A 117635-nucleotide genomic window follows, 5' to 3' on the forward strand; every position below is an offset into this window, starting at 1 on the left:
AGGACTTGCGTCCGCGACTTGTTGCACGCTTGTCCTAATTATTTGTAAAACTTGTTATCATTATAAATAAAATTTCAACTTAAAAACAACAACAAAACCAACATTTTTCTTTTATTTTCGAGAATATACTAAAAAAAAAATTTTTCTTTTATTTGAAGAGTATATACTATAAATAAAAAAAAAAAAAAAACAACAACAACAACAACAACAACAACATTTTTTTTATTGAAGAGTATATACTAAAAAAAAAAAAAAAAAAAAAAAACAACATCATTTTTTTTTTTTTTAGTAGATTATCCACTACAAAAAAAAAAAAAAAAAAAAAAAAAAACCCCTATAAAAATAAGACAAATAAAAACTCACAAAAAAGCAAAGCTAAAGCTGAACTTATTACTCTCAAATACGATCGGCGTGCACTACTCTACTAAAAAGCTCAAAACAACTTCCACTTTGAAGTTTTTAGCCATCAATTCAAAATATACATGTTGGTCTAACTACCTTGTGAAACATTCATCCATATGTTCTACCTCATTACAAAGTCACGATCTTCATCAAGGAAATCTGAAGTTAAAAATCCCATCTTGAAAAAATTAAGTTTTCACGCACATACCACGTAAGAGTGTTCAGACAAAAGCACATGTCTTATTTTATGTGCTTTCTCTTTCCTATTGTGTGATAACACGAGGAGGCTTGTAGAGTTAACCAGCATTGTTTCATTCCGTTCAGTTTCGACACTGTTGGTTTCTTGGAACAACAATCTGTTAAGCTCCTTAAGTGATTGCGATAGTTATCGACTACAACCTAATGGCGGTTGGTTCTAACGAGTTTGTATTGAGGAGGATAGGATTTGCGTTCATTCGAAGGACTTGCGTCCGACTTGTTGCACGCTTGTCCTAATTATTTGTAAAATTTGTAATCATTATAAATAAAATTTCCACTAAAAAACAACAACAAAACCAACATTTTGTTTTTTTATTCGAAGAGAATATACAACAAAAAAAAACATTTTCTTTTATTCGAAGAGTATGTACTATAAATAAAAAAAAAAAAAAAAAAACAACAACAACAACAACAACAATTTTTCTTTTATTCAAGAAGATATACTAAAAATACTAAAAAAAAAAAAAAAAAAAAAAAAAAAAAAAAAAAAAAACATCATCATTTTATTTTTTTATTAGATTATCCACTAAAAAAAAAAAAAAAAAAAAAAAAAAACCATATAAAAATAAAACAAATCAAAAACTCACAAAAAAAAGCTAAGCTGAACTTATTACGCTCAAATCTGATCGCGTGCACTACTCAAAAAGCTCCAAACAACTTCCACTATTGAAGTTTGCGCCATCAATTCAAAATATACATGTTGGTCTAACTACCTTGTGAAACATTCTTCCATATGTTCTACCTCATTACAAAGTCCACGATCTTCATCTAGGAAATCTGAAGTTAAAAAAACCCATCTTGAAAAAATTAAGTTTTCCGCGGACATACCCACGTAAAGAGTGTTGGACAAAAGCACATGTCTCAATTTATGTGCTTTCTCTTTCTATTGTTGTGATGATAACACGAGGAGGCTTTAGAGTTAACCAACATTGTTTCATTCCGTTCGGTTTAACCTTTGTTGGTTTCTTGGAACAACAATCTGTTAAGCTCCTTAAGTGATTGCAGATAGTTATGGACTACAACCTAATGGCGGTTGGTTCTAACGAGTTTGTATTAAGGAGGATAGGATTTGCGATTCGAAAAGGACTTGCGTCCGCGACTTGTTGCAGCTTGTCCTAATTATTTGTAAAATTTGTAATCATTATAAATAAAATTTCAACTAAAAAACAACAACAAAACCAACATTTTCTTTTTTTTATTGAAGAGAATATACAACAAAAAAAAAATTTTTCTTTTATTTGAAGAGTATATACTATAAATAAAAAAAAAAAAAAAAAAAACAACAACAACAACAACAACATTTTCTTTTATTCGAAGAGTATATACTACAAAAAAAAAAAAAAAAAAAAAAAAAAAATTTTTTTTTTTTTTTTTTAGATTATCCACTACAAAAAAAAAAAAAAAAAAAAAAAAAAAACCCTATAAAAATAAGACAAATAAAAAACTCACAAAAGCAAAGCTAACTGAACTTATTCTGCTCAAATACAGTCGCGTGCACTACTCTAAAAGCTCCAAACAACTTCCACTATTGAAGTTTGCGCCATCAATTCAAAATATACGTGTTGGTCTAACTACCTTGTGAAACATTCTTCCATATGTTCTACCTCATTTACAAAGTCCACGATCTTCATCTAAGGAAATCTGAAGTTAAAAATCCATCTTGAAAAAATAAGTTTTCCATGCGGACATACCACGTAAAGAGTGTTGAGACAAAAGCACATGTCTTATTTTATGTGCTTTCTCTTTCCTATTATTGTGATAACACGAGGAGGCTTTTAGAGTTAACCAGGCATTGTTTCATTCCGTTCGGTTTTAACCTTTGTGGGTTTCTTGGAACAACAATCTGTTAAGCTCCTTAAGTGATTCTGCAGATAGTTATGGACTACAACCTAATGGCCGTTGGTTCTAACGAGTTTGTATTAAGGAGGATAGGATTTGCGGTTCGAGAAAGGACTTGCGTCCGCGGCTTGTTGCACGCTTGTCCTAATTATTTGTAAAATTTGTTATCATTATAAATAAAATTTCCACTAAAAAACAACAACAAAACCAACATTTTCTTTTTATTTTAAGAGAATATACAACAAAAAAAAAAATTTTCTTTTTATTTGAAGAGTATATACTATAAATAAAAAAAAAAAAAAAAAAACAACAACAACAACAACATTTTTTTTTTTTTTGAAGAGTATATACTAAAAAAAAAAAAAAAAAAAAAAAAAAAAAAAAAATCATTTTTTTTTTTTTAGTAGATTATCCACTACAAAAACAAAAAAAAAAAAAAAAAAAAAAAAAAACCATAAAAAAATAGACAAATAAAAAACTCACAAAAAAAAGCTAAGCGAACTTATTACGCTCAAAAATACGATCGGCGTGCACTACTCTAAAAGCTCAAACAACTTCCACTTTTGAAGTTTTAGCCATCAATTCAAAATATACATGTTGGTCTAACTACCTTGTGAAACATTCTTCCATATGTTCTACCTCATTACAAAGTCCGCGATCTTCATCTAGGAAATCTGAAGTTAAAAAACCCATCTTGAAAAAATTAAGTTTTCACGGACATACCCGCGTAAGAGTGTTGGACAAAAAACATGTCTTATTTTATGTGCTTTCTCTTTCTCTATTGTTGTGATAACACGAGGAGGCTTTAGAGTTAACCGGCATTGTTTCATTCCGTTCGGTTTAAACCTTTGTTGGTTTCTTGGCACAACAATCTGTTAAGCTCCTTAAGTGATTGCAGATAGTTATGGACTACAACCTAATGATGGTTGGTTCTAACGAGTTTGTATTAGGAGGATAGGATTTGCGGTTCGAAAAGGACTTGCGTCCGCGGCTTGTTGCCGCTTGTGTCCTAATTATTTGTAAAACTTGTTATCATTATAAAAAAAATTTCAACTAAAAAACAACAACAAAACCAACATTTTTTTTTTTTATTGAAGAGAATATACAACAAAAAAAACATTTTCTTTTATTTGAAGAGTATATACTATAAATAAAAAAAAAAAAAAAACAACAACACAACAACAATTTTTTCTTTTATTTAAAAAAAAAATATACTAAAAAAAAAAAAAAAAAAAAAATCATTTTTTTTTTTTTTAGATTATCCACTACAAAAACAAAAAAAAAAAAAAAAAAAAAAACCATAAAAAAAAAACAAAATAAAAACTCACAAAAAAAGAAGCTAAAGCCCGAACTTATTACTTGCTCAAATCTGATCAGCGCGTGCACTACTCTAAAAGCTCAAAACAACTTCCACTTTGAAGTTTTTGCCATCAATTCAAAATATACATGTTGGTCTAACTACCTTGTGAAACATTCTTCCATATGTTCTACCTCATTACAAAGTCACGATCTTCATCTAGGAAATCTGAAGTTAAAAAACCCATCTTGAAAAAAAATTAGTTTTCCGCGGACATACCGCGTAAGAGTGTTGGACAAAAGCACATGTCTTATTTTTATGTGCTTTCTCTTTCCTATTGTGTGATAACCACGAGGAGGCTTTTAGAGTTAACCAACGCATTGTTTCATTCCGTTTCGGGTTGACAACTTTTGTTGGTTTCTTGGAACAACAATCTGTTAAAAAGCCTTAAGTGATTGCGGATAGTTATGGACTACAACCTAATGGCGGTTGTTTGGTTCTAACGAGTTTGTATTAAGGAGGATAGGATTTGCGTTCGAGAAAGGACTTGCGTCCGCGACTTGTTTACCGCAGCTTGTCCTAATTATTTGTAAAATTTGTTATCATTATAAATAAAATTTCCACTAAAAAACACAACAAAACCAACATTTTTTTTTTTTATTGAAGAGAATATACAACAAAAAAAAATTTTTTTCTTTTATTTGAAGAGTATATACTATAAAAAAAAAAAAAAAAAAAAAAACAACAACAACAACAACATTTTCTTTTTTTATTTGAAGGTATATACTAAAAAAAAAAAAAAAAAAAAAAAAAATCATTTTTTTTTTTTTTATCCATTTTTTTTTTTTTTTTAAAAAAAAAAAAAAAAAAAAAAAAAAAAAATAAAACCCTAAAAAATAAGACAAATCAAAAAACTCACAAAAAAGCAAAGCTAAGCTGAACTTATTACGCTCCAAATCTGGGTCGGCGTGCACTACTCTAAAAAGCTCAAACAACTTCCACTTTTTGAAGTTTGCATCCATCAATTCAAAATATACATGTTGGTCTAACTACCTTGTGAAACATTCTTCCATATGTTCTACCTCATTACAAAGTCCACGATCTTCATCTAGGAAATCTGAAGTTAAAAAAAAACCATCTTGAAAAAATTAAGTTTTCACGCGCACATACCGCGTAAGAGTGTTGGACAAAAGCACATGTCTTATTTTATGTGCTTTCTCTTTCTATTGTGTGATAACCACGAGGGAGCTTTAGAGTTAACCCGGCATTGTTTCATTTCCGTTCGGTTTAAACCTTTGTTGGTTTCTTGGCACAACAATCATTAAGCTCCTTAAGTGATTGCGAGATAGTTATGGACTACAACCTAATGGCGGTTGGTTCTAACGAGTTTGTATTATTAGGAGGATAGGATTTGCGGTTTCGAAAAGGACTTGCGTCCGCGACTTGTTGCAGCTTGTCCTAATTATTTGTAAAATTTGTTATCATTATAAATAAAATTTCCAACTAAAAAAACAACAAAACCAACATTTTCTTTTATTGAAGAGAATATACAAAAAAAAAAAATTTTCTTTTATTTGAAGAAGTATATACTATAAATAAAAAAAAAAAAAAAAAAAACAACAACAACAACAACAACAACAATTTTTTTTATTATTAGAGTATATATACTAAAAAAAAAAAAAAAAAAAAAAAAATCATTTTCTTTTTTTTTTTTTTTATCCACTTATCCAAAAAAAAAAAAAAAAAAAAAAAAAAATAAAACCAAAAAATAAGACAAATCAAAAACTCACAAAAAAAGCTAAGCTAAGCGAACTTATTACGCTCAAATCTGATCGTGCACTACTCTAAAAAAATCCAAACAACTTCCACTTTTTGAAGTTTGCCATCAATTCAAAATATACATGTTGTTGGTCTAACTACCTTGTGAAACATTCTTCCATATGTTCTACCTCATTACAAAGTCCGCGATCTTCATCTAGGAAATCTGAAGTTAAAAACCCATCTTGAAAAATTAAGTTTTCCGCGGACATACCACGTAAGAGTGTTGGACAAAAAGCACATGTCTTATTTTATGTGCTTTCTCTTTCCTATTATTATGATAACCGAGGAGGCTTTAGAGTTAACCAGCATTGTTTCATTCCGTTCGGTTTTTCCGACCTTTGTTGGTTTCTTGGAACAACAATCTGTTAAGCTCCTTAAGTGATTGCGATAGTTATGGACTACAACCTAATGGCGGTTGGTTCTAACGAGTTTGTATTCGGAGGATATAGGATTTGCGGTTCGAAAAGACTTGCGTCCGCGACTTGTTGCAGCTTGTCCTAATTATTTGTAAAATTTGTTATCATTATAAATAAAATTTCCACTAAAAAAACAACAACAAAACCAACATTTTTCTTTTATTGAAGAGAATATACAACAAAAAAAAAATTTTTCTTTTATTTGAAGAGTATATACTATAAATAAAAAAAAAAAAAAAAACAACAACAACAACAACATTTTCTTTTTATTGAAGAGTATATACTAAAAAAAAAAAAAAAAAAAAAAAAAAAAAAAAAACATCATTTTTTTTTTTTTTTTAGAGATTATCCACAAAAAAAAAAAAAAAAAAAAAAAAAAAAAACCTATAAAAATAAGACAAATAAAAACTCACAAAAAAGCAAAGCTAACTTAACTTATTGCTCAAAATCTGATCGTGTGCACTACTCTAAAAAGCTCAAACAACTTCCACTTTTGAAGTTTGCGCCATCAATTCAAAATATACATGTTGGTCTAACTACCTTGTGAAACATTCTTCATTCATATGTTCTACCTCATTACAAAGTCCGCGATCTTCATCTAGGAAATCTGAAGTTAAAAAACCCATCTTGAAAAAATTAAGTTTTCCGCACATACCACGTAAAGAGTGTTGGACAAAAAACATGTCTTTATTTTATGTGCTTTCTCTTTCCTATTATGTGATAACCACGAGGAGGCTTTAGAGTTAACCGGCATTGTTTCATTCCGTTCGGTTTTAACCTTGTTGGTTTCTTGGCACAACAATCTGTTAAGCTCCTTAAGTGATTGCGGAGATAGTTATGGACTACAACCTAATGGCGGTTGGTTCTTCCTAAGAGTTTGTATTATTGGAGGATAGGATTTGCGGTTCGAGAAAGGACTTGCGTCCGCGACTTGTTGCGCTTTGTCCTAATTATTTGTAAAAAAAACTTATCATTATAAATAAAATTTCAACTTAAAAACAACAACAAAACCAACATTTTTTTTTTTATTGAAGAGAATATACAACAAAAAAAAAAATTTTCTTTTATTTGAAGAGTATATACTATAAATAAAAAAAAAAAAAAAAAACAACAACAACAACAACATTTTCTTTTTTTTTTTGAGTATATACTAAAAAAAAAAAAAAAAAAAAAATCAAAAAAAAAAACATTTTTTTTTTTTTTTAGATTATCCACTACAAAAAAAAAAAAAAAAAAAAAAAAAAATATAAAAATAAAAACAAAAAAAAAAAAACTCACAAAAAGCAAAAGCTAAGCTGAACTTATTACGCTCAAATCTGATCGGCGTGCACTACTCTAAAAGCTCCAAACAACTTCCACTTTTGAAGTTTGCCATCAATTCAAAATATACATGTTGGTCTAACTACCTTGTGAAACATTCATCCATATGTTCTACCTCATTACAAAGTCCGCGATCTTCATCTAGGAATCTGAAGTTAAAAAAAAATCCATCTTGAAAAAATTAAGTTTTCCGCGGACATACCACGTAAAGAGTGTTGGACAAAAGCACATGTCTTATTTTATGTGCTTTCTCTTTCCTATTGTGTGATAACCACGAGGAGGCTTTAGAGTTAACCAACATTGTTTCATTCCGTTCGGTTTAACACTTGTTGGTTTCTTGGAACAACAATCATTTAAAGCTCCTTAAGTGATTGCGGATAGTTATGGACTACAACCTAATGGCGGTTGGTTCTAACGAGTTTGTATTAAGGAGGATAGGATTTGCGGTTCGAAAAGGACTTTTGTCACAGACTTGTTGCGCTTTGTCCTAATTATTTGTAAAATTTGTTATCATTATAAATAAAATTTCCAACTAAAAAACAACAACAAAACCAACATTTTTTTTTTTTTATTGAAGAGAATATACAAAAAAAAAAATTTTTTCTTTTATTTGAAGAGTATATACTATAAAAAAAAAAAAAAAAAAAAAAAAAACAACAACAACAACAACATTTTCTTTTATTTATTTTTATATACTAAAAAAAAAAAAAAAAAAAAAAAAAAATCAACATCATTTTTTTTTTTTTTTTTTTAGATTATCCACTACAAAAAACAAAAAAAAAAAAAAAAATAAAACCCTATAAAAATAAGACAAATAAAAAACTCACAAAAAGCAAAAAGCTAAGCTGAACTTATTATTACTCTCAAATCTGATCGGCGTGCACTACTCTAAAGCTCCAAACAACTTCCACTTTTGAAGTTTAGCCATCAATTCAAAATATACATGTTGGTCTAACTACCTTGTGAAACATTCTTCCATATGTTCTACCTCATTACAAAGTCCGCGATCTTCATCTAGGAAATCTGAAGTTAAAAACCCATCTTGAAAAAATTAAGTTTTTTCACGCACATACCCGCGTAAAGAGTGTTGGACAAAAAAGCACATGTCTTATTTTTATGTGCTTTCTCTTTTTCCTATTGTGTGATAACCACGAGGAGGCTTTAGAGTTAACCGGCATTGTTTCATTCCGTTCGGTTTGACCTTTGTTGGTTTCTTGGAACAACAATCAATTAAAGCTCCTTAAGTGATTGCGGATAGTTATGGACTACAACCTAATGGCGGTTGGTTCCTACGAGTTTGTATTATTAAGGGAGGATAGGATTTGCGGTTTCGAAAAGGACTTGCGTCGTCGACTTGTTGTTGCAGCTTGTCCTAATTATTTGTAAAATTTGTTATCATTATAAATAAAATTTCCAACTAAAAAAACAACAACAAAACCAACATTTTTTTTTTATTGAAGAGAATATACAACAAAAAAAAAATTTTCTTTTATTTGAAGAGTATATACTATAAATAAAAAAAAAAAAAAAAAAAAAAAAAAAACAACAACAACAACAACAACAATTTTTAAGGTTATACTAAAAAAAAAAAAAAAAAAAAAAAAAAATCATTTTTTTTTTTTTTAGTAGATTATCCACTACAAAAAAAAAAAAAAAAATAAAAATAAAACCATATAAAAATAAGACAAATCAAAAACTCACAAAAAAAGCTAAGCTAAGCGAACTTATTACGCTCAAATCTGATCGGCGTGCACTACTCTAAAAATCTCCAAACAACTTCCACTTTTGAAGTTTTGCCATCAATTCAAAATATACATGTTGGTCTAACTACCTTGTGAAACATTCTTCCATATGTTCTACCTCATTACAAAGTCCGCGATCTTCATCAAGGAAATCTGAAGTTAAAAACCCATCTTGAAAAATTAAGTTTTCACGGACATACCCGTAAGAGTGTTGGACAAAAAAGCACATGTCTTATTTTATGTGCTTTCTCTTTCCTATTATTGTGATAACCGAGGAGGCTTTAGAGTTAACCAACATTGTTTCATTCCGTTCGGTTTTGACCTTTTGTTGGTTTCTTGGAACAACAATCTGTTAAGCTCCTTAAGTGATTGCGAGATAGTTATGGACTACAACCTAATGGCCAGTTGGTTCTAACGAGTTTGTGTATTAAGGATAGGATTTGCGATTCGAGAAAGGACTTGCGTCCGCGGCTTGTTGCCGCTTGTCCTAATTATTTGTAAAATTTGTTATCATTATAAATAAAATTTCAACTAAAAAACAACAACAAAACCAACATTTTCTTTTTTTTGAAGAGAATATACAACAAAAAAAAAAACATTTTCTTTTATTTTGAAGAGTATATACTATAAATAAAAAAAAAAAAAAAAAAAACAACAACAACAACAACATTTTTCTTTTTTTTGAAGAGTATATACTAAAAAAAAAAAAAAAAAAAAAAACAAAAAAAAAATTCATTTTTTTTTTTTTTTAGATTATCCACTAAAAAAAAAAAAAAAAAAAAAAAAAAAAACCAAAAAAAAATAAGACAAATCAAAACTCACAAAAGCAAAGCTAAAGCTGAACTTATTACGCTCAAAAATCTGATCGGCGTGCACTACTCTAAAAGCTCCAAACAACTTCCACTTTTGAAGTTTTAGCCATCAATTCAAAATATACATGTTGGTCTAACTACCTTGTGAAACATTCTTCCATATGTTCTACCTCATTACAAAGTCCGCGATCTTCATCTAGGAAATCTGAAGTTAAAAAAACCCATCTTGAAAAAATTAAGTTTTCCGCGGACATACCCGTAAAAGAGTGTTGGACAAAAGCACATGTCTTATTTTGTGTGCTTTCTCTTTCCTATTGTTGTGATGATAACGAGGGAGGCTTTAGAGTTAACCAACATTGTTTCATTCCGTTCGGTTTTTAAACCTTTGTTGGTTTCTTGGAACAACAATCTGTTAAAAAGCTCCTTAAGTGATTCTTGAGATAGTTATGGACTACAACCCTAATGGCCGGTTGGTTCTAACGAGTTTGTATTAGGGAGGATAGGATTTGCGGTTCGAGAAAGGACTTGCGTCCGCGACTTGTTGCCGCGCTTGTCCTAATTATTTGTAAAATTTGTAATCATTATAAATAAAATTTCCACTAAAAAACAACAACAAAACCAACATTTTCTTTTATTCGAAGAGAATATACAACAAAAAAAACATTTTCTTTTATTTGAAGAGTATATACTATAAATAAAAAAAATAAAAAAATAACAACAACAACAACATTTTCTTTTATTTGAAGAGTATATACTACAAAAAAAAAAAAAAAAAAAAAAAAATCATAATTTTCTTTTTTTTTGTAGATTATCTACTACAAAAACAAAAAAAAAAAAAAAAAATAAAACCTATAAAAATAAGACAAATAAAAAAAAACAAAAGCAAAAGCTAAGCTGAACTTATTACTGCTCAAAATCTGATCGCGTGCACTACTCTAAAAAGCTCAAACAACTTCCACTTTTGAAGTTTAGCCCATCAATTCAAAATATACATGTTGGTCTAACTACCTTGTGAAACATTCTTCCATATGTTCTACCTCATTACAAAGTCCGCGATCTTCATCTAGGAAATCTGAAGTTAAAAACCCATCTTGAAAAAATTAAGTTTTCCGCGGACATACCACCGTAAGAGTGTTGGACAAAAAAGCACATGTCTTATTTTATGTGCTTTCTCTTTCCTATTATGTGATAACCGAGGAGGCTTTAGAGTTAACCAACACATTGTTTCATTCCGTTCGGTTTACGACCTTTGTTGGTTTCTTGGAACAACAATCTGTTAAGCTCCTTAAGTGATTGCGGATAGTTATGGACTACAACCTAATGGCGGTTGGTTCTAACGAGTTTGTATTAAGGAGGATAGGATTTGCGATTTCGAGAAAAGGACTTGCGTCACGACTTGTTGCCGCGCTTGTCCTAATTATTTGTAAAATTTGTTAATCATTATAAATAAAATTTCCACTAAAAACAACAACAAAAAAAACAACATTTTCTTTTTTTATTGAAGAGAATATACAACAAAAAAAAACATTTTCTTTTATTTGAAGAGTATATACTATAAATAAAAAAAAAAAAAAAACAACAACAACAACAACAACAACAACATTTTTTTTTATTTGAAGAGTATATACTAAAAAAAAAAAAAAAAAAAAAAAAAAAAAAAAATCATCATTTTTTTTTTTTTTTAGATTATCCACTACAAAAAAAAAAAAAAAAATAAAAAAAAAAAAACCTAAAAAAAAAGACAAATAAAAAACTCACAAAAAAGCAAAGCTAAGAACTTATTACTTTCCAAATACGATCGGCGTGCACTACTCTAAAAAGCTCAAACAACTTCCACTTTTGAAGTTTAGCCATCAATTCAAAATATACATGTTGGTCTAACTACCTTGTGAAACATTCTTCCATATGTTCTACCTCATTACAAAGTCCGATCTTCATCTAGGAAATCTGAAGTTTAAAAACCCATCTTGAAAAAAATTAAGTTTTCACGCACATACCACGTAAGAGTGTTGGGACAAAAGCACATGTCTTATTTTATGTGCTTTCTCTTTCCTATTATTGTGATAACCACGAGGAGGCTTTAGAGTTAACCCGGCATTGTTTCATTCCGTTCGGTTTTGACAACTTTGTTGGTTTCTTGGAACAACAATCTGTTAAGCTCCTTAAGTGATTGCGGATAGTTATGGACTACAACCCTAATGGCGGTTGGTTCTAACGAGTTTGTATTATTAGAGGATAGGATTTGCGATTCGAGAAAGGACTTGCGTCCGACTTGTTGCAGCTTGTCCTAATTATTTGTAAAATTTGTTATCATTATAAATAAAATTTCCACTAAAAACAACAACAAAACCAACATTTTTTTTTTTTATTGAAGAGAATATACAAAAAAAAAAAAACATTTTCTTTTTTTTTTGAAGAGTATATACTATAAAAAAAAAAAAAAAAAAAAAACAACAACAACAACAACAACAACATTTTTTTTTATTGAAGAGTATATATATACAAAAAAAAAAAAAAAAAAAAAAAACAACATCATTTTTTTTTTTTTTAGATTATCCACTACAAAAAAAAAAAAAAAATAAAAAAAAAAAACCCTATAAAAAAATAAGACAAATAAAAAACTCACAAAAGCAAAGCTAAGCGAACTTATTACTACGCTCAAATCTGATCGCGTGCACTACTCTAAAAGCTCCAAACAACTTCCACTTTTTGAAGTTTGCCATCAATTCAAAATATACATGTTGGTCTAACTACCTTGTGAAACATTCTTCCATATGTTCTACCTCATTACAAAGTCCGCGATCTTCATCTAGGAAATCTGAAGTTAAAAAACCCATCTTGAAAAAATTAAGTTTTCCGCGGACATACCGCGTAAGAGTGTTGTTGGACAAAAGCACATGTCTTATTTTTATGTGCTTTCTCTTTTCCTATTGTGTGATAACCACGAGGAGGCTTTAGAGTTAACCACATTTGTTTCATTCCGTTCGGTTTTACGACCTTTGTTGGTTTCTTTCTTGGCAACAATCTGTTAAAGCTCCTTAAGTGATTGCGGATAGTTATGGACTACAACCTAATGGCGGTTGGTTCTAACGAGTTTGTATTTAGGGAGGATAGGATTTGCAGTTCGAGAAAGGACTTGCGTCCGCGACTTGTTTGCAGCTTGTCCTAATTATTTGTAAAATTTGTTATCATTATAAATAAAATTTCCACTAAAAAAACAACAAAAACCAACATTTTCTTTTATTTATTGAAGAGAATATACAACAAAAAAAAAATTTTCTTTTATTTGAAGAGTATATACTATAAATAAAAAAAAAAAAAAACAACAACAACAACAACAACATTTTCTTTTATTCGAAGAGTATATACTACAAAAAAAAAAAAAAAAAAAAAAAAAAAAAAAAAAAAAAAAAAACATCATAATTTTCTTTTTTTCGTAGATTATCCACTACAAAAAAAAAAAAAAATAAAAAAAAAAACCCTAAAAAAAAAAGACAAATCAAAAACTCACAAAAAGCAAAGCTAAGCTGAACTTATTACGCTCAAATCTGATCGCGTGCACTACTCTAAAAAGCTCAAAACAACTTCCACTTTTGAAGTTTGCCCATCAATTCAAAATATACATGTTGGTCTAACTACCTTGTGAAACATTCTTCCATATGTTCTACCTCATTACAAAGTCACGATCTTCATCTAGGAAATCTGAAGTTAAAAAACCCATCTTGAAAAAAATTAAGTTTTCCGCGGACATACCACGTAAGAGTGTTGGACAAAAACATGTCTTTATTTTATGTTATGTTTTTCTTTCCTTCTATTGTTGTGATAACCACGAGGAGGCTTTAGAGTTAACCCGGCATTGTTTCATTCCGTTCGGTTTAACCTTTGTTGGTTTCTTGGCACAACAATCTGTTAAACTCCTTAAGTGATTGCGGATAGTTATGGACTACAACCTAATGATGGGTTGGTTCTAACGAGTTTGTATTATTAGGAGGATAGGATTTGCGGTTCGAAAAAAGGACTTGCGTCCGCGACTTGTTGCAGCTTGTCCTAATTATTTGTAAAAATTGTTAATCATTATAAATAAAATTTCCACTAAAAAAACAACAACAAAACCAACATTTTTTTTTTATTTGAAGAGAATATACTACAAAAAAAAAATTTTCTTTTTATTTGAAGAGTATATACTATAAATAAAAAAAAAAAAAAAAAAAAAACAACAACAACAACAACAATTTTCTTTTTTTATTTTAAGAGTATATACTAAAAAAAAAAAAAAAAAAAAAAAAAAAAAAAAAAAAAAAATCATTTTTTTTTTTTTTTTTAGATTATCCACTACAAAAAAAAAAAAAAAAAAAAAAATAAAACCCTAAAAATAAGACAAATCAAAAAAACTCACAAAAAGCAAAGCTAAGCTGAACTTATTACGCTCAAATACTGATCGCGTGCACTACTCTCTAAAACTCCAAACAACTTCCACTTTTGAAGTTTTGCCCATCAATTCAAAATATACATGTTGGTCTAACTACCTTGTGAAACATTCATCCATATGTTCTACCTCATTACAAAGTCCGCGATCTTCATCTAGGAAATCTGAAGTTAAAAAACCCATCTTGAAAAAATTAAGTTTTCCGCGCACATACCCCGCGTAAAGAGTGTTGGGACAAAAAAAACATGTCTTATTTTATGTGCTTTCTCTTTCCTATTATGTGATAACGAGGGAGGCTTTAGAGTTAACCAACATTGTTTCATTCCGTTCGGTTTTTACACTTTGTTGGTTTCTTGGAACAACAATCTGTTAAAGCTCCTTAAGTGATTGCGGATAGTTATGGACTACAACCTAATGGCGGTTGGTTCTAACGAGTTTGTATTAGGGAGGATAGGATTTGCGGTTCGAGAAAGGACTTGCGTCCGGCTTGTTGTTGCGCTTGTCCCTAATTATTTTTGTAAAATTTGTAATCATTATAAATAAAATTTCCACTAAAAAACAACAACAAAACCAACATTTTTTTTTTTATTTGAAGAATATATACAACAAAAAAACATTTTCTTTTTATTTGAAGAGTATATAAAAAAAAAAAAAAAAAAAAAAAAAACAACAACAACAACAACATTTTTTTTTTTATTGAAGAGTATATATAAAAAAAAAAAAAAAAAAAAAAAAAAAAACATCATTTTTTTTTTTTTTTTAGTAGATTATCCACTACAAAAAAAAAAAAAAAAAAAATAAAAAAAATAAAAAAAATAAAAACAAAATAAAAACTCACAAAAGCAAAGCTAAGCTTAACTTATTACTGCTCAAATCTGATCGTCGTGCACTACTCTCTAAAAGCTCCAAACAACTTCCACTTTGAAGTTTAGCCATCAATTCAAAATATATACATGTTGGTCTAACTACCTTGTGAAACATTCTTCCATATGTTCTACCTCATTACAAAGTCCGCGATCTTCATCTAGGAAATCTGAAGTTAAAAACCCATCTTGAAAAAATAAGTTTTCACGGACATACCACGTAAGAGTGTTGGACAAAAGCACATGTCTTATTTTATGTGCTTTCTCTTTCTATTATGTGATAACCACGAGGGAGGCTTTAGAGTTAACCCGGCATTGTTTCATTCCGTTCGGTTTTACGACCTTTGTTGGTTTCTTGGCACAACAATCTGTTAAGCTCCTTAAGTGATTGCGATAGTTATGGACTACAACCTAATGGCGGTTGGTTCTAACGAGTTTGTATTATTCGGGAGGATAGGATTTGCGGTTCAGAAAAGGACTTGCGTCCGCGACTTTGCCGCGCTTGTCCTAATTATTTGTAAAATTTGTAATCATTATAAATAAAATTTCCACTAAAAAAACAACAACAAAACCAACATTTTCTTTTTTATTGAAGAGAATATACAACAAAAAAAAAATTTTCTTTTTTATTTGAAGAGTATATACTATAAATAAAAAAAAAAAAAACAACAACAACAACAACAACAACATTTTCTTTTATTTTTAGATATATATACTAAAAAAAAAAAAAAAAAAAAAAAAAAAAACAACATCATCATTTTTTTTTTTTTTTTAGATTATCCACTAAAAAAAAAAAAAAAAAAAAAAAATAAAACCCTAAAAATAAAACAAATCAAAAAAACTCACAAAAAAGCAAAGCTAAGCTGAACTTATTACGCTCCAAATCTGATCGGCGTGCACTACTCTAAAAGCTCAAACAACTTCCACTTTTGAAGTTTAGCCATCAATTCAAAATATACATGTTGGTCTAACTACCTTGTGAAACATTCTTCCATATGTTCTACCTCATTACAAAGTCCGCGATCTTCATCTAGGAAATCTGAAGTTAAAAACCCATCTTGAAAAAAATAAGTTTTCACGCATACCCGTAAGAGTGTTGGACAAAAAACATGTGTCTTATTTTATGTGCTTTCTCTTTCTATTGTGTGATAACGAGGGAGGCTTGTAGAGTTAACCGGCATTGTTTCATTCCGTTCGGTTTAACCTTTGTTGGTTTCTTGGCACAACAATCTGTAAAGCTCCTTAAGTTATTGCGGATAGTTATGGACTACAACCTAATGGCGGTTGGTTCTAACGAGTTTGTATTAAGGGGAGATAGGATTTGCGGTTCGAAAAGGACTTGCGTCCGCGACTTGTTGCCGCTTGTCCTAATTATTTGTAAAATTTGTTATCATTATAAATAAAATTTCCAACTAAAAACAACAACAAAACCAACATTTTTTTTTTTATTGAAGAGAATATACAACAAAAAAAATTTTTCTTTTTTATTTGAAGAGTATATACTATAAATAAAAAAAAAAAAAAAAACAACAACAACAACAACAACAACAACATTTTTTTTTTTTTACAAAAAATATACTAAAAAAAAAAAAAAAAAAAAAAACATCATCATTTTTTTTTTTAGTTAGATTATCCACTACAAAAAAAAAAAAAAAAAAAAAAAAAAAAAACCTATAAAAATAAGACAAATCAAAACTCACAAAAGCAAAGCTAAGCTGAACTTATTACGCTCAAAAAATCTGATCGGCGTGCACTACTCTAAAAAGCTCAAACAACTTCCACTTTTGAAGTTTGCCATCAATTCAAAATATACATGTTGGTCTAACTACCTTGTGAAACATTCTTCCATATGTTCTACCTCATTACAAAGTCACGATCTTCATCATCTAGAAATCTGAAGTTAAAAACCCATCTTGAAAAAATAAGTTTTTCACGCGCACATACCCGCGTAAGAGTGTTGGACAAAAGCACATGTCTTATTTTATGTGCTTTCTCTTTCTATTGTGTGATAACCACGAGGAGGCTTGTAGAGTTAACCGGCATTGTTTCATTCCGTTCGGTTTAAACCTTTGTTGGTTTCTTGGCACAACAATCTGTTAAGCTCCTTAAGTGATTGCGGATAGTTATGGACTACAACCTAATGGCGGTTGGTTCTAACGAGTTTGTATTAAGGAGGATAGGATTTGCAGTTCAGAAAGGACTTGCGTCCCCGGCTTGTTGCACGCTTGTCCTAATTATTTGTAAAATTTGTAATCATTATAAATAAAATTTCCACTAAAAAACAACAACAAAACCAACATTTTTTTTTTTTTATTGAAGAGAATATACAACAAAAAAACAAAAAACATTTTCTTTTATTTGAAGAGTATATACTATAAATAAAAAAAAAAAAAAAAATAACAACAACAACAACAACATTTTCTTTTATTGGAAGAGTATATACTACAAAAAAAAAAAAAAAAAAAAAAAAAAAAAATCATTTTTTTTTTTTTTAGTAGATTATCCACTAAAAAAAAAAAAAAAAAAAAAAAAATAAAACCCCTAAAAATAAGACAAATCAAAAAAACACAAAAGCAAAGCTAAGCTGAACTTATTACTGCTCAAATCGGTCGGCGTGCACTACTCTAAAAGCTCCAAACAACTTCCACTTTTGAAGTTTTAGCCATCAATTCAAAATATACATGTTGGTCTAACTACCTTGTGAAACATTCTTCCATATGTTCTACCTCATTTACAAAGTCCGCGATCTTCATCTAGGAAATCTGAAGTTAAAAATCCCATCTTGAAAAAAATAAGTTTTCCGCGCACATACCGCGTAAGAGTGTTGGACAAAAAGCACATGTCTTATTTTATGTGCTTTCTCTTTCCTATTGTGTGATAAACGAGGGAGGCTTTAGAGTTAACCAGCATTGTTTCATTCCGTTCGGTTTTGACCTTTTTTGGTTTCTTGGAACAACAATCTGTTAAAGCTCCTTAAGTGATTGCGGATAGTTATGGACTACAACCTAATGGCGGTTGGTTCTAACGAGTTTGTATTCGGGAGGATAGGATTTGCGGTTCGAGAAAGGACTTGCGTCCGCGGCTTGTTGCACGCTTGTCCTAATTATTTGTAAAATTTGTTATCATTATAAATAAAATTTCCACTAAAAAAACAACAACAAAACCAACATTTTCTTTTATTGAAGAGAATATACAACAAAAAAAAACATTTCTTTTTTTTTGAAGAGTATATACTATAAATAAAAAAAAAAAAACAACAACAACAACAACAACAACAATTCTTTTTTTTTTATTATATACTAAAAAAAAAAAAAAAAAAAAAAAAAAAACATCATCATTTTTTTTTTTTTTTTTAGATTATCCACTACAAAAAAAAAAAAAAAAAAAAAAAAAACCCTATAAAAAAAAGACAAATCAAAACTCACAAAAGCAAAGCTAAGCTGAAACTTATTACGCTCAAATCTGATCGGCGTGCACTACTCTAAAAAGCTCCAAACAACTTCCACTATTGAAGTTTTAGCCCATCAATTCAAAATATACATGTTGGTCTAACTACCTTGTGAAACATTCTTCCATATGTTCTACCTCATTACAAAGTCCGCGATCTTCATCTAGGAAATCTGAAGTTAAAAAACCCATCTTGAAAAATTAAGTTTTCACACATACCACCATAAAGAGTGTTGGACAAAAGCACATGTCTTATTTTATGTGCTTTCTCTTTCCTATTGTTGTGATAACCGCGAGGGAGGCTTGTAGAGTTAACCAGCATTGTTTCATTCCGTTCGGTTTTTGACCTTTTGGGTTTCTTGGAACAACAATCTGTTAAGCTCCTTAAGTGATTGCGATAGTTATGGACTACAACCTAATGGCGGTTGGTTCTAACGAGTTTGTATTCAGGAGGATAGGATTTGCAGTTCAGAAAGGACTTGCGTCACAGCTTGTTGCACGCTTGTCCTAATTATTTGTAAAATTTGTAATCATTATAAATAAAATTTCCACTAAAAAACAACAACAAAACCAACATTTTGTTTTATTTGAAGAGAATATACAACAAAAAAAAACATTTTCTTTTATTAGAAGAGTATGTACTATAAATAAAAAAAAAAAAAATAACAACAACAACAACAACATTTTCTTTTATTTTATATATATACTACAAAAAAAAAAAAAAAAAAAAAAAAAAAAAAAAAACATCATCATTTTTTTTTTTTTTTAGATTATCCACTACAAAACAAAAAAAAAAAAAAAATAAAAAAAAAACCCTAAAAATAAAACAAATCAAAAAACTCACAAAAGCAAAGCTAAGCTGAACTTATTACGCTCCAAATCTGATCAGCGTGCACTACTCTAAAAGCTCAAACAACTTCCACTTTTTGAAGTTTAGCCATCAATTCAAAATATACATGTTGGTCTAACTACCTTGTGAAACATTCTTCCATATGTTCTACCTCATTACAAAGTCCGCGATCTTCATCTAGGAAATCTGAAGTTAAAAAACCCATCTTGAAAAAAATTAAGTTTTCACGCGCATACCACGTAAAGTAGTGTGTTGGACAAAAACATGTCTTATTTTTGTGCTTTCTCTTTCCTATTGTTGTGATAACCACGAGGAGGCTTTAGAGTTAACCAGCATTGTTTCATTCCGTTCGGTTTGACCTTTTTGGTTTCTTGGAACAACAATCTGTTAAGCTCCTTAAGTGATTGCGGATAGTTATGGACTACAACCTAATGGCGGTTGGTTCTAACGAGTTTGTATTGAGGAGGATAGGATTTGCGATTCGAAAAAGGACTTGCGTCCGCACTTGTTTGCAGCTTGTCCTAATTATTTGTAAAATTTGTAATCATTATAAATAAAATTTCCACTAAAAAACAACAACAAAACCAACATTTTTTTTTTTTATTGAAGAAATATACAAAAAAAAAACATTTTCTTTTATTTGAAGAGTATATACTATAAATAAAAAAAAAAAAAAAAAAACAACAACAAACAACAACATTTTTTTTTTTATTGAAGATATATACTAAAAAAAAAAAAAAAAAAAAAAAAAAACAACATCATTTTTCTTTTTTTTTTAGTAGATTATCCACTACAAAAACAAAAAAAAAAAAAAAAATAAAACCTATAAAAAAATAGACAAATCAAAACTCACAAAAAAGCAAAGCTAAGCTGAACTTATTACGCTCAAATCTGATCGGCGTGCACTACTCTAAAAGCTCCAAACAACTTCCACTTTTGAAGTTTGTGCCATCAATTCAAAATGTACATGTTGGTCTAACTACCTTGTGAAACATTCTTCCATATGTTCTACCTCATTACAAAGTCCGCGATCTTCATCTAGGAAATCTGAAGTTAAAAACCCATCTTGAAAAATTAAGTTTTCACGCACATACCACGTAAGAGTGTTGGACAAAAGCACATGTCTTATTTTATGTGCTTTCTCTTTCCTATTGTGTGATAACCGCGAGGGAGGCTTGTAGAGTTAACCACATTGTTTCATTCCGTTCGGTTTTAACACCTTTGTTGGTTTCTTGGCACAACAATCTTTAAAAGCTCCTTAAGTGATTGCGGATAGTTATGGACTACAACCTAATGGCGGTTTGGTTCTAACGAGTTTGTATTAAGGGAGGATAGGATTTGCGGTTCGAAAGGACTTGCGTCCCGCGGCTTGTTGTTGCACGCTTGTCCTAATTATTTGTAAAATTTGTAATCATTATAAATAAAATTTCCACTAAAAAACAACAACAAAACCAACATTTTCTTTTATTCGAAGAGAATATACAACAAAAAAAACATTTTCTTTTATTTGAAGAGTATATACTATAAATAAAAAAAAAAAAAAAAAAAACAACAACAACAACAACAACAACAACATTTTCTTTTATTCGAAGAGTATATACTACAAAAAAAAAAAAAAAAAAAAAAAAAAAAAAAAAAAAAAAAATCATCATCATTTTTTTTTTTTCGTAGATTATCCACTACAAAAACAAAAAAAAAAATAAAAAATAAAACCCTATAAAAATAAGACAAATAAAAACTCACAAAAGCAAAGCTAAGCTGAACTTATTACTCTCAAATACTGTCGGCGTGCACTACTCTAAAAAGCTCCAAACAACTTCCACTTTTGAAGTTTAGCCATCAATTCAAAATATACATGTTGGTCTAACTACCTTGTGAAACATTCTTCCATATGTTCTACCTCATTACAAAGTCCGCGATCTTCATCTAGGAAATCTGAAGTTAAAAACCCATCTTGAAAAATTAAGTTTTCACGCACATACCAAGTAAAGAGTGTTGAGGACAAAAAGCACATGTCTTATTTTATGTGCTTTCTCTTTCCTATTATTGTGTGATAACCACGGGAGGCTTTAGAGTTAACCGGCATTGTTTCATTCCGTTCGGTTTTGACACTTTGTTGGTTTCTTGGCACAACAATGTTAAGCTCCTTAAGTGATTGCGAGATAGTTATGGACTACAACCTAATGACAGTTGGTTCTAACGAGTTTGTATTATTGGAGGATAGGATTTGCGGTTCATAAAGGACTTGCGTCCGACTTGTTGCACGCTTGTCCTAATTATTTGTAAAATTTGTAATCATTATAAATAAAATTTCCACTAAAAAAACAACAACAAAACCAACATTTTCTTTTTTATTGAAGAGAATATATAAACAAAAAAAAAAATTTTCTTTTTTATTTGAAGAGTATATACTATAAATAAAAAAAAAAAAAAAAAACAACAACAACAACAACAATATTTTCTTTTATTCGAAGAGTATATATACAAAAAAAAAAAAAAAAAAAAAAAAAAACAACAACATCATCATTTTCTTTTTTTTGTAGATTATCCACTACAAAAACAAAAAAATAAAAAAAAATAAAACCTATATAAAAATAAGACAAATCAAAAACTCACAAAAGCAAAGCTAACTGAACTTATTCTGCTCAAATACAGTCGCGTGCACTACTCTAAAAGCTCCAAACAACTTCCACTATTGAAGTTTGCGCCATCAATTCAAAATATACATGTTGGTCTAACTACCTTGTGAAACATTCTTCATATGTTCTACCTCATTACAAAGTCACGATCTTCATCTAGGAAATCTGAAGTTAAAAACCCATCTTGAAAAAATTAAGTTTTCACGCACATACCACGTAAGAGTGTTGAGACAAAAGCACATGTCTTATTTTATGTGCTTTCTCTTTCCTATTGTGTGATAACACGAGGAGGCTTTTAGAGTTAACCAGCATTGTTTCATTCCGTTCAGTTTCGACACTGTTGGTTTCTTGGCACAACAATCTGTTAAGCTCCTTAAGTGATCCAAAACATATAAAAAGAAATGTGATTTCAATATTTAAATTTTATGTGAACAACTTAGCCAAATAAAGAAGACAAAGTACTTAAATAAAACTTATTGTAAAACTTGTTTCCAAACTTCTAATTCAATAGGAATCAAGGAAAGTCAAGGAAAGAGGTTAGGCAAGAAATAAGGTGAATTGAGAGAGGTTAGGCAATGATTAATTTATAATGTTGTTGTATGTGTGGCCTATGTTCCGAAACTTGCATGTTCAATATTTATACTACACGCGCTTTTTAAACACACAATAAGTTACCAACTATATCCAAAATTAAGCTAAACAACTGCCAAACATTAACATGTTTCTTCTTGATGTCGTGAGAATCATGTATTTTGGTCAACCAAAAAATAATCAAATATGTGAATTAGAAGGAGGCCTTCCAAGAGTGGGTGAGATTTCACCAGCAATGCGATGTTATATGGCATTGATCAAATTCAATATATACAATCCTTAATTATGCTCTCACTTATAATACTACTTCCTCAAGTTCATAGATTGCCTCAATTACAATGCACGTTAGGCCATCAAAAGTGAATTAAGCCAAAAAGCTTTAAGGTTGCTCCGTATGGTATTCTTTAAAAGCTGAGGGAGTTCGTGGAACTTCTTGTTTGTGTGTGTGTGTGTGTGTGTGTGTGTGTGTGTGTGTGTGTGTGTGTGTGTGTGTGTGTGTGTGTTTTTTTTTTTTTTTTTTTGTAGTATATAATCTACGAATAAAAGTTTTTTTTTTTTTCTGTAGTATACTCTTCGAATAAAAGAAAATGTTTTTTTCCCCAAAATATATAAAAGAAATATGATTTCTATATTGAAATTTTATGTGAACAACTAAGCCAAATAAAGAAGACAAAGTACTTAAGTAAAACTTTCAGTAAAAGTTGTTTCCAAACATCTAATTCAACGGGAATCGAAGGAAAGTCGAAGGAAAGAGGTTAGGCAAGAAATAGGTGATCTGAGAGAGGTTAGACAATGATTAATTTATACGTTGTTGTATGTGTGGCCTATGTTCAGAACTTGCATGTTCAATATTTACATTACACATATTTGTCAACACACAATAATTTACCAATTATATCCATAATTAAACTAAACAACTGCCAAACATTTACATGTTTCTTCTTGTTATCATGAGAATCAAGTATTTTGGTCAATCAAAAAATAATCAAATATGTGAATTAGAAGGAGGATTTCCAAGAGTGGATGAGATTTCACCAGCAATGCGATGTTATATGGCTTTGATAAAATTAAATATATACAATCCTTTATATGCTCTCACTAATGATACTTCTTGGTCAAGTTCATAGATTGCCACAATTAAAATGCACGTTGGGCCATCAAAAGTGAAGCTTCGCTGGAACAATGTTGTACCGAGCTCTCCATGTCAATCAGCAGATAGTATAAGGTAATATCTTGTAACTAATCCATAACGTTGACCATTCATATATCAATGCCTGAAGTTTAAGAAAACCACTTATAATGAGAATGCTTCAATGTATACTCAAGATAGACTTATTGTTAAATAATATAATACCTTAGCAAAAGTAATTGCATTTTCTTGGGAATTTGGTGAAAATTTTGAATATAGATATTATAGACATGACAGCAAAACCGACATATAAAATCCTAAAAGAAAAAACCTACGCAACTAAGCCAGGGTTTTGGATTAAGCCAAATAGCTTGAAAGTTGCTCCGAATGGTATGCTTTGAAAAATGAGCGATTTTGTGGAATTTCTTGTGTGTGCGTGTGTGTGTGTGTCTGTTTTTCAAATTTTTTTTGTAGTATATAATCTACGAATAAAAGATTATTTTATTTTTATAGTATATACTCTTCGAATAAAAGAAAATGTTTTTTTTCCCAAAACATATAAAAGAAATGTGATTTCAATATTTAAATTTTATGTGAACAACTTAGCCAAATAAAGAAGACAAAGTACTTAAATAAAACTTATTGTAAAACTTGTTTCCAAACTTCTAATTCAATAGGAATCGAAGGAAAGTCGAAGGAAAGAGGTTAGGCAAGAAATAAGGTGAATTGAGAGAGGTTAGGCAATGATTAATTTATACGTTGTTGTATGTGTGGCCTATGTTCAGAACTTGCATGTTCAATATTTATACTACACATTTTTGTCAACACACAATAAGTTACCAACTATATCCAAAATTAAGTTAAACAACTGCCAAACATTAACATGTTTCTTCTTGATGTCGTGAGAATCATGTATTTTGGTCAACCAAAAAATAATCAAATATGTGAATTAGAAGGAGGCCTTCCAAGAGTGGGTGAGATTTCACCAGCAATGCGATGTTATATGGCATTGATTAAATTCAATATATACAATCCTTAATTTTGCTCTCACTTATAATACTACTTCCTCAAGTTCATAGATTGCCTCAATTACAATGCACGTTAGGCCATCAAAAGTGAAGCTTCGCTGGAACAATAATGTTGTGCCGAGAACTCCATGTCAATCGGCAGATAGTATATAGTAATATCTTGAAACTAATCCATAGCGTTGACCATTCATATAGCAATGCCTGAAGGTTAAGAAAACCATTTATAATGAGAATGCTTAAATGTAAGCTCAAGATAGACTTATTGTTAAATAATATAATACTTTAACGAAAGTAATTGCATTTTCTTGGGAATAGGGTAAAAATTTGATTCTAGATATTATAGACATGACTACAAAATAGACATATAAAAACCTAAAAGAAAAAACCTACACAACTAAGCCAGGGTTTTGAATTAAGCCAAAAAGCTTTAAGGTTGTCTCCAGTGGGTATTCTTTAAAAGTCGAGCGAAGTTCGTGGAACTTTGTTTGTTGTGTGTGTGTGTGTGTGTGTGTGTTTTTTTTTTTTTTTTTTTTTTTTTTGATTTTTTTGTAGTATATAATCTACAAATAAAAGATTTTTTTTTTTCCTGTAGTATACTCTTCGAATAAAAGAAAATGTTTTTTTTCCCCAAAATATATAAAAGAAATATGATTTCTATATTGAAATTTTATGTGAACAACTTAGCCAAATAAAGAAGACAAAGTACTTAAATAAAACTTTCAGTAAAACTTGTTTCCAAACTTCTAATTCAACGGAAATCAAAGGAAAGTCGAAGGAAAGTGGTTAGGCAAGAAATAACGTGATCTGAGAGAGGTTAGACAATGATTAATTTATACGTTGTTGTATGTGTGGCCTATGTTCAGAACTTGCATGTTCAATATTTACACTACATGTTTTTGTCAACACACAAAAAGTTACCTACTATATCCAAAATTAAACTAAACAGCTGCCAAACATTAATATGTTTCTTCTAGATGTCGTGAGAATCAAGTATTTTTGTCAACCAAAAAATAATCAAATATGTGAATTAGAAGGAGGCTTTCCAAGAGTGGGTGAGATTTCACCAGCAATGGGATGTTACATGGCTTTCATAAAATTCAATATATACAATCCTTAATATGCTCTCACTTATAATACTTCTTGGTCAAGTTCATAGATTGCCACAATTAAAATGCACGTTGGGCCATCAAAAGTGAAGCTTTGCTGGAACAATGTTGTACCGAGCTCTCCATGTCAATCAGCAGATAGTATATGGTAATATCTTGTAACTAATCCATTGCGTTGACCATTCATATAGCAATGCCTGAAGGTTAAGAAAACCATTTATAATGAGAATGCTTAAATGTATACTAAAGATAGACTTATTGTTAAATAATATAATACGTTAGCGAAAGTAATTGCATTTTCTTGGGAATTGGGTAAAATTATGAATCTAGATATTATAGACATGACTGCAAAACGGACATTTAAAACATAAAAGAAAAAACCTACACAACTAAGCCAGGGTTTTGAATTAATTCAAATAGCTTTAAGGTTGCTCCGAATGGTATTCTTTGTATGCTGAGCGAGTTCGTGGAACTTCTTGTGTGTGTGTGTGTGTGTGTGTGTGTGTGTGTTTTTATTTTATTTTTTGACTCTTTTTAATTTTTTTGTAGTATATAATCTAAGAATAAAAGATTTTTTTTTTTTTTTTTTTTTTTGCTTATAGTATGCTCTTCGAATAAAAGAAAATGTTTTTTTTCCCCACAATATATAAATGAAATGTGATTTCTATATTGAAATTTTATGTTAACAACTTATCCAAATAAAGAAGACAAAGTACTTAAATAAAACTTACTGTAAAACTTGTTTCCAAACTTCTAATTCAACGGGGATCGAAGGAAAGTAGAAGGAAAGGGGATAGGCAAAAAATAAGGTTATCTGAGATAAGTTAGGCAATGATTAATTCAGAACATTTGTGTTAAATATTTACACTACACGTTTTTGTCAATACATAATAAGTTACCAACTATATCCATAATTAAACTAAACAAGTACCAAACATTAACATGTTTCTTCTTGATTTCGTGAGAATAAAGAATTTTGGTCTGCCAAAAAATAATCAAATTTGTGTATTAGAAGGAGGCCTTCCAAGAGTGAGTGAGTTCACCAGCAATGCGATGTTACATGGCTTTGATAAAATTCAATATATGCAATCCTTAATTATTCTCTAACTTATAATACTACTTGCTCAAGTTCATAGATGGCCTCAATTACAAGGCACGTTGGGCCATCAAAAGTGAAGCTTCGCTGGAACAATGTTGTACCGAGCTCTCCATGTCAATCAGCAGATAGTATAAGGTAATATCTTGTAACTAATCCATAGCGTTGACCATTCATATATCAATGCCTGAAGTTTAAGAAAACCATTTATAATGAGAATGCTTCAATGTATAGTCAAGATAGACTTATTGTTAAATAATATAATACCTTAGCGAAAGTAATTGCATTTTCTTGGGAATTTGGTAAAATTTTGAATCTAGATATTATAGACATGACTGCAAAACAGACATATAAAATCCTAAAAGAAAAAGCTTACGCAACTAAGCCAGGGTTTTGGATTAAGCCAAATAGCTTGAAGGTTGCTCCGAATGGTATGCTTTGAAAAATGAGCTATTTTGTGGAATTTCTTGTGTGTGCATGTGTGTGTGTGTGTGTGTTTTTTTTTTTCAAATTTTTCTTGTAGTATATAATCTACGAATAAAAGATTATTTTTTTTTAATTTTTTTTTGTAGTATATACTCTTCGAATAAAAGAAAATGTTTTTTTTCCCCACAATATATAAAAGAAATGTGATTTCTATATTGAAATTTTATGTTAACAACTTAGCCAAATAAAGAAGACAGAATACTTAAATTAACTTACAGTAAAACTTGTTTCCAAACTTCTAATTCAACGGGGAACGAAGGAAAGTAGAAGGAAAGGGGAATAGGCAAAAAATAAGGTGATCTGAGATAGGTTAGGTAATTATTAATTCAGAACTTTCGTGTTCAATATTTACACTACACGTTTTTGTAAACACACAATAAATTACCAACTATATCCATAATTAAACTAAACAACTGTCAAACATTAACATGTTTATTCTTGATTTCGTGAGAATAAAGAATTACGGTCTGCCAAAAAATAATCAAATTTGTGTATTAGAAGGAGGCCTTCCAAGAGTGGGTGAGTTCACCAGCAATGCGATGTTACATGGCTTTAATAAAATTCAATATATGCAATCCTTAATTATGCTCTCACTTATAATACTACTTGCTCAAGTTCATAGATTGCCTCAATTACAATGCATGTTGGGCCATCAAAAGTGAAGCTTCGCTGGAACAATGTTGTACCGAGCTCTCCATGTCAATCAGCAAATAGTATAAGGTAATATCTTGTAACTAATCCATAGCGTTCACCATTCATATATCAATGCCTGAAGTTTAAGAAAACCATTTATAATGAGAATGCTTCAATGCATAGTCAAGATAGACTTATTGTTAAATAATATAATACCTTAGCGAAAGTAATTACATTTTCTTGGGAATTTGTTAAAATTTTAAATCTAGATATTATAGACATGACTGCAAAAACGACATATAAAATCCTAAAAGAAAAAACCTACAGAAGTAAGTCAGGGTTTTGGATTAAGCCAAATAGCTTGAAGGTTGCTCCGAATGGTATGCTTTGAAAAATGAGCGATTTTTTGGAATTTCTTGTGTGTGTGCGTGTGTGCGTGTGTGTGTGTGTGTGTGTGTGTGTTTTTGTAGTATATAATCTACGAATAAAAGATTATTTTTTTTTTGTAGTATATACTCTTCGAATAAAAGAAAATATTTTTTTTCCCAGAACATATAAAAGAAATGTGATTTCAATATTTAAATTTTATGTGAACAACTTTGCCAAATAAAGAAGACAAAGTACTTAAATAAAACTTATTGTAAAACTTGTTTCCAAACTTCTAATTCAACTGGAATCGAAGGAAAGTCGAAGGAAAGTGGTTAGGCAAGAAATAAGGTGATCTGAGAGAGGTTTGGCAATTATTAATTTATACCTTGTTGTATGTGTGGCCTATGTTTAGAACATTTATGTTCAATATTTATACTACACGTTTTTGTCAACGCACAATAATTTACCAACTATATCCATAATTAAACTAAACAACTGCCAAACATTAACATGTTTCTTCTTGATGTCGTGAGAATCAAGTATTATCGTCTACGAAAAAATAATCAAATATGAGAATTAGAAGGAGGCCTTCCAAAATTGGGTGAGTTCACCAGCAAAGCGATGTTCCATGGCTTCGATAAAATTCAATATATACAATCCTTAATTATACTCTCACTTATAATACTACTTGCTCAAGTACATAAATTGCCTCAATTACAATGCACGTTGGACCATCAAAAGTGAGGCTTCGATGGAACAATGTTGTACCGAGCTCTCCATGCCAATCAGCAGATAGTATATGGTAATATCTTATAACTAATCCATAGCGTTGACCATTCATATAGCAATGCCTGAAGGTTAAGAAAACCATTTATAATGAGAATGCTTAAATGTATACTCAAGATAGACTTATTGTTAAATAATATAATACCTTAGCGAAAGTAATTGCATTTTCTTGGGAATTGGGTAAAATTTTGAATCTATATATTATAGACATAACTGCAAAACAGACATATAAAAACCTAAAAGAAAAAACCTACACAACTAAGCCAGGGTTTTGAATTAAGCCAAATAGCTTTAAGGTTGCTCCGAATGGTATTCTTTGAAAGTTGAGCGAGTTCGTGGAACTTCTTGTGTGTGTGTGTTTGTGTGTGTGTGTGTGAGTGTTTTTTTTTTTTTTTTTTTTTTTTTTTTTTAGTATATAATCAACGAATAAAAGATTTTTTTTTTTTTTTTTTTTTTTTTTTTTTGTAGTATACTCTTCGAATAAAAGAAAATATTTTTTTTCCCTAAAATATATAAAAGAAATATGATTTCTTTATTGAAATTTTATGTGAACAACTAAGCCAAATAAAGAAGACAAAGTACTTAAATAAAACTTTCAATAAAAATTGTTTCCAAACTTCTAATTCAACGGGAATCGAAGCAAAGTCGAAGGAAAGAGGTTAGGCAAGAAATAAGGTGATCTGAGAGAGGTTAGACAATGATTAATTTATACGTTGTTGTATGTGTGGCCTATGTTCAGAACTTGCAAGTTCAATATTTACACTACACATTTTTGTCAACACACAATAATTTACCAACTATATCTATAATTAAACTAAACAACTGCCAAACATTTACATGTTTCTTCTTGTTGTCATGAGAATCAAGTATTTTGGTCAACCAAAAAATAATCAAATATGTGAATTAGAAGGAGGCTTTCCAAGAGTGGGTGAGATTTCACCAGCAATGCGATGTTACATGGCTTTGATAAAATTCAATATATACAATCCTTAATATGCTCTCACTTATAATACTTCTTGGTCAAGTTCATAGATTGCCACAATTAAAATGCACGTTGGGCCATCAAAAGTGAAGCTTTTCTTTAACAATGTTGTACCGAGCTCTGCATGTCAATCAGCAGATAGTATATGGTAATATCTTGTAACTAATCCATAGCGTTGACCATTCATATAGCAATGCCTGAAGGTTAAGAAAACCATTTATAATGAGAATGCTTGAGTGAATACTCAAAATAGACTAATTGTTAAATAATATAATACCTTAGCGAAAGTAATTGCATTTTCTTGGGAATTGGGTAAAATTTTGAATCTAGATATTATAGACATGACTGCAAAACCGACATATAAAAACCTAAAAGAAAAAACCTACACAACTAAGTCAGGGTTTTAAATTAAGATAAATAGGTTTAAGGTTGCTCCGATTGGTATTCTTTGAAAGTTGAGCGAGTTCGTGGAACTTCTTGTGTGTGTGCGTGTGTGTGTGTGTGTGTGTGTGTGTGTGTTTTCCTTTTTGAGTTTTTTTAAATTTTTTTTTGTAGTATATTATATACGAAATAAGGGTTTTTTTTTTTTTTTTGCTTGTATTATACTCTTCGAATAAAAGAAAAGGTTTTTTTTTCCCAGAACATATAAAAGAAATGTGATTTCTTTACTGAAATTTTATGTGAGTAACTTAGCCAAATAAAGAAGAAAAAGTACTTAAAAAAAACTTAAAGTAAAACTTGTTTCCATACTTCTAATTCAACGGGAATCGAAGGAAAGTCAAAGGAAAGAGGTTAGGCAAGAAGGCAAGAAATAAGGTTATCTGAGAGAGGTTAGGCAATGCTTAATTTATACGTTGTTGTATGTGTGGCTTATGTTCAGAACTTGCATGTTCAATATTTACACTACAAGTTTTTGTCAACACACAATAAATTACCAACTGTATACATAATTAAACTAAACAACTGCGAAACATAAACATGTTTCCTCTTGATGTCGTGAGAATCAAGCATTTTGGTCTACCAAAAAATAATCAAATATGTTAATTAGAAGGAGGCCTTCGAAGAGTGGGTGAGATTTCACAAGTAATGCGTTGTTACATGGCTTTGATAAAATTCAATATATACAATCCTTAATTATGCTCTCACTTATAATACTACTTGCTCAAGTTCATAGATTGCCTCAATTACAATGCACGTTGGGCAATCGAAAGAGAATCTTCGCTAGAACAATGTTGTACCGAGCTCTCCATGTCAATCAGCAGATAGTATATGGTAATATCTTGTAACTAATCCATAACGTTGACCATTCATGTGGCAATGCCTGAAGGTTAAGAAAACAATTTATAATGAAAAATTTTAAATGTATACTCAAGATAGACTTATTGTTAAATAATATAATACCTTAGCGAAAGTAATTGCATTTTCTTGGGAATTGGGTAAAATTTTGAATCTAGATATTATAGACATGACTGCAAAACTGACATATAAAAACATAAAATAAAAAACCTACACAACAAAGCCAGGGTTTTGAATTAAGCCAAATAGCTTTAAGGTTGCTCCGAATGGTACTGTTTGAATGCTGAGTGAGTTCGTGGAACTTCTTATGTGTGTGTATGTGTGTGTGTGTGTGTGTGTGTGTGTGTGTGTGTGTGTGTGTGTGTGTGTGTGTGTGTGTGTGTTTTTATTTTATTTTATTTTCTGAATTTTTTTGTAGTATATAATCTACAAATGAAAGATTTTTTTTTTTTTTGTTTGTAGTATACTCTTCGAATAAAAGAAAATGTTGTTTTTTCCCAGAACATATAAAAGAAATGTGATTTCTATATTGAAATTTTATGTGAACAACTTAGCCAAATAAAGAAGACAAAGTACTTAAATAAAACTTACAGTAAAACTTGTTTCCAAACTTCTAATTCAATAGGAATCGAAGGAAAGTCAAAGGAAAGAGGTTAGGCAAGAAATAAGGTGAACTGAAAGAGGTTAGGGAATGATTAATTTATACGTTGTTGTATGTGTGGCCTTTGTTCAGAACTTGCATCTTCAATATTTATACTACACGTTTTTGTCAACACAAAATAAGTTACCGACTATATCCAAAATTAAACTAAACAACTGCCAAACATTAACATGTTTCTTTTTGATGTCGTGAGAATCATTAATTTTGTTAGACCAAAAAATTATCAAATATGTGAATTAGAAGGAGGCCTTCCAAGAGTGGGTGAGATTTCACCAGCAATGCGATGTTATATGGCATTGATCAAATTCAGTATATACAATCCTTAATTATGCTCTCAATTATAATACTACTTCCTCAAGTTCATAGATTGCCTCAATTACAATGCACGTTAGGTCATAAAAAGTGAAGCTTCGCTGGAACAATGTTGTGCCGAGCACTCCATGTTAATCAACAGATAGTATATAGTAATATCTTGTAACTAATCCATACTGTTGACCAATCATATAGCAATGCCTGAAGGTTAAGAAAACCATTTATAATGAGAATGCTTAAATGTATACTCAAGATAGACTTATTGTTAAATAATATAATACCTTAACGAAAGTAATTGCATTTTCTTGGGAATAGGGTAAAATTTTAATTATACATATTATAGACATGACTGCAAAACAGACATATAAAAACCTAAAAGAAAAAACCTACACAACTAAGCCAGGGTTTTGAATTAAGCCAAATACCTTTAAGGATGCTCCGAATGGCATTCTTTGAAAGCTGAGCGAGTTCGAGGAACTTCTTGTGTGTGTGTGTGTTTGTTTTTTTTTTTTTTTTTTTTTTTTTGAATTTTTGAATCTTTTTGTAGTATATAATCTACGAATAAAAGTTTTTTTTTTTTTTTTTTGTAGTATACTCTTCAAATAAAAAAAAATGTTTTTTCCCCAAAATATATAAAAGAAATATGATTTCTATATTGAAATTTATGTGAACAACTTCGCCAAATAAAGAAGACAAAGTACTTAAATAAAACTTTCAATAAAACTTGTTTCCAAACTTCTAATTCAACGGGAATCAAAGGAAAGTCGGAGGAAAGAGGTTACGCAAGAAATAAGGTGATATGAGAGAAGTTAGACAATGATTAATTTATACGTTGTTGTATGTGTGGCCAATGTTAAGAACTTGCATGTTCAATATTTACACTACACATTTTTGTCAACACACAATAATTTACCAACTATAACCATAATTAAACTAAACAACTTCCAAACATTGACATGTTTCTTCTTGTTGTCATGAGAATCAAGTATTTTGGTCTACCAAAAATAATCAAATATGTGAATTAGAAAGAGGCCTTCCAAGAGTGGGTGAGATTTCACCAGCAATGCGATGTTACATGGCTTTGATAAAATTCAAAATATACAATCCTTAATTATGCTCTCACTTATAATACTACTTGCTCAAGTTCAAAGATTGCCTCAATTACAATGCACGTTGGGCCATCAAAAGTGAAGCTTCGCTGGAATAATGTTGTACCGAGCTCTCCATGTCAATCAGCAGATAGTATATGGTAATATCTTGCAACTAATCCATAGCGTTGACCATTCATATAGCAATGCCTAAAGGTTAAAAAACCATTCATAATGAGAATGCTTAAATGTATACTCAAGATAGACTTATTGTTAAATAATATAATACCTTAACGAAAGTAATTGCATTTTCTAGGGAATAGGGTAAAATTTTGATTCTAGATATTATAGACATGACTGCAAAACAGACATATAAAAACCAAAAAGAAAATACCTACACAACTAAGCTAGGGTTTTGAATTAAGCCAAATAGCTTTAAGGTTGCTCCAAATGGTATTCTTTGAAAGTCGAGCGAGTTCGTGGAACTTCTTCTATGTGTGTGTGTGTGTGTGTGTTTTGAATTTTTTAATTTTTTTTGTATTATATAATCTACGAATAAAAGATTTTTTTTTTCTTTTTGTAGTATACTCTTCGAATAAAAGAAAATGGTTTTTTTCCCCCCAATATATAAAAGAAATATGATTTCTATATTGAAATTTTATGTGAACAACTTACCCAAATAAAAAAGACAAAGTACTTAAATAAAACTTTCAGTAAAACTTGTTTCCAAACTTCTAATTCAACTGGAATTAAAGGAAAGAGGGTAGACAAGAAATAAGGTGATCTGAGAGAGGTTAGACAATGATTAATTTATACGTTGTTGTATGTGTGGCCTATGTTTAGAACTTGCATGTTCAATATTTACACTGCACGTTTTTGTCAACACACAAAAATTTACCAACTATATCCTTAATTAAACTAAACAACTGCCAAACATTTACATGTTTCTTCTTGTTGTCATGAGAATCAAGTATTTTGGTTTACCAAAAATAATCAAATATGTGAATTAGAAGGAGGCCTTCCAAGAGTGGGTGAGTTCACCAGCAATGCAATGTTACATGGCTTTGATAAAATTCAATATATGCAATCCTCAATTATGCTCTCACTTATAATACTACTTGCTCAAGTTCATAGATTGCCCCAATTACAATGCACGTTGGGCCATCAAAATTGAAGCTTCACTGGAACAATGTTGTACCGAGCTCTCCATGTCAATCAGCAGATAGTATATGGTAATATCTTGTAACTAATCCATAGCGTTGACCATTCATATAGCAATGCCTGAAGGTTAAGAAAACCATTTATAATGAGAATGCTTAAGTGCATACTCAAAATAGACTAATTGTTAAATAATATAATACCTTAGCGAAAGTAATTCCATTTTCTTGGGAATTTGGTAAAATTTTGAATCTAGATATTATAGACATGACTGCAAAACCGACATATAAAAACCTAAAAGAAAAAACCTACACAACTAAGTCAGGGTTTTGAATTAAGATAAATAGGTTTAAGGTTGCTCCGATTGGTATTCTTTGAAACATGAGCGAGTTCGTGGAACTTCTTGTGTGTGTGTGTGTGTGTGTGTGTTTTTTTTTTTTCTTTTTTTAGTTTTTTGAATTTTTTTGTAGTATTAAATCTACGAAATAAGGATTTTTTTTTTTTTTTTTTTTGCTTGTATTATACTCTTCGAATAAAAGAAAAGATTTTTTTTTCCAAGAACATATAAAAGAAATGTGATTTCTGTATTGAAATTTTATGTGAGTAACTTAGCCAAATAAAGAAGACAAAGTACTTAAAAAAAACTTACAATAAAACTTGTTTCCAAACTTCTAATTTAACGGGAATCGAAGGAAAGTCGAAGGAAAGAGGTTAGGCATGAAATAAGGGGATCTGAGAGAGGTTAGGCAATGATTAATTTATACGTTGTTGTATGTGTTGCATATGTTCAGAACTTGCATGTTCAATATTTACACTACACGTTTTCGTCAACACACAATAAGTTACCAACTATAACAAAAATTAAACAAAACAACAGCCAAACATTAATATGTTTCTTTTTGATGTCGTGAGAATCAAGTATTTTGGTCAACCAAAAAATAATCAAATATATGAATTAGGAGGCCTTCCAAGAGTGGGTGAGATTTCACCATCAACGCAATGTGACATGGCTTTGATAAAATTCAATATATACAATCCTTAATTATGCTCTCACTTATAATACTACTTCCTCAAGTTCATAGATTGCCTCAATTACAATGCATGTTGGGCCATCAAAAGTGAAGCTTCGCTGGAAAAATGTTGTACCGAGCTCTCCATGTTAATCAGTAGATAGTATATGGTAATATCTTGTAACAAATCCATAGCGTTGACCATTCATATAGCAATGCCTGAAGGTTAAGAAAACCATTTATAATGAGAATGCTTAAATGTATACTCAAGATAGACTTATTGTTAAATAATATAATACATTAGCGAAATTAATTGCATTTTCTTGGGAATTGGGTACAATTTTGAATCTAGATATTATAGACATGACTGCGAAACTGACATATAAAAAACTAAAAGAAAAAACCTACACAACTAAGCCAGGGTTTTGAATTAAGCCAAATAGTTTTAAGGTTGCTCCAAATTGTATTCTTTGGAAGCAGAGCGAGTTCGTGGAACTTCTTGTGTGTCTGTGAGTGTGTTTTTTTTTTTTTTTTAATTTTAATTTTTTGAATTTTTTTTGTAGTATAATCTACGAATAAAAAAAAAAAAAATCTTGTACTATACTCTTCGAATAAAAGAAAATGTTTTTTTTCCCAAAACATATAAAAGAAATGAGATTTCTATATTGAAATTTTATGTGAACAACTTAGCCAAATAAAGGAGAAAAAGTACTTAAATAAAACTTACAATAAAACTTGTTTCCGAACTTCTAATTCAACGGGAATCGAAGGAAAGAGGTTAGGCAAGAAATAAGGTGATCTAAGAGAGGTTAGGCAATGATTAATTTATACGTTGTTGTATGTGTGGCCTATGTTCAGAACTTGCATGTTCAATATTTACACTACACGTTTTTGTCAACACACAATAAGTTACCAACTATATCCAAAATTAAACTAAACAACTGCCTAATATTAACATGTTTCTTCTTGATGTCGTGAGAATCAAGGGTTTTGGTCAACCAAAAAATAATCAAATATGTGAATTAGAAAGAGGCCATCCAAAAGTGGGTGAGATTACACCAGCAATGCGATGTTACATGGCTTTGATAAAATTCAATATATACAATCCTTCATTATGCTCTCACTTTTAATACTGCTTGCTCAAGTTCATAGATTTCCTCAATTACAATGCACGTAGGGCCATCAAAAGTGAAGCTTCGATGGAACAATGTTGTACCGAACTCTCCATTTCAATCAGCAGATAGTATATGGTAATATCTTGTAACTAATCCATAGCGTTGACCATTCATATAGCAATCCCTGAAGGTTAAGAAAATGATTTATAATGAGAATGCTTAAATGTATACTTAAGATAGACATATTGTTAAATAATATAATACCTTAGCGAAAGTAATTGCATTTTCTTAGGAATTGGGTAAAATTTTGCATCTTGATATTATAGATATGACTGTAAAACCAACATATAAAAACCTAAAAGAAAATTCCTACACAACTAAGCCAGGGTTTTGAATTAAGCCAAATAGTTTTAAGGTTGCTCCTAATTGTATTCTTTAAAAGCTGAGCGAGTTCATGGAACTTCTTGTTTGTGTGTGTGTGTGTGTGTGTGTGTGTGTGTTTTTTTTTTTTTTTTTTTTTTTCAATTTTTTTCAATTTTTTTCAATATTTAATCTAATTAGAATAAAATTTTTTTTTTTTTTTTTTTTTCGTTGTACTATACTCTACGAATAAAAGAAAAAAAAATTCCCAAAACCTATAAAAGAAATGTGATTTCTATATTGAAATTTTATGTGAACAACTTTGCCAAATAAACAAGACAAAGTACTTAAATAAAACTTACCGTGAAACTTGTTTCCAAACTTATAATTCAACGGGAATCAAAGGAAAGTCGAAGGAAAGAGGTTAGCAAGAAATAAGGTGATCTGAGAGAGGTTAGGCAATGATTAATTTATACGTTGTTGTATGTGTGGCCTATGTTCAAAACTTGCATGTTCAATATTTGCACTACACGTTTTTGTCAACACACAATAAGTTACCAACTATATCCAAAATTAAACTAAACAACTGCCAAACATTAACATGTTTCTTCTTGATGTCGTGAGAATCAAGTATTTTGGTCAACCAAAAAATAATCAAATATGTGAATTAGAAGGAGGCCTTCCAAGAGTGGGTGAGTTCACCAGCAATGCGTTGTTACATGGCTTCGATAAAATTCAATATATACAATCCTTAATTATGGTCTCACTTTAACCCAGTTAGTACCCTTTAACTTCACACCTCCACTCTCCTCTGTCTCTTCTCAAAGATGAGACTCCTTCTCTTTTGAACCTTTCAACTGAACCCATTTAGGGCTGCCTACGTACCCCCTTCAGGGAGGATCAAGCTGTGCCGTAGTTCTCTCTCTCTCCACTCTTGGATTCTCCTCTTCTTTAGATGTCCTCTCTTCTCTCTCTCCTCTCTTGGATTCTCCTCTTCTTTAGATGTCCTCTCTTCTCTCCTCTCACTCTCTTGGATTCTCCTCTTCTTTAGATGTCCTCTCTTCTCTCCTCTTCTCTTCTCCTCTACCTTTCTCCTCTTTTATATATCTTCTAACCACCCCCTCTCTCTAACCGCTAACCGCTCCTTTATCCCACCTTATTCTTTCTAGTTCCATGACCACTAATTGTCCAACTATCTCTTGATATATCGCGGCTTTGTTATCGTACTCCCGTATGCCCCTTCACTATTCTGCCTCCCTTTGGGTCATTGAAACCACACTGGTCCCTATGCCCCTCCAGATTCCGTCCCTTACATGATTCGCGGACTGGATCACGTGCTCCCTCTTTCTTCTACCTTACGCTGTCTCGGTCCCGAAGACATGTCATCTTGATGTTCACGAATTAGGCCGATACAGATGCCCCCTCTCGGGTCCGTCGACGAAGACGGTGGACCCGAAGACCATGGCGCCCCCTCGTATAATGCATTTCGAATTCCAAACCTTCGCAAAGATATCATGGCGTGATCTCATAATTTTGTGTAATCCTCTAGCACTAGCTTGTTTTCCATCTCGAATTATCTAATAGTTTGAATATGTCTCCATTTATATCATTCTGGCTCATATTGATATTTTCTCAGCTCATCTCTTGAAGTTTTCGCCCCTACTAGTTTAAGGGTGTGTCCAACCAACGCTTGTTTTGGACAAGAGGGTCCACGGATGGCTCCTCCCACTTGCTGCACTCATATAGCAAGGAATATACTCAGATAGCTTGCCCCCGGTTTGTTTTTCCATGGCCTTGAACTAAGCGGTGTCATCAATAAATGACTTCGGTTTGCTCTCGCGTTCAAGTTATTTGCCCCCTCGCTCTCCTTTATTGAACTCACTAGCATGTCCGCGATGTGTCTCAACCCAGCCATCAACTCTCCTTCACATAGCTCACTACTATGTCCGTGATATGTCTCATCCCCGCCATCAACTCTCTTTCAAAGAACTCACTGCATAAGTTGATTCGGACATCTAGTCCATCCCCAAGGGCTCATCCCCCTTTTTTGATCACTGTGAAGCTTGTTAGGGTTGCCCCCAAGTTTGATTCGGACATCTAGTCCGCGAAGGGCTCATCCCCCCGCTTTCTTTGATCAGCTGTGAAGCTTGTTAGGGTTGCCCCCAAGTTTGATTCGGACATCTAGTCCGCGAAGGGCTCATCCCCCGCTTTTTTGATCATCCACGTGAAGCTTGTTAGGGTTGTCCCCAAGTTGATTCGACATCTAGTCCACGGGGGGCTCATCCCCCCCGCTCTCTAGCTTATAGGCAGCTCATTTTGCCCCCAAGCTTGATTCGACATCTAGTCCACGAAGGCTCATCCCCCGCTCTCGGCTTATAGGCAACTCAATTTGCCCCTAAGTTTGATTCGGACATCTGCGGTCCACGAAGGGCTCATCCCCCGCTCTCTAGCTTAGAGGCAGCTCAATTTGCCCCTAAGTTTGATTCGGACATCTAGTCCACGGCGGCTCATCCCCCTCTCGGGGCTTAGAGGCAGCTCAATTTGCCCCTAAGTTTGATTCGGACATCTGCGGTCCACGAAGGGCTCATCCCCCCCGCTGTCTTTGGTCAGCTGTGAAGCCTGATGGGGGCAGCTCAGTTTGCCCCCAAATTATTTTCGTTCATAGCCCGTCATGTACGTTCATAGCCCAAACTCCGAGGTTCCCCGTATAGCTAGTACGGGGCTCGACTCTGGTCTTACTCAATGCTATATCATGCAATATACATTTAATACATTTAATGCAGACAGTAAACTCTTTGATGATAATATAGTGTATGCAAATAAGGTAGTAAATGAGGTGAGATGGATCCATCTCCCAATACTAGCTCAAACTCCGCTCGGTTCCACGGTACCGCAATTCTTTCTCTTTCTCTGTAACCTGAAACTTTCATGGTTGAGTGTTGGGGGCAATCACGTTTCTCATTCATGGTCCGCGACCTCTCAGAGCGAATAGGCTCGCGGAAAACCACGAGGTCTGGGGACAATCCCAATCTGTCCCCGCATACATCTCTGCTAAGGACGGGGACAAGGCTTGCTTGCCCCCAGTGTAACTATGGCTGACGGCCGAGTCCCTACTCGTCCGTCCATTACGTACATGACGGTAAAAGAAACGAGTTACCTGCCACGGTGTATGCCTCTTTATGCTTTTTGTAATCATCTTACCATCCGTAATCAGACGTTCCAGAACGTTGATCTCAGCCCCAATCTATTGATCCCATTGTTCCTTTGTCTCTCCAACTTCCTTGCTGTGCTTAGCAGCCTCCAAGTTTCCCACTCCATATATCGAACAATTGTTGTATACAAATCTGCTAAAGATGTTCTATCGTCTTTGGAAGTTCAATGTCCTTACTGAAAAAGCAAAGATGAAACCAAAGAGCACGGTGAACATAACTATCATCACAGAAACAAGTGGTAGGTAATCATGTCCGGGCGAAATATCTCCTCGAAATTCTTTAACTTGCTCTTGCTCACCCGGGTCGGAAAATCTCTCGCTTACATCTCCATACTGTGAAACAACCAAACCATACAAGGTCCAAGAGACGGGAGAAGCCCCGTAGTACCATCTCCACCACACTGGCATCCTCGGTCTTGGCACTATAAAGCCTGAGAAGAGATTCCATATGGAATAGAAGGCAGCTGAAACAACGGCAGCAATCTCGGGGTTGGGAGTCATAGCCACAGACATCATTCCATAAAATGTGAAATATAATAATGTGAAGTACATGAAGAACATATACAGTAAGAACTTGGCAGCGGTCCACTCAAATCCAATCATTGCATAAACTATAACCCCGTATACCATAGCCTGAACAAAGACATATGGAACTTCAATCATAACCTGTCCAAAAGCATAGGGCAATGCCGAATACATTCCAAAGAGCTTCTCTCGGTAAAGATCGTTCTTTCAATCGCTATAACCGGGCCGCCTGGATAGAGCATTTTGTACACCAATGAAGAGTACTGCAGCATACATGGAACCCATTGCATTGAATAAATCCTGCGGCCTCCGCCTTTTTGAGCCAAGATCCCAAAATATTGTATCGAACAGCAAAGCAATGATAGTTGTGAAGAAAATTCTCACCGCAAAGATATGGCGGGTTCATGCCAAAGATGACCAATATCTTGTTTCCAAAGGCAAGCTATGCATTGAGTATAGAAAGACTGTGAGTACTGCGCAGAGAAGTGAAGATCCTGTGAATCAGGTGAAGGGATACTCAGTTCCTTGATCAGAGCTTTGTTCCTCCCATATATCAAACAGTTATACGAAACTATATCTGGAACCAAATTGTTGCCCAAGATGTTTCCGAACTGTTCTCTAACTTCAATCATTCTTCTGCATTTGCAAAACCCATCAACAAATGTGTTATAGGTCGATATCGTGAGAGAAACACCTCTGCTCATCATATCGTCCGCAAGTGCTAGAGCCTCACTGAACTCTTCATTCGTACAATACCCACATGTTAAAGGATTATAGGTGTATGCTGAGATCACCCAACACGATTCCAACATCTTCTCAATCAAAAAGGGTTTCGTGGTGTAGTTGGTTATCACGTCAGTCTAACACACTGAAGGTCTCCGGTTCAAGTCCTTAGCGTCGTCTAACTGCCCTTTATTCAACAGCCCATTAATTAAAACATTGTAAGTAACATCCGTGGGTGCACACCCTCTCTCCTGCATTTCTTAAAAGAGGTGTAGTGCTTCATGAATCTCCCCTTCCTTGCAAAACATATCGAACAATGTATTGTCAGTAACAATTGTCGGCCTAATCCCACACTCACCCATCACCTTATATACCTCTCTAGCTTGCCTCACCAAATTCTTATCTCGAAGCATTCTTAGTATCCTGTTACAATTCCTCACATCTGGTAACAACCCTTTTCTTACCATCTTATAAAGCCGCTAAGGTACATGTAGCTCAATTGGTAGAGCGCCTGCTTAGCGTGCATGGGTTCAATTCCTCGCATCTCCAACAACTCTTTTCTTACCATCTTATAAAGCCGCTAAACATAACACAACAACCAAAGTTTGTAAATATTGTCAAGTCGTTTCCCATTATCTTTCCATTGAGCTTGGAAGATTGCAGCAATTGCAGATGAAGTGTGAGGACGCCAACTAAGCTTGTTGTAGACGTCGTTTGAACCTGGACACAAAACCCAAGCATCGCAACTGACATGCCAATCAGAGAAGGGATTGATGTCTTGTAAAGGTCCTTGAAATAGGCCGACCAAAGACATAGTCAAAAGAAAAGATTACTATCTTGAGGCGATACCAACTGCAATGTTTTCTTGGAGTCGCGCAGCCTCTCTCAAAAACAGCGACATGGCTTTTGACTAGCAATACACCAAGATATCAATGTTCTCCTCGATCGTCATTCAATTAATATGACGTTTAGCTCTGAAATGATTCTCGATAAAAACGAAAATAGCGCCACACTAGATTAGTTGACAGAAACTTCACACCTCAACAGCATGCCCAATTTTTTGAACAAAGCTTGAAGAGTAAAAATGAAGTTTTTGAAATGCCCAAGACTGTTGGAGTTCTAACACTGCAGAGGATCATGAGTATTTTGTGTTTTCCTTCTTTTTGACCATTATTGTAAGGAAGAAGAAAGGTTAAGAAGAAGAAGAGGAGTTGTGTGATAAGAAAGGTGTCTGAGAAAGTAGTTGTTGGGTGGTTATTTTGAGGAGGGACGAAAGATTGAAAAAGAAAGAGACGTTGGACAATCTGATTGAAAGTTTTTGATGGGAATTCTTCCGCTGATGCGAGAACAAATTGATGTGGTAGAGAACAATCTTTTTCTTCTGCTCCCCACAGACGGCGCCATTTGTGTGAACCCAGTTAGTACCCTTTAACTTCACACCTCCACTCTCCTCTGTCTCTTCTCAAAGATGAGACTCCTTCTCTTTTGAACCTTTCAACTGAACCCATTTAGGGCTGCCTACGTACCCCTTCAGGGAGGATCAAGCTGTGTCGTAGTTCTCTCTCTCTCCACTCTTGGATTCTCCTCTTCTTTAGATGTCCTCTCTTCTCTCTCTCCTCTCTTGGATTCTCCTCTTCTTTAGATGTCCTCTCTTCTCTCCTCTCACTCTCTTGGATTCTCCTCTTCTTTAGATGTCCTCTCTTCTCTCCTCTTCTCTTCTCCTCTACCTTTCTCCTCTTTTATATATCTTCTAACCACCCCCCCTCTTTCTAACCGCTAACCGCTCTTTTATCCCACCTTATTCTTTCTAGTTCCACGACCACTAATTGTCCAACTATCTCTTGATATATCGCGGCTTTGTTATCGTACTCCCGTATGCCCCTTCACTATTCTGCCTCCCTTTGGGTCATTGAAACCACACTGGTCCCTATGCCCCTCCAGATTCCGTCCCTTACATGATTCGCGGACTGGATCACGTGCTCCCTCTTTCTTCTACCTTACGCTGTCTCGGTCCCGAAGACATGTCATCTTGATGTTCACGAATTAGGCCGATACAGAAATCTTATGTGAACAACTTAACCAAATAAATAAGACAAAATACTTAAATAAAACTTATAGTAAAACTTGTTTCCAAATTTCTAATTCAACGGAAATTGAAGGAAAGAGGTTAGGCAAGAAGTAAGGTAATCTGAGAGAGGTTAGGCAATGATTAATTTATACGTTATTATATGTGTGGCCTATGTTCAGAACTTGCATGTTCAATATTTATACTCTAGGTTTTACCGAAGGCACAAAGTGCTATTGAAGTTATTTCTGAAACAGTATTTAAATTGATCAGAGAAAATAAAAATAAAAATAAAATAGTAGTAAAATTAGGATAAGTCAAATCTTTTTATTCTAGTTATTGGTTTTAAGCCCCGTGTCTCTCAACTTCTAAAGTCGATAGCTAGCAATACTAATATGTATCTACGGAGACCCTAACAACAAAATAAAAGTACACTACACGTTTTTGTCCACACACGTACAATAAGTTACCAACTATATCCATAATTAAACTAAACAACTGCCAAACATTAACATGTTTCTTCTTGATGTGGTGAGAATCAAGTACTCTAGTCTACCAAAAAAAAAAATTTGTGAATTAGAAAGAGGCCTTCCAAGCATGCGTGAGATTTCACCCGCAATGCGATGTTATATGGATTTGGTAAAATTCAATATATACAATCCTTAATTATGCTCACTTATAATACTACTTGTTCAAGTTCATAGATTGCCTCAATTACAATGCACGTGGGCCATCAAAAGTGAAACTTCACTGGAACAATGTTGTACCGAGCTCTCCATGTCAATCAGCAGATAGTATATTGTAATATTTTGTAACTAATCCATAGCGGCGTTGACCATTCTTATAGCATTGCCTAAAGGTTAAGAAAACCATTTATAATGAGAATGCTTAAAGGTATACTCATGATAGACTTATTGTTAAATAATATAATACCTTAGCGAAAGTAATTCCATTTTCTTGTGAATTGGGTAAAATTTTGAATCTAGATATTTTAGACATGACTGCAAAACTCACACATGAAAACCTAAAAGAAGAAACCCACACAACTAAGCCAGGGTTTTGAATGTGCTTTTTGAAGCGGCCTGAGATTTAGCTCGGCTTGATCATTTGCATTTCCGAAGTTCTTAAATCATTGAATAATGCAGTACGTTATTGACAATTTGACGTGAGTAGATTAAAGCGTGTAGTGGGAAAAAAACAACTTTTCCTACCGTTGGAGAAACAGTTTGACTGCAAAATTACACAAAATTTGAAATAGAATAAGTTTGTGGACTGTTTGCCAAGAAGACCTCAGCTGCTGATTGGTGGAGTGGCTGACGAAAAAACTGTTTTACTTCCCAAAAAAACTGTTAAACTAGCCGAAAATTGATTTGAGCAATAGAAATGTGCTGTTTGTTCAGACTCAATTTGAAAAACTCCAGTGAATGCAAATTCTGAATAAACAGTTTTCTCGGGCACCAACTCTACCAATCAGCACTTACTGTCTTGTGAACAGCAAATAGTAGCCTGTCCACAGAGTTATTCTGAATTTTGAATTTGTTTTAGTGGAAGGCAGACTATTGAGTACTAATGGACAACTCCAGGGTAAGTTTAGACTACTATTTCCTAAGGCTGCAAAGTTCGTCCTTTAGTGTCATCGCTTGCACTAAGCAGTACCATTGCCTAGTTGCCAGTCCTCAGAGCTGTCTAATGAACACAATGGAAGAAGTTCGCTATGCAACTTTTCTAATATTACAAAAGAAAAAACAAAAATATATCGTGAAAGTCTGATTTCTGATTGAGCGCCAGCACAACAGGAAGAGCTCATATCTTTACAAAGAAAAAATAGCAATACATACAGTTTGAAATGAACAGGGTCAGCACAATTGCAGAAAAATGATATCCTTCAATTTCTTTGTGAGGCTGGACGAGTGGACGACAGCAGAGACTCGATATATAAGGGATGATTGTGATGGATTAGACTCCCTGAAACACCAAAGCTCGTAGGATGTGTGGCTCGTCTTCTCAGCAGAACCAAGCTCTGACTGATGGTTGTTGCTCAATTAACAAGATCAACCATCTAGGAGCTTCAGTTTCGTCAGCACCTCAGCGGTGTCAAACCATTGCGTCCGAGTAATCTGGACAGTGCTCAAATCTGTAGGAAAATAAACACCAAATCACATGATTCCATTCAAGCACCCCAAGACTTCCCGGAAACTCGATCACGGGAAGTGAAAATGGTCCAGTTATTCCATAACCATCGAACATTCTGATTTTGGCTTATGGACTAATCCTAACCAGAAACTTCCACTTCCTTCCCATGATCTTCTTCATGGAATCTTCTTCTCATTCTTTTCAACCATATCTCATAATCCATAGGATATGGTGTACCACAGAGACTGTCAACATAATCAGCGAAAGCTTTAAGCACAGGTGAAATGTCCCCCAGCGTTTGCTGAATCAATCTTCTTGACCACGAGGCTTCCCTCCATTGCAGTGCCCCCTCGACCGAATCCAAATCTGGAACAGCCCCACTAGTTGTAAAGAAAAGCAAGTAGACCAGGCTCTCTGCATCTGAAGCGGAGCATAGCCTGCCTTCCTGGAGCGCATAAGTTGAAGAGAAATGAAGATTCATGACTGGGCGATCCCTCTCTTCTAAAATGGCATGCCCCCAGCCAATAAGAACATAATAAGGATGCCTCACACCAGAACTAACACGGATCACATTCTCTGGACGGATGTCTCCATGCCGAATTCCAGCAGAGGCTGCAGTTGACAAAGCCGACAAGCAATCGTGGCAACACCTAAGAGCCTCCTCAGATCCAAATTTCCCGTCGGTTAGTAGATCAGCAACTAGCTCACCAACTGGGTTGGTTACGAGGATCGGGGTACCACACCATGGGTGGTCACAGTTCCCACCAGAGCTTGGTTTCCGGCATTTACCAGGATGAATAATCCTGCCAGATGCAACTAGCTGAGGTAGATTCTTGCTAGAGAGACCTCTCTGTTTCATCAAAGTTAATATTTTTGTCTGTCTCTGGACCTGATACCATAAGTTCATATCTTCCAGGGCTGGTTCCAGCTGCGAAGGATGAGAGCCAACGTATAAAAATAGAGACCTTCCTGGTTCCTCAACAGGCATCGCACTATAGAAATGCAGCTCACCATCACTCAAAACTTGATTAATCTGAAAACCCCTTTGCCATTCTGAATCTTCCAACCACAAAACAGATCCCGCCTCCAGCTTCATTGCCTCTTTAGACTCATCGAGAACTTCAACAATTTCAGGTGAAACACTGTGCTGCTTGAACGGAAATAAGCCGTTCCCAACCCCTCTACCATCCTCCAATTTCCTTTCAGTTCGACGGATTTGAAGACGAGGGCCATGATGAGCAGCTAAATCATCAACTGAATGCTTTGGCATTCCAGCAAATTGAGCAATGCACTGGAAGGTTGCCATAAGCACCTGGAGAGCGCCAATATCTCCCCAATTGGCATTCCCTAGCTTGTTCCAAATTCTATCAACGGAAGAAACTGAAATTTGTGAATGTTCTTTAATCCATTCAGCAGCACAGCCATAAATATTGTTCATATCACAGTCTAAATTAGTTACATCACCTTGGACTTTTACCACACCGCCATACTGAGAGTCGGCCAGAACCATAAAAACAGAATTAGAATTGTGAAGAACATTAGATCTACTTAGGGTCCTTGACAATAACATACGGAGAGCAAAAAAGATGGCTTCCCCCAAAACTGAAAGAGAGGGCTGAGTCTCACTGTCCATTGCAAGGCTCCTGACGTGAGGCCTGAGTAATGCTAGCTGAAGAATATGGCCCCACTTCCCATGCGATTGTCCAGTGTTGTCCAGCATCACAGCAGTGGCACACAGATTCCCAAGCTTTCCACCTGCAATCGCCTTTTCAGCAGGATAGAACTTTAGACTTGCCCTATGTAGACAAGCAACGGAAAAAGGATAAGGCCCATCCTCACCCCAAAACGCCTCCCACAAGCTCTTTGCGCTTGCATGTAGGAAATCTTCCATGGCAAGATACGCAGTTGCTTCAACAGCATCTGATGTCGAAGCATAAACAGCATTAGGCATCCGAATGAGCTGATGAAACGAAACCCCTTCTAGTGCATAATCAAAGTTTTGAATTTGTGTCAAATCAAAAGGAGGCTCAAAGATGTGTTTGGTATTTGCTGAAAACCAGTCCCCAAGTCTTTCAGTAAAGATATCAGCGTCCACAAATTTCCGGAGAAAGTCTCTACGATGACTTCTACTCCTAGTACCAGATGATACACTGGACCTCTTTGTCCCAGATTCTGCTGACGCTCGATCTGGGGATCCCTCTGGGCAAAAACAAAAACAAAAACAGAGAAAACTTTTATAGAGTTGCCCATGGAGCCATGGACAGTATAATAATTTCAAGGAGTGAGCTTACCTTCCATTCCAGCACTAGTCTTCACTCTTGAGTTTCCAGCAGATCTCTCGACCAGAGAATAATAATCTCAACAAATAATAATTCTATTTCTTTATTAACGAAATATCGTCACTATATATACATATATATCGGTGGTTAAAACTTAAAAGAGACATCTTTAATGGATTCGGAGTCGAGTCTGCTATTACACCTCCACAAGCTATCCCCGATATCGGAAGCAGCACTTGAGCAAGTCCTGAAAACCCTTTGGAATACCAGAAAAACTGGACTTATTAAACCCCAAGACAAATCTTGTATCCAATCCCTTCTCAATCTTAATTCGACCCCACAACTAGACCTGCTTGTTGCGTGCCTACGTTTGGTTGTAAGAAAGTGTGTCCACCCAACAACAACCGATGATGATTTCTTCAAGCCTCCTCATCTCCAAAACTTACTCCTCAAATATCAAACTGCCTGGAAGGAGGAAGCATCTAAAGACCAAAGGTCAAACATTTCTACTGTTCAAAACTCTCCCTCCACACCTTTCCCGGACTGGCCTCGACAACATCACAATAAAGAGCCTGTCTTTCTTCACCAACTTGAAGCTCCTCATAACTTGGTAGGATACTAAACCTTATTTCTTCTATATTTTATTAATTAATCACTAATAATATCACAAACTCTTCCTTGTACCAATGTAGCCAATTTTACCACGCGTCAAGTCAATGACTTGGACCATGCAGAATCACAAATCCAACAGACTCTCTATCATCACTCTCAAGGTATGAATTATATTTTCTTTACCAATTTCAGGTTTTTGCCTTGACTTGTGGTTAAACATTTGACAGAATAACCATATAGCGGATTTAAGTATCATGTTTTATTGCTCAGCAACTCAAGGTGCTGAGTAGTGCTCAAGAAAACACACTCTAACTTGTATGTCGGGAAAACAAATAGTAATAGTTTTAAGTGAATAAAACAGGCCGATGAGCTGTGTGGTATCATGGCTGGTTGTTGACACAAGTGGTCATGGGATCATGTCGTGGTATTACAAGTGTCTTCTCCATTTTTGTCTTGCATAGAAGAATTACTTGTGCTCGGTGCTTTTTCTCATTGGCATTGATATTTTCTAGCTGCATGATTATACCAAGTCTCCTTCAGGAGAAAGGGAAGTGAAGTTTCAGCTTACCAAAGATACACTTGAAGCCATGTTGAGATCGATGACCTACATCAGCAAACAGCTCAGTAATAATGTAATACTTTCTACTTGGCCTCTAATGATAGTAATTACCATTATTTTCATAAGTTACTTATGCCTTTTCTTTTTGAACATAAAACATTGTAAGAAGTCTACACACTTGGGAAAATTAAGGATGATGATTAGTCTTCCAGTTTCTCTTTGCTCAAGAAAATGTCTTTTTTGAGAAATCTCCTTTTTATAGTTTTGAAAGATCCCACTTTGTTTGAAAGGTAAAACATATGGCCATAAGTGGTAAATGTGGTCAGAAAAATGAAAAATCCAATAAACACTTGATCAGTTTTCTGTGCAATGCAGGTCTATTAACAATAATGTCAATTTATGTTTATTGTTTATACAAAAATGCTGGGTATATTTCTCTGCCCAGAAGACAGTTCTGTATGGGATTTCAATTGAAGCTTGGTTCATTTGGTCTCAACATTTAACCCCACAACTACCCCTCTCCCAAAGCCTCCCAAACGTCTATATCCACTTCAACTTCTTGTTTGAGTTGTGATCATCTATTCATCTCTGGTCGCTGCTGTGGTTATATCTTTACCTTTTATTCTATTGGTCAGCAAGTGTCATAGTATGAATAAGTACCATGGAGACATCACGTGTGGCGGTTGATTGTCAGTATAATACTCTTTACCCACCTAGCCTAGAGAGTTTATCATCACAACTTTTTACCATTTTACCATGAAACGATCCACAGTGATGATATGTAAGTGGTTATTGCAGTCCATTGAATTCCTAACACTTGAACCCCCCCTTCTTATTGATTGGATAATTGATTGAGAATTTCTGGTGCAGGGTGGTGCTTCATCAGGGCCATTGCAGAAGAAGCCAAGGGCATAAAAGCATTGGAGCTGTTTCTCACTTAATGATGACAAACTGAGGAAAACTATCAGATCAGGTGTATTTCAGAAGTTGCGAATGTAACTGAAATATCTAAACCTTTGGTTTCAAGTCAGGTTATATGACTGCATATGGCATATTGGTCTGTTTTGAGTTTTTGATATGTTTGCTAAGTGTGGTGTATCCGCGTATCCCGTTCTAAATGTAAGCCGGCTCTGGTAACAATTACATGAAGTAACTGGCCATCTATATATTTTTAGTTTTTCACTGGTTTTCATGTTCAAACAAGAAGACATGCATGGTAGTAACTCTTCTCCATGTTCGCATGGTGTTGTAGTTTGACCTTGTACTCGGATTTCTTGAGCATATACGATATGTAATGGAAATTTGATTTGTTTTTTTTAGGTGAATGGAATTTTCAAGAAGAAAATAAAATTGTAATATCTGGAACCAAAAACCTCATGAGAAGTTGAGAACCTTATTATCCTCATCTCCTCGAGTGGACTTACTAAACACCGGAAAAGGAAATTATTCGACCGATCATTTCTGTGGAAAAAAACAAAATATTAAGAGTACTCAAATCAGTATAACACTAACTGCGCCTGAGCCCATTTAATTTCCAAAAAATAAAAAATCCCTCTTTATAAATGAAAGTTAGCAACGGTACATAACTTTGCCTACAATTACCACAATGTAATCAAGTTACCTGAAATTCAATTAATAAGATACATAAACACCAAAAAATATTACCATATTGCCAACTATAAACTACAGTATAAAAATGGTAAAAAGGGTCAAGACCCCATATGTACAAAATCTATTATAAATAAATATCACAGGACATAACTACTTTTATACTTCTAATATTCTCAACTAAAACTACCATGACCAGCGGTCCAGGTTCTACAGGTCTTCTTGCCATAACAAACAATAATCTAAAGGACTACCATAATGGACGAACACAACACTTTTCCATCCATTTCTCCTTCAAACTGCAGCAGAACCACAATTCAAGCATGAATGTCAAGAAAATCACTTTCCAACAGAGAAAGTCCTGTTTGGTAACTTGCTTTAGCTAAACACGGTGTAAAGGAGGTATCAAAGCGGGTAAGATCCTCCACGCTACGTTGACGAAGAAATTCCAAAAATGGTAGCTCTTCAAGCTTTGAAATCAACCAATTCTGGTATTGACAATTTGATAGAGTGACTTCAGCTGTGTGTTCCATTTGTCTATGGCAGAAAACTTCTTCATTCCCTTTGACCTGCAAGTTGAAATATAAACAAAGATGTGTGTAAATTTTAGGTATATCTATATTTCAAGGAACAAATCAACCAGATACTAGGTGAAGCAAAACAGACCTGTCACCACGCTCCAGTAGCCGGTTCACTTGATCGATGTGCCCATGAATACGGTTATCCAAAATTAGGGAGACAAGCAGCTGCTCAACGTCATTCTCAGGCACATTGAGCTCCTGCACGACATGTAAGTTAGTAACTTCAGAAAGTAGGGGGGACTGCAAAAAGACTTATCTAAGTTTAGAAGACAATCAAACAATCCAGCTGTTGCGCGAAATCAAAGAAAGTTAAGTTTAATATCTTAAAGATTGCATCATTAACCACTAAAAATGTAAACTGAGACGAATGATAAAAGATGAGCATACAATAAAATATTCTAAAATAGAACTGAAATGACTACTCGAGTAAATCATAAGTGGGAACACAAGGAAGAAATCCGCTGCAATAAAGTAGTAATGTCGTCACTTTGCTTATGCATGTGTGCATTAGTTTTTAGTTCTAATAATACTCTCTCCCTGGTTTAAGGACATTAGTTCCCAGTGCACATGTGAAAATCCAGAAAGTGTATATGAAGCACAGGGCACTAGTGTCCTTAAACCAGGGAGAGAGTATTAGTAGAACTAGAAACTAATGCACACATAGATATAGAAGTTGAGAAACTTATAGCCATTACCTTTGATATAAAGGGAATTCTAATTCTTGTATAAGGTTTTATCAGCTTCAGCAATACTTGGGTTCTGATCTTCTTTAACAAATCCTCAATGTAATTTCTGATGAAATGGTCATCCATAATTGTCCTTCGATTACTCTGGTAAGTAAAAGTATTGGAAAGCAGTCCCCATGAGAATGAGCATGACAAGAAAACCATAAATGGCTAAAATGAAAATAGTATAGAATGTAAGAAAATAGATAAAATAAGAAATAAGAAAATAAAATAAATCAGACCTTGAGGATTTTTTCAAACTCCAATATCTCATTCCGCTGATATGCGGCTATCAAATTTGTCATGGCCAAGATCTCAGGGTCATTCTTGTAACTGCAAAATGGACATTATTTAAACCAAATGGAGAAACATCACAAGCAAATTAAGTCACTAACAGAAATTCTGATGGTCAATAATAACTTACGGCTTTGCCTCCTGCCCGTCAAATGGGTTCACTTGAGATTCCATTAGCATGTTTGCAAGAACCAAATATCTAGCACAAAGAGGTGACAACATGAGGGAAGAAGATCAACCAGTGTCGATAACATTTTCTTATCTTCCTAAATGAAACTAACAAATCCGGACAGAGGAGTGCCAGGACGCAATACAAAAGTGCGACAAATGCTTGTAAGCATTCTGGTGTCCAAGAAAGCTTGACCCTTAAGTTGGCACAAATGTACTCATATAACTAGGAAATGAAGGCACAAGCCATCACCATGCCAACCAATTATGAGTGAACCTCTCATTCTGTTGGCGTGACAAAGGTGAAGCTGCTGCCCTCCATTGAAACTTAGAATTCCTAATATACGCATATTTAACTTACAAATATCTGTTACATGAAAGAATGGCTCCAAACTACATGGATTTGTGTGTTTGTGCATACACTAGTGACTTGGAGAAAGAGAATAAAGAATATAAGGGAATAAGTAGAAAAGGTAAGTGGGATGGTGTATTTATTAGAGGTGTTAAACCATACTTCAGGCATTGGATACGACGTTGGTTCCCAGCTTCATCATAGTTCTTAAAAGCTTCAAAAAAATCAGTTGCAGCTTCCTCCCATTGCCGCTCTGCCATATGCATCTTCCCACCACACTCGTGAATTATCCCCATGATCCGCGGATGGGGAATCGCCGATTTGATTGTAAGTGCTTTCTGGTATAGTTGCTGCAAATTCATGTATTGTCAGAGAGCTCGATAGATGGGATACATGCATGGAATAAAATCTATGTGTCCCAATAAATTCAATAAATCTATGTGTCCCAAACAACCAGGAATAAAATTTAGACAAGAAAGATTGATTTAAACGGTGAGTCCCCATCCAAGGAACATTGTGAGAGAGAGCTAACTTAGTAAACAGTTACTTAATTAGTTGTCAGCAAAAAAATAGTTTGAAGAGCAAACTACCGTCTGAAGCCCCACATAAGTGGGTTATCTGTACCAAACAATGTTAATCCAGGTGCTCAAAAAGTTATTCTTAGAGGATAAGAAATCCCGATTGACAAAGATCCAAATGCTTTGTGTCAACACTTTCTTTTCTATCAACACAAAACCTTAATAGTCCTTACAGTTTCAATCAGGTGACAACAGAAACCCATTTGCAACATTTGATCCACTTTCTGAAAGGTAGGATAGAAAATGGCCTACCTTGAGCTTTTTATTATTCTTGGTCTCAGTGTACATCTGAATCTCAATTGCGTAGACCTCCAAAAGGTGTGTTCCTTTCTTTTGATCATCTGTTCCATCTTCTTTTTGACATGATTTGTGAAGTTCCTTCAAGATCTGAGTGTGTCGAAATCTTAGTAGACTGAGTTTATCGCAGGACATATTTACTAAATGCGTATCAGACCACTCAATAATTATACCTTATTCATCCGTCCATATTCACCCATGTCGAACCAAATCTTGCAAAGTTTTAAATTTGTTTTGAACCAGAGCCTCTGCAGAAAAAATAAGTAACTTGTTAAACTAAGGATATAGGATCACCACAGTGGAATGTGAGTAGGATAAACTGTCTGACCTCATTTTTGGCCTCTTCAAGGGCCTTGAGTGTGGTCTGATAGAACTCCTGCAGGAGACCAAAATTTTGGCTAGCTGACCCAGAGACAAAATCCATAATGTTGCTTATACATTTTTCGCTGTAGTTGCGCGTTACAGCTGATTTGATGTATGTTAACATCTCCCTATAAGCTTCCATCATCTCTTTAAACTTTCCCAACCGATAATAAAGCTTGACAGTTTGCTTTAAAGCTTTGAATCCCCTGAGAAAATAAATGTGTTCTAAAGCTAGCTGTCTTGTAGTACAACTATTTAAGTTTAAATTCACAAAGTAAAAACTGACCATTCTGCCTTGTCTGGTTCCATGCTAACAACTTGAGAAAAGCCAGTAAGTGCTCCAGCAGGATCAGTTTCAACCAAACCTATGGAGACGAAATGTGTATGGACCCTAAAAGCTTGAACACTGCAATCTAAACACCATGGATGGATGGATAGATGAATTTAAGCACCTTACCTTTAGAATTGTAGTATTGGTTCTCAATGTCGACATCCTGCTCCTCTTGCTCTTCTTCAGAGTATTCAAACCCATAATCCTCCATATCTGCATCTACACACACACCAATTAACAAACATCATCATAATAATAATAATTCCAATTACTACATCATCTATAAAGCCTGCAAACACAATCTTCTAATAACTAACCGGAACCCATCACTCTTTTTTCTTTCACTCTAACAACAACAACAAAATCAATAATCAGATTTCTGCTGACATTTGAAATCTTGCGATATTTTGAAATACACTCATTTTTAAGGGACCACCATAACAGCATTCCTAATGCCCCAAGCCACTATTATTCACCTCCACGTAGGCTATATTTCCCTTTTCTACTATTTTGGTGAAAAATAAGGTGAAGCTGACCATTCTAAAGGTAATCTCAGAGACGGGATGTTAGATTCCGTCTGAATGTAAAAATAAAAAAAATGTGCTGGACGAAATGAAACATCATGTCTAAAGTTTTTTAAAAAAATCGAAAAAAAATCAAAAACATACGATACGGAATCCAACATTTCGTCCGGAAAAAAAACACACACACGAGATGGAATCCAACATCTCATCCGAAGTTCAGAACTCAACTACTATCTCGATTGAAGGTTTCACTCTCGTTTAGAAAAGTAGTCACCTTCATATTCACTTTTGCATTGAGCAAAGATTTTGAACTATCTAGAAATAAATATTTTCACTTTCCTACCATATCCACCTATATTGGGAATGCTATAATAAAGTAAATAATTGTTCCAATCTTGTCCCCCACTTCCCATTTCCAATACCCAAAACAATTTTTTTTTTTTTTTTTAAGTACACCAATAATAATCCAAGTCTAATCAAGTTAGCTGGCATGTATAGGTAACGTGTTTAGTTTTCAGACATGGTCATAGAAGGTTGTCCTAATTACGAAAAAAACACTTTGAATATGCTAAAACAGTACATGACTGTTAGATATCCAGATTTAGTAGGACGTAAAAATGGATAAAAACAGTAATAATAAGTCAAATCTGACCATTGTTTCTGACGTGTTTCTTGTCTATCATAATCGTTATCCCGTTTCCGCTAAAAAATAAAAAAAACATTTAAGTGTTTAGTTGTCTTCCATTTCACTTTCTCTCAAGGCGAGAGTGGTGTAAGTGGAAATAAAAAAATATAGCGCCAACCAACCAGAGGCAAGAAATGAGTACCGACCCATAGGGGGGCAAGGGAGATTCCTCTGACTTCTGACTTCCTAACACCACCCCCAAAGTACCGCATGGCCTACACGTGATGAACCTATATGCATAGTAGATTACTAGATTACTAGTCTTTCAGTACTAGTTTAAGTAACAAATATATATAAATATATTTGATCATCACCTACGAATCAAGGGTACCATACCCTTGAGCTAGCTACTTGTTTTGCACGCTCTCTTTTCTTATTTGGTTTGCTACAAAGGTTTCTTCTTTCTCCCACTCACTTGATTCCCATTTATTCATTATTATAACATTTTCATTTTTGGTCACTGCAAACTTGTTGGATTTATTTGGAGGGACAAGTTCATTAATTCAAGTGTTTTTGGTCTACTTGTTGTTGTTGGTGTTTGTTAGTTCAGTAATACTCTATAGTGGAGCTGAAGCTTCTTTGCTAGTATAGTATAACTCAATTGCTGAAAATTGGAGTTCGAAAATCTAGATTTAGAGGTCAGTCTTACTTTTATTGATTTCCACTGTTCACAAGCCATCTACTGTTTGAATTGAGATCTTCATCTACTTTGTTTTTTCAAAAGCTCTCAAGTGTCGTTCACCATGAATATTGTTAAAAAATTAAATATTTCCTTGTTTATTGTGCTTGTGTTTGTTGAATTCTGTTTCAAGTGTGTGGGTATTAACTTCACGTTCATCTTTTATTTTTTCAGCCTTGCGAACTATGATCACTCCACTTTCCATTGTGGTATACTAGTATCTCCTCATTGGATTGGGTTGTTTGCAGTACATACTGGGTAAATACTTGTTTGGTTGCAAAATTTTAGTGAGAAATGTCTTCTTCGAGACCCACCCAAAGTACCAGCACCTCCGGCCGATCCAAACACAGCGCTAGAGTTATTGCTCAGACAACCGTAGATGCCAAGCTTCATGCTCAGTTTGAGGAGTCCGGGAGTTCCTTTGATTACTCCAGAACAGTATGCGTATCAAATGCCGGTTCCGTCCAACAACAGCCTAAGTCCGATAAACTCACGACAGCCTATCTTCACCAGATACAAAAGGGCAAGCACATCCAACCCTTTGGGTGCTTGCTAGCTCTTGATGACAAAACCTGTAAGGTCATTGCTTACAGTGAAAATGCTCCCGAAATGCTTACCATGGTTAGCCACGCCGTTCCTAGTGTCGGAGAACACCCGGTGCTTGGCATTGGAACCGACTTAAGGACCATATTCACTTCCCCTAGTGCCTCTGCATTGCAAAAGGCATTGGGATTCAACGATGTTTCTCTGTTGAATCCTATCTTAGTCCACTGTAAGACATCTGGAAAGCCTTTTTATGCAATTGCACACAGGGTAACAGGTAGCCTGATCATTGATTTCGAACCTGTCAAACCTTTTGAAATACCCATGACTGCTGCTGGGGCCCTCCAGTCATACAAGCTCGCTGCCAAAGCCATTACACGGTTGCAGTCGTTGCCTGGTGGAAGTATGGAAAGGCTGTGTGATGCAGTGGTTCAAGAGGTGTATGAGCTGACTGGTTATGACAGGGTGATGGCTTATAAGTTTCATGAGGACGACCATGGGGAGGTGGTCTCTGAGGTTACAAAGGAAGGCCTCGAACCATATTTGGGTTTGCATTATCCAGCAACAGACATCCCTCAGGCTGCGCGTTTCTTGTTTATGAAGAACAAGATTCGTATGATATGTGACTGTCGTGCAAAGCATGTAAGGGTCCTCCAAGATGAGAAACTGTCCTTCGATTTAACCTTGTGCGGTTCGGCCTTGAGGGCCCCACACAGTTGCCATTTGCAATATATGGAGAACATGGATTCGATCGCCTCTCTGGTTATGGCGGTCGTTGTTAATGATGGTGATGAGGATGATGAGAGCACGAGGCCTTCACAACCGCAAAAGAGGAAGAGGCTTTGGGGTCTTGTTGTTTGCCATAACACTACACCAAGGTTTGTTCCCTTTCCTCTGCGGTATGCCTGTGAGTTTCTAATCCAAGTATTTGCCATCCATGTCAGTAAGGAGTTTGAATTGGAAAACCAAATCCTCGAAAAGAATATTCTACGCACTCAAACACTCTTGTGCGATATGCTTATGCGAAATGTGCCTCTTGGTATTGTTTCCCAAAGTCCTAATATCATGGATCTTGTCAAATGTGATGGGGCTGCTCTTCTCTACAAAAATAAGATATGGAGGCTTGGATCGTCTCCAAATGAAATACAAATACGTGACATAGCGTCATGGCTATCTGATTACCACATGGATTCCACGGGTTTGAGTTCAGATAGCCTGTACGATGCTGGTTTTCCAGGTGCTCTTTCGATTGCGGACACAGTATGTGGGATGGCAGCGGTGAGGATTAATTCCAAGGACATGCTTTTCTGGTTCAGGTCTCACACTGCTGCTGAAGTTCGATGGGGTGGTGCAAAGCATGATCCAGGTGAAAAGGATGATGGGAGGAAGATGCACCCGAGATCCTCATTCAAGGCGTTTCTAGAAGTTGTTAAGACGAGGAGTGCGCCTTGGAAGGATTATGAGATGGATGCAATCCACTCTTTGCAGCTTATCCTCAGGAGTGCTTTCAAGGACATTGAGACTACTGATGGAAACACTAAGGCAATCCATTCTCAGCTCGACGACCTTAAGATAAACGGGATGGAGGAATTGGAAGCTGTAACAAACGAGATGGTTCGTTTAATTGAGACCGCCACAGTGCCCATTTTAGCAGTTGATATAAATGGGCTCATCAATGGATGGAACACAAAAATTGCCGAGTTAACTGGTCTCCCTGTTGATGAAGTAATTGGAAAGCATTTTCTCAAACTTGTTGAAGGATCTTCAGTTGACACTGTGAAGAGGATGCTGCACTTGGCACTGATTGGTATGGCCTAGTCTACTTTCACTTTAGAAAATATGCACTTAAGTCATTTGCAATAGTTCTACTTAACTTCCATACTAATTTGTAATATCACGTGTGTATATATTTATGATGGTATAAAATTCGGTTAGCAGGTGACACTTTCGTGTTGCACCTTGTTAGTTGACATATTCTGTTGACAGAATAAGCCAATATGAATTTTCCTTGTTATCTAAGATGTTGAATGTGAAAGTATCATTTACTGCCATAAGCCTATAACTGCTTGGTTTTTCATTTGTTATATCTTCGGTTTTAATCCTACGATTCTTTTCATCAGGAAAAGAGGAGCAAAATGTCCATTTTGAGATGAAAACTCATGGCTCAAGGAAAGAGATTGGTCCTGTCAGCTTAGTAGTGAATGCTTGTGCAAGCAGGGACCTTCAGGAGAATGTTGTTGGGGTGTGCTTTGTGGCGCAAGATATAACCAGTCAGAAGATGGTGATGGACAAGTTCACTAGAATAGAAGGAGATTATAAAGCAATCTTACAAAATCCAAGTCCACTCATACCCCCAATATTTGGTTCAGACGAATTTGGCTGGTGCTGTGAATGGAATCCAGCAATGACCAAGCTGTCTGGTTGGGAGCGTAGTGAGATGATGGACAAGATGCTACTTGGAGAGATTTTTGGGACCCATATGGCTTGTTGTCGTCTCAAGAATCAAGAGATTTTTGTAAATCTAGGCATTGTACTCAATGGTGCTATGATGGGGGAGGAGACTGAAAAGGTTTCTTTTGGTTTTTTTGGCCGAAATGGGAACTATGTTGATTGTCTTCTCTCGGTAAGCAAGAAGGTGGATGGAGAAGGCGCCGTCACTGGAGTGTTTTGCTTCTTACAGATTGTCAGTCGAGAACTACAACAAGCACTTCATGTCCAACGTCTATCAGAACAAACTGCAGTGAAAAAATCAAAGGCATTGGCCTATATGAAAAGGCAGATCAGAAACCCTCTCTCTGGGATAATATTTTCTCGTAAAATGTTGGAGGAGACTGACCTGGGAGAAGAACAAAAACAACTTTTGCATACCAGTATGCATTGCCAACGCCAACTGCACAAAGTTCTTAACGACACAGATCTTGAGAACATAATGGATGGGTATGATATTGTGCCTAAACTTAGAAATTTTTGCTTGCAGTCTGTTATACTAATTAACTTGTGTGCTCATAATAATTCACCTTATATATAGTTTTGTAATTAAAAATAGTAAAAACAAATAATGACATATTTAGGATGGGAATTGCTTTAGTTAAGTTGTCCACCAACAACCCGAAACAACAATCCACCATTGGTTTCCAGCTGTACATTAGAATGAAGGCAATTGAGAAATATTTTTAGGGTGGAATGCAAAAAATTGTTTCTTTAGGTGTTTTTTCTTTAAGAAATGCTTTGCATGTTGACCTCATTCCAGTGCGACAAAATGTTTCTTTAATTTAACATTGCTCCTCAGTGACACAGACCACAGTATAGTGTGGCTCCTTATATACTACTGTAAATTTGCAAATAGAAATTAAAGAAATACTATTCTGATGACTTTTGATGTAGAATATTTAGCAACATTTTTGGAAATTTTCGACGTAGAAATGGGGCATCCTACACTTGTTCCTTTATGTCGGCGTTGTTGGAGTTGTCTATACTATAAATCGATGGTGGTCTGCCCTTCATTTGTATACACATATCTATGCAAGAGTCAGAATCCTTAATAATACTTACTCTAAATTTCCTTAGAGGTTTGCTACAAATTTCTTTTACACAATCTGGATTTTTTTTTGCTGAAATCTGATACATTTCTTTTTAATGTTTAGCAGTTATGTGGATCTAGAAATGGTTGAGTTTACTTTGCAAGAAGTGTTGTTTACATCCATCAGTCAAGTGAAGATCAAGAGTGATGAAAAGAACCTTCGAATTAGTTGTGATTCCCTGGATGAAATTATGACTGAAATATTTTATGGAGACAGGCTGAGGCTTCAACAAGTCTTGGCTGATTTCATTTTAGTTTCTGTGAAATTTACTCCAACTGGGGGTCAGCTTGGAATTTCCGCCAGTTTGACCAGGGACCGATTAGGAGAAAGTGTTCATCTCGCTCGTCTCAAGCTCAGGTTTAGTTTGGTTATAATAAACTTTAATATTTCTCTCATCTTACGTTTTAATTGGCTTACAAAGGCACTTAGTTGTCATTATCTTTTTTCTTTTTTGTTTTCTTATAATGTTCTGCTTACGCGTTCAGAGGTAGTAATTTTTACTCCTGTGAATGTCCTCTTTTTCAGATGAAAAAATATTTCACAAGTTATCTAAATCCACTCTGTGACCTCACCAGAATAGCTGTTGTATAGTAGGGGAATTATTTTCTTATGAAGTCCTATAGGTAGGTTCATATGGACCGGCCTATGTTGGGTAGTGATTCTACTTCCGAAATGCAGCAGTCTTCATGTCTGAACTTGAAAGACCAAATTTTAGAGCTTTTTTCTGTACATTAGTTGGAGTACCTACCATTTGTAGAAATCCTCTGCCAGAGTTACCAGAAGCTGATTATGCTTGCTGGACCCTTCTATGCTATTGCGAAAATGACATTCTTGTGTTCAGTGCCTCACTGGGACAAGCCTTTTGGAGTTGGGCGAGAATCTTGGGATCATTACCCACCTTGGCTTTGAGGAAAGGATGAGTTCTGCCACTATACGAGTAAATAAATAAAACAAGTGACAATCCTGTGGATATGGTCATATATGAAATCACGTTTCCTGTTGTTAAAAAAATGGTTTAGATTTAATATAAAAGTGATGCTACATTGTAAAACCTCAGCAGGTACAGGAAAGCTGCTTGCTTACCTAGCTGTAAATTGTTTCTTTTGTGTTTTTTTATGGAGTACATTTAAGTTCGACGTGTGGGGCAGGCAATATGTTCTTGCATTGTAGCGTCATGCTTTCTGGTTCCCTTGAAATTTATCTTTTTCCTCTCTTTCAGATTAACGCATTCAGGTGGTGGGATAGCAGAAGAGTTGCTCAGTGAAATGTTTGAAAGTGACAGTGACACGTCAGAAGATGGAATCAGTCTGCTAGTCTGCCGGAAATTGTTGAAACTGATGAATGGAGATGTCCAATATCTCAGAGAAGCAGGCAAATCGTCTTTCATTATATCTGTTGAGTTTGCCTCTGCTCCCAAGGCCCAAGTATAGACATTTCTAGAAGTCTATGCTCTGGGATTCACTCTACGCTGCTCAAAAGAGGAAGAGAGCACTAATGTAAGAGATCCACTTTGCATTGAACAGAAAGGGAGCACTAATGTAACCAACCCGTTGTAGTTGTACCGTTTGGAATCTCTGTTGCTTCTAGTTGTATAGAGTTGAATAACCTTCTTTTGATCCGAACTTGGTGTTAACATTGAGTTGGTTTTCTGGTTCAAGTGGATGCAATCTTTCTCTTGCTGTATTGTGAAGCCTAGCACACTTAAACCTTGTAGACTTGCACTATCATGGAAGGTTGTTTCCTAAGACCAGTTCCATTTAGTTTTAGTTTTTCTCCATACGGACCACCACCACCTCCTCCACTTCCACTTCCACTTTCCTACCGACCACCACCACCCCTCTCCTATATTTCCCTAACAACCAACGTCCACTACCAATACTACCTTCACCACCTCCTCCACCTACATGCTCTAATAGTGGTCCCTATTACATAAACAAGAAATAAGCCAAAAGGCTCTAATTCCAGTTTTTATCACTGATAAAAACAGCTGGATTTACAAATCATTGGTTAGGACAAGTTAGACGTCACTAATAAAACTGGTTTTTTATTTTTAATCATTCAAAAGGACAAGTCCATGTTGACTTGACTTTTTTTTTTAATCCAATTATACCCTTCTATGTTTCGTAGTATATAAGTCATTCATTTGAACTAGAAACAAAAAAACTGGAAAAACCATCGAGCGAAGCAAAAAGGAAACACAATATCAATCGTTTTCGATTGAAGATTAAAGCTAAATCTAGAGATTCTACATGTGATTTGATTTGATTTGAAGGTTTGTCTCAACTTTATTATTCAAATCGAAATTGATTCGATTCGATGTTTGTTTTGATTCATTTTATTTGTTTGTTGAATTAGAAGGTTTTTTTACTGTTTGTTTCTGTTAACTATCTTATTAATATATATTTATTTTGATTTGATTCGATGTTTTTTTTGTTCGATTCATCATGGATCTAACTTTTTGAGTATGCACTAACAACTGTGAATACCACATTTTTTTAATGATGTGGTTGGTTGATTTTGCAATGCTATGGATTTTAGTGTGGTGGGTGTTTTTTGTTATAAAGGCGGTTCGTTGCACATTCGTATTGGGTTGGAAACTTGTTTGGATGATCTTAAATGTGAATTGAGTGACAAGTGGTATGATTTGGGTTCGAATTCCTTTAATTTGTCTTTTTTCCGCGATGGCAAGGACAACATGATTGAGACCGATGCAGAGATACATTCTTTGGCATGTTATTGCTTTGCAAAGAAAGAGTTAACTGTGGAGGTTAAAGTTGCTTGTAGCGTGCCTGCTCTTGGTTGTAGTTTTTCTGGTCTTGCTTGTAGTAGTTATGCTCCGGGTGAATCTAGTAGCTCAAATTCGTTGGTGGTTGGTGCTTGTGGGAATGACAAGTATAAGACAATTGCTTGGGTGTATAATTTCAGTGGGGGTGTTGGGCAGAGGTTTGAATTAGGTGCGGCTGAATTTCGTTTGAAAGTTCTCGAGTTTTCTATTGCCACTGGATATAAGTATAAGTTCACTAAGAATGACGAGTGTAGAGTTACAGCTATTTGTGGGAAGCGATTGGAGACAAATTGTTTATGGTTAATCCATGCCTTGGATAAATTTGGTGTATTTGCAATTAGGAAAATAAACCCTATTCATACTTGCGGGTTTGCGTGTAAAGACTATAATAATCCTCCAATGACTAGTAATCTTGTGAAGAGTTTGATTATGGATTCTGTAAGTGATACACTTTCAATATCGGTGAGGACGATAATTCGTTACTTTAAAAAGGAGTATGGGTTGATTGTGAAGAAACATGTTGCCTATATGGGGAAACAATTGGCTTTAAAAGAGTTGTATGGTGAGGAAGGTATTTCTTACCACCAGTTAGTCTGGTATACAGAGGAGTTGACGAGAAGATACCCTGGGAATTGTGTTGACCTACAAATAAATAAGGAGACATGTAAGTTTGAGAGGGTATTCATAGCCTTTGAGGCTTGCATTCATGGATTCAAGTATTGTCGTCCTATGGTGTATTTAGAAGGAACATTCCTAAGTACAAAGTACAAAGGTTGCTTGATGGTGGCAACTCGAAGAACGGTGATCAAGGTAAGCATTTGCTATTTTAGTTCAATTGTTTTCCTTCTTGTTTACTGTCTGGGGTAAGGTATGCACAGATGTCTGTGCACACCTTAGCATTTTACTGTAAAAGTTGATACTGTGTTCTTTTATTTGTTTAGGTTTATATCCTCTGGCCATGGGTGTAGTTGATGGTGAAGATGAGGCTAACTGGTATTGGTTTCTTGATAAGTTTAAAGGGGCTTTTGGATACGATAAGAGGTATACATTTTTAAGAGATCGACACCATAGGTTGCTTGTTAACATTCCGCTAGTTTTCCTAGGTTCGTATCATAGCTTCTGTCTTTGGCACTTGAAGAACAACTTGAGAGCTGCTTTGTCAAAGACTGATTCAGTTAGTAGACACTTAGTCAAGTTATTCTCCGATTGTGCATATGCTCCCACACACGACAAGTTTCAAGAGAAAATGATTGAGCTCCGGACAATTGGTGATGATCAAGTGGATAGATTTTTAGCTAGAGTTCCTTTGGAGAACTGGGCAAATTCATGTTTTCGCGGTTCAAGATATGGGGAGATGTGCTCTTCACTAGCAGAGTGTTTCAATAGTTGGGTAAAAGGCGATCGTTTTCTCCCCATCACCTCCATGTTAGATGAAATTAGAAAGAAAATGATGAATATGGCGACTGAACGGAGGAAGGATTCTAAGGGTTGGGCTACCATTCTTTGTCCTCAAATGGAACTGAAGTTAACCGAGAGGATTGATAAAGCACGGTCTTTGGATGTGATAAGGTCTGATGATTATGTGTTCCAAGTGATTTCAAAGAATAGTGAGTATCGTGTTGACTTGATATCCAGATATTGCACTTGTAATAATTGGAAGATAGACGGTTTCCCTTGTATTCATGCAATTGCATCCATCTTGTGCAGTGGGGAATCTGTTTATGGCTATATTGATATTGTTTTCCACACCTCGTCATTTTATAGTTGCTACTCTCACGGTATTAGTGCTATAGATAACCATGAAATGCCAAAGGAGATCCCCGACTTCCTTCAAGTGCTGCCACCAAATGTCAAGAGGGGTCCTGGTAGACCATGTTCTAAGAGAATTGAGAATACGGGTGCAATGCGCAACAAGCGTCATAAGTGCCGAAAATGTCATTCGACGGACCACCACAATCGCAAGACTTGCACTGGGGAAAAGAATGCAGACCAAAGGAATGAGGGGTAGTGGAATGAGGGGGCAAGGAGTGAGGCATTCTGATGTTGCAATTATTTTTTTCCAATGTCAGTAAACACAGTGGAAATTGCACATACATTCAAGTAAACATACATGATTCTCTATTGGATATTCTGTCAGAATTCAATAAAAGTTTATTTTAGTTTGTTGGTTCCATTTTTTTGTTCACGTATCTATCCTGGAATTTCATCTCCTGTCAGTCCACATTATTTTTGTATGTGAGATGGTATGCGCAGTTTTCAGTGCACACTTGAAGAGGTATGCACGGACTTTGGTGCATACCCTCTTTTGGGTGTGCACTGACAGTTTTTGCCTTTTGGTGGTGGTAGTTCATCAACAAAAACTAATTGTCAGCTACCACAATACATACACACAACCATCTCAAGTTGCATTGAAGCAAATCCATGAGGAGAGACAAGTAGTGTGGTTGAAACATTACCAGTTAATTCAGAAACAATGTATCCTGCACTGACATGGTATGCACCATAGATTTTTTTTTGTTTGTTTTGTACAAAACCACAACATGTAAACTTGGTTAATGCACAATTAATACTTATACTATATTCAATTGCATGAATTAAATTCATTAAAAGAAAAATATATAATGTAAACTAAAGATTGTAACATTCATTAAAAAAGTACTTGAAAGTTGCATACTAACAATTTCATCCATTCAGCCAACATACATTTCCACAATCAAATTCCTGTGTTCGTATCAAATTTCGCTTATAGTTTTTGTTCTTTCTGTTTCTTCATTTCTTCTTCTTCCACTCTTTCAACCTCCGACAAGAGTTGTTCCTCAAACTCTTTATTACAATAGGATTCCATTGTCTGTTGTGATAGCAAATTCCAGCTTCTTGGAGGGTCATTGAGTAAGCGGACTGCAAAGTCACCTCGCATCCAAAGTGCGTCTTCTTCGGGTGAATTCTTTGAAATGATTAGGCTTACCTTTCACTACATATTCCATCAACTTGCATACGTACAATCCACAATCAGTCATGCATTGCATTATAGAGAAAAAAACGTTATAATTTATAACAAAATAATAGTCAAAGAATGGTTTTCAAAAGATGCTAATTTCATGGATTATGAAAGTACTTACGCTGTTTCTTGTTGAGGACAATCACCAGTGGCTATTTTATTTTCTTTAATGAGTTGAGCCATCACATTCCCCTCCCTTCGAATACGCTCATTAATGGTCTCTATTAGTTTCCCTTTCTGTTTTGCAACAAGCAATTTTGTTAGTTTTCAAACAATATGCTAGCGTTGTATATAGATGACAAGCCAAATTAATTGTTTCTTTTCGTATGTGTTTTGTAACTTACTAGCACTCTTGTAACTTTTCTTGTTTTCAACTGAACAAAATAACAATACAAATCTATAGTATGCACTGATAACTGTACATACTATGAATTTTTTAACTGAGCAAAATAGCAATACAAATCTATAGTATGCATTGATAACTGTGCATACCGTGAATTTTTCAACTGAACAAAATAACAATACAAATCTATATAGAACACATGCATATTTGGTGTGCACGGTTGTCAGTGCATACCAAAATTCAGGTGTTCACGAATTTAGGTATGCACAGCAGTGCGTGCATACCCAAAATTGTCACAAGAACACATGAAACAATTTAATTTTGATGTATATCAAAATGAAATGAAAAATTTGAGATGCAAATTTGTTACCGCGAGTGTTTCTTCACTCTCAGTTTCTTCATCATCATCATCCTCAAAACCTTCTTCCACTTCATCAAATTCACTCTCTTCATCATCATTTTCTGTGTCATCTTCACTTCCAGCATCTTCTTCATCTTCTTCGCCTTCTAAATTTTCTACAAATTGTGTGAAATGTTCAGCACAATAAGCTTTACCTTCCAGCACAGTAAACTTGCATGAATCTATTCTACAAGCTTTCTCATTATTTTCAGTTTCTTCTTCATTGATCTCTTCTTGTTCTTCTTCTTCTCCAAAAAAATGACCAAAAATTACTTTTGATTCCACATTGTGAGAAAGTTCTTCAATTCCGTCATCATTAGCACATTCAATCTGATCACTTTTAGATAAAGAAATTGACATCTTCGAGTTCAATTGTGGGTTTTCAAATTTGGGGAAAGTTTTTTCGGTATTTTCAGTCGCACTCTCGAATTTGGGTTTGGGGTTTTGTTTTGGGATATTTTGTGGTATAAGAATAGGGATAGAATCGTATTTTTAGAGAATTGTGGGGCTATTTGAGTTTCCAATTTTACCCTTCTATGTTTGTATGCACTGACGTCTGTGCATACTTCGCATACCAAGAAGTGGTATGCACTGACACTTGTGCATACAATTTTTTTTGTGATGTTTGGTATCGACCGACGTTTTTGATACATCACATACATCTGAAAGTAGTATGCACTGACACACTTGTGCATCTGGGGATCTATTATTGTCTTTTTTCGGACAAAAATCAACTATTGTCATTGAGAGTGTTTTTGAAATGCGGGTGGGTTTTTTGGTTCATTATTTCGATTTTCGAATTTTGTCCTTTTTAGTTTTGTCCCCTTATATAAACCCCTGTATTCCTAAATCCCTTTACTACAGATGGGCTAAACCATTAGCCCGTTATTCTACTTTAAACACTGATGGTTCTGTTTCTAAGAATGGTTCTAAAATTGGAGGGATAATTAGAAATTCAATTGGTGAATCCCTTATAGCTTTTGCTAATATATGCCCTGATATAGATGTCTATGCAGTGGAGCTTTGGGCATTCATCAATGTCGATACTGATTCTAGTATCGCTGTAAGTTACATTTATTCTCCTGGGTCTTATCGCCCTATAATAGTAAGGGAATTTTTAGGGTGAAATGTTAAGCATGTTTTTAGGGAGACGAATAGTGCGGCTGATCTCTTATCTAGAATAGCTGTAGATGAGGAATTAATACTACACCCCCATGAATTTCCTATAGAACTTGTAAGGATAATAGATGAGGATGCTAGAGGAGTCCTATATCTAAGAGAAAAAACGTTGGAATTTGTAAGTTTTGTGTTTGTGACCAAAACATTTTAACTGAAAAAAAATGCATGAACGGATTCCGGGTCGTTGTGGATTATGATTTGTGGCAGTGAGAGAGAGAGAGAGGTGGGGTTGCGGTGGGAAGGATGGTGAAAAGTGGAAGGTAGAAAAATTGTGAGAGGATCTAACTTCCAGTCAAACAGAATGGTGGAATGAAATTGATAGGAAAAATGGGGGAATTTGGGAGAGAGGAGCCGAAAAGACAAGATTCGCCCAAGGGAGTTCAAGACAAATACCAAAGTTGTGAAGCAATTTATCATCCTATAGTGTTTTTATCAAATAGTATGCTAAACAACACTTTTGAAAAGGGAGTCTAGAGGAGAGGTGAGAATAGAAGGTGCATGAAGAAATCGATTGTTTAATTGTTCTTAATAATCGTAGTACATACAAAATGCTGTAATATATTGTATTATTTGCTCAAATCTGAGAAGAATGCATACTTTGTAGTGGCAATCTATTGGAAATGCGTACTTTCGGCTTTGTAGTGATAGCACATTGTTGTATGATGAGATTTTACGGCCTGTTGGCATCTAAAAACTATGCTTCGTATTGCTACCTCGATATATGGATGCCGATTTCTGAGTTTTCTGCAGCTACCATGTTTGAAACATTTTGCAGCATTTTTCTCATTGCACAGCACCAATAACAACAATATGTGAGTATGATAGCTGATTGCTGTTAAAAAAGATAAAAACTTACCACTAATGAAAAAACAGATCAATAGAATCTATAAACAAGAAAAAATCTAAAATTGGACACTACTCTTATAACAATTTAGCTTTAGATAGTTACAGTTCTGTTCTCTCTCTCCATCAACACAGCTACGCTAAGCATTATACTCTCTCTCTCTCTCTCTCAATCTTGAATGCAGATTACAGTTGGTGAACTTCTACTGCGAAGAAGTGAGGTCCTTTGTACGCAGTTGAAATCGTTTTCTCTTTCTTTGTTTGCTTTTGGCACAATTGCAGATTCAAACTGTGAGGTGCTTTGTTCTGTTTTGCTACTTTTTCTTATACCTTGATTAGATATTTCAGACTTGAGTCTGTAGTCTGTACGGTTCATTTGATTAACTAGTTGTATTAAAAAACTGTTCCATGTCATATATTTATGCAGTCTCGGAGTCTCAGGTGGTGGGACTCTGAGATTAAGTCTCATTTGCTTGGTTTGTTTATTTGATTACGTTGGGACGTCAGGCTCTGAGGCTCCTTAGCTCTATTTCTAGTAAATCACGATTGGTATCTACATGCCAGTATGCTAGTGTGGATTAAAAAAAAATACTTGTGCTTCATTGCTTGTGAAGCTTTATTCAATTATTCTGGTAATGTCATTGGCCATTATTATTGGAGGAGAATCGGTGGATGAACAAGTTATTATAAGTTTGAACTTGCTTATATAAAACCCACAAAGATAGACTTTAAGGTGAAACAGAAAGTAAAAAATAAGAGAATCCCTAGCTACATTTACTATGTCGAGGTTTTACTGTGTAAGGAGTAACGTAAAAAGAGAAGTATTGTTGTTAAACTGTTAAAGTTGTGTAAAGTAATGAAATTGCATACCACCTTATAAATAGATTAGTAATGGTTTATAAATAGATTAGTAATGGTGTTAAAGTACTCTAAAGTATAGAAATGGCATACTGCCTTTCTGTATATATCTACATACGAATCTTAATAAGAGCAAATTCATGTTTGTGAAATTGTACTTGAGGTGCTAATTTTGAACTTTTTACTGATAGATTCATGATGCAACATTATTTTCTCTAAAATCTTCTAGGTTGTTGATTGTTTTCTTTAAAATCTTTGCAACAGTAAAACTATTCCAATAAATTTGTATTCATTCTTATTATTAGGAGTACAGTAAATAGAATATTTATATTCACTGTGGCAACTTGTAAGCAATTGACTAAATCAGACTTAGTGGCTGCACCTGGTGGCCAAAGTGGCCACATGTTACGGACATGTCCCGAAGCATGTGCTGAGAGGGTCTGTGCAGCGTACATGATCGTACAGCTCAATTATGCACAAAGCCTGATAAGCATTCGGTGCTCGAGTAACTCACGGATAGTCAAGACTGAGGGTTATCCCATTTGCCCACAGTTGAATCCTCAAATATGTCCGAGAAGAGACTAAGCACACCTGTCCATATCTTTGAGACTCGATAGCTGAATACATTATTGGGACGAGTATCTAGATGTTCCCACGACCAATCAGCTAAGTGTAGCGCAAAGCGCTAGGATGTGGTATTTGGCAACCTCTTTTCCCAATGGTACCACACATGCATGCTCCAATGCTATATGTCTCTAGACCCGTCCTAGAGTCGTCGAGAATCCATGACACACCCTTCAGTGTCATCATAGGGAACATAATAGATGATGATAGCACCGCCACCCATTTACCATTTACTACTGCATTTCTTGACTAGGGAGAATTCCAGGCAGCTGTGAACCTTCCCCGCACAATCTACACTTCTTCAAACTATAGAGAATATAGTGTGCGACTGTATGGTACAATCCTAATAATTTACCATTTACTACTGCATTTCAGTATACAAACACAAGTAAGCCAAACTCATCAGACAACCAAACCAGTGGACATAGTTCCACCAACTAGTCTTGATACCAAAGAGATTGGTGAACCTCTTACCAAATTCACTACTAATAAATGTTACAAAGGATTCTGAGGTTTCTTTAATTACCAGATACATGAAATGGAAATATCAATTAATATATAAGCTTTTAGCTTTTAGACCTGAACAGAAACTGCACCAGCAATGGCATATCTCAACAAGCAATAACTTAACTTCATACATGTCATGTCTTTGACGATAAAGAAAGTGGGGTAGAATAATGCTATAGAAGTTCTTCAAAACCTTGGTCAGCTGCAACACAGCATTAAAACACACAAATCATCACTCAAATATCACCAAGAAACAAAAAAGGAAATCAGGGGTGCAGGAATGCAGATGCACCACTAATGGGATATACCCTAGCTACAGTACCTTATAACAGTAAACATATGAATCAGCAGAATTCTTGGGGTATTGTACTCAACTATCATAGTAGTCTGATTGGGGAGAACAATAAATATTAAACCAGGTTTACTCTTACAAGAAACTGGGGACTGCAGAAAGACGTAGCAGTATTCATTCTACCCTCTCTAGACAAAAAGATAAGAGATTGCATACTTGTTTGGTCAAACTAATGATTGGAATCTGAAGCTTGAGAATAAGAATATCCATCCTGTGAAGTGCTATTGGTAGATGAAGCAGTAGTTCCACCTGTAGCTGACCCCTGCAAACCTGGGGTAGCATTATTGTTGTAGCTATCAAAGGCTCCACTGCCTGATGCCGTCGGGTTCCCTTGATATACAGCTTGTGTTACCAGAGAAGGCAAACCATTAGTAACAGCAGTTGAAGTGCCTCCAGGCATTATTAATGGGGGATTCATTGTAGGTGGTCTTGGCAGACCATTAACTTGCATAGGCATGGAAGGGGCACCAGGCGGGGCTACCATTGGTGGCATCATTGGTCCAGGTCCATAACCTGCCAAAACAAAATAAGGAAATTGATATTTTTATTTTTATTTTTTCTATTTTTGATGTGTAAAAATTTATATATTATCACAATCAAGGGATTACATCAACACTTAAATTATTAGCCAGAAGGAAAATTTTCAGACCAATACTCCACCCAACATAACCAATACACCCTTAAAGTAAAGAAAGGAAAACCGAAAAATTCAAACCCACCAGAACCCCCAAAATCAGATAAGCAACAAGAATGGGTAAACAATAACAAAGTCAAAGCCTAAACCCCTCGCTGTTCCCGGTTCCACTAACACAAGTCCACTCCAACCCGTAAAAACCAGTCATAGGTACCATGAAGGAATTTTTCTTCACAAGGAACACTTTCCAGGGGCTAAAGAATAAGATGAATACAAATCAGGCTGCAGACAAGCTTGAACCTTTTATCATATACGGACAAGAAGCAACCCTGCTAATAGCAAAACAATAGCGCTCTGCTGATAGTGAACTTATTAAAAAATAAACCAAACTGGGTGATGCTACAAAACTAATTTCTGGATTGGCAAGTGGTTCCATAAGGGAATCCTACTCATACCATTGTCACAGTGGCAGTAGCCTGCAATTGCAGTGAAGAGAAGTGTCTTGGTTGGAAAAGCCTTCATCCTTCTCATGGTCAGAATCCCACAACAGAGCAAATCCTCATTTTCACACTTAAAATGACCCTCAACGCACAATACTACATAGTTTCAGACTTTCAGTTCTAATTGGAATCACCCTCAATAGAACATTTACTTCAAAAGCTTCAGCAAGGCGCTTAAGGTACTCCAGAGACCGGACACACCGTTTTCCCAAAATCACCTCTCAAAATTAACTCGTGCCATTAGACATTAAACGAAGATGCAATTAAACAGCTAAATTTAAAGTTGACTGGAAAATCCTACATCATAGTATTCGGAAGGGATAACCAGAAGCAAACTTTTATCTACTTCCCTTATAATTAAATCAGCTAAAAAGTAAATTTACACAAGCAATTAGCAATAGATTTACCCGGAGGAGCAGGTCGCGGCAGAACTGGGGGTCTCATCCCGGGAATTCCAGAATTCATAAGTCCTTGCGCAGTTCCCGGAATTGGCATAGGCGATGGAAGGATTGGAAGACGAGGTCTAGGAGGAAACGAAGCAAGATGTTGATTGTAAGCTGCACCGACTTGTTGGAATGCTGCAGTCTGCCCAAGATGCTCCTTGATCCTCTGATCAATCAAACTTTGAGTTTGTTGCTCCTCAAATTGCTGGTAGTAAGTACGTACATTTGCCTGAAACAACGATTCAAAATCAGATAAGCTGTACAAAGATTTGGCACATGTAAACATAAGAAAACAAAATACCTTGTGTTTGTATCCCGCATTGTGCTGCTTTCTCACAGAGGGCTGAAATAGATAAAACAAAACAAATTCAAACCAAGTAGTTACGCATATTAAACCTATAACAGTAAATACTCACTGAATCATGTGTCAAGTAAGTGTCGCAGTAATCACAATAGTACCGAGGCATGTTGCCGGATTCAAATTCAACAAAATTAAACCCTAAAAAACGGACACAGTGTTATTATTTGTTTGGGTGTTGTACTGTTGTTAGTTTAAACTTTAAAGCCGAGGAGGTGTGTGTGATAATTGTTCAAATTGGGCCTTGTACAGCCCAATGGTGTAAATCCAATAGTATTGACTTTTCTTATTTTTTGCTTCCTCTTGTTGTTTACGTGAATTGTGCTGTATAGAAAAATATAGGTGGGTTTTAGATTGAGAAGTTGAGATTAGGAATAGCACTTGCCAACTTTTAACATGGATATTTTATGGAATCCTGGATAGAATGTTTGTTAATTTATGTCTAACACACTTACTAGGGAATCTCTACTATCTGCAAATCCTTCCAATCATCGAGTATATATAACTCTTTTTGAGTAATTAATCACAAGGTAAAATCTCTACGTACTATTCAAGTTTGTTCTTAGAGTCAAATCCAAAGAGGAAATAACTGGATCCGTCACCTATCTAATACTAGTATATGCCCCGTGCCTTAAAGGCACTCATCAGCGGGAGCAATCGACAGAAATTAGAACAGAGATTATGACAATTTAGAACAATGAATATGAGCTAAAAAAGGTCTCCACTTTAATTCCAGAAAAAAAGTGGTAATGGATAACCGGTTAGCTGCTTAAGGTTAACTCGACCCTGGGACCTGTCATTAACGGAATCCCTTAATGGACCGCTAGTACAAAGGAAGTTTCACAATATGTAGGGGAATTTTATTAATGATAACACACATCTCTAGGAAGGTTATCACACAACAGCCATTGGATGGGGATTTAAACCAATATGGACTGTCCTTTGTATTAGGCTAAATGTAACGTCTTGCAGTGACAGGGAACGGACGCGAATGGATTCGCAACTCTATGGCTTTTGTGCAGATAATTATATTTAATTAATTGTTTCCGATGGGACAATATAATAGTTTAATTCCTATGAAATGTGAAAATGGAAGAGGAGAAAAACCATATTCCAGGAGTTCCAGTTCACCAACCAAACGACAGATTATTGCTCTCTTTTTCTTATAAGCAAGTTTGCAAACGACCCCAGGTGTAGAGAGATGTATGACATCACTCGTAAACATGAGGAATCTGATTGATCTCTTCGATGGAGCCATGGCGCCACAAACAAAAAGCCTGCCTCAGGGGTCAGGAGGCCTGCATTAAACCGTTGCAGTTAATTTTGAAAAACTACAACACCTAACATTGCCATGCAGAGCCAACAATGAGAATCTCTCAGAACGGTAAAAGAAAAGGTACACATGGAGAAATATCAAGAAATGGAAAACAGGCATCACTGTGAGGAAGAAAAATAATTTTGAAGTTAGTAAAAACAACAAAATATTATCACGGAAATTTTCTTTCCCTTTAACTTAGTTTGAGAACGAACAAAAGAGATGCACTGCTGAACCGACTAAAATTAGGCAGTGACCTCCCCAAATCTACAGCAACATCCATCAAAATCTAACTACCCAAACTAAAAATTCAGTGCTCACATCTTCCACCTGAAGAGGACGTGTCTCAATTGGAAACCATACACAAACAACTTTTCCAAAAGACTTGCAGATCCCCCAACAAAAACAGACAGCATTTACACCAATCCCCATCTCAACAGAAGAACATCGAACTGCTAACGTTCTCATGAAGTTTGGGGAGTTCAGGCACAGGAATAGTCCCCGCAGATGTCAGGCCACCACGACCTGAAGATGCTTCAGACATCTCATCAAACTTCATAAACTGTGAAACCTGAGCAGCAGCCAGATGAGCATAGCAAACTGGGGCAACTGCATTAAACAAAAAAGACAAGTAGAATTTCAAACACTATGAGACTAAAGTAGAATTCTAAACATTATGACACTAAAGCAGGATTTGAAACAAGAATTTCAGAACTCACAAAATCAGAAAATTTAACACTTTTCAAGTACTTGGTTGAAAGTAAGCTTAAAAAATAAAAACCAAAACATTTCATCAAAATTTCAGGCTTTCCGACGGAATTTGTATCTATGAAGTAAAACATTCCCATTCTTCATCCATTGATAGTAAAATAACTTGGATGCAATTTTAATTCACACGCAGCTGGTGTCGGTAAAAGTATTACAGCTAAGTTGTCAACTTGTCATCTGTCCAAAGCAAGGAACAAAATATCACTGATATATCTAATATATCACTGATATATATCATTTTTTTGGTACACCGACATCGATATATCCGATATATATCCACCGAATATGAAATCCTTTTTTTCCCAATATATATTGGAATTTCCGATATAATGATATATATTGACCGATATATACTATATATCGGATATAAATTGTTGACTTTGACCGATATATTGTCGATATTTCCAATATAACAGACAATATTTCCGATATAATCGACATACAAAACAAAATTTTGACTGGTCACAAAAAAAACTATATATCCGATATATCCAATATATATCGGTTTTTGAGTACACCGATATATTCACCGAATTCGATATTTTGATCCTTGGCCAAAGAACAAATGACAAGCTCTTTAAAAATTGTAGATACAGGTATCAGTATTTTTCCAAGCTGCACTATGGTGCTTAAAAGGAGGATCAAATAAGTAAATGTCAATGGTCATGCTATCAGTGATCCAGTCTTCACATGTAAATGTTAATAAAAGATCCAAAGTTGCAAAAATTTAAATAAAGATAAACAGAGAAGACTAGAACGCAATCAGAGTCGGGACTAAGATCAAAGAAAACAGAAAATCTAGGAACCACAGTGAATCTAGACTCCTACCCAAATCATGTGCGCCAGTTAACCACTTCAAAACCACAAATATCAAAATAAAATTGAATTTTCTTGCCAAAAATGCATCAAGATGACCAAAGTTGTCAAACGGAAAAACGATAGAGTTCCAATATAAGAAAGAAACATATTTCAGTAAATTTGTCCAACACAAGCATGAGCACTGCGCATTAAGAGAATAGACAAGACTTACCAATTGAAATAGCAGTAGTGCTCCGTTGGTAACTGCACATCAGAAAAACTCCCATTATGGTTCCAAATCAACATAAACACTGGGAAAATAAGATTTTCTGAAAATATACTTACACATAGGACAGAGAATGCACAAGTTCCTGAAGATCATCAGGTGAAAAGCCAATTTCATCATACAAGACATGATAATGTGTGGGTCTAGTTGTCCCCTATCAACAAATACACACAAACATTAGTGGTCTTAGACTTTCTTCTAAGCTCCGACTTCTCTGACATGAGACAAAGTTAAAACAATTCGCTCAGATGAGATAATTGTGCAAGCCTAGTAGTCCTCTACTAACAAATAAAAACCAATGTCAGTGGGCTAGGATAACTTGCATCTTAGTCAGACTTGCCCAACATGACAAAATATGAAAAATTTCTTTGATGTGATATATACATCCACGTATTTACAAACATGTCTCATCCCCGCCCCAGCTCAAGGACAGTTTGCAAAGACGGTCACATGAACTGGACGACGCACTCAAACCCAGAAAACAGTAACAAGGCATTGTAATTTTTTTGGATGAAACTAATGATGGGTTTCAAAGTATAAAATAGAAGCTCAGAGAGAACTCACAATCATCCCAGCGTGCGAGCACATATAGAAATCATTGTTTCGAGGATGACAGATTTTGCTATCTATAACAGTTCCTGCAAAAAAAAACATAAAACAAAAAACAAAAAAAATAGTTGAGATAAATTGTCATATTTCACAATAGTTGGTGAATGAGACTAAGGCAAAGCTAACCAGGTGGAACATTATCCGGCGATCCTGTCTGAAAAAATTTTGTATGATGATTTTTTTGGGCAACAATCAACGTGAACTTGGGACACCACTTCTCATCAAGGAACTTACAGGCCTGTACCAATGAAAAAAATAGAATTACAATATTGCATAAGTAGATCAAATTGTTTGTTAAAACTTGCGTATTAAAATGACGACCTCATTGATTTGATCCAGTTCAATGTTCAAGACTTGGTTAAATTGTGATTCACTGACACCATCCCTGCAGCCGGCATATAATTCATCAACAACCATTAAAGGAAAAGATGTGTAGCAACAAAATAGTGCATGCAATTTCCATGCCAAGAAAATAAATAGATATTTGCACTTCAAAAAATGATTTAAGAAAGATCCGGTTGTCAAAAGCAAATTCAAATACAGACACTATCAAAGATATATGAAATACAAAACATAAACTAATCGAAGTAAAAAAAGAAACAGATGACAATCGAACTTCAAAGCATGCAGAGTGGCAGAGACCAACTAAACTGCGGAAGTTTTATCTCACCAGTAGGGGGGGGTGAGAGACAAGGAAAGAAAAGAAGAATCACCAGTACTACAACTACACTACACAACCATACAAAACCCTTAGGTGTTAGTCTATAGGGAAACTTTGCACTCCTAGCACTCATTGACACACCTGAAAATGATTATGTGATCAGGCTTCCTTTGCTCTGAGCTATGATAGAAATCCAGCAGCAACTCCCTGAATATTTTTTTTTTCAGTAAAAGAAAGAAACAAAAATGTGTTCTTTAGTTGATACTAATAGAGATATTATCAGTGATATAAAATCACATTGAAGAAACCTACCGAATTATTCCTTCATCCACAGTGTCTGATACTGGCTTAAACAGATTATCAATCATTTCAACCTTTGGTGACTGAGTCCTCACAGATGCTCTATACCGAGAAATTGAGGGCCACCGCCTTGAACTCACCACCTATGGAGATTGTATAACGACATCAAAAATATCTCTTAAGGGGTGTCACTGGCACAATTAATCCCAAAACATATGCCAACAGGATAAATACAAAATGACATTACCGCAGCAATAGATGGAACATCAGACTGGCCAGGAGATCCATGAGACACATCCATACCAAGAATAATAGTTGGAACCTTTGAGACCATAGGAATGGAAGGAGAGCATTCCACAGTTGCATTCAGGCCACCAAGCTATAGAGAGGAAACAAACAAATATAATACATTAGAACATAAGAAGATTATTATCAAATTTCTACATATATCATAAACTCGAGCATGTGACCTTTGCATTAATCTTCAAGAGAACATTTGTAAGATACTGATCATTGACTTTTGTAGGTGCAATGCATTGAGTAACAATCCCAAAGTCCGCAAGATTCTTCCTCTTCCATGGACCTTCAATTTGAAATAAATTAATTTGTTATTTGCCTTCGAGACTACAAGTACCTTGGTAAAAACAACAAACTGGATTCAACAAACCATAGATTGCAGAAGTTTTCCTCTCCGGTAGTAGACAAAGAAGAAACTGAGGGGCCATAGGAAGTTTTGCCTTAATCTGTTCAAACATATTTTCCACCCTAGCCAGAGGAGATTCTCTTCTAGCCGAAGGATTCTCTTCAATTACTGTAAAGGGATCGTTTACCAACTGCATAGACGACCAAACTTGAGATAATTGAAAAAACTAGCAAGACTAGCACCCATATGATTACTGAACTTACAATTCCTTTCTGTTGTCCACATTTAGCAAGATCACGCCATAGCTTTTGGACATCACAGCGAGCAGAGAAATTTACAATTGCCCAACGCTCTATCTTTACAGGATTCAATAGTTTCTACATAAAAGAATTTTACAGTTAGGAGAAACACGAGTGCGTGCAACTGAGTTAACAAAGTACCTTATTGTTAAAGTTCCACCGCCCATTTCGAGGCATAAAGTCCTCCCCGTTGCCCACTTTCAACTAAGAAAAATAACAAAAAGAGGTAGTGAATACAACAGTTTGACAGATCCCACTCAAAAGCATATTTTCTTTTTACTACATAAATTTTACAAGTAAAGTACCTTTGGGGCCGATAGAACACGGCCATCAATTTGAGTAAACTTGGAATTAATTGACACTCCACAGGCTTGTAGCATTTTGTCTGAATCATATTTATTGGTCTTCAACGCCTGCCAAATTCCAGGGCAAGGAAAAATAAATTAATGGCAAAAGAAAAAAACATAAATTTGCCTTAATCCGAATGCAGCCAAATAACAGAACTTACATCAGATAAAACACTCATCCTCTCTTGGGGCTTCTGCCTAGATTTTTCTACTAGAGATGACCTTTGAAGAGTGGACAATGCCTTTGTATACCGTTGCAAGGATACTAAATTGCAAAGCTGGAGGAGGCACATTCTTAATAAGAACATGAATCAATATAATACATAACCAGCAAATAAACACAGAACTAAAAGTGCTATTTTGTTCACCTCAAGTGGAATGTAAGTTGGTCGCTTTGGTTTCCCAACATTAATGCATGGCAGATCTCCAGAATAACGCAACTGAATGTTGCGATAATTAACAAAATAATCAGAAACTGTAACTTCAACAGTTTGGACATCGCCATCCGCATTTACATTCTTTTGTTTCAACGAAAATCTGAAAAAAAAATTAAAAAAAAAAAAAAGAGAGATTTTACAAAAACGAATAAAATAAAAATACAACTTAAACAAGATATACACATTCCAGCATAGTGAATTTGATTAAAGTATTAACATGGCCAGACAAAGAATATGTGAAAACAAAGAGCAACGGAAGCTTACAACTGCTGATTGCAAGGAAGCTCACTTAATCCTGTAATTTTGTATTCCGTATTGGAAGGACTAGCCTTTATCCTCAAATTTTTAAGTGTGCGCTTAGCCTGATTACAAAAGAAAGAACAATATCATGAAAGGAAAAGATACAGATAGCACAACACCAGACTATAAGAATATAAATGGTTAAGGGTTACCTTTGCCCAGTCAATCCCATATGGGTCCCTCACATTCTGGTTGGCAATTAGAAAGTCAACCACTGGCCCAGGTTGTATAATCATTGTCGTTGAAACATCTACAGCAAATAATAACAGTTCCAGTGTCAAATCTCCAAACATAGTGATATAAGATACAAGACTGGAACTCGTGAACCTACCAATATTGAGAGACAAGCCACCATGAGTAGCTCTGAAACTACTGTGGAAACCTCTGCACCCCAGAACACCACCTCCCAAATCACAAAAATTACGGGGGTTGTTGTGGAAAAAAGATTGACGGACAAGAAGGCAACCCCTGCATCAAAAGACTTCCGGTTAGCAGGACAAACTAAAAAGAGAGTTGGGGTGTACTTACTGTTTAGCAGCATGCTGCCTTAAAATGATATCTAGGACTCTCAAAGCATCTTGAGAGTTCTCAGATTCCTGGCCACGGAGGGCTAATGCAATGGCTTTCATTGGGATTTTTGCAGCAAAACTTATCGCAACTTTGAAGGTTTTTGACTGAAATGGACGTCTAAACCTTTTGCGATCACCCTCATCCGGACTTCCACTACCTTTGGGGCTTCCATTCGCAGCAGCTCTACAGATACAAGATTGCCAAGTAAGTAATTCTAGTACCGAAATGACAATATCAACACCGTGAAGATCCTAGAGATAACCCATGCAACTATACCTATTTGAAGAGATATCTTCTAACACAACAGTGAAGTCATGTTTGTTCTGTGGGAGTGGACCCACCGTAAACAAGGTTTTTTCCCCATCATAAGCAAAGTCCTTCCCACCCAGCTCAGTATCAGCATAACACTCGTGAAGCTTGTCAATGACTTTTCTTCCAATACCTTTTCCTTCTACAGGACGGTCATCATCGTAGGAGAGCGAAACCTGCTTCGACAGGAAAGGAGTGATTAGTTCACTTGTCAAACTAATGATTCAAAGAAAGGTGTGCAGCAATGCAAGCACTTACACTATAGTGGTAAAAGTCACCATCAACGCTTTTAACATTCACACCAAAATGATTAGTGAGCAACTGTATCGGCTGTCCCTTGCGCGCAAATCCAGGCCTACTCATTGGAAGACGTTTAATCTTAGGAACCTTGGACTCGTAAACATATTCCACTTCAGCTTTAATGGGAACCACATTATCTGGTAGAGGAGGAGGGGGTGGCAAAGCCTCTGCCGCCTCAGCATCTTCAACCTTAGGAGAAGTCATCTGCAAAACATGGGGCAAAGAGCACAATTACAATGTTAAGAGGCTACAACTAAGTCGAAATATAAAACAGTTCATTTATGTAGAGCATGCCTTCGCAAAACAAGTCGTCCAAACAATAACCAAACAATAACGATAAACTCTGGCAAAAAATCCATAGATGTAACCCATCAAAAAAAAATCCATAGATGTATTATTACACAAAACCACCTCTCTTTGGAGTAATCACAATAGAGTTAAGGTAACAACAACACAAAAACACACCTTTTAAATATGGAGGCTTTACATAACTGGGGAAGTGAGGGACATGTCATTTCTCTCTTGTTTTAAGAGTAGACCAGTACTTAATGGACTCAGTAATCACTTACATATAGCAGTATACGAAACAAAAGATAAAATCCCACAACTTTACAGTACAAAATAAAAATCTAGACTATCTTCCTAAAAAGTAAAAGCCAGGGGAAAAGAGACAGATTTAGTGCAAAAACAGAGCAACACTCCAAAATTTAAAACCCACACTGAGAATAAAATCCACTGAGATGACTTTTACATCAAGTTTAAACTACAAATCAACAACTCTAGTTCAAATAATATGTACCTACACTACTTAAAACAACCCAAGAAAAAAGTAGCAGAGCAAGCCCACTTCTAACAGTAGAAAAAGTATAAAACTTTTCATGCATAGGTCATCTTAAATGACAAAACAACCACAGATTACTCTTTAAAAAAACTTGATAATAAACATGAAAACCCACTCATACAAGCAAAATTTCAACTACAAAGCAACCTAAGAGAATATTCTACCGCAAAAAATCAACATGCAACAAAAAAAAACATGCTTTAAAGTAAGTAAACAAGTCTAGATTATCAAATAAACAACAGAAAACACAAAAAACAAGTTTAACAACTCAACGTTCCAAACTTTTCAAGTAAAACTAGTATAAAACAACTTCATTGCTTGAAAAGGCAGTAGATCTAGAAGAAAAACAACACATTGTTTACCAAAATCAACAAACGATAGCTTAAACAGCACGAAAATATTCAGCAGAATCAAAGAAACATAAGTTGTAAAGGTAGTCATACCAGTGATAAACCCTAGAAAGTGAGAATGGTGGTTACTTAAACCCTAGAAAAAATCTCTCTCTTCTTCTCTTTGTTCAAAAAAGTTGGTCTTCTGCTTCCCTTTCAGCTACTGACTCTTTTTTTATAGCAAAGGATTAAGAGTTTGAGACACACAAGTGTTAATAATGCCAAATCGGGATGTAAAAAAAGGTTCCACGTGTTCTTTTTTTTTATATTTTATTATTTATTACGTCTCGTTTTGGAATCAGAATCGATACGAATTTCTCTTGCCGTTTCGGGGGTAAATTAATTGATGACCGACTTTACCGTGCTTCAATTGAGAATATATTATCCATTTTTTGTTTTTTTACCACGTTGGTTTTGACCATTTTTAGAGTTGTACTTTAGTTCGTGTTGGCACTTGATTTGGGTGACCACTTCCCATTCTGAACTAGGGTTTTGGTACATGAGTACATCACAAGAAAGTTGTGGCATGCGATGGGTTGGTACGATATTCGTATCTTTAGTTGAAGAATCTGATGACCTAATTTTGACCGATTCAGCCACCCCTCAAAGATTCTTAGTAGGGGGTTTAATTTTACAGTTATTGGCAGTTCTTAAAATTGTGAAACCATATCCATAACCATTGGTTCCTATTGAATAGTTTTAATTCCGATTTTCCATTTTCGATCCTTAAGAGATTCACTATTTGCATATATTTTTTATTGGTCTTATTAAAAAATGTGTACTAAAAATACAAAAATACTACACGAACAAGTCGTTTTTTAAATATTAACTAGCTTCCTAACACGCGGTCAGCAGGGCAGAACAAAAAGTTAAAATACGGTCAGTAGCATTATCGCACATTATTGTAAAAACCAAGGACATGTGTCTTAATTTCCGTCAGCTAGGTTGGGCATGAGGAAAAACGTCTTAATTTCACTATAGAAATTAACGGTTTTACCCCTCCATAACGTATGTTATTACACAATACTATTTTGAATGGGATTATAACAATGGAACTCATTTAGAGGTATAATCAGAAAACGACACTGTTCACGGAGTCATCTATATTTTAATGTTAAAGCTCCTACAAAGAGTATTTTTCGAATTCTATTAAAATTCCACGTCATCAATATAATAGTTAATTTAAAATGAGAAACTATTTTCCTTTTAGAATCCAACTTCAAACGGGAATCTCATTTCCTTTTAAAACCAAAATTCAAATAGTATCATAAAAACTATTTATTTCCAATTTAAAATGGGATTCCTCTCCCAATTTAAAAATATGGGTTTTTAAAACTTAGTTAAAATAATTTTTTAATAAATTAAAACGGATTTTTAACTTCAAACGGAAATCTCCTTTCCTTTTAAAACCAAAACTCAAATAGTAGTATAAAAACTATTCATTTCCAAATTAAAATGGGATTCCTCTCCCAATTAAAAAACACGGGTTTTTAAAACTTAGTTAAAACGATTTTTTAATAAATTAAAACGGGTTTTTAAGACTTTGTTAAAACAATTTGTTATAAAATTAAAACAGATTAGCGACGAAAACAAATATCACAATTTGTTATGATTGTAGAGCAAATTTTTAAAAGAGTCGGTGCATATGCACAGGTCTACTTTCTAGTTCTCTTTAAAACAGTAAGATATAAATAATTATGTCATTTAATAATAAGTTCAATAAATGTAAAATATAGCATGCGTCTGCTGTACCTGTACTCCACCATTTGGGCCCTCTAATAACCAAGGAAGAGAGGGTGTATTGCCCCACAAAGTCTATAACTAAGGGACGAGATGATTACGTACACATGCATCCCGCGTACTCTAGAACTGCTATTAAATAAAACTGTATATTTAAAATTGCAAACTATATTTTTATATTATTTATAACATTAGATATTATGAAAATGACATATTATACTAATAAATAAAATATAGTAAATATAAATAAATGTTATGAGTTTTTATTTATTTATTTCGATATTTTTTATGTTAAAAGTACAATAATGTTATGTTCCATTATGATTTTAGTTTGGTTTGGGTTTTCCTTAAAAAACTATTATGTTCTCAGTTTCAGTTAATCGGGTACCCACACCCTTACCCCTAGGGTCCCATACATTCGTTTTGATGGAATACTAGTCAGACAATTTCAAACTTAATAAGAGCATCAGCAAAAAAATTCAATAATAATGTACAAAATTAAATATAACAACCCACTTTTTGGTAGCTCTTGTATGAAGATTGGTGCTTACGTGTAATATTCGTATTGCACATTTAATCAGTGTAGTTCTATTTGAGACTTCATACTGGTAAAGTGGTAATATAACTATACTAGCTTGTAGGCCCGTGCATATGCACGGTTCTTGTGAAACCTTGATCAATAACATATACAGATTTTGTAACAAAATCGTTTTAATTGTCACTTAAAAACCCCGTTTTTAATTGTGAGAGATCATGTTGTATTGTTGTAATAGCTTACCTAATTTAGAATTGCAATTCATTCTCATTTTAGTAGGAGAAAGATTATGTTTTAGTTTAAAATTGTTATAATTTGTTTTTTCAGGCGATTAGTTGAATTTCTTAACAAATTGTTTTAATTATTCATTAAAAAACTAGTTTTTAATTGGAGGAGAGATATGATCCCATTATAAAAGTTGACTTAATTTAGGAGAATGATTTCCGTTTCAATTAAAAGTTATAAAATTTCCCAATGGAAAATTATCATTTTAATTAATAAGAGTTATATTCCTATTTTAAATTGGTTTCTTAAAAAAATATTTTAGATTGGTGACACGAAATTTTAATAGGGCTTGAAAAATACTTTTGTGGGGCTTTTGTAAAATTTTGTAAACAAAGGCAGCCATGTCCCATATGAATAAGCCCATTTAAGGGTGGGTTTCCGCCTTATCCCAAAACCCCTGGCAAAATCTCTGTCCATCATCATCATCATCAATGGAACTCACTTGTTCCTTCACTCCCAAAACAAATTCATCACCATTTGACATTTCTTTCTCTTCTTCACTACTATCCCCACTCTCCTTCCAGACACACTTGAAAAATCCAATTTCAAAACACTCCATTTCCATTCCACGTATATATGCTGTTGCAATAGACCCACAAGAAAAACTCCCCAGAAGTAGTCCTCAAAGACTACTTAAAGAGCTTGCTGAGCGTAAAAGAGCTGTTTCTCCCAAGAAAAAATTCCCTCCTAGAAGATTCATTCTTAAACCTCCGTTAGATGATGCTAGATTAGCTCAAAGGTTTCTTAACAGCCCTCAGTTGTCACTCAAGTCTTTCCCTCTTCTCAGCTCTTGCTTGCCTTCCGCCCGCCTTAACAATGCCGATAAAACCTGGATTGATGAGTACCTTCTCGAAGCTAAGCAAGCACTTGGCTACCCACTTGAACCGTCTGATACGTTTGGGGATGATAATCCTGCTAAGCAGTTTGATACTTTGTTCTACTTAGCTTTCCAGCATCCGTCCTGCGAGAGGGCGAGAACTAGGCATGTAAGGTCTGGTCATTCTAGGCTTTCGTTTCTTGGGGAGTATGTGCTTGAGTTGGGGCTAGCCGAGTATTTTTTGCAGCGGTATCCGAGAGAGTCGCCTGCTCCAATGAGGGAGAGGGTGTTTGGGTTGATTGGCAAGAGGAATATCCCCAAGTGGATCAAAGCTGCTAGCTTGCAGAATTTGGTTTTCCCATTTGATGACATGGACAGGTTGCCTCGGAAAGATCGCGAGCCCCTGCCAAAGTAAGTTTTTTTGTTTTATGTATGAAATGCTTTTGCTGGAATGGTAGTAATGTCTTCATTTCGTTAGATGAAAGAGAATCAGTTTTCACATTAGCATACCTTGCAATTGACCTTGGTACTTAATAATATGTATCAATTGCTCAATGCTCTGAGGATACATACCTTAAACCTGGTACAAGGGATAAAAAGTTCCAAGGGAGAGTAAATATAAGACTTGTACAGCTTATTAATATACTTACACTTACAATACAGGGAAAGAGAGAGAGGGACTTGGTGAGGTTATCAAATTAAAAATAGGAGAAAATTCCATAAATCACACAGCTCATGAATGTTCCACTTGGTTTGAACGAGAACAACTTAGTAGAGTGTTACTGTGATACGGTCATAGTACAAATATATTTTTTCTAATTGTTTTTCTTGTCTGGTGATATTGGGTGTTGATATGGTATATTGTCAACTTAATTACTAATGAATGCTTTTCTCTGTGACATAACCAGGTCTGTGTTCTGGGCTTTGTTTGGGGCAATATATCTTTGTTTTGGCATGCCAGAAGTTTATCGCGTTCTTTTTGAGGTATTTGGTATGGACCCTGAAGATGAAAGCTGCCAACCAAAGTTACGGAGGCAATTGGAAGATGTTGACTACGTTTCGGTTGAATTTGAAGGCAAAAAACTAGGTTGGCAAGATGTTGCTGTGTACAAGGCAAGTATAACTGGTCAGCTCATTTTGTGTTTGTTTGTTTGTTTGATTATCTTTTGAACCATTGTCATTTCAGAGCAAATATATTGACCCGAAATCTATAATTTTGGGATGTGAAACTATGGTTTGTTGTACGTAAGGATCCTCACACTTTACTCATTGAATTGAATCTATTACATCTAGTGGAGGAGAGATAATAAAATATTGAAATAAGATGGTCATTGCACTCTCTGTTTCATATCTGCCTCTTGAGAAGTTTTTCCTTTCATTTCAACCCCCAGAACCTCATCACAAAGAGGCTGAGATTTTTAAGAAGAGTAGCGCCCCGTCTAGTGGAACCATCTAGGAGATGCCCTTCTGCACATGTAAGACCAAGCATATTTAGCCACAAGGATATGGTGATAGGATATTGTTATTTTGGATATTCCTCCAATGGATTTTTTTTGGCACTAGACTCCATATAATTGTAAATCCTCATATAATACACCCATCAAATTGTATGGGCTCTGGAAAATAGCATACTTGATAATAAATTTATGCTTGTAAGATGTCATTTCTTCCCCTTGATATACATGATTGTATGTGTCTATTTCAAGGTCAAAAAGGGTGGGGTATGGTTTAGTACATGGTATATGCGGTCAGAGATTTGCATGTCTTGGGGCAGAATGTGAGATCTCCATTCCATACATTGACCCTTGTTTTCATGTGCAGCCTCCAGAAGACGCGTTATTTGCACATCCAAGGCTTTTTAGGGCATGTGTTCCTCCTGGTATGCATCGATTCCGCGGGAATATATGGGATTATGAGAGCAGGCCCCAAGTCATGCAGACATTGGGATATCCCCTAAGGATGACTGATAGAATTCCAGAAATAACTGAGGCCAGGAACATCGAACTTGGACTCGGACTTCAGGTAATCTTTGTGCTGAAGTCATGAAACTCCTTTTGAGATAAATGTACAACCTGACACTATAACCTGGTTCCTTTGCTCGTGGAGCTTCTGTGTTAGCCTGGTGGAAAAACAAATAAAAATATGCTTTAAATTCCTAGTGGTGAGGTGCAAGAGAGTTTCTTGCCTACTTTAGAATCAGAATAAGAGTTCCATAGAAGTTAAGGGCATGTAGGTATGCCTAAGATTTGTAATCTCATTGTTTATATTCTACTTTCAATGCAACGGTACCGAAATAAGGCTCCAAGTAGTGCATTTTGACATCATCCTATGCAGCTCATGATGCTTCGTGTGGAAAACTTATTAGGTCCTCAGCTTCTGATACACTTTTGTCTTTACGAAAATGCAGTTGAGTTTCTTGCACCCATCAAAACACAAGTTTGAGCATCCTCGATTTTGTAATGAAAGACTGGAATATGTTGGCCAGAAGATTCAGGTAATTCCGTTTAATGGTCATTGTTCTTGTGTTTCGTATGATTAAAAACAGTTTTAGTGTAGCTGAGTATTGTAGCAAATACGAGAACAAACTGCTCGACTTTTAAGTACTTAATATAGTGTGAGTCATGCCTTGTTCCATCAAGATATGTGACAACAAGGAAAGAAAATAAAAGAAGAATTTATATAGATAAAACAATTGAAAGCGACAACTTAAGCTGTCAATCTCTGTAGAACTGCATCCTCTAATATAGCACAACTCAAAATCATTGGGCATTTTGTCATTCCGTCTTTGATGGTTATTGCTTGCTTCAGAATGGCAGCATCTACATGGGTATGAAACTTGTCTGATACCAGCTATAGTCAACTTATTATCTCTAGCTTCCAGGGAAATGAGAACTTGACATAAATTCCATTTGAATCATCCTTATTTGAACTCGACTTAATTAAATACCTGATCTTCATAACTATCTTGGCTGTTTCTCACCTTTGGCCGTGCATTCATTTGTTTCATTTTTAAGTTATTTGATTCATAAGTTCAAGTAGCATGAACTTGCTTGGTCTCATTACCTGACGTCTGACAATTTTTTGGAGCATCGTAAGCATATTTTTGCAATACCACAACAGATGCTTCTCAATAAAGAGTATAACTTAATGCCTCTCCCTGGCACCTTGCTTACCTCACACAACATGTCCATGCTTGATTCACCTCACGGCAGAAGCCTCTAGATCAAGAGTGTTCAATTGTTTGGTCTTTCCTAATTCACCTACCCTCGTTGGTACATGTCAGCGATCCTTTCTTAAGCACTTTACTCAAGTTTTGCGTTGCATTGAAGCATATTCGTAGCCCGGTTGCAAGAACTGTTATATAGACAAAAAAATAATGTAATTTGGAATGTTGGATACCATTACGTGTTTGGCTTATATACCTGTTCTGTTCCCCACCCAAAATCACACTGGATGGAGAACTTCTACTCTGAGGTAGCAGTTTTTTTACTGAAGCTAGCCAAGTCATTTCCATAATACTACCTCACTCGTGAAAATCAAGACGAGACAGAACAGCATTGAAGAGCCAAATATGAAATTTATCTATTTTTCTTCTATTCAGGATCTTGTCATGGCCGAGAAGCTACTCATGAAGCATATCGATGCTCCTGGAAGATGGTTACAGGAGAGGCATCGGCGTCTTCTGCTCAACAAGTTCTGTGGGAAGTACTTCAGGGACAAAAACCTCCACCGCTTTATCATCTACGATGAGCAGATCCAGGACAAGTACGAACACAACCGAAGACTTAGGAATCCTGTCACCACTGCTATTCAGCAAGCCATCCATGGACTCTCTTACACCGTGTATGGGAAGGCAGATGTGAGACTTATTTGACTTCGAGCAAATTCAGCCAAAAGAAGTGTGAAGTTGGTTTGTTATCAATGAATTGGTTCACATGTACTAGGCGAACACAAGTCTCTGTTGTTGCACATTCAGTTCAAATGACAGCTTTTATTGCAATTCTGGATTTTGGCTCTAGACAATCCTATTGATGGATGAAAGCTGGTCTAAAATCTTTGGAAGTGTTTGGAGTGATGTTCATTAGGATAAACTCAAGTTTTAGGAGACACTTCTCATCAATTGTCATGGTCTATATATTGTACCGATGTCAACATGTATTTAATGTCCTTCACTATACAGTTGTATCTTCAGCTAAGCTATTTACCATTTCTAACGTAGACATGGTGTTAACCAATGTATTTCATTGTAAAATTCGTCTGTCCTGGTGTGTTAACTTTAGCATTAACAGAATTGGCAGGTCCAGAAACTTTTGCCTGTGGCTCTGGTTGATGAATTTATGTGGAATTGTGTACTGTGCTTCCAGTTCGAATTCTCACATCACGTCTTACAGCTTCAACCATTTTATCCATTATCATTCCTTAAACTCACCTACCTATAATTGAACGACCTGGTTATATACTAAAAGCTGTTTCCACTAGACAGTAAAAATGGTCCTCCTCCTTGCTTAGTTTTGAAATTTTTGGCCACGAGCGACTGTGGCAGTATTGTGCAACAGAATCCGTATGGCAGTGCAAAATTGCAAAGCCTCTGTGAGCACTATAAGAAACATTAGGAGGGCGATCAGAAATTCGAGGTTAATTCAGATATTAAGAAAATTGCTAATGGCATCCCGCTCTTGATTTGTCATTCGGGAAAGGAATTGCATAAAGATTTCAAAAATCTTGTGTTTCTTGTGTGAACCCTGTTATTACCCTTTAACTTCACACCTTCACTCTCTTCTGTCTCTTCTCAGAGATGAGACTCTCTCTCTTTTGAACCTCTCAGCTGAACCCATCTAGGGCTGCCTACGTACCCCTTTCAGGGGGATCAAGTTGTGCCGTAGTTCTCCTTTTTTCTCCCCTTGGCGGTCTCTCCTTTCTCCTCTTTTATATATTTTCTAACCACCTCCTCTCTCTAACCTCCCTTATCCCATGATCTTCTTTTCTAATTCCACGACCCCTAATTGTCCAACTATCTCTTGATATATCGCGGCTTTGTTATCGTACTCCCGTATGCCCCTTCACTATTCTGCCTCCCTTTTGGTCGTTGAAACCACACTGGTCCCTATGCCCCTCCAGATTCCGCGTCCCTCCAGATTCCATGTGATTCGCTTATCACGTGCTCCCTCTTTCTTCTACCTTACACTGCCTCTCGTCCCAAGACATGTCATCTTGAGGGTCACGAATTAGGCCGAAGATGCCCCTCTCGTCCGTCGGCGACGAAGACGGTGGACCCGAAGACCTCCACAACGCCCCCTCAGATATACATACTTAAATTCCAAACCTTCGCATATCATGACGTGATCTCATAATTTTGTGTAATCCTCTAACACTAGCTCTCATTGCCATCTCGAATTATCTAATAGTTTGAATATGTCTCCATTTATATCATTCGCTCATATTGATATTTTCTCAGCCATCTCTTTGAAGTTTTTGCCCCTACTAGTTTAAGGGTGTGTCTAACCAATGCTTGTTTTGGACAAGAACCACGGATGGCTCCTCCCACTTGCTCCACTCATATAGCAAGGAATATATTCAGATATAAACTTGCCCCGGTTTGTTTTTCCACGGCCTTCATCAATGATATCAATGTTTGCCCCCCTTCTCCTTTTATTGAACTCCCTAGCATGTCCGCGATGTGTCTCAACCCACCATCAACTCTCCTCACATAACTCACCACTATGTCCGTGGCGTGTCTCATCCCAAATACCAACTCTCCTTCACATGGCCCACTACTATGTCCGTGATGTGTCTCATCCCCGCCTCAACTCTCTTTCAAAGAACTCATTCATAAGTTAATTCGGAATCCATGAAGGGCTCATCCCCCCGCTTTTTGATCACCGTTCTTGATTCGGACATCTAGTCCATGAAGCTCATCCCCTTTCTTTGATGATCACCAGTGAAGCTTGTTGGGGTTACCCCAAGTTTGATTCAAGACCATCTAGTCCGCTGGGTGGCTCATCCCTCCGCTCTCTTTGATCACCAGGAGAAGCTTGTTGGGGTTGCCCCCAAGTTTGAAATCTAGTCCGCGAAGGGCTCATCCCCTCTCTCTCGCTTGGGGAGGCGCTCAATTTGCCCCCAAGCTTGATTCGGACATCTCAAGGGGTCCACGGGCGGCTCATCCCCCTGTTCAGAGGCAGCTTTTGCCCCTAAGATTGATTCGGACATCTAGTCCGCTGAAGGCGGCTCATCCCCCCGCTCTCGGCTTAGAGGGCAACTCATTTTGCCCCAAGCTTGATTCGACATCTCATTGGTCCACGGGGCTCATCCCCCGCTCTGCGGCTTAGAGGCACTCATCAAGTTTGATTCGACATCTAGTCTCAAGAATGGCTCATCCCCCGTCATGGTTTGATAAGGACATCTAGTCCGCATTCCCCCCCTACCGATGGTCAACATGTATTTTATTTTCGTTCCTTCACTATATGAAACAATTTGAAGACCTTGCTCTCTATTTCATGGATACAACATTTAACACAACTATCATTCCTCACCACCTAGCAATATCTAAAAGCAAGCTTCATTTTAATTGAAAAACTAAACAAAACGTTCCCCGTGATATAGTACGGGCCTGTCAATGTTATATTATGCAATATACATTTAATGCGAAAACTCTTTGATGATACTATAGTATGCAAATAAGGTAATAAATGAGGTGAGATGGATCAAATCAGAATGTGTATGCCTTCCATATTACCATTTATCTTACCATTCGTGTTCTGGATGCTCCAATCATCAATCCTAGTCCCAACCTCGTTGATCTCATTCTTTCTCTTGATGTTGAATACTTATTGCTCAAGCTCTTGTATCGGCCACAAGCAAACAATATATTATAAAGTTCTTTTACGCCGCAAGACCGGAAGGCATAAAAGTTGGTGGCTCCAGTTCGACTATTGTCATAACACAGAATCCAACTGCCCCAAGTTCTATCTTTACATGTGGGTCAACATGGCTCCCCATCCGTTCAATGTGCAAGCTCAGCCTAAACTCGAGACACAAACTTATAGCATCATTGTCCTCATAGTTTCATTACTATTTCATTATCACCCTCAAACATGTTCTTGTCTCATTTTGAAAGCTATGTAACGATCTTTATACAATTGGTTGAGGTTTACGAAAAATATAGACCCGATAAGGAGTTTGGTACCTTCCTCGACACCAAATTGAGCGTCTCTCGATAAAAGAATTCCACCATAATATAGGAGGATTGGTTGCCTCAAATGTTCAAACTTGATTTAATTGATCCATTTCAGCCTCCTCCTCTGCAACTGTGGAGCAATCTCATCATCGAGAAGAGAAAAACAAGTGAATCACCAGACGAAACAAACCTTCTATCATCCCGAAACCCCAACCCAAATGAAACCAACCTCGTTTGATAGAAAACCAAGTTTTGAGAATGAGGAGATTTCAAGGTAAGACCTAGAGCACACATAAAAAAATAAGACTTGTCAATAGGAAGCGTTGAAATGAAATGAGAGTCGGGGATTAAAGGGAGTTCTTGGTTGGATGGTTCCGCTTGAAACCATGAACCGAACCGATCGGTTGGTTGTTGAGTTGAATCTTGAAACCAAACCCATTTATTTTAGGTTGGTTCCATCTTTGGTTCTGTGTTCTCTCTTCGCCTTTCCTCCGGCGAAGTCCTACTGTTTTCACGGTCGTGGATTCCTCATCATCCACGCAAGTTGAATATTTGACTTTGAAAATGGTTCATCACCACTCGAAGTCCCAACGTTCCCCGATCAATGCCATTGTGTGAACCCCTCTGTTATTACCCTTTAACTTCACACCTTCACTCTCTTTCTGAGATGAGACTCTCTCTTTTGAACCTCTCAGAAATTTCGAGCCGCGGCCGTTTCTCCTTTTTCCCCCTGGCGGTCTCTCCTTTCTCCTCTTTTATATATTTTCTAACCACCTCCTCTCTAACCTCCCTTATCCCATGATCTTCTTTTCTAATTCCACATGTAATTGTCCAACTATCTCTCTTGATATATCGCCTTTGTTATCGTATCTCAGATGCCCCTTCACTTGCTATTCGCTGGATGGATCATCCCCTTACACCGTCTGTCAAAGACATTCTTGAGGGTCAAATTAGGCGAACAACTTGGACAACAAAAAGAAAATACAACTATCAACTATTGAACAAGTATCACTCCTGAAAAACAAAAACCAAGTTGGCTAGTAGGCAAATGATTGGAAACCAAACAGAGCAAGATGAATATGATAAATTTGGCTGATGATTCATAAGCAGGATTTAACATTAGACCATGATTGATAAAAGCGAAAAACCTACAATAGTTTTCCACGGGTCATTACTAAATCTGAACTTTCAACTCTCAACTATAGAATTAAACCACATGTATTAAACTAGAAAATGCATAAGTACCTGCTCGGATAGCTCCCTTGTTGGACACAATACAACTCCTCGAGGTCTCCTAGGTTTCATCAGCATACCATGCAACATTTCATCCTGTCTCAGTAGCTACAAAACCAACACAATTTTTACCTTAGAATAACTATATGCACTTAAATAGGAAGCATAGGAGACTTCTACAATAGCTATAGTTGATACGAAACATCAGACTTCTCCTGTCCTGTCTCAATTTACAAGTTCATAAAACTAAATGATTAACATAAATACATTCAGACTAAACAAAACAAGAATCAAACTATAGAATCTATTATTGAATTTGAAATTATAGCCTAGAAAAATAGAAATCTAGACTCCTTGTGAGAAACACGAGCCGAGATTGTGCATCCTAAAACTCGACTCGAGTAGCTGGATGACCAGCCCATATGGGAATTTCATGGTCAAAGAATTAAGGACTGTGGCACAAATATGTAATATTGGAAAAAGAGAGGGAGGCACTAGTAAATTTAAGTTGAACAAAGGAGACAAGGTTACCTATCGATCGAAAACTAGGGTTTCCCGTATCAATTTTGCAGCCATGACTGAGGTATTTCCATCATCTATCTCTCTATCGTCAATTATTGCTAATTGAATAGTCCAAACTTTAGAATCACATAATAATAGTCACAAATTTTTTTCTTTCTGAATTGTTAACTTACGTTGGGTTTCTATGTTTTCCAGTATTGGGTTAGTCAGGGAAATAAATGGTGCGACTTTTGCAAGATATTTATATCCAACAACCCTTTGAGCATTAAAAATCATGAGATTGCTCAGCGTCACAAGGATAGTGTTGCTCTCAAACTTGCTAATATGAGAAAAGAGGGTGCAGCCAAGGAGAAGGCACAAAAAGAAGCTGCCCGTGCCCTGGAACAGATTGAAGCTGTAAGTTTTCCTTATTGTCGATGTCGTTGTTTTTCTTCTTCACATAGTTATTAGTTTTTCGTTACTTGAGTTAGATATTATGATAGTTTTATCAATCAAAACAGGTATATAACTAAAAATAAATTGTTTGCACATGACATGGGGCAACTTGGCCTCAATCATTTTGTCCTGTAAAGAAATGCTTCCTAGTGATTAACATGGACACTTTCTTTTTACATCCATCAAAGCATTAGTGGCACTTAATTGAAAAGTTTCTTCAGAAAATGTTACACTTCACTCGAGACATTTAGTTAAGGACTTGAGGTCCTTGAAGGGTTTCAGTGTTTCACATAACTACCCTGGTTAGCACAGGAGAATTTTCCTGGGTTTGTGAATTCCCTCTTTTGGTGAAGAGTTTCCATATGAGGAAGAGATTCTCAAAAGTGCAACCAAATATATGTTTGCTGGATTTTGCCAAAACTGGGTGTCTGTTAAAATGATGTATTAAAGTCATAATCTGCCTTTTGTTTGTACAACGTTGGTCGTTGAGTTTTGTCTCACAAAATTTGCTTTACAGAAAGCTATGCGCAGCTATCAGAAGGATTTAGAAGCTCTTCAACAGGCTCGGGATTCAAGTTTTGGTGGTAATCCTGCAATTGCTAAACCTTTTTCGGCTTCCAGAGACGGTATTATTTTTACTATTTCTTTTTTCTTTTTTCTTTATTCTTTTTTTGAAAAGTAATATATCTACTCTAGTATATATGTTGATTCTAAGTTTTCAATGGTTTAGCTTAGAGCCTTAGATACACAGGAAACAGTTAGGGAAGGACTTAAGGCCAATAGTTGGACTAACCAACCATCTATTGGACTGTATTCTTGTTCTTTTAAATATGTTTAGAAGATTATGAATTATAAGTTAGAATTTTGGATATTGTAATAATTATCTATGGTGTTGATATTTTGGTACGATATACCCCAGGACTCTCATTGTCGTGAATTTATACCCATGGTTCTTCGTTGTACTTTCTTTTAGAATTTTGATATTAGGGCAAGATGGCATATTGGAATAGGTTCACCTTTTTATTTGAAGATACAAGGTTTTGGTTCTTGTAGCTTACAGACTGTTGACTGCTTTTGTGATCCACGTTGCAAATTATTTTTCTTTCAGAGTTGTATTTAATGTTGTTGCTAGTTGCTACTAAAACTGAAACAGCTTCTGATGGTTGCAGAGTGGGACTTCGATAGCACTTTAGGATATTATTTCAATCCGGCCACCAGCTATTACTATGATACGAACTCAGGCTTATACTATTCGGATGCTTTAGGTATTTTCCCAGCATTCTTGACTTATTTTTTCAGTAATGTTGAAGTTTATGTGTTTCTTTATTTGTTCTTATTTGGTATTTACTTAAACTGGCGTGGAACCAGGTAAGTGGGCGACACAGGCAGAAGCATTCCCAATGTTTCAGGGTGCATCTGGATCCCAAAGAGAAGATTCAGATTCGAAGAGGACATTTTCAGCTTCAGAAGCCGGACCTAGTGAAGAGGATGCAGGTGGGACCAAATACCCAAAAGGGACCGCACCCGGTTTGGTTGTTCCTCGGTCAGTGAACCCCATAAGACCAGTTAAAGGTGCCCCCTCATCAATTGCTGTCAACAAGAGAAAGAGGCAACATCAGAGACCCAAGGTTGTGTCAAAGGAGGAAGCAGACGCACTTAAAGCGAGGGAAGCTGCAAAGAAAAGAATGGAAGAGAGAGAGAAACCAATGCTTGGCCTGTACAAATCTTATTGACTGCCTGAGATCGGTGTACCATTCCAGTTTGATTTCTTCATTAAAATTAGAGGTACAGATACCTTTCAGTCATAATTGTGATCTATTTTCTATTTCAATTATTTTTTATGACTGTTGTAACTGTTATGTTTCCCAAAGTTCCCTCAGCATGCTAAATTTTCAGATCTTTCTTTTTTATCAGTAAAAAGAGTTCTATCTGCATCTTGGGACTGAAATCTTTGAACCCAAGAACTGTAGATTATATATCACTTGAAGGGAATATCTGCAGATAACTTCTAATCATATCAGGACATTTGATCTTTATGTAACATAAATTTATTTTTATTTTTATTAATAAGTCTGTTTTAAATGAGATCAGTAACTCTTTGATGCTGACGGGGTTCGAGCCCCAGGCCTTTGGTATCATCACCCAAATGTAACATAAAATTTGATAGACTAAGCAAATTGTATGGCCTCTTTGTATACTGCCAGTGTGTTTAAAAATGAACATTTTCAACCTAGGAAGCATGGACACTGACACAGTTGTACACGAAGAATATGACAAATCTCAAAAAAAACTAGGACTTGAGTATGGCGATGATGCTTTAGTGAAGCAATGAGTGCATCTATTTTTGTTTATATATATATATATATAACATCTATAGTTTGATGTAGAACATCTTATTATATAAAATGTTAAATTCTATTTGATGAAATATCTAATTTATTTACAATGCTACAGGAAAAATGTCACTAAACAACACAACCACTGTGCCCACGTTTATCAGTGTAGAACTCTTTCCTTAGTGTGTAGCTTATGAAAAAGACCAAGACAATTATTAGTCTAAATCTCAAGAGTCAAGTAACATACCCAAAATGATTCCTAATTCTTTGTTACCTATGCCACAATTTTGACTGTCTCTAAAGTGTCATAGAGTGTCCCAAAAGTGTTGGCGTCTTTCTAGGTTTTTTTGAAGTGACTGAGTGTCTGACACCTATCAAACATGACAGGGCACTATCTTTCAAGTGTCTGTGCTCCTAGTTTCAACTATATGCGGATTGAGGATGTACTATAGTGTGATTATGTGCGGTAAAATTGTAACTCACACGGTTGTATGTGCTTCTCTGCATCTTTGAGCATCTGTATAATTCTGTTTCCATGCTTGTGTCAGTGATGTTGATTATTTACCAGCTAATGATTATCCCCTCAGCTATATATCATACTCTTAAGGCTCAACCAAATTACTGTGGGTATACCCTACCCGAGTCATTGGTCATTTCTTCGGTTCTTCCCCCTCCCCTCTTTGAGTTTTTTCAAAAGTTTTGGACTTGGAGCACTAACATATGGAGAAAAACAAGCACTGTCGAAATTGAAATCTGTTGAAGAAACTGGTACTACAATCACCTCAAGTTGGTTTGAAAGTTTGAGTTGTGAATGAATATAGTGTGTGTTTTATAAAACATGGAGAGAGAAAAGTGTGCTTTTTGTTAACTAATAACATTTCTGACACATGAACATATCCTATATTAAGATTAAGATTGGAGATTGGACAGCCAAGATTTGTTGGAGTGGAATTTGTTGTTTAATTTGACTAGTCCAAGAAATTCGTTTGAGGTTCAGTTTTGTTCATTCCTTTTTTTAAGAAACAAGGCCGAGCATACCTCTCAAACTCACAATACAATAGAAAGTGAGAGAAAAACAGTTTTTTCAATTCCTTCTCTCTGATTTTCTTCTTCTTAGGTTCTCACGTACACACAATATTTTGATATCATTCCATAGGTAAATTTTTATTTTATTTTATTTTATTTTTCTTCTCATTTCGTTGATAGAAGCATGTTATGATCACTACACATTTCTATAAGAAAAACATTCATTTTTTGTTTTGTTTGTGCATTCTCTTTGGTGATCAGGATGAATTCATGTCTCTTTAGATTGAATTTCGTTACAAATTTATCTACATTTGCATTTCTTCGTCTGTGGCATTAGTTTTTCTTGGGGATCTTTTGATTTCAGGTGTGGGGGTTGCACTAAGATTATTAATTTTTATGTATCTGATTTGGCATTGTTTCATGTGGTGTTAATGTGCTATTGCAGTGATGCTGTGTGAATTTCATTATTATAGATCTTTTTGAATCTTGATAATGAATTTACCATCATTCTATATGACATTTTTTAATGTGGTTATGGATTGCCATGCTTATTTTGCTCAGGCTTGCGAGATGGCTATGTAATAATGCTGTATGATTCTGGCTTTATTGCTGTGTAATATTGCTTCTGAATATGATTCCAGAACCAGTTGTTGTGAGTCAGCAAGAGATCGTGTTTTTCAAAGGGTTTGTTTCCTTGGGTGAATGGAAACACATCATTCTCATTGATCAATTTCGATTAGGTTGTATTTGCTTATCATTTTTTTATCCCGGATTAATACAAATTTATTACAATATCTGGCAATCCGTAGCAAGAGATTGTAACAGGTAAAGTAACAAATCTGGTTGCGAAGAAAGACACCAGTCTGGCAGACCGAATTGATGAAGTGATCTAGAAGAATGAGAGCTATAGATAATTTCAGAATGGCCAGCGACAAGGCTCGAGTAAGTTTGAAGGGTAAGAGCAGTACTATAAGAGCCTCAAATCATAAAAGTAAGAGTGAATTGGCAAAACCCTCTAGAGGCCGTGGGAAAGTAGTAGCTGTTGAGACATCACGGTGAAGAACTGTTGAACCCAAAGCCGGAAAAATATATGCACCACCAACCAAAACTGGAAGATCAGCAATTAAAGTCTCAAAACTGTCCAAGCCATCCTCGGCTAGTGTCTCAAATAAAGCTACACTAGGTGGGAAGAAACCTGCAAAGAGAAGGAAGTCTAACGTTGTGAAACCAGTCTCAAAGCTCAACGTTATGGGGTTCAGGGGCGGACTTCTTCCTTGGTCAAATCATAGAGGCTCAACTGATGTTGTGTATGATTTTTGAATTCTTTTGCATGCATCTATATGTAAATCAAGTTTTTCTCCGCAATGTGAAACTTTGTTTCTTGAGTTGATTTACTACCAATCATTCATGTGTTGTGTGATTGTGTCTAGTAGAAACCGATCCATATTCACATTTCTAAAACGTATCAACTTTTTACAATGATTTTGTCCGTGGTTTTGTTTTGAAGTTTGGTCTTTTTCCATGTAGTCATAATCAATAATGTTTTCCTTTAAGTCCTTTAAATGCAACTCTCTCTCTCCCCACCTTTTCCCATTTACCATTTTCCCCCCTTCCGCTCACCAACTGCCTGCTTGTACTTATCTAGTTTAAAGTCTGGGAATCTTAAAATCCATATGAAATTCAAATTAGTTTTCATATGTGAAAATTGAGAAAAGAAAAAATATTATCCTTGGTCCGTTCCATAACAACAAGTGGGGCCCTCCTTACATATAAATATAAATACATAAAAAAAAAAAAGAAGAAATGATTATTATTAAAAAGAAGAAAGAGTCAAGTGAGTAAAACCCTAGTTTCGATTATGAGAAATTGTTGTCAAGTTTAAATCTTTTTAAGGATTGGTTTAAGTAAATGGCGGATTCGTTTGTAAAGATTATTATTCCATTGTTAGGGTTTAATAATATCATTTCAGTATGCTGACTCTGGTGAGAGTTCATCTTCCATCCGACATTCCTATTGTTGGTTGCGAACTTACTCCCTACATTCTACTGCAGCGTCCTTCTGACAATTCTTTTATCACTCACGATGTCCCTGAATCTTCCCCTATCGATCGATACTACATAAGGCACAAGTGGTAAACCTTTCCCTTCTTCTCTTTTGCACTTTTGCACTTCTTACTACACGTGTCCTAATACTGTATATCTATCTGCAGGTACCGTATCCAGAGTGATAAAAAAGTTGCCGTTTGCAGTATTCATCCCTTGGAACAAGCTACTTTGCAATGCTTGGGTTGTCTCAAGGCAAAAGTACCTGCACTCAAAAGTTACCATTGCTCTTCTAGGTGCTTTTCAGATGCCTGGCAGCATCATCGTGTTTTACATGACAGACCAGCCACTGCTGCTAATGAAAATAATGGAACAGAGGAGGAAGAGTTATTTGGCCGTTTAGGTTCTGCACCTGTATACCCTACCGCTGAAAAGACAAGTGGTGAAATTTGGTTTGAAGTTGGACGCTCCAAAACGTATACCCCGACAGTAGATGATATTGGTCATGTTCTCAAGTTTGAGTGTGTTGCCGTGGATGCAGAAACTAAATTACCAGTTGGACATGCTAAAGCTATTTTGACTTCTCGAGTCATTCCAGCTCCCACTCCTACTCCTCGACGCTTGATCCCGGTTGATGGGATTGATATGACAAGTCATTTGGATTTAGATGGCCACACAGCATCCTCAGGAACCTTTACTGTGCTCTCATACAACATTCTTGCTGAGGTGTATGCCACAACTGAATCATATAGTTACTGTCCTTCTTGGGCACTTTCTTGGTCATACCGTAAGCAGAATTTGTTGCGAGAGATAGTAGGCTACCATGCCGACATTATTTGTCTACAGGAGGTATGCCATATACACATGATTTCTAGATTTACTTTAATATATTGAGTTTTTTTATACAGTTTGTTTACAATTTCATCATATCAGATTAATGCGTACGTTTGAAAATGGATTGTTTGTCCAAGTCCTAGAAACTAGCATCATCTTAGATGGATTACTGGGTTTACTAGGGTTGGGTAACTGTTGTAATAAGCTTCTTCTTAACTATATGTAGTTCTCAGATGTAACATATTATCTTATTTTAACAATATCAGTTTTACTATAAAAAATATACTTACCAATCATCTTGTAGGTAGTGTTGTACTGTGCCACTTAGATGGTTGCATATGGTTAAGTCTTTAGATGCCATACTCATTTAATTTGTCCTTTCACACATGTCTTTTGAAGCTAAATTCTAAAGGTCAACCTGTACTTCACCTAAATTTTCTATAGAACTTCAATGATGATATGCTTTTATACGTTGATAGAACAATTATTGAAATTCAGTATGTGTAAATTGTATTCTGTAATTTGTCATCTAAAAGAAAAGATAGTGACTCCGACTTGATAAGAGAAGTATGTCAATTTCATCAATCTCTTAGTACTGAATTAATTTCTCAAGTAAGGTTCTTTAGACTTCCTCATTCAGCACAGTTTCCGTCTTCATGTTACCCTCAAGGCCCTCTCATGGAGACACATCCTAGATTTCTATTCTATGATCCATGGGCTTGGCAATTTATGATTAAGTTGAATCAATAAACTCTTTTCTCCTGTAATTTGCTTTGGTTATACGTGTTTGTACAAGCACCATTAGTTACAAGGGCTAAATGGATTTCAAACCACCTTCTGAGACATTGTGTGGGTTATTTAGAATTTAAGAAGCGGGAGGATCTTTGAACGTACAGATTATTGAAGAGATCGAAAGAACCTTTGTTGATTGGACAAAGGGGGTTGTTATCTATAGACGGTTGAAATATCAAGGTTTCTTGTGGAATTGTAATACTTATTTTTCCTATCAATTGTTAGACTGCAATCTAAGCATGTGTTGAGACCATGTAATGGAGTTTGTGTAATGATGTAGAGCGGGGGGGGGGGGGGGGGGTGTGCTGCTCTTGAATTCAGCTTATTAAGATGCTTCTCAAAGTCCAAATTTCAGTAAACTTATGTCTATACAGCTCTCTTGGGATCTTGTAGCGTAGAAGATGATAGGACCATGCAGTGTTGTTTATTATTGTATATGTAATTTTATGATTGTACCCATGCTAAGAATGGCTACTGTATCTTCTTATTCAGGTTCAGAGTGACCACTTTGAGGAATTTTTTGCTCCTGAGTTGGATAAACATGGTTATCAAGCACTTTACAAGAAAAAGACAACAGAGGTTATACTTTTGGATTTGTTTTTATGTTCAGATCTGTTGCGTTCCCTTCATGTTGTCATCTTCATTTGTAACGGTTGCAGGTTTCTAATGGAACTGCACACACAGTTGATGGTTGTGCAACTTTCTTCCGCCGAGAGAGATTTTCTCATGTCAAAAAATACGAGGTCTGGAAATTTCTTGTACTGGTATATAGTTATTTTCATCTTGTTTCTCGGCCATTAATAACTACATTTTGCAGGTAGAGTTTAATAAGGCTGCTCATTCTTTGACTGATGCATTGATTACTAATAATCCTGGTCTTTCGAGAAAGACATGTTTGAATAGATTACTTAAGGTGGATATAATAACTTAATCTCTTAGCGTACAAATATACTCATTTGTAAAGGTATTAGTGCTTTTACTAATGGTTTGGCCCATCAATTTTCTTTTAGGATAATGTTGCCCTAATAGCAGTTCTGGAAGCAAAATTTAACAATCATGGGACTGATGCAAAAAGGCAACTGCTTTGCGTGGTAGGCCGAAGACATCTGCCTTACACACTTTCACTTCTACAATATTCTAAGTTCACCCTTAATAATTCCTTTAAACCCTGCTTTAATCATTTTAAAAAATAATTAAATTCTCAAGTAGTAACATTATTTCTCAGTCTCATAAGGAGCACTTTATTAATAAAAGACTTGTGTATGATTTCATCTATGGAGCATCTTTTAACCATGTTTATTCTTTTCTTCGGGCATTATGTTACAGGCAAATACACATGTACACGTAAACCAAGATCTCAAAGATGTGAAGCTCTGGCAGGTTCAAATGGGAATTTTTACTTTGAAATTCATTTTAGTTATTTTTATTCACTACAAGTGCTTCATTTTATGCTTTTTTTCATTGTATTAGGTTCATACTCTTTTGAAAGGTCTAGAGAAAATTGCTGCCAGTGCAGACATTCCAATGTTAGTCTGCGGGGATTTTAATTCTGTTCCTGGAAGGTTTGCCCATGGTTCTAATATGATTGCTAGAATTTATTTTTCAGTAGTACCCAAAACGTCTTTCACTATTGGAAATATCTTGAACTTGTTTGCAGTGCTCCTCATGCACTTCTTGCGATGGGTAAGGTTGAACAAATGCATCCAGATCTAACAATAGACCCCCTCGGAATAGTGCATCCTCCTGCCAAGCTGTCTCATCAGCTTCCCCTGGTAAACTTAAATATATAGAATCAACTTCTGCTGAATTGTTTTGACTATCTACTTATTGTCTTATCGATCTTGTTATAGGTCAGTGCTTACTCATCTTTTGCAAGGAGTCGTGCCCCTGGTTTAGAACAGCAGAGGATGAGAACAGACCTCACAACAAACGAACCTTTATTTACGTACTGCACTAGAGATTTTATTTGCACTGTTGATTACATATTCTACACAGGTAAACTGTGTGTCACCCTTTTTCCACTCTTATTCATGTTCGTTATCAACCCATTTATTATGATTATTGTTGGAAGCTGATTACAACATTTAGTAGTCAATTTTCATATGGGCAGGTAATCTAATGGATTGGCTTTTGGTTTCAGCAAACTCTTTATCTCTTGAATCTCTGCTGGAGCTCTTGGATGAGGAAAGCTTAAGGAAAGATACAGCACTTCCATCTCCAGAGTGGTCATCTGATCATATAGCGCTATTAGCTGAGTTCCGCTGCAACTCCAGGGCACGACGTTGAAACTATAGGGTAAGCAATTCTATTTGTTTCAGTGAACCTTACTAAATTTGATATCTGTCAGTGGACTGCTGGGCTGGAGTAATTATTTCAGAAGATAGATGTTTCTGTTGGGGTTTGAATCATTCTCCGTGTTGAATTTCTGTCCAGATGTGCTTTTGGTAGATGTCTTAACTCTCAAGCATGCAAAGTTGAATATTGGTTGTTTCTGTAGGTTTTCATATGCTGTTATCGGTATATACGAGACAATCACTGGATATTAAGAAAACATGTAGACTTCAAATATCTCCTTAGGTTTAGTTATTTTAATTTTGTCTAATAACTGGATATTTACTGGTTAAACCTTCACAGTTTTTCAGATGTTATCAATATTGGCTGGTACCCTTAACAGTTTTTGTATATTGGAATGTAGGCCTCAAAACAGATTGCGAAGGAAGAGCCAATGGCTAATGATTTTCTCCACATTGGATCTCGAGAGAAAGTACGCCATCGTCAGTGTGTTCTGTATGACTGTTTCATCATTTGAGCGCATCATGATCTTGTACTATGTTGGTACTGTTTCATATAATAGTTACAGGTCTTACAAGACTTTCTTATCCACCGCTCACCAGTATAGATCTGTTCAGATTTGTCAAATAGAATAGTTGGTAAGATATAAGATAGGAGAAGCTTATGTGGATTCATAGGATTGAAATCAAGTTGATTGGCATTACTTATAAGTTTTAACCATCGGATTGTAGGATGATAGTTACAGAAAGTACACCGATTATGTATCAGAGAAAGGTTAATTTTGCCGGAGTTCAGTTTTACTGTTACAGACAATTGCAAATCAGTACCGTTGGTAAGGACAGTGGTCAAAAATGGTTGACACCAATCCCAACGATCTCATTCTTTTTGGTCATTACACCCTTAAAATATGATCATTTGGTCTTGTGCAACCAGTCTCAGGCGTCTTTGCCTGGAATACTTATGTATGGAAATTCGAAATGTAAACATCATAAATAGCTTTTACCAAATTTGGGGATATGGTATGTAGTGTGTGTGCATTTGTGCAACTGTGCATAAGCTTTATATTCCCTCAGGGCAACGTAGCAGATGTTACCTACATGTAAAACGTCTAAAATGTTCTTCGGTGTGGGTCAAAAGCATTCAAGCAGCAACTTGTTAATTTAGGACTATTTTTTCTCATAGCTATTTTGCTGGTGAAAAAGCTACTATAGATTGCGCAATGCATATAAAAATATTAAAAAAACACGTGGGACCGTTGGAAATTCACAACTAAGTAATAATCTCAATAGCAAGTGCTACTCTTATTGTTATTTTGTGAATAACTATTTCCATAATATTTTTGCATTGGCTATTGTTTTTGGCTCATAAGAGTGACAAGTTACTATATTCCCTCAAAGTCACCTGTCATTAGGAATGCTCTAAGCAGTATCACACTTGAGTTTGTTGTATTCGCCCAGGGATTTCTGGAGCAATGGCTTTCAACCCATCTTGTTGTCGGTATGCGATGGTGACTTGGGCTGTGGTGTAGGAGTGCACATTTTCAATGGAAGATGCACTTGGTGATTAACGAAGCGTGTACTCATTAAAACGCGTGATAGCTTTGAGAATAACCTTTTTGCATATGTGTCATCAGTATGAGAATTTTTGATGATGAGTTGATGAACCCACCCACCACCCCACCGAGAACAAAAATCTCTTGACCCCATCTGAAGCAAAGGTCGGACTGCCTATGTTCACTGTAGTCACCAACACTTTTTCCAGCGCTATGACCTGTGAGGAAAGAAAACTAGAGGGCAAGCAAATATTCTAACTGGCGTGGCCATAATTTTTGGGATGAGTTAAAAGGTTTTTATGGAACTCATCCACACCACACAAAAAATCAATGAATTTTTTAGGCCGTTAGGTTGAACTTTTTATGGACCCAGAAATATGAGCATGGGCTCATTTAAAAAATATGATTGTGGGTGGGTCGGGTGTTAGGTGCGCCTAGAGAGGTAAGGGTGGAATTTGAGCCGCACGGCTTGATCTCGTTCATTTAATAAATGAGCCAAGTTAACCTATATTATGCTCGTGTAAGAAAGGAGCTCGATGAAGCTTAGCTCGATAAACAAACTATTCGGGCTCAGTTTGGCTCGGGATCGTTCATATATTATATAAGCCAAACTTGAATTTTTTTCAAAACTCGTTTAATAAATGAGCCAAACTTGAGAATAGTGAAACTAATCTTGAGTGGATAACAAAGCACAGTCAAGTTTATGCTCTACTTACTATGTGGTTCTTCGGTTCTTCCACACGTCCACTCACAATCACAATAATAGAGGGATTTAACTGGTTGAGTGCTCGGGAAGAATAGATGGGGAATGGAGATAATATTAAGTCCGTGGTCCTGTGGCAGTAATAAGTAATAACTGACAAGATCCTTAAATGCTTTTCTGTCCCCTAACCAGATAGTTAACCCCAACTTACTTTTGATGCCCATCAATCCAACCCAAACCAATCCAACCTACTTTTTTAGCTACTACGGTGAGGCCGGGCTTGGTCCCCCAGAACCAGTTCCAGTCCAAAGTTTTCAGAGCTTTACCGTGTGATATAATTTTTGGTAACTGATGACGACCAAGCTTAGGGTTTTAATTGGATAATTATATGAACCCATCTTTGAGAAAGATAATGGGGATAGTTATACGAACCCATCTTTAGTGATTCGAAAGTCCTAAATTGAGAGCTAATTTTTTGTTGAGATATACATAACATGATGAATAATGTCCTACAAAATCATTTCAATTGAATATGCTTTAATTTTGTCAAAAATTACACCGAAATTAAATAAATATGGGCCACTGGATAATTTCAAAATATTATAAACGATTTTTTACTATATTTTCAAATGAATTGATTTTTGTAGATGACCTCTATTCTCTATTGTGTGGATCTCTACCAAAAATTAATTTATAATTTATTGTATTTGGTGACAGAGTTTTTTTTTGAGTCACTTTTAAGTTGAGCTCACGTAGCCATCCAACCAAAAATGATAATAGACTTAAAATTGGCGTTCCTGAAGCCTGTACGGCATGTAAAATGTAACATTTGAATTTTGTTTTTTTCTGCATAAAAACAACGGTGACAGATCACAGAATCTGGACCATTCTTTCCATGAATTGACAGAAGATAAACAAAATAAAATTTGCCGAACCCCACATTAGTAAACACGGATCAAGACATAGCATGGCAGTCACGGATGCCAGAGCGTCATTATGATACCTACTACAGTACTACTCGCATTAAGATCGGTATTCTGTGTTTTGTTTTAGCTAAATAGCTAATGATCAGCTGAGGTCAGCAGATCTGCACAAAGGATTTTATGACGTTTGTTGCGCATTGCAAAAATTAATGTATATTAAAAATGTTAACAAAAACAAACAAAGTTATTATTGAAATATAGATTTAGGATGACTTTTTTTTACATAGAAGGGTATAATTGGATATTAAAAAAAAAGTCAAGTCAACATGGACTTGTCCTTTTGAATGATTAAAACCAAAACCAGTTTTTTAGTGATTATTACGTCTAACTTGTCCTAACCAATTTTGTTTGGTTTTCAAAAAACTGAATTAGGGCCTTTTGTTATTTTTTTAAATGAAATTCTCTGGAGTTCGAGTCCTAAATTTCTGGTATCATCACCCAAAAATTTTACCGATTCTACTAATCGGCACATGCTACTTATGCATTTTATTTCATTTAAGCTAATATCAAGCATGACTCCGAGTGGTCCAATCAGCCATACTTTCGACCAAGATTCCACTCCGACTTCTTTAAGCGACTCCGCTGGACTTACGAATCCATAGTCATCAGTGATCAGTTTGGACCCATCCCTGGAAGAGTGAATTTCTTGTTTTAGGACCAAGGCCTGCAGGTATGGGATCAATAGTTCAATACTTGTATATAGTTCAATACTTGTATATATGTAGGCCGTTCCATTTAAAGACAAATTCTCATCTTCTCATGTGATGATGTAAAGCCATTAACTCGTGAAAAATCACTCAACAACCAACATAATTATCACATCACTACTTTTACACTGCCACCCCCACTGCGATCCTTCATTAAATATAGTATTATAGTGAAAATTAAGGATAAAAGGAAACTAACATCTCTGCATTCTGTAGTCTGTACTCTCTTTTTTCTCAATTCTTGTCCAAAATAAGAACATCTTTCCGCTTCTGCTTCTTGTTTCTCTGTCTTTGCTGTACCAGTGTCTTCCGGGGTCATGGGATCACCTTATAGTATGACTTCATGGATTATAGTGTTTATGATGTTTGGTTTTGTAACTTCAGATGACTTGAGTAAGGACAGAGATGAATGTGCAAACCAATTGATTGGACTTGCCACTTGTCTACCTTATGTTGGTGGAACAGCCAAGACACCTACACCAGATTGTTGTACTGGTCTAAAACAAGTACTTGCGAAGAGCAAGAAATGCCTTTGTGTTCTTGTTAAAGACAGAGATGATCCTCAACTAGGTCTCAAGATCAATGCAACGCTTGCTTTGGGCCTTCCAGCCAAGTGCAATGCTGCTGCCAATGTTTCAGCGTGTCCATGTAGGTTCAACTCATATGCATGCATGTTTACATATAAATATCTGATTACATGATCAAGATTATTGTTGGTTTTTCACACTCGCTCATTATCTGATTATACTCTTGTTCTTGGTTGTTGATTGGATTTTGATTATGGGGTGGTCGTGGATTAGCTCTTTTACACTTGGCTCCTAACTCACCTGAGGCTCGAGTTTTCGAGCAATTTGCTAACGCCACCAAAGGAAGTGCCCCTACTGGTAAGTGGTAACACATTTCTTTATGAGTTTTCTTTATACATACATATATATATATATATATCATCCTTCAGCAGCCAAAAAGGAGGATAGAAAGACTAAAAGTTTGCCTTTGAGCATAAACATTCTTGCATATATGATTTATCCATTATCTGTCATAGTTTTGCACTATAGCTCAATCAAATAATTTGAGAGTTGAACTTTGAAACTACACGCCTACACTCCTTTAATTAAAAGAAAAGTCAATGAGACTCATAGTCCACAAGCTCACGATGCTTCTAAGTTTCTTCTAAAATCTTTTGGATAGATTAATTTGTAATTTGCATCCAGTCATTGGGAAGGATACATAATAAGGGAGTTCTATTTTGAACATTCTATTCTCTGAGTTACTCTTTATGGTTACTGATCAGATTCCAGCATGCCACTTACTTAATTACTTTGACATCTGTTTTTTTCAGTTATAGGAAACCCAGCAGGTTCCAGTAACTCTGCACCAAATGCAAAACAGACGAATGGTGGTAGCATTAAGAAGTGTTGGTTGAAAGTGGATATGGTTGTTGCAATTGTGTTGTGGGGTTTTACATTATTCCTGTTTAGTGGGGTGACTGGTGTCTAAAGTTTAAACACATCATGACGACTTTAATATTCGTAATTTATCGTCATTAATTTCTAATGCTTTTGGCTTCCCTTTTCATTTTCAAACGAAACCAAACATTATCTTCTTCTTGTACGATAAGAATACGTGTAAGCCAACTGCAGGTCCATCTTGGCAATATATGATCCGTCCGTGGGTGTTTGGATCTCATTTTTTTCTAAAACTTATTTTTCTTAATTTTTTGAAAAAATATTTATTTTAAAAACAGTTTTTAAATAAACATATTTGGTTGTAATTTTTCTTTAAAAACTATTTTATCAATCTCAGCAGTTAGTACTAAAATATCGGGGTAGTTCATTTACCTCAAGGACAAAGACACAAAGTGCAAAAAAAAAAAAAAAAACAGTTTTTTTAACTTGATTTTTAACTTGAAAAACAAATTTTTTATATTGATCATAAAACATGTTTTTTAGATCAATAAATATTTTTTGGATAAAAAATAGAGACTAAATATGTTTATTTTTTTTAAAAATATTTATTTACTAATAAATATTTATTGACAATAAATAAATAAGATCCAAACATTCCGATCTTTTTTTCCTTGATCAGGCTACCATGCTTCGCAAATAGAGAATTGCAAAATAGAGTGGCCAAGCCCTCGGCATTGACGGCCGTCTTGGCGTGAGACTTCCTACAAACACTAAGGAATAGGTGTATTTTTCACTCACAAACGGCAAAACAGTAACCGCGCTGTCTTCCTTTCCAGAATCGACCATTTATTAGGAATTTTTAGGAGTAAAAGCTCTCCTGGATTGAGTTAAAAAACATATGGAAAAAAATGATATGAAAAATCAAGCTCAATGACACCAGAATTTTCATTTTTGATAAGTGAATCTATTGAGTTAAGCCAATTGCAAACACGTGAATCTATTTTTGATAACAAACACGTGAATCTATTGAATTAATACAACTGCTGTCCAGTGGGGACAACTTCACATCGACTTTGTCTACATTGTATGGATTCTAAGACCCAACTTTGAAAGGATAACAGAGAATGTTGATGGCCGCATCACAATTCAAGTTCTCGGCTCATATGAAGGATGCTTCTGTATCCATCTGCAAGTGCCAAGTACCAAATACAGTTCAGACTAGCCATCACAATTTTGATCGCAGAAGAAACAAAATGCTAAAACAACAAACTCAGGAAGGCAAACTATCTTCCTCCCACTGTACCACAAAATGCTGAAAACAACAAACTCAGGAAAGCCAACTATTTTCCTCCCACTCTACCACATACAATGATTTTCCAAAACCCCACGGATATAAACCCAGCCGCCACAGCCGTTATACAGGCTTGGATGAGCATAGCCTAAACAAGATATCAAGGCCACTATGACCATTCATTCAGCCGTAAAACCAACTAAACCATCCATTCAAGACGCCAAGTGTGAGTTGCACATATCTAACGGTTTCATCTTATACTATACATAGAAGTAAATTGGACCATCCATTCAAGACACAAGTGTGGCTCGCACATATCTAATAATTTCATCTTATACTATACACACAAGTAAATTGCAGGTACGAACACAAGCAATCTCCGAAGTTTTATTATCAGTATGACGGTATGACCTATATATTGTCATTCACACGAAAAAATTGTGTAATCAATATGTATAGCATGAATATGTAAGGTACTCAAGAATTTGGATGAATCTTAACTTATAAGTTGAGAACTCAACTACAGAAGATATCCTCTACCTCTCCGGCCTCTTCTGACCAGTACTTGACCGAACTTATATTGAGCAAAGTAAAGCAACATACATGGCTGAGGTAGTAGCAGTAGAAGACTTACCTAGGTTCCAGGAAATAGCTCTGGCAGATTTGCATAAAGTGGAACATTAGCTATGTACTTTAAAGCATATCAGGTGTGGGAACAATTGAAGTAGTTCATCACGGCTCCGTCTCTGAGAAAGGAAGTTGGATAAAAATCAAGTATAGTGGTCAAGGCTCCATGAGTAGATAAATATCAAGGAAGCATTCTACCTTAATGCCGATACACCCATTCACATCAAGGGTCATAAGCGTGTTTGAACAGAACCTTGAGAGAGCTTCCAGGCATTTATCAGTCACTCCAACTATTCCAAATAAGCTGCATCATCCCATTCGAGTAAATTGTACCAGCACCAGAAGAAGAAAATTAACAGAGTTGGGATAAACCTTGATTTCCTTCTTTTATTTGCCAAGGAAGGAATGCCAATCAATCCGGGAGATAACCACAGTCAGGCATATATGCTCCCGCAAAATCAATGTCTATCCAAAATATTATTCATGATATCCAAATGATGGAAATATTTGGATCATCACAAACTGAAGAGATGAACCATCTCATTTGAGTGTTAAGGGAATCCCTTGGTAGGGGAATGACCGCTTCAGGCCGTCACATTGGTGCTTATTGCTTCTTCCTAACTTTGAATAAATGTGTTTCTTGCTGTTCATAGATCACGTGTGCATAATACTTTTAAGGTTTTACCTTAGAAATTCAAGAGACGTGCAACCTTCTGCAACAGCAATGACTCCCACATCAGTGACGCGAACACACCTGCAATATATAGCCAAGCTAGTAACATTACTTCTTCCATCTCCATTGGTCCAAATATTTGATATGGAAGTCAAAAATTTTTGACTTACCATGTCAAATTCAGGTGTACCAAATTATTACATTCCGCTATGCAGGAAAGTCCATGGTCCGAAAGATTCTGACATGGGGTTCCACAGTTAATATCTTGATACAGAGGAAACAGTTACATTGAACATTCTCAATAAGTCTGAAGAATTACCTGGGCACCGCAGAGATCCAAAAATTTCAGATGAGATAAACTTGCAATCTTTTTATATGCTTCATCTGTAAAACTGTATGGGAGGAAGATGCAGACATCCATTAACAGCCAACATAAAAAGCTAAAGCATGCTAAGACATGGCAATACAGTTGGACCTTCACTGCATACCTGGATAAGGCGTAAAGGTTTAGACTTCGGAGGCAAGAACATTTTAGCAATACTCGCTGCAATCCTTCGTCTGTAAGCTTTACACACCTAACGACATGGCCTAAGCTTTGTGAGTGGAAGAGTATGGAAATTACTATAACAAGCGCAGTGATTTGCAGATTGATGTGTTACCGGCTTGTTCAGAATTGAGGTTACCAGACTCAAACCCACATGCACACATTTTCACGAATAGTAACATCAACCCGATTCCCATTTTCTGTGTTCAGTATATGATTCTCGAAAATGTTATCATAACCTAGGGAAAAGGAACTTCAACTACCTAATATACAGAGTAGGACTCTCAGAGTAATAGGGATTTGGATAATCACTGTAATGGAAGTATAGACACCCTCAGTGAAAGAATTTGAAGTCTCCTGAGATGTGATGCCCAAGAGCTAAATTTCAAATTGCAATATGTTCAAATTCAAAATGTTGTAAGAGAATGTGTTGAAAAACTAAAGTATATCCAATTTCCTAATCTGGACAAGAAGAGATGAACCGTTCTTAATCCATAACATCCACCAACTGAATCTAATTGACTGCCTTACTGGTACACCGGCTATCCAATTACAATAGTTACTTCTACTAGAATGTTGAGTACATTGACAAGGACTATTAGCTATAATAGCCAAGCTTTTCTTGAATTTCATGTGAGATGCTCTAGAATGCCTCCATGTTTAAACATGCATTATGGTTCTTGAACAGTATTTCCATTCATTCAAGGTATACTTATTTTTCATATGTTACCACACATTTGAAATCATCTCTCTTGAAGAACTTTGAAAAGAGATGAATATTCAGACTAAAACAGTAATTCCACATAAGCAATTTAAACTGAAAGCTAAAAACAAGAGACCATTGAACAAATTAAATGGCTGTGGAGAAAATGGCTGCAAAGGTCTAACATGTGGATAAGGTATTGTACCAAAATTGCAATTTCTTAAGAAATTGAATGAAGCTTGGAAGCTATAACATATGTAGATAACTTACATACCTTGTCAAATTTAAAACTTCTAGTTCCGGGTAGTTGTCAGCAACTGCATTCAAACCTGTATCTGTAATATTCTGTCATTGAAGGGAAGTAATCAGATGGAGAAAAATCACAGGAGATACCAAACTTGAAACCTGTCAATTTTGATGTAAATTGTGAGTCTGTGACAATGACTGAGAAGATGTATAAGATGCTAGAGGAAGAAGTTTCATACACCATAAGTTGCACGGAGAAAGTTTATTGAGCAATGCAAATAATATGAAACCAATCAAGAGAAAGTAGGATGAGGTTCTGAACTCAGTTTGACCTATGAGAATTTAGAATAGACGTTTACGCTGAAAATTTTGAAGATGAGAGTGGTCAAAAGTTTGGACAAAGCTACAATCGACACTGTGAAGTGTGAGTTGTAGCTAGGAGTTCAGACTTTGAAGTGCATGATTATGGTAGTGGCGTAGTACCACATTAACTTGTCAGGCAGGACTACATGTGTATGCATCAGAAATAAATGATGATGAAAACTATTTATTTACCCATGATCAGATGGGTGTGTGATCAGTATTCAGTAGCATTACCAGTGTGAATAATAGGTTAAGTGGATGGTTTATGAGTAGAGATGGCTCCAAATGATAAAACAAGTTTTTTGAAACATTTTGTGTCAGAAGTAGGGAGAATATACCTTACAGCCACTCAAGTTTAAATCAAGTAAATGTCTGCAATTCTCCGTGATTTGCTTTACACCTACATCTGTTACCCTATACAAATTGCAAGAATAATATTGATAACTAGAAGTATGTTGAAGTTCCACATACTGTTAGACAGTGAACAAAATATCAGTTTACCTGACATTCCAGTAGATAGATAAAATGTTGAGATTAGGAGAAGCACTGGTTATAGCTTCAATTCCTTTATCTGATATCTTCTGGCAAACATTCAGGTTTAACAACTCCAGGCCACGAAGCCATTCCCAACTCTAAATATTTACACAGTCTCAGTCATTTATAAAAATATAATCAAATGCCAAAAATATAAACTTGTTGAGAAACACCTTGGTTTTAAGGAGAATCAAATGTTTGTCCTCAATTTCTTGAGCAAATTCAAGGATTATTTGCTTCACATGCTGGTACCTAGGCTGCACCATATATATATATATATATATATTATATACATAGCAGATTAAATAAGGGGCATGTTAATTATTACTTACGATTGAAAGGGCAGCGATTAGGCGGTCACCCGCATTAGTCATTTCATGAAGATCGAGGACGTGCCAGAGGGAGGGGTTGGAGCTGAGGGTGCGGTATAACCATGGGCTGACCAGTAAGACTGATATTACGTCTTTCTGAGTGAGCCGGTTGTTGGTTCTTATTACAATCTGGAAAACCTCCGGCACTATTTCCTTTCTCCACTTCACTTCCTCCTCCTCCATTTTTTCCATTCTCTCTATTCCTGTCTTCACGGTTTTTTAAGACCGTCCCAAACTCTCACGATAAGCCCAGGTGAAATAGGTCGGGCTGGGCTGATCACGAGGCCTTTTAAGTTTTACGATACAAACTATTTATTCAGATCCACCCCAATCATACACAAGCTCGTATGGGTCTGGACTCTGGGGTTGGCCGTTTTGAGCAGGTATTAACCATAGCACAATTCTAAAAATGAGTCCACACGGCCACCTAGGCAGTCTCTAGGCTCTAGGCGCTAGGCGGTGGCCACCGACTTGCCTAAGTCCAAATCGTTTAAAAAATCGGTGGACCAACTAGGCGGGTCTAGGGGGTTCAGTTAAATTTTTTTTTTTTTTTTTTTTCAATGATTAAATGTCGAATATTAAAAGCCCGTATAAGATTAAAATTTGAATGAGTTTAAAATACTAAAGTCTAATGTAAATTGTATGTCACTATAACAAATAGTATGTTTTTATATGAAGTCGATATTCTTCAACTATTACGCATTTTTGTAATAAGTATATTTGTTTGTGTTTATTTTTTGAGTTATAGTAAATGGTTTTATTAATTTCTTGTAGTATAGGTGTGTATTACTATATATATTAGGGAAAAAAATCGCCTAGCACCTAATCCGTCTAGGCACTGCCTATAAATCCTATGCGCTAGGCACTCTCCCACCGCTAGACTACCGCCTAACGTTTTTTAGAACATTGAACCATAGTACCGAAAAGCTAGTCTCTCTTTTCACCACTTGGGATGAAAAACAACTTCCAAATACTATGATTAGATTAGGGCATTAGGCCATTCACCATTTTCACTAACAAGTAAATCTCAACTAACCCCTAGTTAAAACTTATTGAGATTGACCCCAACATTCTCAAAACAAAAACAAAAAAACATACAATGCTTTTTAATTCTACCAAATATATTATTATTATTCACTCAAAATTGCACAAACTATTTTCATTCGATCCTAACATATTATTCTCAACAAAAATAAAAAAGACAACAAAACAAGCATATAAACAGCCCAATGCCAACAACAATAACAAACAAAAATGTTTGGGTAGGCTCGATGTGCATGGACGACCTAATGTGAATAACACATTTATGATTAAATGAAAATGAGTTTGTGCGGTTTTTAATAAAAAAAAACTTATTTGGGTAGAATTAAAAAAATAAAACAAAAAATAAATTTGAACTTATTTTTTTTAAATAATAACACATTGTGATTGAATGAAAAAAGTTTGTGTGGTTTTTAAGTCATGAAATGAACACATTTTGGTATAATTAAAACACACACATATATATAATTTACAACATGTCTCTAAAAAATAACTACTTAAGTTAACTTAAAATAAGTACGTAAATAAAACTTCACCTATGAAATGAATCAAACCATAATTTTTTGTGGATATGATATTCACCATAAATATTATATCCACAAAATTTAAACTCATTTGGAAACCTCTAACATTGACCATAAATGATTGTAAAAACTTTACATTTTTTTATCGTTATATATTATTTTTTTAAATGACAATAATTTTTATCTATGTTAGAAGTTTCCAATTTAGTTGAAATTATGTAAATATGATCTTTATGGTGAGTGTTTCGTAGATACAAAAAATTTAATTCATTTTTAGGTTAGGTTTTATTTACGTACTTATTTTTTAAGTAGCAAATTTTTAGATAAATACTATATATTAGGTTGCCTTTGGTATTTTTTTTTTCTAAGATTTAGCTTAAATGTAGTTAATTATTAGTTGGGTCACTCTTATATCCTCACCCCAAATATTTTATTGACTTTGCTAGTCGACACCTTGCAAAGTATTATTCATGTTTTATATTACCTTTTTGTTTTCATTAATTTTCTATTTTGTTAGATTAAGATGTGTTTGTTTAATCCCTCTACGCGAAAAC

General features: G+C 35.4%; 13 protein-coding genes and 1 pseudogene across 30 annotated transcripts; 8 read left to right on the forward strand and 6 right to left on the reverse strand.

Annotated features, from left to right (window-relative positions):
• Positions 1 to 40696: 40696 nt before the first annotated feature.
• LOC147520962 (pleiotropic drug resistance protein TUR2 pseudogene) lies at positions 40697 to 41248 on the reverse strand (annotated as a pseudogene).
• Positions 41249 to 45575: 4327 nt separating this feature from the next.
• On the reverse strand, positions 45576 to 48424 carry LOC147520963 (Protein kinase superfamily protein). 2 transcript variants are annotated; one of them, XM_086592485.1, is made up of 3 exons: positions 48287 to 48321; positions 47835 to 48194; positions 45576 to 47760 (listed from the first exon to the last, which is right to left on the reverse strand). In XM_086592485.1, exons 2-3 carry the CDS (start codon positions 47937 to 47939, stop codon positions 46135 to 46137), a joined length of 1731 nt encoding a protein of 576 aa, XP_086448611.1. In that variant the 5' UTR covers positions 47940 to 48194; positions 48287 to 48321; the 3' UTR covers positions 45576 to 46134. The 2 variants fall into 2 exon arrangements, with proteins under 2 accessions (XP_086448611.1, XP_086448610.1); XM_086592484.1 differs by having other exon boundaries at positions 45576 to 48194; positions 48287 to 48424.
• Positions 48327 to 50627, forward strand: LOC147520964 (uncharacterized). The gene is made up of 4 exons (XM_086592488.1): positions 48327 to 48884; positions 48967 to 49047; positions 49399 to 49518; positions 50316 to 50627. The coding sequence occupies exons 1-4, from the start codon at positions 48447 to 48449 to the stop codon at positions 50358 to 50360; spliced, it is 684 nt and encodes a 227-aa protein (XP_086448614.1). The 5' UTR covers positions 48327 to 48446; the 3' UTR covers positions 50361 to 50627.
• Positions 50628 to 51090: 463 nt separating this feature from the next.
• LOC147520965 (COP9 signalosome complex subunit 2) lies at positions 51091 to 55214 on the reverse strand. Of its 2 annotated transcripts, none has more exons than XM_086592487.1 (12): positions 55060 to 55214; positions 54869 to 54955; positions 54698 to 54776; positions 54377 to 54617; positions 54222 to 54296; positions 54004 to 54138; positions 53336 to 53523; positions 52784 to 52852; positions 52602 to 52692; positions 52330 to 52464; positions 51720 to 51832; positions 51091 to 51622 (listed from the first exon to the last, which is right to left on the reverse strand). In XM_086592487.1, the coding sequence occupies exons 1-12, from the start codon at positions 55187 to 55189 to the stop codon at positions 51532 to 51534; spliced, it is 1434 nt and encodes a 477-aa protein (XP_086448613.1). In that variant the 5' UTR covers positions 55190 to 55214; the 3' UTR covers positions 51091 to 51531. The 2 variants fall into 2 exon arrangements, with proteins under 2 accessions (XP_086448613.1, XP_086448612.1); XM_086592486.1 differs by having other exon boundaries at positions 54869 to 54961.
• An 810-nt stretch (positions 55215 to 56024) lies between these two features.
• PHYA (phytochrome A) lies at positions 56025 to 62411 on the forward strand. Of its 5 annotated transcripts, none has more exons than XM_086592489.1 (6): positions 56025 to 56344; positions 56497 to 56589; positions 56805 to 58980; positions 59294 to 60110; positions 60818 to 61111; positions 61974 to 62411. In XM_086592489.1, exons 3-6 carry the CDS (start codon positions 56925 to 56927, stop codon positions 62182 to 62184), a joined length of 3378 nt encoding a protein of 1125 aa, XP_086448615.1. In that variant the 5' UTR covers positions 56025 to 56344; positions 56497 to 56589; positions 56805 to 56924; the 3' UTR covers positions 62185 to 62411. The 5 variants fall into 5 exon arrangements, with proteins under 5 accessions (XP_086448615.1, XP_086448619.1, XP_086448618.1 ...); XM_086592493.1 differs by having other exon boundaries at positions 60821 to 61111; XM_086592490.1 differs by having other exon boundaries at positions 56246 to 56344; positions 56502 to 56589.
• Positions 62412 to 63177: 766 nt separating this feature from the next.
• LOC147520967 (uncharacterized) lies at positions 63178 to 64639 on the forward strand. Its single transcript, XM_086592495.1, has 2 exons — positions 63178 to 64349; positions 64481 to 64639. The coding sequence occupies exons 1-2, from the start codon at positions 63282 to 63284 to the stop codon at positions 64505 to 64507; spliced, it is 1095 nt and encodes a 364-aa protein (XP_086448621.1). The 5' UTR covers positions 63178 to 63281; the 3' UTR covers positions 64508 to 64639.
• Positions 64640 to 64785: 146 nt separating this feature from the next.
• LOC147520968 (uncharacterized) lies at positions 64786 to 65547 on the forward strand. Its single transcript, XM_086594355.1, has one exon. The coding sequence runs from the start codon at positions 64786 to 64788 to the stop codon at positions 65545 to 65547; it is 762 nt and encodes a 253-aa protein (XP_086450481.1).
• A 5680-nt stretch (positions 65548 to 71227) lies between these two features.
• On the reverse strand, positions 71228 to 73799 carry LOC147520969 (U1 small nuclear ribonucleoprotein C-like). 2 transcript variants are annotated; one of them, XM_086592497.1, is made up of 5 exons: positions 73637 to 73799; positions 73522 to 73563; positions 73185 to 73449; positions 71800 to 72156; positions 71228 to 71493 (listed from the first exon to the last, which is right to left on the reverse strand). In XM_086592497.1, the coding sequence occupies exons 1-4, from the start codon at positions 73685 to 73687 to the stop codon at positions 71813 to 71815; spliced, it is 702 nt and encodes a 233-aa protein (XP_086448623.1). In that variant the 5' UTR covers positions 73688 to 73799; the 3' UTR covers positions 71228 to 71493; positions 71800 to 71812. The 2 variants fall into 2 exon arrangements, with proteins under 2 accessions (XP_086448623.1, XP_086448622.1); XM_086592496.1 differs by lacking the exon at positions 71228 to 71493 and having other exon boundaries at positions 71636 to 72156.
• Positions 73800 to 75016: 1217 nt separating this feature from the next.
• LOC147520970 (protein argonaute 4B-like) lies at positions 75017 to 83039 on the reverse strand. The gene is made up of 23 exons (XM_086592498.1): positions 82805 to 83039; positions 81479 to 81724; positions 81188 to 81396; positions 80870 to 81094; positions 80673 to 80809; positions 80494 to 80591; positions 80306 to 80403; positions 79973 to 80141; positions 79766 to 79882; positions 79563 to 79670; positions 79399 to 79461; positions 79222 to 79335; positions 78983 to 79148; positions 78786 to 78898; positions 78563 to 78694; positions 78328 to 78458; positions 78157 to 78222; positions 77676 to 77739; positions 77481 to 77592; positions 77310 to 77383; positions 76805 to 76899; positions 76692 to 76723; positions 75017 to 75502 (listed from the first exon to the last, which is right to left on the reverse strand). The coding sequence occupies exons 2-23, from the start codon at positions 81722 to 81724 to the stop codon at positions 75327 to 75329; spliced, it is 2745 nt and encodes a 914-aa protein (XP_086448624.1). The 5' UTR covers positions 82805 to 83039; the 3' UTR covers positions 75017 to 75326.
• Positions 83040 to 85685: 2646 nt separating this feature from the next.
• LOC147520971 (Ribonuclease III family protein) lies at positions 85686 to 90503 on the forward strand. The gene is given in 6 exon segments (XM_086592499.1): positions 85686 to 86538; positions 87036 to 87240; positions 87949 to 88149; positions 88535 to 88621; positions 89729 to 89991; positions 89993 to 90503. Coding segments are annotated over 6 exon segments (1593 nt in total). The 5' UTR covers positions 85686 to 85741; the 3' UTR covers positions 90033 to 90503.
• Positions 90504 to 94812: 4309 nt separating this feature from the next.
• Positions 94813 to 100257, forward strand: LOC147520972 (zinc finger protein ZOP1-like). 10 transcript variants are annotated; one of them, XR_015212928.1, is made up of 6 exons: positions 94962 to 95117; positions 95252 to 95452; positions 96009 to 96117; positions 96661 to 96756; positions 96860 to 97276; positions 99415 to 100257. XR_015212928.1 is itself a non-coding variant. In XM_086592501.1 (5 exons), exons 1-5 carry the CDS (start codon positions 94944 to 94946, stop codon positions 97222 to 97224), a joined length of 945 nt encoding a protein of 314 aa, XP_086448627.1. In that variant the 5' UTR covers positions 94813 to 94943; the 3' UTR covers positions 97225 to 97472. The 10 variants fall into 10 exon arrangements, 1 of the variants encoding a protein (XP_086448627.1); XR_015212930.1 differs by having other exon boundaries at positions 99495 to 100257; XR_015212929.1 differs by having other exon boundaries at positions 99663 to 100257.
• A 228-nt stretch (positions 100258 to 100485) lies between these two features.
• LOC147520973 (carbon catabolite repressor protein 4 homolog 1-like) lies at positions 100486 to 105607 on the forward strand. Its single transcript, XM_086592500.1, has 12 exons — positions 100486 to 100984; positions 101063 to 101744; positions 103014 to 103100; positions 103181 to 103264; positions 103339 to 103434; positions 103532 to 103612; positions 103848 to 103901; positions 103992 to 104083; positions 104179 to 104293; positions 104372 to 104516; positions 104662 to 104816; positions 105217 to 105607. Exons 1-11 carry the CDS (start codon positions 100824 to 100826, stop codon positions 104805 to 104807), a joined length of 1743 nt encoding a protein of 580 aa, XP_086448626.1. The 5' UTR covers positions 100486 to 100823; the 3' UTR covers positions 104808 to 104816; positions 105217 to 105607.
• A 3203-nt stretch (positions 105608 to 108810) lies between these two features.
• On the forward strand, positions 108811 to 110312 carry LOC147520974 (non-specific lipid transfer protein GPI-anchored 14-like). The gene is made up of 3 exons (XM_086592504.1): positions 108811 to 109406; positions 109559 to 109642; positions 110098 to 110312. Exons 1-3 carry the CDS (start codon positions 109076 to 109078, stop codon positions 110253 to 110255), a joined length of 573 nt encoding a protein of 190 aa, XP_086448630.1. The 5' UTR covers positions 108811 to 109075; the 3' UTR covers positions 110256 to 110312.
• A 783-nt stretch (positions 110313 to 111095) lies between these two features.
• On the reverse strand, positions 111096 to 115747 carry LOC147520975 (RNI-like superfamily protein). Of its 2 annotated transcripts, XM_086592502.1 has the most exons (12): positions 115478 to 115746; positions 115319 to 115402; positions 115113 to 115243; positions 114950 to 115025; positions 114277 to 114347; positions 113244 to 113330; positions 113075 to 113147; positions 112926 to 112993; positions 112768 to 112836; positions 112281 to 112386; positions 112090 to 112201; positions 111096 to 111350 (listed from the first exon to the last, which is right to left on the reverse strand). In XM_086592502.1, exons 1-11 carry the CDS (start codon positions 115706 to 115708, stop codon positions 112136 to 112138), a joined length of 1062 nt encoding a protein of 353 aa, XP_086448628.1. In that variant the 5' UTR covers positions 115709 to 115746; the 3' UTR covers positions 111096 to 111350; positions 112090 to 112135. The 2 variants fall into 2 exon arrangements, with proteins under 2 accessions (XP_086448628.1, XP_086448629.1); XM_086592503.1 differs by lacking the exon at positions 115319 to 115402 and having other exon boundaries at positions 115478 to 115747.
• Positions 115748 to 117635: the final 1888 nt, after the last annotated feature.

The sequence above is a fragment of the Coptis chinensis genome, chromosome 2 (assembly GCF_015680905.1).
Source record: "Coptis chinensis isolate HL-2020 chromosome 2, ASM1568090v1, whole genome shotgun sequence".
In the NCBI taxonomy this organism is placed as follows: Eukaryota; Viridiplantae; Streptophyta; class Magnoliopsida; order Ranunculales; family Ranunculaceae; genus Coptis; species Coptis chinensis.

Excerpts from the sequence above, each read along its gene's own strand:
- LOC147520964 (XM_086592488.1), top strand. The coding sequence starts at position 48,447 with ATGGATTCGGAGTCGAGTCTGCTATTACACCTCCACAAGCTATCCCCG. Across the intron at positions 48,885-48,966 it reads TTGAAGCTCCTCATAACTTG|CCAATTTTACCACGCGTCAA; the intron begins GTAGGATACTAA and ends GTACCAATGTAG. Across the intron at positions 49,519-50,315 it reads GCAAACAGCTCAGTAATAAT|GGTGGTGCTTCATCAGGGCC; the intron begins GTAATACTTTCT and ends TTTCTGGTGCAG.
- LOC147520965 (XM_086592486.1), bottom strand. The coding sequence starts at position 55,189 with ATGCTGTTATGGTGGTCCCTTAAAAATGAGTGTATTTCAAAATATCGC. Across the intron at positions 54,618-54,697 it reads GAACCAGACAAGGCAGAATG|GGGATTCAAAGCTTTAAAGC; the intron begins GTCAGTTTTTAC and ends TTATTTTCTCAG. Across the intron at positions 51,833-52,329 it reads GAATTCCCTTTATATCAAAG|GAGCTCAATGTGCCTGAGAA; the intron begins GTAATGGCTATA and ends CATGTCGTGCAG.
- PHYA (XM_086592489.1), top strand. The coding sequence starts at position 56,925 with ATGTCTTCTTCGAGACCCACCCAAAGTACCAGCACCTCCGGCCGATCC. Across the intron at positions 58,981-59,293 it reads GCTGCACTTGGCACTGATTG|GAAAAGAGGAGCAAAATGTC; the intron begins GTATGGCCTAGT and ends TCTTTTCATCAG. Across the intron at positions 60,111-60,817 it reads CTTGAGAACATAATGGATGG|CAGTTATGTGGATCTAGAAA; the intron begins GTATGATATTGT and ends TTTAATGTTTAG.
- LOC147520967 (XM_086592495.1), top strand. The coding sequence starts at position 63,282 with ATGGATTTTAGTGTGGTGGGTGTTTTTTGTTATAAAGGCGGTTCGTTG. Across the intron at positions 64,350-64,480 it reads CTCGAAGAACGGTGATCAAG|GTTTATATCCTCTGGCCATG; the intron begins GTAAGCATTTGC and ends TTATTTGTTTAG.
- LOC147520968 (XM_086594355.1), top strand. The coding sequence starts at position 64,786 with ATGATTGAGCTCCGGACAATTGGTGATGATCAAGTGGATAGATTTTTA.
- LOC147520969 (XM_086592497.1), bottom strand. The coding sequence starts at position 73,687 with ATGCCTCGGTACTATTGTGATTACTGCGACACTTACTTGACACATGAT. Across the intron at positions 73,564-73,636 it reads CTTACTTGACACATGATTCA|CCCTCTGTGAGAAAGCAGCA; the intron begins GTGAGTATTTAC and ends TATCTATTTCAG. Across the intron at positions 72,157-73,184 it reads GCCGCGACCTGCTCCTCCGG|GTTATGGACCTGGACCAATG; the intron begins GTAAATCTATTG and ends TTGTTTTGGCAG.
- LOC147520970 (XM_086592498.1), bottom strand. The coding sequence starts at position 81,724 with ATGACTTCTCCTAAGGTTGAAGATGCTGAGGCGGCAGAGGCTTTGCCA. Across the intron at positions 77,384-77,480 it reads GCCGGATAATGTTCCACCTG|GAACTGTTATAGATAGCAAA; the intron begins GTTAGCTTTGCC and ends TTTTTTTTGCAG. Across the intron at positions 76,724-76,804 it reads GTGCATTCTCTGTCCTATGT|TTACCAACGGAGCACTACTG; the intron begins GTAAGTATATTT and ends TCTGATGTGCAG.
- LOC147520972 (XM_086592501.1), top strand. The coding sequence starts at position 94,944 with ATGACCAGCCCATATGGGAATTTCATGGTCAAAGAATTAAGGACTGTG. Across the intron at positions 96,118-96,660 it reads TTTTTCGGCTTCCAGAGACG|AGTGGGACTTCGATAGCACT; the intron begins GTATTATTTTTA and ends TGATGGTTGCAG. Across the intron at positions 96,757-96,859 it reads ATACTATTCGGATGCTTTAG|GTAAGTGGGCGACACAGGCA; the intron begins GTATTTTCCCAG and ends GCGTGGAACCAG.
- LOC147520973 (XM_086592500.1), top strand. The coding sequence starts at position 100,824 with ATGCTGACTCTGGTGAGAGTTCATCTTCCATCCGACATTCCTATTGTT. Across the intron at positions 103,435-103,531 it reads GTTTGAATAGATTACTTAAG|GATAATGTTGCCCTAATAGC; the intron begins GTGGATATAATA and ends ATTTTCTTTTAG. Across the intron at positions 103,902-103,991 it reads AAGATGTGAAGCTCTGGCAG|GTTCATACTCTTTTGAAAGG; the intron begins GTTCAAATGGGA and ends TCATTGTATTAG.
- LOC147520974 (XM_086592504.1), top strand. The coding sequence starts at position 109,076 with ATGGGATCACCTTATAGTATGACTTCATGGATTATAGTGTTTATGATG. Across the intron at positions 109,407-109,558 it reads CAATGTTTCAGCGTGTCCAT|CTCTTTTACACTTGGCTCCT; the intron begins GTAGGTTCAACT and ends GTCGTGGATTAG. Across the intron at positions 109,643-110,097 it reads CAAAGGAAGTGCCCCTACTG|TTATAGGAAACCCAGCAGGT; the intron begins GTAAGTGGTAAC and ends TGTTTTTTTCAG.
- LOC147520975 (XM_086592502.1), bottom strand. The coding sequence starts at position 115,708 with ATGGAAAAAATGGAGGAGGAGGAAGTGAAGTGGAGAAAGGAAATAGTG. Across the intron at positions 115,244-115,318 it reads TGATTCTCCTTAAAACCAAG|AGTTGGGAATGGCTTCGTGG; the intron begins GTGTTTCTCAAC and ends GTAAATATTTAG. Across the intron at positions 115,026-115,112 it reads TCTATCTACTGGAATGTCAG|GGTAACAGATGTAGGTGTAA; the intron begins GTAAACTGATAT and ends CAATTTGTATAG.